This window comes from Sprattus sprattus, assembly GCF_963457725.1.
Source record: "Sprattus sprattus genome assembly, chromosome: 2".
Lineage (NCBI taxonomy): Eukaryota > Metazoa > Chordata > Actinopteri > Clupeiformes > Clupeidae > Sprattus > Sprattus sprattus.
Genome location: NC_137921.1, coordinates 31,453,401 through 31,597,579, shown reverse-complemented (window position 1 = coordinate 31,597,579; position 144,179 = coordinate 31,453,401). Strand labels below are relative to the sequence as shown.

Sequence of the window (144,179 nt, the reverse complement as noted above, 5' to 3'; positions counted from 1 at the left end):
TGCAGCTTTTACAATGAATACCGCTGTGGTGTTTATGTTAACTGGTACAGCAAGAACTTTTGATACAACACGAAATAGTTGTTTTCTGCAAGCTAGTTCACTCCTGTAAAGTAAACCCATATTTAATCCACCGGTGGCCATGGATACTACAAACAAACTTTCCTGAGGAGTCTGTATCATCAACACACGGCGCGACGATAGGAACAACCGTTCCGCCAGTACAGTGGTAAGTTGACCCTTGCATCCTTAATAATACAAATAAAATAATAAGGAATTGTAAGAAAGTGAAGTATTGCATTTGACATGTTAATGGACATTTAAAATGAATGCCTCCATGTCGCTAAACTAACTTCGCTAGCTAGTCAAAGTTAGCAAGCTAGAAGGTCTATTATAGTTAGATAGCCTGGCGCTAAATTAACTTCGCTAGCTAGTCAAGTTAACGAGATAGCATAAGGTCTATGATGACAGCACACATCATTTTTTTCGTTTGAATCGTTTCCTTCATGGTATACGTTAATGTCGACTGTGGTGTGTAATTAGTGCTATGTATTCAACAGAGTAAGCTTAGCAATTCTGTAATAGCTATTTCTAATGAAACTGTGCATAGCCCTAGGCAGGGGTACAATTTAACAGATAGGTAATAGACATCATTTAAATGTACCCACATAATGTATTGACTGAAGCATCTCTGAGCTGTTATTTTAGCTCCACTCAGTAGGACTGTTATTGTGCCATTGAGCCTAAAAATTAGTCTCAAAATGGAGAACTTGTAGACCACGTTGAATGTCTATAGGTTGACAGTTGACAAACTGAACCAAAAATTGTGTATAGGTTGACAGATGACAAACTGAACCAAAAATATAAATAATTTGGCTCCATATCAAATTTAGTGCAGCCCTTTTTGCTTTTATAAGTTTAAATATGCCTTCCCAGGTCATTCAGTACTTTCATACAACATTCATTTTTTTTCTGTACCTTTCAGATTCAATTACAGTCGAAGAAAGCAGTCCTGACAGACTGGGGTTTGGCCAACATCAGGGACATTGTCCAGCTTCGCCAAGGTAACCGTTTACAAGGGTGGGCTGTAGGGCGGGACTTGCCTGTACATGGCACCTGAATGCATCCTGCACTATCAGGATGCCTCCTGTAACACTGACATGTGGTCCCTGGGGGTCACCTACCTGGAACTGTTCACAAGGTCAACCCCATGGGTCATCAAAAGACGACGAGAGCTGGCTGCTCTCATGGCATTGAATACTCCACCATATGCTCTCGCAAGTCTAAATGAGAAGTACCACTTTTTGTGGTCATTGCTAAACTATGAGCCACAATCCCGACCCACCGCTTCAGAAGTAGTGGAGTTTCTGAAGTTGAGGCTAATGCTGGATTTAGATAGCCGATATGGGTACAAGTTGTAGGGAAATGCTGTCAGTGTATGGAAGTGTTTTTGTTTTTGGTATTTGTTCCTGTTTGTTCTGAACACCAGTTAAGTACAGAATCAATGTCTTTTTGTTCTAACAGAGTGCACTTTATTAAAGAACATTTGTCATAAATTTGTTTCATGATTTTTAATACACTGCTTTAGAATAATAAAACATGAAGCTGGGGCCTTCAATATAGCCGCTACCACTAAGGTGACCATAGCACCTTATTAAAATGAGGGAAACCATGTAGAACTGTGACAAGATTCTCGATTCCCCCCACTATCCCCAGACCCACACACCTTCCTTTTTTCACTCTTTTTCCCTCAACATCATTTTGTACAATTCTTTTGCCTTTTCAAATGAAGAGGGTGTTTGAGCATTTCTGTTCATCCACATCATCATGTCATCCACTAATTTCATGTAGGCAGCCAGGGCAGCCGTCGACTGTATGTGGAAACCGGAAATCTCCCAGAATTGTCCCACACAAACGTATGAACTCTTCGTTGGAAACCAGCAACTGCTCATCCATGTCACAGATGAAGCGGGTGGCATAACGAAGGAGTTTTGGCTCCACTGGGCACATCATATTGACAAACCGTGTGTGTGTCTGGGGGGGGGGCAAAACTTAGCACTGCATTACAATTACAATACTAGCAGGTGGTGTGGGGTAGAGCACGTCAGACTTCACGAAAGGACCAGGAGCATGGTGCTGTTTCCTTATGTGATGGGTATTCCAAAGGCTCCGCTCCATATCCAGTTCGTCCTGAAGTAGACAAAGGTGGGTGTACTGCAGGCAGTTGCTATTTCAAAAGAAATGGAAATAAATATCTTTAAAAATTCACTTATCCTGCCTAAATTCCAATATCTCGCCCTAAGCTCACTAAACAATTTTGACTCAACAATGCTGATTCGACTTTGTGACGGACTGATTCAAGCAAGTTAAAGACACACCAGCAACAATGGAATTCATAGATTGTGTGTACATTGCCTGGTATGCCTTTAACTCAGGGTGACCGGGTTTACAGTTAGGACATTGGGATTTAGCTACTGATTCGTTATTTACAAAGCAAAAGACTCTTAACTTACAGGTGCACAGGATTGTCCACTTCGAGCATGTCAGCCTCTATCATCCCCTGTGAATATAAAAACACACAAAATCACTCTATTGTTGGATAACAACAGTTTATGATATATTGTAAACTAAAAGACATGAGTGCCTAGTGGTAAGGTAGTAGATTTAAGATGTTTAAACCATTTGCTGGAATACCTCAAACCTTGTCAGCCATTTGTTTTTTTCCTTCCCTCGGTCGTTAGAATTTTAAAGTTTATTCCTAAGATTTCCATATAAAATACATAAGGACAGATAAGTAAACATTGGTGAATGCCTGAATCTCTGTGGAAAACAGTGTATGTGAGGTTTAAGAACAAATATAATTCTTAGAACGGTTGGCGAATGAGGCCCATTGTTAGTTTACTTACCCATCAATGCACAGATGTACCCACATACCCACAAACTTAAGCTTGTCATTACCTGCAAGCATGCAAAGTTGTTTATTTAATCTCACACATTAGCTTAATGACATGAAGGGCCATGCATACAATCCAGTGGGAAACTGGAAATAGGCCTATAGCGTTTACTTAGTTAATAACAAACAAAAAAGTTCCCTTCAACCAGTCTTGTTTGGTCCTAATTAGATAAGTACTTGGTTCACAAAGGGTACTTCTTTCATTCTCTTTCTGAGCTGACATTTTGGAAATATCCCTGGAAAACAGACAACTAAGCTGTTATTGCAAAGACTTGGACACATACACACATCATATCAACTAAATGACATGTGACTGTATAGCAAAGGTTTGGGCACCACTGGAAGAAAAAAAACATATTTAAATATATAACCTTCTCAGCTTTTGAAGCATCTACCTGATTTTGGCATGTGTTCTTATTCCATTGTAGAAAGATTAATATTTCAACTGAACTAACACTGAATCAATAGCAATATGCATCATGACAATATCAAAAGGCTAGTGCAAAAAAAAAATCGAGAGGCTCAATGGCACAATAACAGTCCTACTGAGTTGAGCTGAAATAACAGCTCAGAAATGTTTCAGTCAATACAACTGCACAACTGCACTTTTTTTAGTGGTTGCACAAACCAATTTCGTTGTCTATCTAATGCACAATGACAAATAAAGACTATTATATTATGTGGGTACATTTAAATGATGTCTATTACCTATCTGTTAAATTGTACTCCTGCCTAGGGCTATGCACAGTTTCATTAGAAATAGCTATTACATAATTGCTAAGCTTACTCTGTTGATGTAAAGTTTCGTGCATACCATTAAATAATGACTAATACATAGCACTAATTACACACCACAGTCGACATTAACGTATACCATGAAGGAAACGATTCAAACGATTTATTTAGCGCCAGGCTATCTAACTATAATAGACCTTCTAGCTTGCTAACTTTGACTAGCTAGCGAAGTTAGTTTAGCGACATGGAGGCATTCATTTTAAATGTCCATTAACATGTCAAATGCAATACTTCACTTTCTTACAATTCCTTATTATTTTATTTGTATTATTAAGGATGCAAGGGTCAACTTACCACTGTACTGGCGGAACAGTTGTTCCTATCGTCGCTCCGTGTGTTGATGATACAGACTCCTCAGGAAAGTTTGTTTGTAGTATCCATGGCCACCGGTGGATTAAATATGGGTTTACTTTACACGAGTGAACTAGCTTGCAGAAAACAACTATTTCGTGTTGTATCAAAAGTTCTTGCTGTACCAGTTAACATAAACACCACAGCGGTATTCATTGTAAAAGCTGCAGAAAACTAGTCAACAACCCCCCCATGTTGCTTTGACTGACAACTTTTTTTCTGACAGAATGCCATGTGAGGATGAGAATTGACAAATTTGCCATGTGAGAACTTTTTTTCTGACAGAATGCCATGTGAGGATGAGAATTGACAAATTTGCCATGTGAGAACTTTTTTTCTGACAGAATGCCATGTGAGGATGAGAATTGACAAATTTGCCATGTGAGAATGAGAACTGACAGAATGCCATGTGAGGATGAGAACTGACAAATTTGCCATGTGAGAACTTTTTTCTGACAGAATGCCATGTGAGGATGAGAATTGACAAATTTGCCATGTGAGAACTTTTTTCTGACAGAATGCCATGTGAGGATGAGAATTGACAAATTTGCCATGTGAGAACTTTTTTTCTGACAGAATGCCATGTGAGGATGAGAATTGACAAATTTGCCATGTGAGAACTTTTTTCTGACAGAATGCCATGTGAGGATGAGAATTGACAAATTTGCCATGTGAGAACTTTTTTTCTGACAGAATGCCATGTGAGGATGAGAATTGACAAATTTGCCATGTGAGAACTTTTTTTCTGACAGAATGCCATGTGAGGATGAGAATTGACAAATTTGCCATGTGAGAACTTTTTTTCTGACAGAATGCCATGTGAGGATGAGAATTGACAAATTTGCCATGTGAGAATGAGAACTGACAGAATGCCATGTGAGGATGAGAATTGACAAATTTGCCATGTGAGAATGAGAACTGACAAAATGCTATGTGAGGATGAGAATTGACAAATTTGCCATGTGAGAATGAGAACTGACCAAGTGAGAATGACAATTGACCAAGTGAGAATGACAACTGACAAAATTTCATGTGAGGATGAGAATTGACCAAGTGAGAATGACAATTGGCCAAGTGAGAATGACAATTGACCAAGTGAGAATGACAATTGACCAAGTGAGAATGACAATTGACCAAGTGAGAATGACAACTGAGACTGAGATCTGACTCAACTATTGAAAACAACTATTTCGTGTTGTATCAAAAGTTCTTGCTGTACCAGTTAACATAAACACCACAGCGGTATTCATTGTAAAAGCTGCAGAAAACTAGTCAACAACCCCCCCATGTTGCTTTGACTGACAACTTTTTTTCTGACAGAATGCCATGTGAGGATGAGAATTGACAAATTTGCCATGTGAGAACTTTTTTTCTGACAGAATGCCATGTGAGGATGAGAATTGACAAATTTGCCATGTGAGAACTTTTTTTCTGACAGAATGCCATGTGAGGATGAGAATTGACAAATTTGCCATGTGAGAATGAGAACTGACAGAATGCCATGTGAGGATGAGAACTGACAAATTTGCCATGTGAGAACTTTTTTCTGACAGAATGCCATGTGAGGATGAGAATTGACAAATTTGCCATGTGAGAACTTTTTTCTGACAGAATGCCATGTGAGGATGAGAATTGACAAATTTGCCATGTGAGAACTTTTTTTCTGACAGAATGCCATGTGAGGATGAGAATTGACAAATTTGCCATGTGAGAACTTTTTTCTGACAGAATGCCATGTGAGGATGAGAATTGACAAATTTGCCATGTGAGAACTTTTTTTCTGACAGAATGCCATGTGAGGATGAGAATTGACAAATTTGCCATGTGAGAACTTTTTTTCTGACAGAATGCCATGTGAGGATGAGAATTGACAAATTTGCCATGTGAGAACTTTTTTTCTGACAGAATGCCATGTGAGGATGAGAATTGACAAATTTGCCATGTGAGAATGAGAACTGACAGAATGCCATGTGAGGATGAGAATTGACAAATTTGCCATGTGAGAATGAGAACTGACAAAATGCTATGTGAGGATGAGAATTGACAAATTTGCCATGTGAGAATGAGAACTGACCAAGTGAGAATGACAATTGACCAAGTGAGAATGACAACTGACAAAATTTCATGTGAGGATGAGAATTGACCAAGTGAGAATGACAATTGGCCAAGTGAGAATGACAATTGACCAAGTGAGAATGACAATTGACCAAGTGAGAATGACAATTGACCAAGTGAGAATGACAACTGAGACTGAGATCTGACAATGTCCTAAAATGAACACCGTACACCAGGCTTAAATTCTCGAGGTTGAGGTGGTTGGTTGTACGTGACACTCTGCTCTCTTTGGGCTTTTTCCATATGTTCCCTCACCATGGGCATCACTGCGACTATCCGGTCACGCATTGCTCCTACATGCTCAATGACTGTCCGGTGTGGGCAGGGTTGTTCTTCCCAAGTTTCTTTCGCAATATCTAGAATGCCCCATGGTCGGTGTGAGTAGAGCAGTTCGAACGGAGAAAACCCTGTGGAGGATCGGGGAACTTCTCTAATATCAAAACAGCAAGTAAGGAATCAGTTGGTCCCAGAGGTGGGACCAAGTCATTGTTTTGCAAGTCACAAGTTAGTCTCAAGTCTTTGCTGTCAAGTCCCGAGTCAAGTCTCGAGTCAAGACAGGCAAGTCCCGAGTCAAGTCACAAGTCAAGGCCGACAAGTCTCAAGTCGAGTCCCAAGTCCTACCGTTTGAGTTTCGAGTCCTTTCGAGTCCCAATTCCGCCCGTCCTGGTTGATGGCCTTCTTCAGCATGGCCTTGAGAGTTTTATTGAATCGCTCTACCAAGCCATCTGTTTGCGGGTGGTACACTGATGTCCTGACCTGCTTCACTTTCAGAAGGGCACATAGGCCCTGCATGACTCGCGACATGAAAGGGCTGCCCTGGTCTGTGAGAATTTCCTTTGGTAACCCCACCCGGCTGCTAACAATAAAGAGCTCCTGTGCAATCTGTTGGGCGTTGGCCTTTCTTAAAGGGATAGCCTCAGGATATCGCGTGGCGTAGTCCAGAATCACCAGAATATACTGATGACCTTGTGCACTCTTCGGGAGAGGTCCCACTATGTCCGAACCAATTCTTTCAAACGGGATCTCAATAATTGGCAAGGGAATTAATGGGTTTCTGTATCTTGGCATTAACCTGACACTCTGGGCAGCTACGGCAGTAGTTTTCAACATCTTTGTGAGCCCCAGGCCAAACAAATCTCTCTAAAATCCTTTCTTTAGTTTTTTCCATGCCAAGATGAGCACCCAACAGATGCGTATGGGCTAACTCTAGGACTGAGGAGCGATAGGGTTGTGGTACTAAAAGTTGCTCTAACAACTTCTCTCTGCGCTTGGACACTTGGTACAGCAGCCCATTCTTTATAGCAACATGGGGGTAGGATGGTGCTACTCTGTCTCCTAATACTTTGCCCTCTAACACCTGTGCATTTCTTAACGCATTTACAAGTGTAGGATCTTGTAATTGTGCAGCTCCATACTGACCTCTGAGTTGCGGTAGGGTGTTGGCTCCATCCTCATCCTCTGTGTCCTCTGGCAGATTGGGGAGTGGATCCTGGTCATCCGGTTCTCCTGGTTCGGAGCTTTCATCACTGGCATCCTCTGCCAAAGCTTCGATGGCCGCCGAGGGTTCTGTTGAGGGCTGGGCCACTTTAACCCAGGGCTGGGCCACTTCACGGGTAGCCGTCTTGCGGTCTCTGGGTTTCCGGCTCACACTTTTCTGAGCATCTCTCCACAACAAGTTAAACGCAGGACAGTCCCTACCAATCAGAACAGGTATCGGCAGGGCCTCGATTACGCCCACTTCTACCCAAAATGTTCCTTTAGTGGTTTGCAGTTGTACTTTTGTGGTGGGGTATGAGTGGGTGTCACCATGGACACAGACTACAGGCACTGGTTCCCCGCCCCCCTGCCTAGAGGACCCCAGCACAGATGCAGAGACCAGAGTCCGGGCACTCCCCGAATCTAACAGTGCTTCAACATTCCGTTGATTTACCTTTTTTTTTTTTTTTTTTTAACCTTTTATTTTTCAAAGTGCAAACATACATTTACAGACCCCACATAACACGACAAAACCCAGATACGTGCGACAGACATTTAACATATACCAAAACATAAAGAATTATACAGGGACAAGGAGAGATTACGAGAGGGTTTGGGGAGGTGTGTGTGTGTGTGTGTGTGTGCGTGCGTGTGTGTGTGTGTGTGTGTGTGTGTGGCCAGCTGCTTTCCTCCGGCATCTCCGACCCCCAACGCGATAGAGGAAAGGGCCGACCCAGGGCGGGGTGAACAGAAAGAGGGAGGCCCTGGACACGTGGCCCACCCCCACCCCCCCCATCCCCCCCAGGCTGAGTTGGAGTCCTAGGACCAATCCATCCACAAACCCCACTAACCCTAGGTGTTCCTTCCAGTGTCTAAGTGCATTAAAAAAGGTGCAGAGCAAAGGGGAGGCCTTATTTAGGACTTCCCTCATGCCTTTCCCTCGCCTTCCTCAATAAGTGCGATAAAAAAAGTGGGGCGCAGCTGCTCAGGGCCTTGTCACAAGCCCCTCCACAGAGCGCCCCACTTTGCCCTTTTCCTAATCGTTTGTTTTGTGTTCTTGAGTGGGATGATGAGACCTCTAGTGTGAGTGGCATTAAAAAGTGAGGTGAGCAGAATGGTATTGGCCCCGGCCAGTCTCTGAGGGGGATGAGAGCCACGGAAAGGCGGTAGTGGGGTGGTCACGCACGAAGCACCTTATCCCCCCTGATGAACCCCCCCTCCCCAGGGCAGCCGGCCCCCGGCCACGGGAGGCCAGAGCAGCACAGAAGTGAGTTTCAGTCTGGTGAAATGAGTTGATATGTGTAGGTTATAGTTACGGAGAAAGGGAGAGAGAGTAATTAAATTAACTAAATAAACAAATATGCAAAAATAAAAGACGGGGGTGGATGGGCCTCATCACAACCCTATTGATTGATAAACAGTGGTAATGGAGGTGAGGCCTATTTGGTGGGAGTACTGGTAAGTGGGATGCGAGGGCCGTGTCTCAGGCAGAGGGGGCCAGCGGAGCTATGACTTTAGGAAGTTGGAAAGTGAGGGCCAGGTTGGGTTATTACCAGTTGAGTTGTTTGAGAGTTCTAGTGAGATGTGATCTAATAGTAGGTTTTTCCAGATTGAAATATGAATATTATTTTTTGATTTCCAGTTCATGAGGATCGTCTTCTTGGCGACAGCCAGCGCAACCAACAAGGTTGTATTGCTGAAGTGATTTAGGTTGATTGTAGTGGTATCTCCAAGCAGACAGAGTGACGGGGAGGTTGGGATGCAGCAGCCAAAGAACGTGGTGAGTAGCCCTGTGATCTTCTCCCAGAAATGTGTAATAGGGGTGCAGTGCCAAAGTGCATGAATATAGGTGTCCGGGAAGTTTTGGGTGCAATGGGGGCAGATGTCTGAGGTGAAACCCATGCAAAATAGTTTATGTCCTGTTAGGTGAGTCCTGTGGATAATTTTATATTGTATTAACTGTAGGTTTGTATTTTTGGTCATGAGAAATGTATTTTTGCAGATTTGAGTCCAGAAATTGGCATCGGTAGAGATAGAGAGATCTGATTCCCATTTGGCAGATGGTAGACTTGTTGTGGTGTCTGTCTGTATCATTATTTTGTAGATTTTGGATAGTAATTTTTTGGGCGATGGTATGTTAATAAGCTGTGAGACAGGTGTAGGTAGATCTAAATTGGCTTTTGCGGTATTCATGGTTGCTTTAATTGCGGATTAAATCTGTAGATATTGTAAAATGTGGTTGTGGGTGATGCCGAATTTCTGGACCAAGTCCGCGAATGTGGAGAATGTTCCGTCGGTGAGCAAGTGTTGAATATGTGTAATGCCTTTATCTTTCCAGGAGTGGAGGTTTAGGGTTATTTTATTACAAGTGAAATCAGGGTTATTCCAAATTGGGGAGAATTTTGGGGGTGAGTGTTTTGAGTTAGTAATGTTGTGGAATTTCCACCAGGCTTACAGACCCGAGCTGATTGTGGGGGCTTTGAAACTGGGATGTTTTTTGATTGTTGGAGTGTGAAATAGTGTGTTGAGCGGCAGAGGCAGTAACCAGGAGATGGTGGTTAAATAGTCCAAAAAACGTTGCAGTTTTATTTAGGCTGCCGGCAGGTGACAGACAAGACGCACATTTAACACTTAACAGAACTAGCTTTTCAAGGACAAACAGTTAAACAAACAAAACAAATAGCAATCCTACTAACTCGCAATAAACAGCTTAGTAGTTGAGTACAGGCATCCTCTCACCTCAGAGGCCAAAGCTAGACTGCCTGCCATTATTTGGATCCAGGTTATATGCACCCTAACTCCTCCTCCCAGGAGTTAACCATTATATTTTAAACAATTATCTAAACAGACACATTATTTCGGTTTTAAACATGTATTATGCATACAATATTTAATAGTCGTCATCTTCCCATGCACAACTATACTAAATAGACTTTTGGCAGCCAGATAAAATGTTAGTATTTCCAGACGGGAGAAATCACCCGTCTTAGTTGGACCAGTCCATTGTTTGGCGCGAGTGCGTGCATATAGATGTCCTTTCAGATGCGCTCTGCTTCGGTTCTCCACCGGATATGCTGCAGGTGAGCTCCGCGATTTAAATGTCCTTTCCTTTCGTAGTCCATGTGTGATCCTCCTCACAGGCTCACCCAGCACGGCGCCATGCCGGTTCACCCGCAAATTGAGTTCATGTTGGTCTTACAGATAATCACGCATTTACCTTCAACCCACTGCACATTCATTTCGCCCCGACAATATCCCCAACGTCTCTCGCTATTTAAAGTGACGGCGCAGAATTAGCTCCGTCACATTACCCCCTCCTCAAGGATTTTCGTCCTCGAAAACCCGGGAAAGGTAATCCGCTGTGACATTCTCCGGTCCAGCCCTGTACCGGACCTCAAAGTTGAAGGGCTGCAGTGCTAGGTACCACCTAGTAACCCTGGAGTTGGCATCCTTCATCTGGTGTAGCCATTTCAGAGCCCGGTGGTCCGTCTCCAGGATGAAGTCTTTTCCCATCAGGTAGTACTTCAGCGAGTCCACGGCCCACTTGAGCGCCAAGCACTCCTTCTCCACCGTGGAATACCGCAGCTCCCTTGGGAAGAGCTTTCTGCTGAGGTACACCACCGGCTTTTGTTCTCCTGCCTCCCCCTGCAGCAGCACAGCACCAAGGCCCACTCCAGACGCGTCCGTCTGCACTGTGAAGGGCTGGCTGAAGTCAGGGTTCTGCAAAATAGGGTCACTGCACAAACAACTTCTCAAATCATTAAAAGCTTTGTCACAGTCTTCCGCCCACAAGACTTGATCCGGACTGGACTTGCGGGTCAATTCAATTAAAGGGGCTGCCCTATTGGCAAAGTTCTGTACAAATCTTCTGTACCAGCCCACCACACCCAGAAAAGAACGCACTTGCTTCTTCGTGTGTGGTCTTGGGGTATCCAGAATGGCACTAACCTTACTGAGCTGAGGCTTTATGGCTCCTCCTCCGATGACATACCCCAGGTACTGGACCTCTGCTTGAGCCAGTGCACATTTCTTGGGGTTCACAGTCAGTCCTGCGGCCTGGATCCTCCTCAGCACCTCCTGGACATGGGTCAGATGGTCCTCCCAGGTGTGACTGAAGACCACCACATCGTCCAGATACGCTGACGAGTACTCCCGAGCCCCCTCCAGCACCTTGTCCATCAGGCGCTGAAATGTGGCTGGCGCCCCCTGCAGGCCAAAAGGCATCATGGTGTACTGATAGAACCCAAAGGGAGTTCTGAACGCCGTCAGCTCTTTAGTATCTGCAGCCAGAGGTACCTGCCAATATCCTTTGCTGAGATCCAAGGTAGTTAAGTACTTGGCACTACCCAACCGATCGATCAGCTCATCGACCCTGGGCATAGGGTAGGGGTCAAAAGCAGAAATTGAATTTAATTTCCTAAAATCCATACAAAATCTCATGCTTCCATCTTTCTTGGGAACAAGCACCACTGGACATGACCATTCACTGTGGGATGGCTCAATGATGCCCATCTCCAACATAGTCTCCACTTCTTGCCTGATTTTGGGGAGTAGCTGAGCAGGGATGCGGTATCCTGGTAACCTCACTGGTCCTGGTGCCTTGAGCCGGACGTGGTGTTCAACCAGCGGGGTCCGCCCTGGAGTCTCCGTGAAAAGCCCCTCTGGGATACACGCCTCCATTTCCTGTTGGCACACTGGGGAAAGATGGGACAGATCTAAGCTCACCTCCTGTCCTTGCTCCACCGGGAAGAACTGCTCGTCCTGCTCCTCCTCCTCGTCCACTCTCCTGGCCAAGAGATGATGAGCCACCTCTGCCTCCCTAGGACGCCACTCCTTCAGCATGTTGATATGGAAAATTTGCTTCCCCTTCTTTCTTCCTGGCATCAGGATTTCATACGTCACCGTGCCTACCTTTCGCTCCACTGTGAAGGGTCCCTGCCACTTCGCCAGGAGACTGCTCTCCGTGGTTGGTAGCAACAGCAACACTTGTTGTCCTGGCTTGAACGTGCGTTCCCTTGACGTCTTGTCATACCAGTGCTTCTGCACTGCCTGGGCCGTCCTCATGTTCTCTTGAACCTGTTCTGCAAGAGATTCCATATTATTGCGCATTTTCACCACATAAGACAGGATGTTCATACCTTGCTGGGGTTGCTGGCCTTCCCACGCCTCCTTGAGGATGTCCAATGGTCCTCTCACCTGCCGGCCATACAACAGCTCAAATGGGGAGAAGCCTGTTGATGCCTGTGGGACTTCACGATAGGCAAACAGAAGGTATGGCAGCCATTCATCCCAGTCAGCACCTGACTCTGCTACAAACTTGCGCAACATATTCTTCAATGTCTGGTTGAATCTTTCCACCAGCCCATCAGTTTGAGGATGATATGGTGTGGTTTTGATTGCTTTGATGCCCAGGTACTGATAGACCTGCTTGAGCAACTTAGATGTAAAGTTGGTGCCCTGGTCCGTCAGTACCTCCTGTGGAATCCCCACCCTGGTGACCAGTTGCAGCAATGCATTGGCTACCTGCCTTGATTTGATGTGTCGGAGGGGGAACGCTTCTGGGTACTTTGTGGCGTAATCCACAATGACCAGGATGTAGTAGTTGCCTCTCCTGCTGCGCTCCAGGGGACCCACGATATCCATAGCAATCCTACTAAAAGGAACTTCAATAACAGGCATAGGGATTAGTGGCACTCTGTTACCTTTGCGTCCTGGCGCTACCAGTTGGCACTCTGGACAGGTCTTGCAAAACTCAATGAGGTCCTTATACATATTGGGCCAATAAAATCTTCTGGCCACCCTCTCCCATGTCTTGTTTTGCCCAAGGTGACCTGACCACGGCACAGAGTGTCCCAGCCCTAACACGGTGGCCCGGAGTGATTTCGGTACAACCAGCTGCTCTCCTCCATCTGCATGGCGATACAAGATCCCTTGCTTCAGTCGGAACTTGGCTGATTCTCCATTTTCCTCCGAGTCTGCCCTTAAGTCTTTATAGCAGGCCTCGAGTGTCTCATCTGACTTCTGTAGCTCTCTGATGTTAGATGGCATGGTAAAGGCGTTCTGCTCACCTGGGTCTGGCGCTGGGAGCGTCTCATCGACTTTCGTCCCTCTGAACCGGTCCTGTCTCCGCTGGCTCCTGGTCTTTGGCACCTTAGATGGAGGTTCAAAAAATGGCAATGCATCCCATACCCCATCTTTCTCCATCTCCTTGGCTTTGGACCTCGTCACAGCCACATTACAGGAATTCACTGGCTCCACCAGCTCCAACAGCCCTGGGAGGTCTCTCCCCAACACCACTGGATATGGTAAGTGCTCGACCACCCCCACCGACACCAGATACTCCTGCTCTCCAATTTTCATATAAATGTCAGCTGTAGGATAAGACACAACATCTCCATGCACACAGCGTATCTTTACAGGGTGCTCTTTATGGATAGCCTCTTTTTGGACCCACTTAGCCCCAACTAAGGTTTGGCTGCTACCCGTGTCAACTAGAGCTTTAAGCTGCTCCCCCTGAATGGTCACCTCCACCACCGAGTCCCACTGTTCCCCAAGACAGTCAGTGACGCCATCGTCTGGCCTGCAACATACCTGGCCATCCTTAGGCTTTCGTAGGGGGCAATTGGGCTTGAAGTGGCCTGCCTGACCACAGTGATAACACACCAGCTCCTCCTGGTTGGTCTTTATGGGCCGCTCCCACTTCTGCTCACGCCCCCTCTGCTCCCGCCCCGTCTGTCTAGCCTCTGGCCTGCCTGGCGTTGGTGCACTGTATGGACGGCTTGGTCCTGGCGTTGGTGCATTGTATGGACGGCTTGGTCCTGGCGTTGGTGCATTATATGGACGGCTCGGGCCCAACGTGTATGGTCTTGAGCCTCTCTGGGCTAACATGAAGGCGTCTGCCAGACTGACCGCTTCTTTGGCAGTTCTGGGGTTGTGCTTTCTAATCCACATACGCACTTCATGGTTCACCATTTGTAAAAACTGCTCAAGAATAAGCAGCTCACCAATCTCCTCTTTGGAATGAGCTCTTGGGCACACCCACTTTTCATAAAGCTCCTTGAGCCTGACATATAGTTCTTTGGGTGTTTCATCTGGCTGTACATCCCATGAACGAAAGCGCTGCCTATATGTTTCTGGATTAATCTCAAATTTATCCAATATTGCTATTTTTACTTTCTCATAGTCCATTGTCTCCTCAAAGTCCATGGCTATATAAGCGGCTTTAGCCTTCCCCGTAAGCAACGGGACTAAGTGCATTGCCCACTCTGCTCTAGGGCAACCACTTGCACTGGCTATACGCTCAAAGCCAATCAAAAAATGTTCAATGTCTTCCCCTTCTACATATCTTTGCATTCTTGGACCCCTCCAGCCGGCAACAAAAGGAAGTTGTGGGTAACCCTCTTCCACAAGGCTCGCCCTGTCCTGCTGAAAAGAACCCGACATATGCATACCTGCCCCCCACTGAGTCACTGGAATAGCTATTCCACCTCCCAGGCTCCTTCCTGGTGTACTGGCAGTTGCAGTCATCCCTTGAGACCCTCCTAGGTCCATTGGTGCCGCGTTGGTCGCTGCTGCTGCTGCGGTCCCCCTTACTGGAGCTAATCCATGGGTGGCTGTGGCCTGTCCTGGAGCTGGATCTGTGTGTGCTGCTGCCGCACCCCCTGCTGCAAGCTGTGCCCTCTGCCCTGTTATCTGGTCCTGGGGAATGCTCAGGCCAGTCACCTGGTCCTGGCCTGCCCGTCCTGCCGACGGACTGGCCAAAGCAGAAACTGGAGCCGATGCAGACAACCCTCTCCCTGCCGGGGCTCTCTCCTGCCGGTCCCGAGTCACCTCCCCCTGCAACAGTGCAAATTGATGTTGCAGGTTTTTCCATTTTTGTTCCTGTCGAGCCCGTTCCTGCTCATGACGCTCATCCTGCCATTTCTGATGTCCCATAAAATCCTTAAACATACTCCTTAGTTCTGTTATTGCTTCGCCGTCATATCCGTCTTCACCAGTAGATGGCGGCCTCTCTGTCACCACTGGAGGCGTTCTCCTTTCCGCCCTCGTCTGTGGTTTGCCCCTCTTTGAAGACATCTTAAATCACAATCCACGGTGTACTGCCACCTAGCCACTGGTAGTTTTCCGCTGCCACCAAATGTGAAATAGTGTGTTGAGCGGCAGAGGCAGTAACCAGGAGATGGTGGTTAAATAGTCCAAAAAACGTTGCAGTTTTATTTAGGCTGCCGGCAGGTGACAGACAAGACGCACATTTAACACTTAACAGAACTAGCTTTTCAAGGACAAACAGTTAAACAAACAAAACAAATAGCAATCCTACTAACTCGCAATAAACAGCTTAGTAGTTGAGTACAGGCATCCTCTCACCTCAGAGGCCAAAGCTAGACTGCCTGCCATTATTTGGATCCAGGTTATATGCACCCTAACTCCTCCTCCCAGGAGTTAACCATTATATTTTAAACAATTATCTAAACAGACACATTATTTCGGTTTTAAACATGTATTATGCATACAATATTTAATAGTCGTCATCTTCCCATGCACAACTATACTAAATAGACTTTTGGCAGCCAGATAAAATGTTAGTATTTCCAGACGGGAGAAATCACCCGTCTTAGTTGGACCAGTCCATTGTTTGGCGCGAGTGCGTGCATATAGATGTCCTTTCAGATGCGCTCTGCTTCGGTTCTCCACCGGATATGCTGCAGGTGAGCTCCGCGATTTAAATGTCCTTTCCTTTCGTAGTCCATGTGTGATCCTCCTCACAGGCTCACCCAGCACGGCGCCATGCCGGTTCACCCGCAAATTGAGTTCATGTTGGTCTTACAGATAATCACGCATTTACCTTCAACCCACTGCACATTCATTTCGCCCCGACAATATCCCCAACGTCTCTCGCTATTTAAAGTGACGGCGCAGAATTAGCTCCGTCACATGGAGTGAGAAAGGGCATGTCAGAAATCTGGATGTCATTGCAAATTGTCTGTTCTAAGTCTAACCAGGTGATGTCTGATTGGTTGTGGTGGATCCATTTGTGCACATATTGAAGATGATTGGCCAGGCAGTACAAGGTGAAATTTGGTGCTTCTAATCCTCCTAGGGTTTTTGGTTTTTGCAGAGTGGATAGTTTGATTCTGGGTGTCTTATTTTTCCAGTAAAATTTTGTAATCGCTGAGTCTAGGGATTTAAACCAGGAAGTGGTTGGTTGTACTGGAGTCATAGAGAGGAGGTAATTTACTTTGGGTAGAATTGTCATTTTTATTGTGGATATTCTGCCCATGATGGATAGTGGGTGATTTGTCCAGCGTTGCAAGTCTTCTTGAATTGATTTTAGAAGGGGGGTGAAGTTCAATGCAAATAAGTCTGTCAGCCTAGGGGAAATTCTTATGCCCAAGTAGGTGATGTGATCAGTACATAGTGAGATAGGTAGAGTGTTTGCTGCTGCATTCCAACTTTGCGGTTGTAACGGGTGAACAGATGATTTATTCCAGTTGATTGAGTATTCTGAGATGCTAGCAAATGAGTTTATGACTTGGATTGTCTCTTGTAATGAAATAAGGGGGTTTTGTAAGAACAGTAATATGTCGTCTGCATAGAGGCTGATTTTATGGTGCATATTTTTGGTCCTGATACCTGTGATGAGCGAGTTTTGGCGTATGGCTGCGGCTAGAGGTTCGATGAAGATAGTGAACAATAGAGGAGAGAGTGGGCAACCCTGTCTAGTTCCCCTGTGTAGAGTGAAGCTTTGTGAGGTTAGTCCATTAGTGGTGATGGTAGCTGATGGTGAGTTGTATAATAGTTTGACCCAGTTGATGAATGAGTCCCCAAAGCCAAACCGCTCTAGTGTGGAAAACAGGAATTTCCAGTTGACTCTGTCAAATGCCTTTTCTGCATCTAATGTGACAATGACTGTGTTGATTTCCGAGTTATTAGAGTGGTGCATGATATTAAATAGTCTGCGTGTGTTGTTTGAAGATAGCCTGCCTTTTACAAAACCTGTTTGATCTGGATGGATTATGGGTGAAATTGCCTTTTCTAATCTGATTGCTAGGGCTTTAGCGATAATTTTGATATCTACGTTGATTAATGAAATTGGCCTGTAGCTTGATGGAAGGGTTGGGTCTTTATTGGGTTTGAGTAGAAGTGAGATTGATGCGGTATTTGAAGTAGCTGGAAACCTAGAGTTGTGAATTGATTCGTGGACCATTCGGGAGAATAGTGGGGCTAGAATTGACCAGAAATGGCAAAAGAATTCAGCCGGAAAACCATCTGGGCCAGGGGATCTATTGTTTGGCATTGATTTTAATGCAGCATGGTATTCATCTTGGGAAAATGGGGTTTCTATTATTTTTTTTTGATCATGGTCAATTATTGGTAAGTCGATGTTGTCGAGAAAATGTTTAATGTCTTTGCTATCTGGGTCTATTTCTGTAGAGTAAAGCCGATTGTAGAAATTATAAAAAATCTGATTTATTTCCGTTGGTGTGTGGGTAATATTCCCTGCTGAGTCTTGTAACGCTGTAATTGTAGTTTTTTCTATGTTTCTTTTTATTTGGTTTGCCAGGTATTTGCCAGATTTGTTGCCATGGTCAAAGTTTTCCTGTCTTAGCCTATGTATTAAGAATTGGATCCGTTTGTTAATAATTTCATTGAGTTCTGATTTGTGTTTATCTAACTTATTTTGAATTTCGACTGATGGATTCGTCATATTGATGTTTTCTAAGTGTTTGATTAGTTGTTCCAAATGAGTTTCCTTTTCTTTTTCAATTTTTTTTTTGTGGACTGAAAATTATATGATAATACCTCGAAGCACTGCTTTTCCTGTTTCCCACAAGAGAGACGGCGATGACTCCGGGGAGTCATTTATTTCTAGAAAGAATGCCCACTCTCTCCTGATAAGGCTGTCAAATTGAGGATCTTGCAAAAGGGAAGTGTTAAAGCGCCATCTGGGTTTTGGTTTGCATGAATGATGCATAGTCCATTTAATTGTTACAGGGGCGTGATCACTGATGATTATTGGGTGGATGGTTGATTGAGTAATATTCGGTATCAGGGAGTTGCTTGTAAGGAAGAAATCAAGGCGAGAGTAGGAGCGGTGGACTGGTGAAAAGAATGAATATTCTCTGATGTTTGGGTGTTGTAAGCGCCAGCTGTCGGCAAGGCCATAATCACTCATAAACTGTTTTATGGTTGAAGTAGATTGCCAGGTTAATTTGCTTTTTGAATTATTAGAACGATCTTTTGAAGGATCAAGAACGGTGTTGAAATCTCCTGCAATTATTACCGGGCAATCAGTCATGTTTGATATGGCAGAAAAAAAGGATTGAAAAAAGGCTGGATCATCGGAGTTTGGACCATATATGTTTGCAATTGTAATTGGGCTATTGTCAATTGAGATGTTAATGATAATATAGCGCCCCTCAGGATCGGAAATGGTAGCGTTATGAACAAATGTCATTTTTTTGTGAATTAATATGCAGACTCCTCGTTGTTTCGAATTGTAATTTGCTGCAAATACGTGATTGTACTGAGCAGATTTGATTCTTTTATGGTCAGGTTCTGAGAAATGAGTTTCTTGAAGGAGGCAAATGTCGGCATGTAATTTATCTAGATGGTCAAGCACCTTGGCCCTCTTTGCCTGAGTTCCAATACCGCGGATGTTCCATGTTAGTAGTGATATAGAAGACATGTTGTTATTGTTAATGTTGTCCTATGTATTATTACTTGTAGGGTCTGTTTCTGTTTAAAATAGCTGAGAGCATTGCAATGGTGAACATGAGTGAATGGGAGTGTGAGTGTGTTATCATAAGTAATTGAGTGTAAGTGTGTGGGCTGGGAAGGAGGACAGTAGGAGCAGGGGTGAGAGATGGGGCAGGGGCTAACAGGGGGCAAGGTAGACATGATGACAAAAACTAACAAAAATAAAGCGATCAATGACATTAATAACAACGACAAGAACAACATACAAAAACACAATAACATAGACAGTAATAATGATAATATGGTAGCTTATAGGAAAATAATTGTAGTTGCAAGACATGTGCTGATATTCAACTTTATTGATAAGCAATTTTGATGGCAGAGAGAGATGGAAAGAAAGAGAGAGCGAGAAAGGGGGGGGGGTTGCGTAATTACCAGTCCAGGATTTAGAAGAGCCAAGGGGTGATGTTCTTATCGCGGAATAACTGATTGTCAATGAAAAGTTTATCAACTACTACAACTGCTTTTTTACCTTCTTTTATCATTTGCTTACGGATGGGAAATAGATGTTTGCGTCGTTGAATTATTTCTTTGGGGAATTGGTCGGTAAGTCCGAAGTTGGTGTCTTTGAGTTGCTTTCCTTGACGGTGAACCAGATCCTTATGCTTGTAATGTTCGAATTTTGCGACAATGGGACGAGGGCGGTCATCTTGATTATTCCTGGATTGTATGCGGTGTACCCGGTGAAAAGTGATGGATTGCACGGTGTGTGTTGGAAGTTTTAGCTGATCAGACATGAACGAACGGATTGTTTCTTCAGGGTTTTCTGACTGTTTTTCCGGGATGCCTGAGAAGATGAGATTGTCTCTCATACTGCGTGATTGAATGTCAAGAATGGTTGATTTCATAGATTTCAGCTCAGCGGTTGTAGTGGAAAGTTCATTAGTGAGTGATTGTACAGATGTCGTGAGTGAATTGTTTTCGTGTTTGAGACTGTCTATTTGTTCCTGGCTGAATTCAAGGCTATGACGGAGTGATCGGATTTCTTCGTGATTTCTTCGTGGACGGCCGTTGATTTACCTTTACCGGGCATGTAGGTTTGGGGTCTCCCTTGCCTCCCCCCAAGGTTGCCAAGTGTGTTGGATGACTACTGGCAGATGCTGCAGTGGGCATTGGTACATCTACATTGGGACACGGACCAATTCATACATTTGGCCACGGGCCGAGACTCCATTTTCAAAAACCCAATCATGATGTCGCTGAGCCTGACTAAACTGGGCACAGCCAAAACGACAAAGGATCTCAGCTATCAATTTCTCATAATCATCATTAATAGTACTCTCTACATCGTGGTAAGCTTGCAGGGCTTTGCCTGACAGAAAGGGAGCTAAAAGTCCTACCCACTGTGCTTTTGGCCATGCTTCTCGGGTGGCTGTCACTTCAAAGGCATGCAGGTAGGCCTCTACGTCATCATCAGGTCCAAGTTTTGGAATCAAGTCGCGCACTCTTGGTTTGCGATTTGCAGCTTGTAGAAGCTCTCGTTCCTTTAACTGGTTTGCCTTGACCTGTTCCTTCCACAAAGCAGCGTCGGTTTCTTGGCTGGCCTTCTGGGTCTCCGCCATCGTTTTCAACAGCTTCTCCATCGTGCTGACCGTCAAACAAAAGTTATTCTCTCCAAAAATGTCAAATTTAAATCAGATTCTTTCCCCCTTGGCTTGCCCGCATTCTCCACCATGTGTAGCGGTTGCAGGGGAGGAATCAGAATGAGCTTCTTTATTTTCCTTGTAACATAAAACTCTATGCAGCAACACTCAAAACATGGGCTTCTCTTGCCCTCTCAAACTGTTTGCCAGCCTTCCCTTTGTCTGGCTCCTCTCTGGCTTGATAGGTGATTGCCAGCACCTGTCTGCTTTCCATGGCATTCTGGGAAATGAAGTTCCTGTTTCTCAAGGGAATGTATTTGCCATCCACGACACGCCCCCACGGGACACCACATAATATGAAATGGATGAGCTGTGCAGTCTAGCAGTTATAGTAGTAATATAGACCCCTACATATGTCTGTGTGAGGAAGCAAATAAGAAAGGGGTTTGAACTGGTCATTGACCAGTCACCTCTGCAGTCAAAATAAATAGGCAGAGGAGCTACGTGCAGGTCAGCACTGTGTGCAAGATAACCATCAGACCAGATGGTGGTAAGTGGCCAGGCTTCACTCTGCAGGCTTTCATGTGAGTGGTTGACAGGAGGGTTCTGACAGGGATGTGAGGGGAACAGCAAACTACCCGTAAAGAGGTCATACATCCAACACAGTGCTTGGTTTGTGTGTGTGTGTGTGTGTGTGTGTGTGTGTGTGTGTGTGTGTGTGTGTGTGTGTGAGAGAGAGAGACTCAGGTTGTGTTTTTACTGAAAGCTGATTGATGCTCATGCAATCTCTATTACAATCAGAGCACAGCTGACCAATCCCTTTTTCTGTAGGTAGTGAGCTGGAAAGTCAAACTACTGAACCTATTAGAGATCTGTGTGGTCATCTGTGAACCCATCAATATGTGCTATTCAGCTTAGAAGAGACAATACAGAAGGACTAGACCAGAGCAGAGTAACAATCTTCTGGTCTGGTGATGGAGTGGTCGGGTAGACTTCATTATGGAAATTGCGTTTCTGAACATTTAAAACATGGAGGTTTGAAAAGTGTATGGCTTTTCTAGCATTCCTTTATGTAACCTAGTGGTAGTTAGGTCTTGGCTCTGGTTTGCGACTACGCCACCTGGTGCCTTTCACACCAAGATATAGTTTAGGTGTAATTGTACCTTCTGTCAGAGACAAGCGGGTTCTCACCCAGGTACGTTCTAGTGATGACAGAGACAAGGCATTTCCATATAAAACAACAGTGTTTATTAAATCAAGGCTAAAATACAGAGGGAGAAGAAATGGCTGCCACCAGCTTGGTAAGGGTCACTGAAGGGGTCTATGGAGAGCAGCTGTTGCAGGGGGGTTACCCGTCCTGAAAAAGGGAGTGAGACCTCCACACCACCCGTGTTCATGGATCCTAGTGCCTACTCACACACACACACACACAACCACACAACACACCTAGGCACAGGCACTGCAAAAGGGATCACTGCAAAAGGAAAATCACTGCAAATGGTGAGGTGCACATTACCACTATAAATGCATGCAGTGCGTGAAGAAGAGGACTCAGATCTGGGGACTCGCCCTGTGGAACAGCTGTCACTCTCTCTGTGGTGTTTCTATGGAGGAGAGGGGATAATAATAAAAGTAAGATAAAAGCAACACGCTAAACCTAGCTCACACCTAGGTTTACGGTAACAACATCAAAACACAAACAAAGCAACAACTACAAAAGACAAAAGCTGAAATTAAACTTAATTTGTAACAATGCAAAACAGCAGTGGACTAGTCTTCCTAAAGGAATAATCCAATAAATTAACATATATTATGTACAGGCAGATACATAATTAACATGTCTGGCATTTATTGTGAAATACATCAGATTGTCCAAAGTTACCTTAACGCATCAGGGACAATACAAACACTGGAAATAGGGCTCCTGGCATCTCCCAACCAAAACCTACATGAGCATGCAAATGTATTTAGACTACATGTTACACAGGCATTCAGATCAGCGTACAACCAAGCATTTCAATCCATTAACAAGAGCTACCCAAGGAAAGTTTACCTTCACTCGTCTTCCTATATATTTCAGTGAGGTGTGCTCGCTCGTTGTGTTCACACCAAGACCTTCAGCAGCAAACCATGCTACCCGGAAGCATCTGGTGAACTACAAACACCTGTTGCCAAACAGTACATTAAGGATCATAAAAATGCTAAAAACGACTGTATGCTAAGTGGAAATACACCAGGAGCACATACCTTCAGCAGCAATATCACGGAGAGCAAGAATGTGGAAACCCGGAGACCTCTGTTGTCCTACCTGGTGAGTATGTTTATGTAGTACTGTCACTTTAGCTAATGAATGAACAGCCACATAGTGTGACTTGGGACGTGGCAGAGCAGGACAGGAGTTACGGGGCTGCTGGGAGACAGGACCGTAGTTCTGCCGGTTACATTCAGCTGGGCTGTTCTACTTAAACATTAAGACATAGTCTTTGAAAAAATGTTGAAGCTTTGAAGCTTCTCCACACTTTTTCCACATGAGGAATGCAGGAGAGATAAGGCCCAGGGACGTGCACAGGAATAATTTTTTCACCGCCACTGCCACGCCCCCGTCATGTAATCGCAAATTTTCACAATATCATTGTAAACTGTCACTTACCTCGGCTGCCACGCCCCCGTCATGTAATCGCAAATTTTCACAATATAATTTTAAACTGTCACTTACCGCGGCTTCCACGCCTACTACTGTCAGATGTACGTTTATGCTCTCAATACAGTTGACATCAGTTTAAAAAGTGACAACTGTGTTTGTATCACATCGTTTTTAAACAACATTATTATCATCAATGATGTTATCTCGTTATTCAATTATGAATTAGAATAAGAGGGAAATTAGCTTTTTGTACCAACAAAAGCTATGCTGATAAAAATGGTTAATTACACCTTCATAAAAGCTTCAATGAGATTCCATAAACATTAAGAACATTCATTTCATCTGAAGAAAAAACAAATTAATGGAGGAACGTGCATACAATCTAAGTGAAAAGATAATTGATGCATTACTAGAAGTCAATTTGCATGCACTTCCAATAAAGGGGTATTTTATCCTGTGAAAAAGCCCCTTTATGTGAAGAGTGTAATTATGTGCTGTCTCTTTGTGTACCCACTTTTACTGCCTAAAAGTATTGAGATTCCAGGTCATTCAGAAACAATTATCCACAACAGAGTGATTTAGATGTTGTTTTGAAAGAAAATCAGCATTGCATTATTCCAAGGTAACTTTTCCTTCCAATCATTTTGCCATGGTCTGTTGTTATTGACAAAATATTTAATGGTGGTAGTATCAACTTAAATAAGTGTCCTTCTTTGGTGAAAAACTAAGGCATTTATTGACATTATTTCTGGTGATCTGAGGATGTGTTGTACACATTCCCAAAAGACCTATAACGCTGAAAATAGTCCTCAAGGGTAAAACAGACAGAAGTTTAACATGCTCTTCATAAGTCCCCATAAGTCTCTTTTAAGCAGCTTCCGTGCAGTTCATCTAGAGGGTATCAAACCGCTACTTGGTTTTGACAGCTGGATTGTAGTTATGTCTTTTTAGTTGATTTGTTTTTGCATATCTTTGTCCTTCCACTATGTAATTACAGCCAAATACCACAAATATACAGTAATTCAGTACAGTATAAATATTTCAAATAATTCCACATAAATATACGTGTGCTTCTAGGCAACTGGATGTGCTTATCACTTTCCTTTCAAACTTCACACCTGCCTTTCACAGGGTGTGACCAAACTTACTGCATGAAGCACATCAAATAAACAATACCCTTTATGTAATATCAAGCTTGTTTACAATACGAGGAACACATCATATCTAGTACAGAAATAGCTTTCAGAGAAAGGGAGAGCTTCAGGTCCCGTGGGGGTCTTAGCCCACCCATAACATGGCCCTTGGGAGACATAGAGAGAACATAAAGAGAGACTTTGGATGAGAAAAGCTGTGTGACACTAGCAAGTAAATCATGGGACATACAGTACATCCAAAACAACCTAAAAAGGTTCACATAAGAGTCACAGATCCACTCCATCAATGGGCATCTTGTCCACCTCTGACCCCTTTGTAGAGGCTTGCTTTCGGACACTCTTTGTAAATCCATAGGACGGTGACTCATCGGTCTGAGAGAGGTCTGGATGTCCCCATGTGCCCACATGATACTATATCTTACTGAGTTTGTAGGGCATGTATGTCAGAGCAGTGGCTAAACAGACAGAGAGTGAATAGAAAGAACTTTAGTGACACCATGTGTTAACAGAACAATATGGAGTTGTAGAGAGTAATAATAAATGTGTGTGTGGGTTTGTGTGTTTGTGTGAGAGAGAGAGTAAGAGCAAGAGAAAAAGAGAAACAATCTGTTTGTTTGTTTGTTTGTTGAGGGTTTATGTGTGTGTGTGTGTGTGTGTGTGTGTGTGTGTGTGTGTGTGTGTGTGTGTGTGTGTGTGCGTGTGCGTGTGTGTGTGTGTGTGCGTGTGTGTGTGTGTGTGTGTGTGTGTGTGTGTGTGTGGAAGAATGTGTTTGCTTGTTGTGAGACTGTTGTTTGTTGGTGGGTTGGTGTTTATTCAGTAAATTATATGTTTTCTTCAATTAAATAAGAATGCCAACGGATGCTTCAGTGTATTTTTTTTCCCCCAAAAGAGAAAGGAAGACTGTGTTGAGGGTGGGCATGGAGTGACAGATTCTGACCTACCTAACTTTTTGTGTGTGTGTTTGTGCATGCATTTGTGTGTGGTGTGTGTGTGTGTGTGTGTGTGTGTGTGTGTGTGTGTGTGTGTGTGTGTGTGTGTGTGTGTGTGTGTGTGTGTGTGTGTGTGTGTGTGTGTGTGTGTGTGTGTGTGTGTGTGTGTGTGTGTGTGTGTGTGTGTGTGCGAGTGTGTGTGTGTGTGTGTGTGTGTGTGTGTGTGTGTGTGTGTGTGTCTGTGTCTGTGTGTGTGTGTGTTTGTGCATGCATGTGTGTGTGTGTGTGAGAGTGTGAGGTTTTTTTATTCAAACATCATAATCATTTATAATATAATAAAGTGTGCGTGCAGATGCGGTGTGTGCAGTCTCAATTAAAGTAAACATGATGCGTTTGCATCCATCTTTCTTTGGGTTCTTAACATTCTCTAAGGATGCAGTCCAGGAATCTTAACAGGGTCTGTCTATCTCCCTCACATTATGGGTCTGCACAGCCCAAAGACTGCCTCAGATAGGGCTGTCTTGGTAGAGTTGTAGACTGATTAACTGATTAACCTGAACCTAAGGAACATAAAGGCAGCCCATTCAATGATCTTGAGTTAGGTGACAAGTCATTCAGCACTGCTTGACAAGACACACAAAAGAAGGCATAACAATTAAGCTCCTCTGAGATTTAGGTAGAGGTGAATTGTGCAGTAACCTAGAAAAAGGGTTCTTTTTGTTATTCACCAAGCCTTCATTTATTTCTCTCTAATACTGCCGTCCCATTCTTTCTTTCTCACTTGTTCCTTCTTCTATCTCTCACACACATACAAATACATGGACTAGGGTGCATCAAATTGCAATGCAAAAATGTAATCTCAATATATCAAACCGTCTGGGGTTGCATTTTGTGACCTGTGACCTAACCCTAACCTAGAAAATGGGTTATTTTTTGTTATTCACCAAGCCTTCATTTATTTCTCTCTAATACTGCCGTCCCATTCTTTCTTTCTCACTTGTTCCTTCTTCTATCTCTCACACACATACAAATACATGGACAAACGCATTCACTTCTGTACCACACAGCAGAACCAGTCAATGGTGTGAGGTAAAGGTAACCAACACCACAGGGCAAATGTCTGACCTCCAACATCAAGGTCAGGGCCCGCAATCCACATTCCTTTTTTTGCTTAGCAAAATCTCCATAACAAATCCCTTCAAGACTTTCAAAAAAATATTTATGCAAATACACTTCTATTTCACGCTAACTACATAAAAGGCATGCAAAAACCCCAACACCACGCAGGTGGCACTGGTAAAATCCTGCTACTTAGCTAAACTAGTGTATTTTGGCGTCATGCTGTCATGCTATATTTTCCCAAACCACATAGTCCTTATCCTGGGTAATGCAGGTGTGTTTATCTGCCCCTCACAAACTATCCTATTTAACTCTCTTCATTCTTTTTCATATTTCATTCTTTTGCATCCTCCGTATTTTCTCAAAAAGTGCACATTGCACAGAAAGAAATAGTAAATTCTGAATTCATAAATGATTTCCCAAAACTGGAGCTTTTTCATACCTTGTGAATTAATTCTAAACCATTCTATTCGATGGTTTTAAGGAGGAAAAAAGCAGGACACAAAGCTATAGACAAAAAAAATAGACAAAGCTATAGCGCCCCTCTGTGGTCTGGAGTAATACAAAGTAAAGGGTGCGTTCATCATTTAGGTCCATGGGCTCACAACACTGGGACAAAATCAAGAGAGCAATGAAGAGAGAGGTGATTTAAAAAAGCTGCGGAATCTATACTATTTACAAAGGTTGAATTACCTTAATGTCAACTAAGTGGCAGCCAGAAACCAAGGCTTGCTGCAACTGAAATCTCTTTGGGGCATTAATAGAAAGAAAAGTAATCCAATCAAAAGCCTGTGAGAACTTCCCACAAACATAATAACCCACAAACAACAATAAACAATCAGTTGTAGAACTATGTTGTCGCAAAATATTCTCAAAACATAATTCTTAAAATTAATTTAAATTTTAGATTGATTTATTGTTGTAGGTAGTATGTCCAGATTATAGTTAGGGACTGAGCAGAAAAGTTACCAATTGTCATTGTCAGTTTTGAAATTATGCAGTTTCAAAAATATAATAACCAATAAACCGATAAATATCGTACATCACATGATAACAATGTGATTCTGCAGCTTAGTCAGAATGGACTGAAGGTCTCATTTCACTGTTTGTCTAATAATCATACGTACAGTTGCCTCTGCCATGTGATGGCTTTGTGTCTACCTTCCTAACTGGTCTTGGGGAATTCCTCACTATTGGGACTGGGATGTTTGGCTTCAGCAAGATAGGACAGACTATGACCATCATGAGGGAGTTCAGCCTGACCAGCACTGGATAGGTTGGCAGTAGAAGATTATCTTAGATTGATCCTGTCATACATCTGTGTTTGCAAGACAGAACCACCTTTGTATCAATCTGATTCTTTTAGTTTTGTCAAAACAAAATGGTAAATAACACCTTTGCCGCCAAGAGTAGTCTTTCAATGGACAACAAAAAAATGAGTGCAATTAAGTGCTCATCCACTTATTTGTTTTGAAAATAAATCTTTCAAAGAGATGCAAAACTTGACAGCTAGTATATTATCATCAAACAAGTTGTAGTCTAGACCCTATAAAAAGGGGTATGACTATGGGCTTAGATTCTACTAAGTTTGACAGAGCCTAGTTCACACAACACTTGAAAAACTGAAAAAAACGATGTAATAGAAACGCATTCACACTCATTTAAAGGCCCTCAACGCTTCTGCCTTACAGCATAGCTGCACGCTGAAGCACCATCCCTATGTGGGGTTTCTCTCTCCCCCGGGATGGAAGCATCCCGCCTCTGCTGCATGCATGCCCCACATTCGTTGAGCAACTTCATGACTTATTGAGATTAGGCCAGCTGTCTGTTGGAAGACAGCCTATTATGAGGCTTTTAAGGACAGCCCTAGAGTGCTGCGTACCAGCGGAGGCCACCAGGGCTGCCAGACTCCTCTGATGACCCACTGCCCTCCATTTAAACTCTCTGGCTGTTTGGTGTTGGGTGTTTATTTCCTTTTGACACAATTTGGAGTGACAGACGAACATGTGAATAAACTGGAAGTGTTTTTTGTAGTTAATTAGCATTCATGTTGAAAATACGTAAAATTAAATGATGCATTCACATTGGGAATTTGAAGAATGTTTTTAACGCTGTTAAAATTACATCAATCTAATGTCAATAGTTGGAACGAAACCATGTAGAAATATATGAAAGCGAACAGTACTGAGGCGTAAAGGGCCCAAGTTGGATGATTACAAATGTCCTTAAATCAGTTGGATAATTGTACAGTTACTGTGGCCAGTGTAAAAACTACGACATTTGGTGTCTCCCAGTCTCTCAGAACACTTAATGGCAGTGTCAGCTTTAACCATTGTCACAATTTTACTAGATAATTAAAAATATGAGCACTTAAATCATTGGATATTACACTTATGCAGTGAAAGACAGATAGCACAGACACATTTCTGAAGAAAATTGAAAGGACAATAAGTCACAGTGTTAGAAGTTAACATCCATAGGAACTGCCACACAATCATATTCACCTGACATGAACCATTTGAGACACATGTGTTGAATAGCAAAGAGCGCAACCTGTTTAAAACACAGCTATAATTCAAAGTCTAAACACCAACAGCACAGTTAGAGCAGACTAATAAAATGAACAAAGTTAGAGACAAAATTGTGCCTCAAAACAGTCTTACCAGCAAATACAGTCTTTCTCAAGATTGTTTCAATGACAATACAACTATTCAGCAACGCTATCTGTTATAACAGCTCCTTTGTCTCTCAGTAATTATATTCAATCAACCAATATGAAACCAGGTTTCAATGGCTTACATAAATGGGTGTTGAAAGTACTTAAAGTTGTGCTTAAAGTAACACTAAAGACTATGGTCAAAGACTCATTTGTTTACTACCTAAAAGGTATGCAAAATCTTTGCAAATCTAAGTAACAACACAGCTGGCACTGATAAAGCCTGCTAACATGCTTACTGGGGTCTGAGCGATATAGTTCACAGTCTGTAAAATCTTTCCTTGCATTTTGGTGGAATGATCCTACACAAACCATGGACTTCATAGTGCAGAGCCTGGCAATAGCTGCTCAATTAATTTGAACATGATACCAAAACATATTGTCAACAAAAACATACCTCAGAAAGTCCTAAATTACTCTAACAGAATTAAATGTCTCAACCTCTAAATCGACTTGGTAGTACATACAAACATGCTTGTCAGTCAGGCAGTAAAGGTTGTTTTGTGGCAGAAATACTTTCCTTTGTCTCAGTGTATGAAAACAATAACTTGATAACTTGAGTAATGAGTACAATAACTTAAAAAACTAAATAATCCAGTAGAGTACCAATGGTCAACATGAATATTAGCACAGAGACTAAATATGGCTTCGATTAACATCATTAACAAGATCATACAGAATAGAATAGCACAGCAAAGCTGACACATACAGTAGAGCGGCATAGTTAGAGAAAGCACTTATTTTGCATTGAACAAGAACGGAATAAAGACAGTCATACAATAAGCTACCAGCAATCCCCAAGAATAGTGGAAATTCAAAAAAAAAGTCCACGGATTCCAGACCACGTACCATAAGCTGTTTGATGTGAATTTTATTCTCTCTAGTTAGCAGATGGTTTTGGACTCTCTCACACCCTGCACCTCCATCACTTTGGTACCTGTCTCACTGCTGTGCTCGCCTTCTGTTGCCAGGAGGATGAGATAGTGCTCCTGTGATTCATATACTTGACTATACATGGGATGCATGCCAAAGATATTTTTCTGTGGGTCTTATTTAATTAAGAACATGTTTAATTTAGTTATATCTTTATGGTTGACTTCCAAGTATAGGTGACTGTATTTGAGGATATAAAAAGCAGCTTTTAAAGCATACAAATAGCTAACTGCTAAATGTTAATAGTTAAAAAAAAAATGTGGTTCCAAGCTGCAGAGTTACAAACATTCTGTTTGTGCAGAGGTGATTATACATCCCTGAGATTTACTCTGTAGACAGCTAATAACAGTGCAATCACACTGGCTCCCATCTTGGAGCAATATGTATCTTAACTAGTGCTGTCAAACGATTAAAATATTTAATCGCGATTAATCGCATTTTTGTCATAGTTAACTCAAAATGAATCGCGATTAATCGCAAATTTTATTTTAATGCTCTTATCATGGAAAAGTGGATTGGCTTGCCTTATGCAATGTTTTATTTGATTGAAAAACAACATTGCCAAACAGTGCGCTACAAAATAAAATTATAAAGTGCACATTTCAGATTCAGCCTATAGTGCAAAAAAAAAAAACCATGGCTTAATATTTTCTTTTTTTCAAGTTTGCTGTGAACATAGAAGTCAGGCCTCTTATTTCAAAAACAATGAACCGTAACAGTTAGGTAACCAATAAAAGGTAAGCCTACTACTTCTGTGCTTTCAGCCAGCTTCCTGTTGTCATTTTCAGACAGTGAAGCTCGCTTCTTTTGCCCAACACAACTTTTAAAGGTAAACTTTCTATTCAGAAGCTTTTTATCAACCATTTCGCCGTATCGCGCTCACCATCACACAAACCGTAACGTTAGCCTACTACACAGTTTGCGAGGCCAAAAAGAACGTTAATCTTAAAAAAAAATGTTTTATCGTGTGATAAAAACTTTTTCACAGAAGGCTAACCACCATTTGGCTATGTTTCATGCTCCCACAAAGTTAGCAGGGAAGACCAAGGCCAGCACCTGCAATGGCAGAGATTAGAAGAACTAAAACCATGACAAGCATCATCTTGGACAAGTGCTTTCTCCGTAGACACAAAACACAAAAGCCATAAGTGATAAAAGACCAATGCCTGCGACATCTAACACTTCTATAGGAGTGCAATCCACGGCTCTATAGGCTACATCACACGCAAACTCACTTGCAAGCAGAAGTTTAAGGTGGGATGTAGGGCTTATTAAAGAGTATGTCTTTTTTAAACGTGTCACTTGAGGGTCCATGGAGCTGTTCTTAGAAGACCATCATACAAGACGGAAGCAGGCATTCTCCCAGTACAAGCATGGAGATTGGTATAGCTAACATTGTCCAAGTCGGAATAGAGCTTAAGTTTGCAGGTGTACTTGTGATAACAACAGTCATCTGAAACGTTGTGGTGTGCTGGTTACTGGGTAACAGGGGCAGCCCAGTATGTGTTGGAGGTGTTTACCTTGTAGGCATGCAAAGGATAGATGACACATTGAGGGGGCACTTGGAAAGATTGCCATTGGTAACAATGTAGGCTACTTGTGATATGTGATATGATATGTCTGATAAGATTCAGCCAACCCAGAGACAGGATTCTGAAGAACTGTGTATGTTTTTGCACTATGTGTGTATAGTACAGTATAGTATTTGATAATGCTTTGAATTAATCTCATTGATGTGTTAGAGTGTAGCTGCCATGCCAAGACAGAGTTTGCATTTCCTGGAGAAGGTTTTTTTTTTTGACGTCGGCAGAGACATTCATAGATGTTTGAGTTTTGTACAGATTGTTGTTCAATTCTGTTTGCATTCACTTATGAAAATAGGCGTCTTTTGAGGTAACGTTCGCATAGTTGGCCACTAGCTGGTGGTATTAAGCCTTCATTTTCAACGTCTCATATCTGACAGTAAGGAATGACTTCGAAGACACCATTCTCAAAGGAAAGAATGAATGTATGAATTGATTGCGTATGTGGTATGATAAAGGCAGTATCGCCTTCCGACATCAAAAATATTGATGTTTATGTATCACATACACCTTAATAAAACGTAAAAAGGTAGGCTTGTTTGCTTTTCAGAGTCCGTCCAAACTGCCGTCAATTAAACCTTGGGCCAGTAGGCCTACTGTAATAGTAGCCTACAAGTCGACAAGGACACTGTTAAATTCGTGGAGAAACCCACAAAAACACCATGTCGAAAATGTATTATTTCACACCTACCACTACTAGGTGACATTGTGCTGTCTTCAGAATCAGAGGTTCAAAAGCAGAATGAATTGTTTTTTCCCTCCTACAAACCAGTGATGTCGCTGTGTTCCAATGAAAACAGGTGGAATTCCCAGATTCAACCAATGACGCTCTCTTCCTTCCAGTCTGTGCCCAGGAGTAGACTATGCTCGCCCAGTCATGGCGCTGCTGTGAAGTTCGACACGGATGAGAGTGGAAACCGACAATTTCTTTCTTTAACTGATTTCATAAGAAACCTCTTAAAGCCACACGGGTACAGATTACTGCTGTCTCAACAAATAGTTAGTTCAGCGATTAAGGACTATTTTTGTTCTGGCTCTTTGAGCAGGATTTAACACAACGATCGTGAATACTTGGGAGAGGAAACGGTACAAAGTTGCTTTTCCTAGCTCCATGCAGGATGTTACAATTGTGACCTTACGAGCAAGCAGCGGGATGGACAACGGGAGCTAGAACGAAGACTTTAGGAATTGTTTTTGTTTTTTGTTGGTCTTGTGTAACTGTTTTAGTATTGCGTTTAGCCTGTTTTGGCGCTTTCCATACGACCATCATGCCAGCGAAAACAAAGTATAATTTGGTTGATGATGGCCATGATTTACGGATTCCTTTACACAACGAAGAAGCCTTTCAACATGGGATCAATTTTGAGGCAAAGGTAAGTAGCGGAAAGTAGGTAGGGTCGCATAGGCTATGTCATAGTGGATTACAAGCTGGTTAAGTTATCGTAAGGTGCAGTGTGATATAGCATAGGCTACTTCCATTTGTGTTAAATGTAGTCCTCCGTTGTTTACAAACACAGTTTTAGGTTGGATTTAGGACGAAATGGAAAGTTAAGGCTTCACCAGGGCTAATTTTCTTGCTATTGGCTGTAACTAATTGTGCGTTTGACAAGATAGCTTATTGTTTTAAATGATGCCGATCAGAATAGCTTATATAACGATCTCTCTGAATTCTTTCATTATTAGTATATCGGTAGTCTGGATGTGTCGCGACCGAACAGCAGAGTGGAGATAGTTGCTGCAATGAGGAGAATACGGGTGAGTATTCATTCTCTCCTTCTGCTGAAGCACGTTGTGGTTGTTTTGTGTCAACACAGACCTATATCTTAATACAGAAAGTAAGAAGTGGTGTGAACGTCTCTGTATGGGTGGTCCTGTCCCGAGGCGAGAATTGATCTGTGAAACACGTCGGGGGATTCATTTGTAAAACACTTCCAGATATAGAAACTGTTAAATCTGAATGGGATATTTCTTTCAAAAGGAATTTGTAACCGTATCAACCACAATAACCAAAATGATTGAATGAGTATGGTGACACTTTGAAACTGAGCAGTAACGTTTTAAGAATGTAGCCTCTCTTGGCTCCGATGTGATGACTAATTTGTGCTCTTGTTAACTGACCCCAAATAATTGCCATAGGTACGTTTTGACAGAAATATAGAGCTCAATTTGACAGTTGTTTTATTAGAAGGTTGGCTTCAATTTGACATCATCTTCTTTCAGTATTATTACGCAAGCATTTATTCAAGTTGATGAGAAACAAAACTCTGCACATTTGCCAGGATATCGATCAACTGAAATCGTGATCTTAATCCTATTTAGTGTTGGACTGTTAGGTGGTTAGTGTTGGATTGGTAGTTTACATCACGGTATTTTCTGATTGGTTTTATTATTGTTTAAGGGCAATATCAGTATGCGGCTTTTAAAATGTGTTTAAACCATATGCCCTGACAGCCTCAGTTCCGCAGACCTTTGCATTTCTGTTACACGATCACACGCTAGGTGCAAATTATCCTATTAACCTTTTGAATGTGCTGGACCCCCTGCCGACATATGCTAGCTGTTTGTGGCAAAGGGACAACCATTGTCCATGTTGCATACATTTTAGTACTAGGTGGTAGGTGATTGTAAGTTATTGAGCTCCAGAATTGTACAGTTTCACATGAAAACAGAAAACATATCTGATGTAATGATTGACCTCGGAAATTAATTTGTTGCTGGTCATTTTTGATTCATCATTGTCCCTTTTCCCTTTCAACCATTGAGTAGCATTCATGACCTTCCCAATTATAGGTTAAATACTGTGACATATTTAGGCCTATTTTCTATGTTATTAGAAGTGCATTGCCTGACAGAGGTATTTAAATAAATAATATATATTTTAAATATTAAAACATTATTTATATCTTTGTTTTTGGCACAATCATCTGGATTTTGTATGGTAGTATCAAGACCCTTGGCTGTTTCAGGTCTTTCATGATTAGTCACCCTCCACCGTCCCACACGTGAACCAGCAGAGCTTACTTAGGCCTCAGCTTGGGTCTTTGTTGCGTGAGGCCCAGCTTCCTTGGATCATCTTTGTTCCCAGACAACTATCGAGACTCTCTCTCCCTCCCTCTTTCCTTCTTCTGTTTCAGTGATGTTGGGTTGGGCTTTCCTTTTCTTTTCCTCTACAATGCCCTGTGGCCCATGAAAAGATTGTCCAGCATACAGTCCAGATTCTAAGAGCTGCTGACCAACTCCTCATCTGAGATAAGTTTTATTTGAGCAGCCTCTTTGAAGGAAGAATCTTTCACAGAGAGAATTTGGGAGCAGCTGCTGTCGACACTGATGTTTTCCTCATCTGAGGCACTCCACTGGGAGCTGCCATTACTAAGCTGAAGCAAGTCTGACACATCATTGAAGATAAACCTCATTATTGGTTATGCATGAGGAAGAAATTGCCCTGCTCATTATTGTGGGTAGACATACACCTGTCATGTTTCTATCATGTTTCAGTGCTGGTAAATTAATCTACAAGGGTCTAGTTTAATCCATACTGCTATAAAAAAGCAAATGCTGTTTTCATTTGGAAACTAGCATTTTAACAACTCTGATGAAAAGAGAGCCTATTAAAAACTCCTCTTTTGCCTGGGTTGGTGAAATATGTGTGCTGACATCCTTGGGAGTCAGTCTCTGTATTTGCTGTGATGATCTGGAGTTATAAGATTACTATTTACTTATAAATCTTTTGATGGGGAATATATTGCTTTCATGGTGTAGCTAACCGTACTAGACTACTTGGCACCTACCCTGGGCACCTACCCTACCCACAGCCCCCCCCCCCCCCCCCTCCCCTCTCCCAGTGGCATCTTAAATGTGCTGGCTTCAGCTCCTACTTTACTTCCAGGATTTTCCAGTTCACCTTTGGTAATCCTTTTGTGGCAAAATAACGGCGCACTAATTCAGGCAGTACTTGGTTTGTGCTAAGAGCCTGTGTTTGTTGGCCTGCTGGGGTGGCTGTGATGCATGGCTCCAATTTATTTGATCACAAAGTCTAATTAAAGCTGGCTAGTTTATACTGACAGGCCTGATTGACACGTACAAGGTTCAGCTTTGGACAAGGGCCAGAAGAGGTAGTCCATGCATCATGCAAGTCTCCAAGAAGGATGGTGTGCCCGAACCTCATTGGTTCTTCTTGAGACAGCACTACACAGCAGCGAGCTGAGAATACTCCGCACAGACTGTGCAGACACATGCAGTTGCCCCATTTAAGGCTTGCAGACAGGTTTATGCAGCCCGGCATGCCTTCGTCTATGATGCTTCTGTATTATTTGTAACCGTGTGTAGTTTGACATGCTGAGCAGATGCCAGATCTGGCTGCATAAAAATGACAAGGGCCTAGACAAAAGTACTTTCCAGCCAATTGCTCTTAAATGCCAAAGTAGCTTGGTAGCCTGGCTGTAAGTGCTCATATCACTTTACTCCCTGCGGTGAAGGATAACTTTTCACCTGAAGTTCCCAGCAAAATAAAAACTGAAAGTGTGTTTCATGGTGAAATTGTGTGTCAACAGGTTATTATACTTAGTATTTATATAACATGTTTAATATACACTAGAAGACAAGGCTGACTTCATATGTATGCAGCACATACGCTAGAATACACTATTTACTTTCAGTGGGAGAGGAGCTTGAAAATAAACTTTACACAATTGTTCTGACTCAATATAGGAGTTTAAGTGAAGTTGTGACATTAATCCTGAAGGTTGATGTAATAACAGCCACTGCCTGGTGTTTAGAGGCTAAAGCTTTTGCTAATAACCCCTTTTGGGGTTCTGCACATAATCAGGCCCTGAATTCATTAGCAGTATATTGGAGGATGTGAAACCAGTGGCCAGAGGTTAATATTTAACATGCTCTGTTTATCCAAACACTGCCTGTGGTTACCACTTGAATTGCACAGCCTGTATAAAGAATTTTTCTGAATCCACCTCCCTCTTAACAAAAGACAACCAAGCCTTAAGCTTAATTTGTTCCATTTGACATTTTATTGAGTTTGTGTATTTGTCACTCAATATTTTCTCACCAAGGATAGAAAACAGTGGCTTGCTTTTTATGCTCTCCATACTCCATGATGTAAGTACGTGAAGTGTTTTTTTTTTTTTTTAGACTGGCCCTAGCCTGTTAGTGCTGTCAGTTTCCCTGCATGCTTGTACTTCTCTATTCTCTTTCTTCAGTGCTCCTAGGAGACTCAAATGAGGGACTCTTGCATGTGACTCTGCCCTCTCTCCTGCACTGCCAGGGTGCAGGGCAAATAGAGCCACAACACAGTTCAGTCTCTTCCCCTGTTTGCAATATGAACTGGAATCTGCCCATAACCCCAGGACAATATCCCCCTTTGCCCCTGGGGTCTCTTTGCTCTTCTGTCTGGTGAAGCCATTTTCACTCAATGGGTTTGATCCAGCTGCGGTTGATTTATGGATTTTACTTCTCAGAAAACAACCCTTTTGACGGGCCAAGCTGTAACTAATGGAGATGCTGCACTAATTTGATCCAGCTTTTTAATTAACGTCTGCTTCAGCGTGGCGATATAACTCATTCTCTGCTCTCTTCCCCACTGGGGTGTGTGAGAAATAACCCAGAGATAAATATCCACGAGTCAGGCCCCAGGCGTATCCAGTTTAATGTAAGGAGAGAGAGGGTAATAATGCCCTTCTAGCCAAGATATCACTTAATAAATGAAAAGGGTACAAATGCTCTCTTAAACCCTGGTAAGATGTGGTCGCTTAATTGGAACACATTCAGCTACTCTGAATCCTCAAAAGTGCAGAAATGTTGGCATGCCTCTGTTCTCACATGAAAGGCAGTATTACATATGCTTTGTACGAGAAGTTATTCATGCCATGTTATCTTACCAGTAGCAAAAGCACCAAGATGATACACTTCAAAGTAAAAAGGAAACATGGCAAAGAGTAAAAAGATCAAGGAAACGACTTTTTTATTAACATTATAAACGTGAAGAGTTTCTTTAAACAAACCGTTACAATAAAACAAAATATAGTGATGAGGCCCCTGATTACTGGCAGTTTACTTACTGACACTTTACTCAGTATGACTGAAAAAAGACGAAGCTAAAACGTAATGAAAAAGCATGATGTATCATTGCTGTGACCCCGTTAACAACCTAAGTTTTTGTCAATTAGTTTGAAGTTGCAGTCTATACATTTTTTGGAGCTTTTAAACAAAAGTTGCTTTCCAGCCAGCTGTCATGCCAGTTGATGAAGAAATCCGCTTTTTTATCATGACGTGACAGGAGAATAGCTGTCAATAAAAGTCCTATCTTGAGGAGAATCAAATCAAACTTCCCTGAGAGCCCACCCTTGGTGAAAACTGAAATCTTACCAAACCGACAGCTTGGACAAGCCGCCCGATGGCATCGCCCAAACCGGTGCCCGGAACGCACTTAATGGGGTGACTTGGCTCCAGAGGAGGGAAAAATCCCATGGGCATACATAACTGGCAGGTCTCAACAGGGTGGAGAGGGACGTATTAAAATAGCAGGAAGAAAATTAGCCAGGCTCTATGATATAAAAAAATCCTGTTGGTGCGTTATGGAAGTGTGGAGTTTTCAGCTTTCAGCCACATTTGTCTTTTATTTCATGGTGTGATTGTGATTAGCTCTGTCATCATATACCCACCAAGCCTGTGACAGCTTATTACCCTGTGCAAACATCAAGGCAGTTTTAGCAGTCATGTGTAAAACATTGGAGAGCTCAGAGGTAGACATCACTTTGAAGTAATGGAAGCAATTAAAAGGTCTCCCAGAATGCATCATAGTCTACTTGCATGGATGCCTGCCACCTTAAAACAAGCTGTGCCCTCGGTTCAGTGGCTTGAAAACAGTCTAGCAGTGTCTCCTTCCCACTGTTAGAAATGTGAACTGAATTTACCTTCCTTACATTTAGCTTTGAGGTTGTGTGAAATCGCAAGGTATGGATTGCAACTGGCTGTGCCTCACTTGCATTGAATGATGGATAAGATGTTCCTTTTCTTCAGTGGAGTTCACTATCTTCTCTCTGTTATGGTATTGGGTTATTGATCCCCATAAGCCACAGCAGATGGGTTATTTATAAATGTCCGCTGGGCACGGCAGTCATTCAGGAAGGACTCTTCTATGCTTCTTAGCACCCAACTTACAGTTCAGTGTATGAAAAAGTCTGCTATGTGCCTATAACATTATTACTAACATGATTATGTTGTAATTGATACTATTGGTTAAAAAAAAAAAAATGGCAATCCAAACTGCTGACATGAAGTTGAGTGATAGTCAATTCACTCAATGAATGTGAAGGTGGAGGACTTGGATTAGCATGGTCTGCAGGCTGTTGTGTTTCAGTATTTGTATGATGTGTAATCTACTGAAGCTCTCCTATCTGTCCCTCCATCTGTCCCTCTCACACATTTGCTCACATACTCCATTTTCCATACTCTATTTCTTTGTCATGCACACTTATGTTACACTTACATTCTCCCTTATCATTTCTTTTCTTGTTTGAAATTCTTCATCAGTCGTTGTCTTCATATCCTCTGTTTCTCACTTGGAAATCCCTCTACCACGACTGAAGTGTATGCCATGCCAAGTACAGCTGAGCATGGATATCTTTCACTCTTGTCTCCTGGTCATAAGATTATATGTTGGGTTGTGAGGCTGAGATTTATATTGCTCTCAAATTGGCCAGACGAGTCTGACCGTCCTTTCTGAAGGTATTCCAATGATAGGTTGTTCAAGTCACTCTGGGAATCAGAACTGACTGAAATTATTGCCCGCCTCTGCAGTGGCAGAAGATGTAATGTGGTATAATGAGGGGCTGAGAATTGGAGAGTACCTCTGATTTGTTGTGAAAAGCTTGCCGACCCTTTGCTCAAGAATGACTGAATGAATGTCATTTCCTATCCAAATCCACCACTAATTTTCAGAGTTAAACAGTGATTGCTATTGACAAGCAGCACCAGAGGCTACTTCACGGGCAGTTTCCTCATATGATTTTGAGATAAATGTGGCATTTAGAGTGTGTTACTGGATGTAATTGGAGCTTTCATCCACACTGCAGGTGGAGAGATGTTGAAATGAATGGACATGTACGGTCTGTATGGAATAAATGGTCTACCATCACAATTGAACCCAGAGGGGTGTGTATTTTGAAGCTCGTCTTCCCTGTAGGCTACTGCCTATGACTCATCCACCCCTCTGCCAGCCATGCATTGAAAACTGGACTTCTGTAACATAAAGGATGACTCATCACAGAGTGACCCAGGCGCTGACCGCTGAAAGCCGTCCAGGTGCTGTTAACCAGTTACCTCTGTCTCTCCTACCCCCCACTTGTCCTCAGCTAATGATGTCTCCCTGGCTGACACACTCTAACCTCATCTCTGGCCCTGGATTTAAAAATGCATCTTGGGCGATCGGATCACATGTGAACAGCGCAAAATACAAGTGTGAACACAATTGACCACATATCTTTTGTAGTGCAAATGCTAATCATCCCTGACAAGGCAGTAGACAGTAGCAAAACATGGGCAGCTTGGACGCGCGTGATAGACACAGGTGAAAACTCAGGTGAAAACACAGGTGTAAACGGCGATGTTTCTCAGCTGAATACTTGTGATTTAAAAAACATTACCTCTGTCGGCTGCTTCCATAGTCGGAAAACTATGCCTGTGACCTCTGGAATTAAAAAAGCGAAAGAAAAAGATGTGTTGGGGAAAATGCTTTACATAACCTCGGCTACTCGCACCTTCTGTCAGCGCTACCATGTTTTCCTGAAGATCTTTGCACCTCCAGGGTTTGAGTACTCCCAGTCACAATCCACCTTATACCATCTAATCAAGCTCTCCAGGAGCAAGACAAAGTATGCTTTTCAGAAACAGTGAATGTCCCTTTTTAGTGACTCCAAGCTGGAGCTGCTGTCTCAGGGTTGGCCGGCCCTGTGCTGTGTTAGCAGGTTCAGAGGTTTTCACACGATCCAGTCTCTCCTAGTCTGGCAGGACCTCACAGTGTCAGAGAAAGCCCAGGCCCAGGGATTGATTGCTTCCCCGGCTGTCTCGGTTTCATGATGGGAGACAGGGGCCTTTTATATGTAATAGGTCTGGCCAGGCATATTAGCATGATTAGCATCCATTATCACAGTAATGCAACCTTTCCCTCTCCCTGAATGGGAGTTCCTGTACGCTTGTAGGTGTTTTTCCACTGATTGGAACGTTAAGTGGAAGCAAGCTAGCTATAAATCTTGAGTACTTTTTTTTTTTATCAAATGTTCAATATGCCCTGGCATGTTTAAACTTGCGTTCACTCTCCTTTGATTTATTTGAAACCCAACTGCAAAAAGAAAAGTTAGCTCTCTGTTGGCGCGGGTTGTACTTCCTGTATAACTATGTTGCATTGCTTCAAACTTCACTTAACTTGGACACTCATATCATTGCTTATTTTCATTAAGTGTACCTGCCCATGTCCAGTCCCCTAGAGAAATTATCCCTCAGTCATGGCTAGGGATGCACCGATCCGCTTTTTTCACCACCGATACCGATATCTGAGGTTTAGAATCTGCCGATACCGATCCGATACCGATATAAAAAACAGCGCGAAACTATGGTAACTGTGTGTATGTGTGTGACCACACGTGCGAGAGGGAGAAATGAGGAGTGCATGACATGAGATCTTGGTGCAGTTTTTGCTCATTTGCTACTTAACATCATGTCTAGTCATCACTATCAATTCATAACATAGGCTAAAAATAATCACAAATAATGTACGTTCTAACTAGCGCTAGTGTTCATATTAGTTAGCAATTATATATCCGCTAGCGTCAACTTTTACGTTACATTGTAGAGGCTCAGCATGGTGACCAGTTAATGTATTTGCTGGTTCTAGTCTGTTAAAAGACCCACGATTACCAAAGCAGTATTCTTTATCTCCCTTTAATGTGCATTCATCAATTTCCATTACATGACGATGCATGTGATCCTACATATTTGTGTGTCTGCAATGAGAATGGGGACTTATTAGCACTGCACTGAATTACTTTAACATGAGTTATTGCTACACGATAAAAATTACACAACTAATATTACTCGATACATATAATTGTGGACATTACACAAGGCAACATGAATCTCATTCATAGCTCATCCAGTCGAAATCTTAACAGGATGAACCCATCTTTATTACAGCGAATCAATATCAGGACATAACTAAATCTCTGCTTAGCATGCTAATCGCTACTACTGGCAATGTGCACTCATAATACACTACCTTTATACATAAACATTAAGTTAAAAAAAAAAATATATATATATTTTAAAAATTTTCACCGATACTCGATCTAGAAATGTCTTCAATATCGGTACCGATACAAATATCGGATCGGTGCATCCCTAGTCATGGCTCTGACTGGGCGCACAAATTGCTGAGAATATTTTCATTGCACAGAATGTTTTGACACATCCAATTACACTGCATTATTGTGTTCTACAAACAGATTTGCTTCAGAAGTGTTGTTTGCTATACATTCATGTTTTTTTTTAATCTTGTGGCCTTCTTGTGAACAGTAGCCTAAGTAAGGGATAACGGCCGACGAGCTGTGCAGTTCTACAAAGTTAATGGACGCTGCGGGGCAAAGAACTCCACGACGCGCAGCTCGGAGGCCGTTATCCCGCTTACCGTTTACAACATCCAAAAATGTTTTTATTATTATTGTTATTATTATTTAGAATTTCGTTTATCTTTAGGAAACTTAATATGCATAATAACCTGATGAATTCTTGATTTGAAGCCTAGTGCTCCCGTTAGAGAAAGTAGTGACTGGAACAGGCTGTTTTTCAAAAAAAAAAAAACGTTACGTTGGTTGTCAATGGTAACCATTCAAGAGCATTGATATGGAACGGCGATTTAACTTTTCTACTGGGACTACGTCCAAGGTGTGCATCTATACGAACTTATTGTACACCCCATTAGCCAATCAGAAAACAGTATTTTGTTCCAGAGGGAGATAAGGTATTTCACCCCATGAAAAAGAGTAATTGGATTCACCAGCAGTGGTATACCGAGGGTCTTCACTGAACGTCATTTCAAATAGCCATAAATTCTCAAGCAGAATCAAATCTAGGTCTATGCAAAGGGGTTAATGCAGGGGTCTTCAACGTTTTTCATGCCAGGGACCCCCAAACTGATGGCAAGATGAGCAGGGACCCCCTACTATATAAATTGCCTAAAATTTTGTTTATAATATACTGGGCCTAGTGCCAAATAAACATAGCTACCCTGTTATTGTGTATTCAATAATAAGCTATTCAAATAATACAAAGGTTAATATATTCATTAACATTTTAATTTTTTACCATTGAATTTAACCTAGCATTTTTGAACAACAAATTTAACTTAACATTTTTTTAATATTGAATTTAATTTAACATTTAACAACATGAAAGGTACAGGGTGGCCGTGCCACTGCCATTTATAAACATACATCTTGCAAACAACTCTGAGCTAACAACTTATTAAAATAATTCACAGATATATGTTTTTATTTCATCATACATAAAATAGGGACAGTGAATCCTCAAGCATCTGTCGATGGCACAAATCCTCCCACATTAGTGAGATGTATCTTCTTTTCAATAACTCCTGACTGACACGATCCAACGGATGACGGAGGAGGAGTCTGGCGCATGGAGTTGTGTTGACAACATAGATGTTATAGTGAGATTGACAGGTCAACAAACCAATCACACTGCTAGCAAGTTGTTAAGATTGTAGGTAGTAGCATGCTAACATTAGCTAGGGGGCTCATACACCTCGCAAATCCTCTCAGACTTATTTTTCAGTTACAATTAGCGTTTTTTGACCTTGTACAGTGTCTATTTCTCTTTATTAATTGTTTTAAATCTAAGCAAAAAAATGTCAAACTAACAATTTATAGGTACAAACAAGACCAGCTATGGAGTTTGGTCCGACATCATTTATTTTTGATCTTCGCGCTCTTTAGACTTGAGCAGAAACGCGATCTGATTGGCTAGTGCCTGTGCTGTCGTATTTGCATGAAAGGTGCTGTGAGTGAACCGGTGCCCAGCTTGAGAGAGCTCCTGTGGGGAGCTGAATGTGTCGATTGGACTGAAAGATAACGTCTTCTCGATCAATTTATACGTTCGCTACAATATGTTGGATTTATGTTAATGTAAATTTAAAGGGAATAAATACAATTCTGATTCGGAAGACATTTAAATTTGTGGGAAAAAAAATTGGTTGGATTCTTATCAACCAAAGATTTCGCGACCCCCCTGCAGTACCTCCGCGGACCCCCTGTTGAAGACCCCTGGGTTAATAGATACAGGCAGACCAAGGGTACTTTGTATTTGCTGCCTTGGCACTTTTGAAGTTCTGCAGATCATTAGGAGTCAGACACAGCATTGAACTTGTATAAATCAGACTTTTCTTATACTGGCATGAGGAATGAGTAATGTATCGAGACACCCTAACTCTTTTAATCTTGTGTGTTTTTTTGTTTTCTGTGTCACTGTGACTTTAGTTGGCACCACACATTGGTAGATGTATGAGCAGAGTATTCCTCCGAAAGGTTTGCTGCACTGAATATGTTTAGAAATTACAGTTCCAAAATGCCAAACTGTGACTTTTTAGAAAGATTTCAAAGCTTTTTCCCCTCAGTGGATTGCTTGCGTGCTTAAGCCTGTTAGATTGGAGGTTCCACACAAGGCCTTAATGGAATGCCTACTTCACAAGCTCAAGGGACTGATCATTTGTAGCTGCGTAAAAGATGTATCCACATAAAGGATATTAAAGCATAGGGGTCGAGGACTTGGAACACACGCAGGCGTTCTCACCAACATCCCCATCACAGACCCTCTTGCACACCAACCCCTCCACCCCCAGCCCATCTGCTAGTGCCGCATTTTGTGAGGTGTGGTTTTTTTTTTCTCCCTCTCTGAGAAGAGGGGGTAGTTTGCAGGAAGGGTTTACTGACAGAGGAAGTAGGAGAACAATGATGGAAACCAGTTACCAGGGTGAAGGCACACACACACACACACACACACACACACACACACACACTCACAGAGTGAGCTGCAGTGTTGCATGTGTGCCGTCAGAGCAACATAAAATTGTCTGGCCGGCACAGGAAGGAAAAGGGATGAAGGACCACTGCTCCAAGATTAGCCCAATGCTTTGAAATTAGTTCTCTGATCGATAACACATGCTGTTACCACAGCTACATTTATGGGTGAAATTTGTACTTTTTCATGAATGTTTCATGAATGGAATAACACACAGTTTGCCAAGTTCTGTACTATATCTTAAGAACATTGTGTTGCTACAACAATGTTCCTTGCTTTGCCTCAGGATTGCTTCTCTGCATAGTTCTGTCTTACGCGTCAGTATTCAGTGGGATATTTGGTTAGCCCTCTGTGAGGTCAAGGTGATTATTCCCTTCAAATGGAAGTCATTATTAGTGATTAGTCAGATTGAGGGATTATTTTAATGCCACTAGATATTATGTCTGATCTGGACAAGCTGGCCACCTGCTGTTACCTGCTATGATACCAGAGACGTTACAAGGGAGGAGACAAATCACTGATGGGAAAATGAATGGGCGGAAACACTAAACATGTTGGATTTGTAACTGGAAGTCCAGCCCTGTATTCGCCTCCCCTGCACGTTCTGTTTATTTCCACTGTTGCCATAGTAATAGCCATGCCGGGGAAATGTGGTGCATGCATGCACAATGATCAAGTCAACTCAAAGAATAAAGTATCTTTTAATCAACTCGAAGAAAAAGGTATTTTTTTTAATCAACTCGAAGAATTTGTTTAACCTTGTTTGAACCAAAGAATAAAGTATTTTTGAGTGTTTGGGGAAACAGTGTTCACACTGTGTATGTCAGATTTAAACTCGTGATGTACAGTCGTGGCCATAAGTTTTGAGAATGACACAAATATGCATTTTCACAAAGTTTGCTGCTTCAGTGTCTTAAGATATTTTTGTCAGATGTAACTATGGAAGACTGAAGTATAATTACAAACATTTAATAAGTGTCACTGGCTTTTATTGGCAATAACATGAGGTTAATGCAAAAAGTCAATATTCCCTTCTTTTTCAAGACCTCTGCAATCCGCCCTGGTATGCTGTCAATTCACTTCTGGGCCACATCCTGACTGATGGCAGCCCATTCTTGCATAATCAATGCTTGGAGTTTGTCAGAAATAGTTTTTTTTTGTTTGTCCACCCGCCTCTTGAGGATTGACCACAAGTTGTCAATGGGATTAAGGTCTGGGGAGTTTCCTGGCCAATGGACAGAATGGCTGGAGAGAATGGCTTCTTTGCTGCCCTTCTTGACACCAGGCCATCCTCCAAAAGTCTTCGCCTCACTGGGCGCGCAGATGCACTCACACCTGCCTGCTGCCATTCCTGAGCAAGCTCTGTGCTGGTGGTGACCCGATCCCACAGCTGAATCATGTTTAGGAGACGGTCCTGGCGCTTGCTGGACCAAAACATCCTCCGAGAGCCACTTCTCCCAACCATCCAGGAACAGTTTGGTGATGAAGAATGCCTTTTCCAGCACGATGGAGCACCTTGCCATAAGGCAAAAGTGATAACTAAGTGGCTCAGGGAACAAAACATCGATATTTTCGGTCCATTGGCCAGGAAACTCCACAGACCTTAATCCCAACAATTGACAGCATGCCAGGGCGGATTGCAGAGGTCTTGAAAAAGAAGGGTCAACACTGCAAATATTGACTCTTTGCATTAACTTCAACTAATTGTCAAAAAAAGCCTTTGACACTTATTAAATGCTTGTAATTATACTTCAGTCTTCCATAGTAACATCTGACAAAAATATCTAAAGACACTGAAGCAGCAAACTTTGAGAAAATGTAAATTTGTGTCATCATGGCTGCTGAGTGGCGAGACTTGGACTTTGATGAAAGGACTCTTTACAAGTTGTCATGGGCTGATCCTAGTTCTGGTTGTGCTGAAGCTGACAACATTAGTCAAGGTAGAGTGTCCAGTGACCAGACCAGTGAACTAACTAAAACAGGTCTGCAATTAGTTCAATTTTGTAAGATCATTTAATTCCATTAAACATTCAGATATGACTGAATGTTTCAAAAATCAGGTTGAATTTTACCATGTATCATAAGGCTTGGCATCTCCTTCTTGTCAGCTGTGATAGACTTGCCTTAGACTGGGAGTTGATACCGTTACCTTGGTGATGAGAGCAGGGTCCACTACTCCTCACTTGACCAGTTCGACCCTCATGGGGGATTTCAAATAACAGGTTCCAACTAATAGCAGAAGCATACCTGCTCAATTAAATTATTTATGAATTCAGTGGATTCCCCATGAACTTTTAGTCCTTCCCTCAGATTGCAGGAAGTGGCACAGCTGGTATATTGCTGGAGGCATGAAAATGTTATTATAAGCTAATATTGGAAAAGGAAGTGGCTGGTGTCAGTGGCTCCCCTACACATTATGCTCAGATAAAGCTCATGCTTATTGTGGGGTTTGTTTTGATTTTAGGATTTCCCCACACTTGGGGCACAATGCAATCCCTTATTCTTCATCCTTGGGTTGTGCTTTAGATGCTTCCCATACCCCAGCAGCTTTTTTTTTTTTTTTAAGACTCTAGCAGGGTCATAAAGTGTTTTCCATCAACTTTGAGCCATCAGGGACACCATACTGGTGCAAGGCTGTGAGAGGGCCTGACCAATGAGAGGTCCTGTGGTGAATTGCTGAGAGGTTTATGTAACTTCATTGGCCTGGCACTGATTTCTGCTGCCCATGCCTTGAACTTCCTTTTTGGTAAATTAAGATGGTTAATTGCTTCGCTCCCAGTCGGTTTATTGATTTTTCTAAATTTCCCTCAGTCCAGGAATTTGAAAGACATAGTATATTGTTTGGGAAGAATCACTGACATGCGGGTCTGGTTTTATCTTGTCATATGATCTTCATCATCTGTGCAGCCTTTTATTCCCTTTTTTCCTTTTTCAGCCAGGCAGTACAAAAACTTTACACAGTGGCTTTGATTTGGAGACAAAAATGTTTCACATGTATCCTGCATGGGTGATCATTTGTTTAATTGATCTTATGTTGCAGATGCTGCACTCGTTCATACATGAAGTTCACACTATTGGGAAAATGTTCCTTTTTAAGGTGTCTCAAGGCCAAACCTTGGTTTCTCATGTCTTGAGCGTGGAGTAGTTGCGCTTCCCTCCAGCTAAGCCCTTCTCAGATTGGTGACTCATTGTTTGCCTTGATAATAGTTTTACCCGGATAATCACCTTAGCATATGGTCTGCTGTCTAGTCAGAGAGGGAACAACAAAAACATTTCACGCAAACTCTGTTAATCTGAGGTTTACATCATGACCTGCGTATTCCAAGCATGTAATATGATTATAAAATAGTATAAGGCAATAGTGTCAGTGTGTTATGACTTCTGCATAACTATTCATGTCTTGATAGCTATGTATATGAGAATATCCCAAATGTATTGGCTACTTTAATTTCCACTTTATTACCTTTTGCTTGTCACGCCTATTAAATCTGGTGTGAAACTGTGCTGAAATTGTCTTTAATCCTCCTACCCCAGTCAGGCAGACATGAGGGGTAGGGGTGGAAGTTACGTTACCGATTTAGTGGGCTCTCCTCTATAGCACTTAATGCCCACAAGAGACACATGTAGTCACTCAGATGAGGGGGGGGGGGTGATTATCAGAAGTAAGAGGGTGAAGTTTCTTAGGTAGCAGAGCAGCTGCAGTCCCCCGTTTAACTGTACCCTGAACAGAGACAATGGCTTAGAATAGAGGGGAGGTGGGCAGTGGGGTCTCATTAATAATTGAAGTATGGTGGATATCTGGATAGTGATGAATTCTAAATGATAAGCTATAATTATTGTCAACGGATTTGCAAACACTTCGGTACTAGTGTATTAGTAATGTCTGGGAGCGTGTCCATGTTCTCTCATCACTGGATTATTGTAAAGGCGATGCTGTTTAATGCTTGAGGTTCTTGGCTTTGGATAAACATTTTCATGCACGGTCTCCTTTTTACTCTGGATGGTGAACAGGAAGTACTGTGTCAGGATTTGGCCCAGACTGTGATTAGCCAATGAGAGCCATAAGTCCACTGATCATTCAATACCAGCATATTGTTTGTTTAATTACCTGAACTGATGTTGCTTCTGCGCATTGAGATACAACAATGTATGCAGAGTTAATGGTGCCAAAGTCAATATGGCGTGGTAAAGTCTTTCAGAACCCTCAAATAGGTGTAGGATTTTTGCCAGTTGTCATGGCAAATCAGTTTTATGGGTAGTATGCTTTTGAACAATTTACTGCAGTTTATTGAGGTTCCACTTTGTTATTCCATGGTAATTTTTGTCTGATGCAGATCCACAATTTACCATAGTCTTTGAAATAGTAAAGTCCTTTTCATAATTATATTTCTTTATAAAGTGATGGCCTATGTCTTTCTATTCAAAATGTGAAATAATACTGTATTGTAATGAAACCCATAATTTGTGCTGGGTTGCATCTTGCGTTGTTGGAAAAAAGAGACATCAAAACGGCTTCCTACCCTAAACCTGTTAGCACAGAAATGCATCCTAACTGTCAGCTGAAGGACAATTATGAAGATTTTATGGTTTAATGCAAATTATGGGCACGGGCAGAAACAAACCTGAGGGAACGGGAGAACATTATGTGAATGTGAAAATGCTCCGTGAATCACAGATTTCTGTGGAATCCGGAGGAGCTTGCAGTGCTTTATATGGGATTCAGAGGAACTATGATTTATGGGACTTTGAACCTTTTCAGTAAAATATTGCTGTCAGATCATTTTGTACCTTCAGAGCTGTTAATAGGCTATATGACTAATGGATGTGCTAATTGAAGAATGTCTTCAACCTCTGGACTCATAAAAATAGGCCACGCAGACTCAGCATGCTCAAAGTAAAGATAAAGTTAGATGCACTGCATCTATTGAACTGTTTCCCCCAAAGTAAAGGCTGTGTTTTTATTGACGTACGTACGTACTCTGCGTACGTACATACGGCCAGTGAAGTTTGAAATGCACTTAAAGTGAAAGGAAAATTGAAACTTAATCTGCCTAAAATGCTGTTTAAAATTCCTAATGCATACTTGACATAGATGTCTTAGATGTTGGTGCACCAAAGGGCTAATTAAAAAGTCATGCAAATCTGATCTGAACGGATTCATCTGAGCAAACTAATTTTAGTATGATCTTGCTAGTAAACGCAAAATAGATATAAACATGCACACATACATACAGCCGCGGAAAAAATTAAGAGACCACTTCAAAATTATCAGTTTCTCTGGTTTTACTATTTATTGGTATGTGTTAAAGTAAAATGTACATTTTAGTTTTATTCTATAACCTACTGGCAACATTCCTACCAAATTTCAAATAAAAATATTGTCATTTAGATCATTTATTTGCAGAAAAATGACAATTGGTCAAAATAGCAAAATTGATGCAGTGTCTTCAGATCTCGAATAATGCAAAGAAAACAAGCTCATATTCATTTTTAAACTACACAATACTAATGCTTACACTTAGGAAGAGTTCAGAAATCAATATTTGGTGGAATAACCTTGATTTAAAATCACAACTTTCATGTGTCTTGGCATGCTCTCCACCAGTCTTTCACATTGCCGTTGGGTGACTTTATGCTACTCCTGGCGCAAGAATTCAAGCAGCTCGGCTTCTTTTCATGGCTTGTGACCATCCATCTTCCTCTTGATCACATTTCAGAGGTTTTTTATGGGATTCAGGTCTCGAAATTGGGCTGGCCATGACAGGGTCCTGATCTGGTGGTACTCCATCCACACCTTTACTGGCCTGGCTGTGTGGCATGGAGCATTGCTCTGCTGGAAAAAACACTTCTCAGAGTTGGGGAACATTGTCAGAGCAAAAGGAAGCAAGTTTTTCTTCCGGGACAACGTTGTACTTTGCCTGGCTGAGGTTTGTAAAAGACCATAAGGATTGAAAAAGCGGACTGGAGGTTCTTCTAAGTTCGTCTTCTCTGATGAGTCCGATTTCACAGTAGGTGCAAGACTCTCTGGCTTGTAGGCCTCTCCAGGTCTCCGTCTAACCATCAGACAACCATGTGTTGGGCAAAGCTGAAAATTGGACTCATCAGAGAAGACGAACTAGAAGACCCTCCAGTCCGCTTTTTTCAATCCTTATGGTCTTTTACAAACCTCAGCCAGGCAAAGTACAACGTTGTCCCGGAAGAAAAACTTGCTTCCTTTAGCTCTGACAATGTTCCCCAACTCTGAGAAATGTTTTTTCCAGCAGGGCAATGCTCCATGCCACACAGCCAGGCCAGTAAAGGTGTGGATGGAGTACCACCAGATCAGGACCCTGTCATGGCCAGCTCAATTTCGAGACCTGAATCCCATCAAAAACCTCTGAAATGTGATCAAGAGGAAGATGGATGGTCACAAGCCATGAAAAGAAGCCGAGCTGCTTGAATTCTTGCGCCAGGAGTAGCATAAAGTCACCCAACGGCAATGTGAAAGACTGGTGGAGAGCATGCCAAGACACATGAAAGTTGTGATTTCAAATCAAGGTTTTTCCACCAAATATTGATTTCTGAACTCTTCCTAAGTGTAAGCATTAGTATTGTGTAGTTTAAAAATGAATATGAGCTTGTTTTCTTTGCATTATTCGAGATCTGAAGACACTGCATCTTTTTTGCTATTTTGACCAATTGTCATTTTTCTGCAAATAAATGATCTAAATGACAATATTTTTATTTGAAATTTGGTAGGAATGTTGCCAGTAGGTTATAGAATAAAACTAAAATGTACATTTTACTTTAACACATACCAATAAATAGTAAAACCAGAGAAACTGATAATTTTGAAGTGGTCTCTTAATTTTTTCCGCGGCTGTATATCTGAGACACATTTCACACACACCTGCGCACACACACACACACCATCTCATGCACCTTTCCCTTGTCTGATAAGAGGCTTTTCTTTTCCTGGTAGTGTATGCAAATACAGGAATTCAGGCAGAATGACATGAAATTCTGATAAGAAAGAGAGTGTAGGAAGCAGCCGGCACACATCTGTGTAGATGTGCTACAGTTATGGATGGAGACTTTTCTTTTCATTAAGGCTCCCTGAGGTGCTAGTATGGGTACTGTAAATCCAGGTCTTTTGATATGGGAATCTGGCAGAATGTCAGAAATGCCATAGGTGTTTCCACACGTTTCTGGAGACAGTGGAAATTCAGAATGTGCTCAGCTTTAATGCAATACACATACACAGCAAGCTCGCTTTGAAAGGTTCTCCAATTACAAAGATCCCTTTCAAAGAGAAGTGCATAACTGTATGCCTGTCTTATGTCAGAGATCCACTGGGGTTCCAGTGCGGGTGAAAAAACAGACCTGTGTGTGTGTGTGTGTGTGTGTGTGTGAGTGTATTTTTTTCCCCAAAAGAGAAAGAAAGACTGTGTTGAGGGTGGGCATGGAGGGACAGATTTTGACCTACCTAACTTTTTGTGTGTGTGTGTGTGTGTGTGTGTGTGTGTGTGTGTGTGTGTGTGTGTGTGTGTGTGTGTGTGTGTGTGTGTGTGTGTGTGTGTGTGTGTGTGTGTGTGTGTGTGTGTGTGTGTGTGTGTGTGTGTGTGTGTGTGTGTGTGTGTGTTTGTGTTTGTGTGTGTGTGTGTGTGTGTGTGTGTGCGCAAACATTGGGGGTACAGCATTATATATGGCTGATGCCTCTTGTCAGCTCTAGACTGTCAAAGGGACTCTTGGTTTCCGGACCTTTCTTGCCAAAAGTCAGCCGCCTTTAAATCACCAGCATCCTGACTCAGGACTCAGCCCTGTGAAGGTACCAGGCCACGAAACCTGCTCCACATAAGGACTCCTACTTGAAATAAATGGCCGTGCTTGTCAGCGCTTCAGCTCCAACAAAGCTGTTAAGAGTTTTTTTCAAAGAAAGTCAGATAATTTACAAGTCTGGGAGTTAAAGGCTAGACAGGCTAGACGGGGTCTGAATTTGCTCAGTCTGTATACTTAATGGCACAGCTCTCCTCCACAGCAGAATACAATAATAACACTACATTGAAAATATGCATGTAGTTTCTCTTAGTACATACTTCTGTTTATCCTAATCTGCAGTAAGATCATCTCTGTGTACCCTAAATGTAATCCAGTGCAGTGATGCCATTTTTAGGTCGACATGTAAAAGAAGTACAACACACTCAACCATTACATATTAGTTAGCAGTGCAAATTGGAGCGCTTCTCTTTAATCTGTCAAACACACATGAGAGAGAGTGGGAAAACTCCCGAGTATCAGAACAATCTCCAAAAGAAAAAAAGGGAGCTGGAGAACCCTTTTAGCGCAGCAACTAGCGGAGCTATCTTTTTTTATGAGGCCCACTGATCAGACCACATGCAGACAACTGTCCTTGTTCACTTTTGTGCCACCCCCCCCCCCCCCCCACCACCACCACCACCACCACCACCATCTTCTCCGTTTTCAGTTTTCAGTTAATTTGTTTTTGTTCTGTTTTCAGTCCTTCAGTGCTGTTGATTTATTTGAAGGCAGAAGTGTTTGAACCGGGCAGATAAGATCAAAGCAGTCTTCCACTGTGAGTTCTGGAAGCCCTCTCCTGATATTTGGAAGTTTAAATACGTATTGTGTAAGACTTGACTTTCTTCACTTTGTGTTTTCTTGAGCTCACCCGAAGCCTGTACTTTACAGAAGCAATGTAACATAACTGTGGAGAGTAGGAGGAGCAGGAGCAGGAGCAGGAGCAGGAGCAGGAGCAGGAGCAGGAGCAGGAGCAGGAGCAGGAGGGAGAAGGGAGGGAGGGCAAATTACCTCAAAGGCTTTAGACAAGGAGAATAGGGAAGTGCATTACATATTCAGAAACGCCAGATGACTACGGAAAGTTAAAACCTTTGGTACATTTCCATAAAGCTTTATTAGGCCAGCTTATCTGGCTATCCTTCTTTGACAAGTCATAATGCCCCAATATTGAATTGAGTCCAGTTCAAGCAGTTTCTTTAGACGGGCCGAATATTAACAATATAGTTAAGGGAATAATCTTATTTGCAGTAAGGGTGTTAGCAGTTGGACAATTGTTAGTATTAATTATATTAACTTAACTTTTCATTCTTTAAGATTAATCTGCTATAGAACTGCTGTAATGTTCCTTTGTTGCTATAATTGATCAGAAATTACTCTGGCTGATAAAACTCCACATATACTGCTGCTATGGTCCTTCTGCCTTGAAACGGAGGCTCAGTCTTTGCACTGCCTTCCTGCCACATCTGTCTCAAACTTGAGATGTGAGTTTGTTTGAAAAACATTGAGGCGTGAAGGATATAATCCTAAAGCATGTCTATTCCCCCCGCCTGTCAATTACAGCACACAGCCATAGCTCTCCAGTGTCGAACTGGATATTGTCCCACTGGCATACTAATGGAAGGCTCTTAGACAAATAGCTCTCAAGAGAGGCACACCCCAGTCACTTTGCCAAATATCTCATTAACCTCAGTTTATGATTACACTCAGTTACTTATTTTCTTGAAGAGGTTAGTGGAATATATAGCCTGGAGTCATTGTTTTGAATCCCACTGGTTTGTGAAAGTACATAAAAAGTTGATGTGGAAGAAATTGGGAAGTCCAAGTATTGAAAGGTACAATACATCAATAGCACGTCCCTGGGATCCCATTATGGAACATAAATAATAAAGTATAGTAGTGAGTCTTTCTCTAAGGCAGTATTTTTACCTACGCTTTCTTGAAGTTAGCTTTTCTCAAAAGTTTAAAAGTTTGCTTTTCTAAGAGGGTGATCACACCTGAAAAATGGCTTAAGGTTAATGGTGAACCAGAGCCAGAAAAGAATGTTTGCCACCCACATCAACTCTGCAGAGCACAATCCATTTGTAAGTCAGACATCATTTGCATTGTAAAAAGGACTTTATTGCGCTATTAAAATTAAGTGTTATAGTGTTGCCGAGGCCTTTGAAAGTGAACTTTCATGTATGAGGAAAACTGAGTTTGAAAATTTCATCTGGAAACCAGAACACCACGTTCTTTATGCTGCGTCAGTATTTTATCCATTAAACACAAACAACGAGGCTCTGTTCATGCCAAACATGTATGAAGAAATAAGGCATGGCGATTTATTAGTCATTAGACATTAGCATCAACCACATTTTAGGATGGATGAAAGTGATTCATTTTAAATTGGATTTACTTGGGAATGCGGGAATACTAATGGCAAGAAGGTAAATAGCTGACAAATTTGTCAAGTTTTCCTATCCAAAGCTGTTTGAATGCACAATGCACATCATTGTGGAGAAATAGTCCCTTGATCCTTGAATATTCTTATGTCTTTTTGGCAAGCTTTAATTACATACCAACTGCCCCACTGTGCGCTTGCCTCACAAATAGATGAGCTACACAGTTATCTAGTGGGTGTTTGTTTTGGGCTGTGGCCTGTGTATACAATCTGAGGAAAAAATTCACCAACCATCTATGTCACCAACAAGTAAAAACATCAGTAAGACAGAGCAGCCTTTTTGCCTTGTGACCCTTTTAAATAAGTAAAAGGTTTTATCACAACTTAAATGTTATTTCTATACCACAATCATTTGTGTGCGTAATTTGCCTCTCCCTGACACAACAGGCAGAAATCACTGAGCATGGGTTTCTTTGGCAGCAAGTGTCACCAGTATGTGGCCTACATGATGTAGAGCAGCGAATGCCGCTCGCCAACTGTGCGGCTTTGGCTGCAGAGCAGAGAGTGCACCCTGGAGCCATTTTGGTTTTGTGCTCAGAGGCTTTCCCCGCCTAAAGCCAGAGATGAAGAGAGCTCTCTGTAATCACTTGCGTGGGGAGCTATGGCTCCCGCACCCTGCCGACTTGCTCCAAGATTTACAATTAATTCTGCTTTAACTTAGCTCCTGTTGTCAGTGCAACCAGCCAGACACCAGGTCTGTGGAATGTTGTCTTTTTCCATGCACATCAACCACCACCATCCACGCTCCTGCTGAAGACTTTCCAAACAGATAGGGCAGGAAGGTGTGTGTGTGTGTGTGTGTGTGTGTGTGTGTGTGTGTGTGTGTGTGTGTGTGTGTGTGTGTGTGTGTGTGTGTGTGTGTGTGTGTGTGTGTGTGTGTGTGTGTGTGTGTGTGTGTGTGTGTGTGTGTCTGTCTGTGTCTGTCTGTCTCAGGCTGCAGTAGCCAGGCATTCTCAAAGCTCTGTGACACTACTATGATGATAAAAGGACCATGGGCTTGCCACGGGGCTGGGAATCCCTTGGGGGAAAAGGGCTGGGTGTCATGCTGTGCTTATCCAGTGGCTTACATCCTCTGAGCCCTCCTTCTTCCTGGACCGGTCTTGTCAGGATGATAACGTCACACAGCAGACCAGTTTGGCCAGCCAAGATAATAAAAAAGCCATTTCCATGATTCCACTTGGGCACAGGAATGCTGCGGTCATCATTTCGGTTTCCACATTAGTCTGACACCCCCCCAACCCCTATCCAGTACTCTTAGTGGAGTTTTTTTCATTAGAGCAGAGAAATGTGCATATCACTGGTTTCCAGCTGGCTTGGCGAGAGGGCTCTACAGGCTCCATGCTGCTAATGACTACTCTGAAAAATGCTCTTTGTGGTGAAGGAGGAACGATCAACCCCCCCTCCCCCTCCAACCTTTTAACCCCACCTCTTCTTTGGAGCTTACTCCTCACTCACAAAGGCCACATTAACCGAGGAAGACTTGGGTTATTGTGCAGTCTGTTCAAACTATCAGGGAATTTTAAATGCCTCCCTTTCCACGGCACAATGAAGAGAAGAGTAGACATTGTTTGTGTAAGCCCAGCCAGTGGTATCTACCCTGGCCAGCGGAGGTTATAACTTGTAGTGAGGGAGCCTTTGATCACTGCTGCAGCTTCATCTCCGAGACAGCCTGTACCATCCAACATTTTAATCCTGCAGATCTGATTGGTGGTTTTCTCTGTCCGCTATCACCTGAAGGGGAAATGGGTGGACAATTAAGTACCTGAGATTGAGCTGGTAGTATTCTACAGAGAGAAGGCAATCTTTGAGAGGCATTTTTTTTTATGACAAACCAGCATCACTCCATTTAATCAACAAATATAACAGATGGAACCTTGCAAACCCCATCTCCTAAAGATCATTTTGTCTGCCAAAGAGAGTTTGAAAAAGATATGAAAGCAGGTTACTATTTATGGTGGTTAAGAATGAGGGCTCTTTTTATATGATGGGGCCATCAATAAGCAGGAAAGGTATTGAATTGTATTTATCTTGGACTTATGCAGGGTGCATGATACTGTGTGTGTCTGGGAGAGACATTTCAAATGAGTTTATTTGTGCCTCAAATGCTTTTTGTGTCATCTGTTAAAGTATCCAGATGGTTGCCGTGCTGTTGCTGCATCAGTTTAATTTCACTGATAAAGGGCTGTCTACTCATCTGACAAAGACCCTTAAAGACCTGTGGATTGCACACTGAGAAACAGGTCATTTTTAACCGTGAGGTAATGAACACTAAAATAATGACACACGGATCTGGTTGTTAGAGTACAAAGGTTTTGACAGTTAAGGAAGTGAAACCACTTTTATCTGTGCTTTCTGAAATGCAGTTGAAATGTGCCCATGCTCAGCTTCACATACTGTGTGTGAAACCCATTCCTTGATGCTGACATCCTAAGAAGGCTGAAATGAAACGCTGTGGTGATAGTCACGTAATGATTAAATCCAACAGTGTGAATACAACTCTGGTTGATAAGGGGATGTGTTATGAAAAAGTATAGACAGAATGTGATCTCTGATCATGTGTCTATTAATCATGTCATAAAACTAACAATCAGATGGAAAGAATGAAAGCGGTGATCTTACCTGAATCGAAATAATTACCTTAACACAAGCTTTATGAATGTTTCCCTTTTTCTCTCCGAAAATATAATTGTGGGAACCATCATAAATATTTGCTCTTCTAAGAGGGTGATCACACCTGAAGAGGGACAAAATAGCTTAAGGTTAATGGTGAACCAGAGCCAGAAAAGAATGTGTGCCACCCACATAAACTCTGCAGAGCACAATCCATGTTTATGTCAGCCATCATTTGCATTGTAAAAAGGACTTTATTTCGCTATTAAAATGAAGTGTTATAGTGTTGCCGAAGCCTTTGAAAGTGAACTTTTATGTATGAGGAAAACTGAGTCTGAAAATTTCATCTGGGAACCAGAACACCACATTCTTTATGCTGCGTCAGTATTTTATCCATTAAACACAAACAACGAGGCTCTGTTCATGCCAAACATGTATGAAGAAATAAGGCATGGCGATTTATTAGTCATTAGACATTAGCATCGACCACATTTTAGGATGGATGAAGGTGATTGATTTGACTTTGGATTTACTTGGGAATGCAGTGAGCAGAGCATTGATTTGAACTTCTAGCAAACGTCCAACTTTCAGCTGAAACAAAAGGGTTATGAATGTGTCTTTAGCCTAATACCTGGAAATATTTCAGACATTCTAACCAATCAAAGCTGTGAAATTCTTAATAGGTAAGGTTGTCCGAAATCACTATAATGCTGTTAACAATAACCCTGTCGAAATAAATCTTCACTCAAGCAGACAAAAACAGAAAGTGGCGATACCTTAGCCCCTTCTGCTTCAAAGTTTTCCAGATGATTGATTGCCTTAAAGCTTTAGAAAATGTCAGAAACATGAACAGCACCAAGAGGCCTCATAGAGAAGTGAATAAACAGCAATGGCTGCTCCACCTATTCCATTTGAATTGCAGGGTTTTGTGAAGTCAGTGAATGTGCAAGAGTTAGAAAATCAGAGGATTCGTAACCCTCCCCTGGCTACAACCCACTCTTTTCTGACTCACAATCTTTCATGTGAGATGTTCAGTCGGGGTGTCGCGTAATAGGCTGATCCCTTTTTTTTTAAAGATTGTATTGCCAAAGGGCTTTATGTCTCTAATTGGATTTGAGATGAGAGTCTCATGGATGGGGATAGTGGACGAGTGCTGTTTAAGATTCCATTGCAAGTTTGTGGTTATGCCTTTTAAGACTTAAATGGTTTGGGTCTTTTAAGATGTAAAGATGTTTGCACTTTTTAAGTTTTGACTGTTCTGACAAGGTTAGACTTCTCAGATAGCTTCCAGCCATTGCCTTATTGGCAACATAACATTTTTTGTTTTATCATTAAAAGTATGATTGAGGCAATGCTTTTTGTGTCATGGGTGTTGTTTTAAGACTTCTCATTAGTGGATGATTTTCACTGGAAATAACATTTCAGAGAAACACAATATGGCAAAAAATCTTGGGAACATATCTTTGAGTCGCTATGGAAACACCTTTCATCTAAGTGTTTTTAGTATCCATGGATACAGCACTGCGTTGAATGGCAAGTAGCAGCTCTTAGAGACATAAAGGATCGCCATCAGATTAATCAGAAGTAATTCGTAGCCATGCGTTAAAACATTCAAAGACTAGCAGCCAGTCTACAGGATATGCTCAGCCAGTTGGTTTTTGTTCTGTTTCCTGGCTCCCTTCCTACACAGATAGGGGAACAGTCGATCATATTCTGTGACAACTTATGGTAGCTAGACTAATGGAATTGCCCATAAAGCCATTTACCTGACAGACAGACGAGATTCCCTGAGAGATGCTTGAACAAATGTGTTCCCTTTGCAGTAAAGTCTTTCCAGGTGTCAGCAGTATAGAGTAAAACATTACATTGCCAGAGCACATGGATCCATCAGAATGCAGGCACATGCTCATAGTTTTCAGCTTAGTAGATGAATCATAGCCAATTTACTTTGCTCTTGCCCTTTTTGTTGTTTTCTCAGCTATATTTAATTGGTGGATGTCGCTAAGTGTAATTTCTACACAAGTGTCCCATCTTACCCTTCCCCGTAAGCTGTGTGTTTCTCAGGCTTGGCCATTTATTTTGTGAAACTATGCCTACGTTTCCATTTTCCAGGTGCCCTTAGGGTTCAGATTTTTCTATATGTTTGTGTTCATACATGCAACCTGCTACAAGGTGTTGTTCACCCCACTCTGGTAGTAATGTTTATATTATATGGCAGAGACTCCTTGAGGTCTTGAGGTTGTGTAGAGGTCCAGTCTATATTTGATAACTGGAGCCTGGTAGCAGAAGTAAACAGGCTCTATTTGCTGTCAGTCTGTCAAGTGTGTGTAGGTGTGTTTTTATTAGATGCTGCACCCACTGACCACCCCACTCCTTCCTCTCAGCTTTCAGTCTCCCACTCTTTCCCTCTCTAAATCACCTCCGTGTTGAAGTGATTGATCTCTTTGGTTCAAGAATCTAGATGAATTGTAAACTGTAAACTGCAAACTGGAGTTGAATTCAATGAAACGACCACGGTGATAATTTGACTAGTGTGTGGTGGTGCTTGGTGCAGTCTAATGTTGCAGTGCATTGTCTTTTGCAGCATCCTTAGTCAGATGTTTCAATAAGAAGTTCAGATATTTAAAACCATTTAGCAAAGCATCCCTTCATGCAAAATGAACTTTAAGCACAAATAGTGAATTTGATATTGGTGAATTAAAGTGATTAATGGCATTCCCATTGAGAGGAGAGGACTTTTTGATCTGCTATAAAAAAAATGAATAGTGTGCAGGTTTCTTTTTTACCATCATAAGAGGTAATTACATTGGGTTTATCCAGCAATTTCATGTGTTGTTGAACATCCAATTAGAAAAGGCATAATTTGAAATGATAAGTGAGCATTCTATGAGGGTCACCAATTGAGACTGAATATAGTTTAAGCTTTATCGTACTGAGATCTAATAATTCACTCGATTAAGTAACTCATTAAGTTACACATGTCATGTGGAATAAGATTAACTCTTTGAGCCATGGCAGTAACAGCAGAGTGTTCTCTGTAAAAGGCCGAAAGAAGCTGTAGACATTTTACTTCAGCAGTCTGTTTTACACCATAGACACTGATCAAAGCTGTTGTTTTTTGTAAAGACCATCTAAGTCATGTCACCGGGTGGACTGAAATCAAAGTCCATTGGGTGTGTGATGCTTCTCTTGTATGTAATAACTAAGCAGTAATGGTTGTCAGCGTTTCCATCCTGACGGCTAATGTGAAGATTTTCAGTTTTTTGGATTAGATTTAGTTTTTGTGTATCTGATTTTAGCTTGATTGGACGACTGCGTTGTGAACTGTACAGAAGTATAATGACCAATGTGTGAATACCTCATTTGCAGTGATCCCCTTCGTTTGACTCTGATAAGCATTGTTTAGGATTGTTCCTTGACAAACTATGCTTATATTGGCGATTCTCACTGTGGTGAAACAATGATTAAGTCTTTCCTGAGCTGAGACACATTCCCTGCAAAAGGCCATCTTTTATTTATGGGTCTAGGCATGCTGTAAACCATAAGCAAGACATTTGACATTTCAAACCATGACACTTCACACAGTTAATCAGACTTGCTGAATGTTATGTTGTCGAGACTTGCTCAAGACATGGGTTTTGAAATGCCCCTATCATGGGACGACCATTTCCTGTCCTGTCTGTAGTAAGCCGTAGTACCTGCAGGATATAAGCACTTAAGTCTCTGAGGCTATAAGAAAACCAACACCTCATATGACACTCCTGTTTAAATGTTTTTGCCCTCTGTGGAAGGATTTAAAACTATTTACTGCACATCCTGTAAATGCATGTTGTTCATTGCTCCTGACTTAATGCACATGGTCAGGGAAATGGATACAATCTTCATACAAGAGACTGACTTTATCTAGTGCAGTGTGGTTAAGGATTTGAGTGGCTGTTTTGTGAAATGTTAGTCGATATTGTTGGGCCTTCAAGCTAGTGCAGACACAGAAAGGAGCAAGAACAACAGAATGAAAATAGCTTGGTACTCCTACATGGAGGTAAACCATGTAGACCTAAAAACATATAATCTCAACAAGGACAGTTAATAAGATAGGACATGATTTAATTGTGGATATGCACAGTTTCTAAATATGAATATATGATAAAGCAGTGAATAATTTCATTCATCAATCCTCGATTTCCTTAAATCACAGGTACTGCTTTGCATTAAAATGTGTTGAAAGTTTGTACATGAACAATGAACCAATGAACGTAGCAGACCCGTTGCCACTAATAGTAGTTATAGTAATAGTAGTAATAATAATAATAATAATGATAATAATAATAACAATTACAATAATACATCACATTAATAGTGTATTTTAACAATTCTCAAAGATGCTTAATATAAATAATAATAGTGCAGCACAATGGATATTCTGACCTGCAGAACAATCGCTCTCTTCCCTTTATATATATATAATCACAGAACAAAGGGCCCTCTGGACGGAAGGATCTTGGCACCCTATTTTTGACCAAGTAACAAGTAACTCATGGAACCATTGTCACATGTGAAAAGCAGCTGCCTCTACAGAACATCAAGCATGTGTAGATTGATTCTTGGCTTCAACATGCACCCTCAGCCTACCCATCTCCTGCTGGGATTGCCATTACTAGTGGCCCAAGCAATCTAATTATGTCTGAGACAAACAGGAAGTCAGCGGTCAATGTGTGCTTTTTAAAGGAATGTGGGTGAAAAGTGGTAAACAAAAGATATCATCAGCTGTTTGGTTCCAGAGCACAGCAAGGTGTCCCTAAAGTGGCCACACTGTGTCTTCTTCTTCTTCTTCTTCTTCTTCTTCTTCTTCTTCTTCTTCTTCTTCTTCTTCTTCTTCTTCTTCTTCTTCTTCTTCTTCTTCTTCTTCTTCTTCTTCTTCTTCTTCTTCTTCTTCTTCTTCTTCTTCTTCTTCTTCTTCTTCTTCTTCTTCTTCTTCTTCTTCTTCTTCTTCTTCTTCTTCTTCTTCTTCTTCTTCTTCTTCTTCTTCTTCTTCTTCTTCTTCTTCTTCTTCTTCTTCTTCTTCTTCTTCTTCTTCTTCTTCTTCTAGCTTTCATTCAATGCCCCTCAACGCCATTTGCTTGTATCACTTGACTCCATTTAATTTAATGTGAATAGCGGAGGACTTTGTGTACACTTTCAAACAAGGCCCTTGTCTTTTAATATCATTAGTTTGATCTCTGTGACCTGAATAAGATGACATGTGCACCTCACCATGAGTCATTCATGGGAAAACGTTTGTTTTTGTGTGTCGGCTGAAGTGGAAGTGGTCTTATTAAAACACTTGCACCACTCTCTTTCATGACATCGAATTAACACTGTCACTCTTAAGTCAGGAGAGTTCACTGGATTTGAGTGAGTTAATGGCTGCTGACTGACTGTTTATCCTTCTCATGTCTTCTTTACACAGTATGAATTCAAAGTAAAGAATATCAAGAAAAAGAAAGTCAACATCGTGGTGTCTGTGGATGGGGTGAAGGTGATACTACGGAAAAAGAAAAAGGTAAGCAAGGTAATGTTGCCTCCATTTACTTTTCACTACAATCAGATAGACAGCCTTTGGCAAAATGTGACTGACCGTTCTTTATTTTTTCTGGGAAATAGGCTGGCTTAATTGGAGGAGATTGTTGTCTGTTTGTCAGGAGTGCAGGGCAATCAATATGGCTTGATGAAATGGAGGAGGGCTAATATATTCAATCAATGCAGAATCTTGACAGGAAATCCTGGTTTTGATGGAGGAACCGGCTTGTCATCATTTACGTTGGTTCCTTGGAGGCTAATCCAGTTTGAACATGTCTTTCAAGCTTGATTCAATTAGGGTTAGTCCACTTGAGGGCGCCTAATTGAGTCCTCCATCGTCCCACCTCTTGTCAGGTCATATGGCTCCAGGGTACCTGTGTTCATGTGGGTAGACATCGAGGCCTAATGGAATCACTTATCTCTCACAAGTGCACAGGTGACTGCCATAAGGCCATATGCCATAGGTTCATCAGTTGGTGGAATTTCTGTGCCCTCCTATCCCCACATGGCCATAATAAATCCCCTTTTTACCCTTAGGACCATGGCCTTATGTTTTTGGATTGTGTGACTTGATACAGTTAGCTGGGCCTGTAGGTGCAATAAGTGCAAAATGGCTAATGGTGTTGGTGCTGTCTTTGTGAAAACTTTGTGAAAATGTGAGCAGTTTTGCTCCGCTCTAGAGTTTGGATTTTTAATTTACTTTATACATATTTGGATCTTTCCACTCTTGCATTCTTACAGAAAAAAGAATGGACTTGGGATGAAAGCAAGATGATGGTGATGCAAGACCCCATATACAGGTAAGAATCCAAATGGCGAAGTGTGTATAATAAGGCTGTGTGTGTGAAGAGTGTGTGTGAGTGTGTGTGAGTGTGTGTGTGTGTGTGTGTGTGTGTGTGTGTGTGTGTGTGTGTGTGTGTGTGTGTGTGTGAGTGTGTGTGTGTGTGTGAGTGTGTGTGTGAGTGTGTGTGAGAGAGTGTCAAGGACAAGTCTAGCACAAAGTTCCCCCAGGTGTGGCCCTAGAACCTAGTTTGTCTCGTTGTTGGCCTTCTGACTAAGGCTTTGGTTTGGCTTTGAAGTCTGCGCTTACAAGATAATTGGTAAAAGACTAATACCAAAACCCAATGCATTATATAAAGGGTTCTAGAGGATGTTAAACCAGTCTCACAGCATCAGCGTGTGGTTGGAGGTGATGCTGATGGAATGCAGTGAAGAGTAAGAACGTAATTGTGGCTCATGGCTAAATCCAAGCATGGTCATTTCCAACTGAACTCTTAATTCTGTTCAGCACACCTCCCATATGTTTTGTCTAGGCTGTGCCACCATTCTAAGCGCACAAACGGTTGAGTCCACTTAATGTCTTCTGTTGTTGTAATGGAGTAAATGAATGTCAATTTATAAGCAATAAACGGAAGCCACTGTCCAGAAGGATTTTATGAATGGACTACTATTAAATGGGGGCTTATTTTTTTTTAAATGTAACACTTCTAAATTTTGGTGGTCTTCTCAAACTCGACCCATAAAACATGTCATATCAAGACAATAGCATAGGAGCAAACGTCCCATTTTTCCCTGTAGGTATTGCAGCCAGGTGAATGCAGATGAATGCTGTGCCTTGTTGCACATCTGTGTGCAGTCAAGCAAGCACACACACACACACACACACACACACACACACACACACCCAGTGTCACGCCTCCCTTTTAGCAGTCTGAGGTGAAAATGGAAAAGTTTGGAGATGGCCGGGGCCTCCAGGAGCACTCCGCTGAAGAGCGCAGTGTATTATTTGCACTCCGTGTCTTTCAGAGAGCAGATAATGAGAGGCTGTGGTTGGAGTCCAAATCACAGGATTAGTCTGGTGGATGGGCTGCCCCCCTATCTTTCAGCTGGCTGTGCATGAGCACTGAGAAGGTAGCCTTTGCCAGGTAGCAATCTTTCATTCAGCCCCCCAATGCATACACACACTCACACACACTCAGAGAGAGAGAGAGAGAGAGAGAGAGAGAGAGAGACATTCACAAATACACACACAAGGTTTGGGAGATTTCAAGGCTCAGACATATTTGATGAAAAATGGGAAAAGTACAGAGCTGTGTCTGCAGCATTAATCACTGTGTACACACACACACTTCTTCTCATACATACGCACTCACACAGGCACACAAACACACACACACATACTTACAAGAAAGAGAAAATTGCCAAGCCAGTTCCCAGCAAAAGCAAGCATGGAACATTTATATCACTCCAAATCTGTCGGCATTTGCTATATGAGGCTGGCCCTCTGAGAACTAGATGAGAAGTGAACAGATGACGGACCACACAAAAGACCAGCCAGTGTGGTGATAGCCCTGCCTCCAGTTGCCTCTGAAAGCCCAAGACAGAATGAATGAGAAACAGAGCTCTCTGTCTCTCTCTCTCTTTCTCTCTCTCTCTCTTTCTTTCTCTCTATTTCTCTCTCCCTCTATTTCTCTGTCTCTCTCTTTCTTTCTCTCTCTCTCTATCTCTCTCTCTCTTTCTCTCCTTTTCTCTAAGAAGTAGAGCCAACTGGGAATTGGGCTGTTGATATTTATTCTGCTTGGTTGCTCAGTGTGGCTGTGGAATATAGAACAAACAGCAGCATGTTTCTCTGAGAAATTATGTTATCTAAAAAACGACATGTTCGCAGTTGGTTTTAGCTCCAAGGGCTCAAGATGATGAGTCAGCACTGTTTACAAGTTCTATTCAAACAGTAGAATTGGGTTATTGGTCTATTGCCAGTACATGTTTGTGAAGTTGGCTGTATGGTAGATAGTTTTTCAAAGTTGATGCACCATTTTTATACATTAATACATGTTTGTGTTTATCAGCACCTTGTATCCTTCAGTCAATGTCATTGCTGGACTTAAGTGCTGGATTAAGTCCAAGAAATCAGGCTAAATATCTGTCTCAGCACTGTAAGAAACACCCTCCCAAATGCTTTCACCTCAAAGCTGCCAAATCATTTAAATGAGGGCACTGTCCTTGCTCAAGAGAGAGTGTGAGTGTGAGTGTGAGTGTGAGTGTGTGAGTGTGAGTGTGAGTGTGTGAGTGTGAGTGTGAGTGTGAGTGTGAGTGTGAGTGTGAGTGTGAGTGTGAGTATGAGTGTGAGAGTGTGTGCGTGTGTTTGTGTGTGTGTGTGTGTGTGTGCGTGTGTGTGTGTGAATGAGTGTATGTGTGGTAACCAGTGTTGTGTACGTTCACACCTCTCATGAACTAGTTCAAAGTTCAGTTCATACAAGTAAATATGAATCGTTCACGCTCATAGTTCACCATTTAAATTCTGAAACTCGTTCATTGTTCAGTTCAGTTCATTTTCATTTTTTTTAAATAATTGCTAATTTTCCAGGAGGACATAGTTTGCACAGAAAGGTACGATTTTTACTGTCGGAAACTTTATCAGATGCACAGCCCTGTTGTACCATTTAAATAATGAATTATACATGGAACTAACGGTAAGAATGCAACCTAATTAATTAATCTTAGATATACAAGAGCATGTACAAGAGCATGTAAGACCGCTCATTAGTTAGTAAAGGTAAACCCTGTAACATGTAATTTGTACATTAGCAGTTTATGCTAAGCGAGTTATGCTAAGCCAGTTCACGAACACTACCATCATGATGGATTAATTAACTGACAGTGCTCGTAACAATTATGAGCAAGCTAAACTATAACACAACACATAATGACAAGGTAGGCTACAAAGTCAAACTTACATACAGTATAGGCTACATGGACGTTAACTGCCACTCCATCTAAATAAGCCGTGAAGAGAAATCGAAACACTATCACATGACCAACGCAATTACCAAATATGGTCATTTACCGAAACATGCTCTGTCTTGGCAATAATTACTATGGCCTTTTTAACAGGTACTGAGCAATGACAGGTTGCAAGCATTCGATTTAGAAAGCGTCATTCCTCAGTAGAAGGAAAACATTCCGTAACGTTTTAGCTAGACCTCAGTTGCACCGGACCCAGATAATATGAACGTGTTCACCGTTCAAATTCATTATTTCTAATTAAGTTGCGTTCAGTTCTCGTAAAAATGAACGTGTTCATGCACAACACTGGTGGTAGCCTATGTGTCAGTCTTTGCGACACTGAGCCATCAGCGGCGTTTTATGAATATGGCCCATTAGTGCCTGCATGTTCATGACATGCTAGCCATCATCTCTGAGTCATTACGTTAACACAGACTCCCCCGGGAGGTGTGGAGTCAGGGGAATAACCTCTAGGTGCAGTAGTCCATCATTATGGATCAGCATAGCTGACCTGCCAGTTATAATAATGCTGCATCTCCACGGACTCCTCACACCCAGCGGATCAGAATAGAGACCTTTCTTCTGTGTGTGAAGTGGTCACCCCCCACCATCTTGCTGTGGTGCACTGATAAACACAAACGAGATGCCACAAAAAAGCTGCAGTTGGTGGGAGTAGAAGTGCATGAGCGGGTGTACTTGTCAGCTCAGTGTCTCTGTAGATCCCCTGCTGATAAATTACAGGTGTCGACTTTTTTGCCCAGAAGCCTTGATCAATGATGTCGGTAAGATGATTGTGTGCCTGTGTTAACACCCCCGTCATGTCTCTGTAATGTTCTCACCAAGGAAGGCTTTGAAAATTAACCGCTCAGCTTGGTATTGCCAGAACAACTCTGGTGAGGGATTTACAAATTAACTCTGGGACCATCTGAACGCATTTCATCGCACCGCATATTGAGATAGTTTCAAAGTCAAACTATAATACTTATCAAGAGCGACCAGCGTCTGGGAAACTTGGCTCCTAGTTTCAAAAAGGCAATCGAAGTCCTGAAAGCAACCCTAGAGCACAGTGTGCCTTGTGTTTCATGATGAAAAATGCTGTATTGGACTGTGGAAGGTGTGTTCCTCATCTAATCATTCTGTTATTTTTGTTCATTTGAGAAATACACATACATGAAATGCATTAGTGCTAATAACTAACAGTTTAAATGCCATGAAAAGTTTCATTACGCATAAAATACTGCTTCCCTAAGTAAATAAAACACAGGCGAGTGATTGGCATTTTAAATCATAAAGCCTCTAGCTTTCAGTTCGCAGTCAGTCAGGAGAGAACTGTCAAATTAATATGCAGTTGCTGTCAAAAAGCAAAAACAAAAAAAAAACTTTCAATACAAAGGGCCTATTTAATACTTAGAACTATTTAGAACAACAGATGTTATTCTATCTGAAGTGAAGTTGTGTTCTGGCAGTGGAATACCCTGGCAGGAGAATACCCTGTTAATAACACTTGGCACTGAGGATGTTTGAAAGATTTGAAAGACAGCACTCAATAAGATGCATAGATGAATCACTCAAATGAATTGTGGCTGCACCAAGTTAAGGGCCTGAAAATACTCATCAACTTGTCAGTCTGATTAATGTCAGATCTCATAATGTTGGTCTGCAGTTCTATGAAACATTGTAGCATATTTTATCATCTCGCTTATTCAACTCCTCACAAAAAAACTCTCCTCTTGACTACTAACAAACAACAAACCTTTTTTACCAGCCACCTTCACTAATCCTCTCCCTCCTCACCGTCCTCTAATAAGCCCATCCATACCACTATTCTACAGACAAAAGACAAACTCCTATTCAGACTACCTCTGTTAACATTCACACTTGAAACGTGGTATTTTCTCTCTGCCTCATCACAGTTTAATCTACTTACAAGGAGCTAAAGCTAAATGAAGTCCACAAATGGAGACCACCGGAGATGCTTGGTAAGCATCCCCTTGTGCTTGGCTCTGCATCGACCATGTTTACATCTGCTAAGGAAATTGTGAATGCCTCGCTCAGAATGCCAGCGTACGCCCACTACTAATTCCAATTTAATTAATTGCAGAGATGTTTGACACTATAGGTTGCTAATGGCAAATCAATTCCAATCTGGAGCTCCCCTCAGATGATTAATTCAACAACTTGCAAGTTCTTCGCTTATTAAAACTTGCTGGCCCCGCTTCCTGGGGTTTGGCCTTTGCTTTGGTCTGGGGGTCGGTCGTCCTCAGTTTAGCTGTTATTTTCCATGTCCTCATAATGGTGGATTGCTGGGAACGCCAGAGCAGGGTGCTGGTGCCTTTGATCTGGGTACGAACGCTGTAATTATTAAGAGATTAGTAGGGAAGGGTCAGTGCAGAATATTTCTCAGCGTTTCAGAGAGTGACCTGTTGTCAGCATAATTGTCCCAGCTTCTCCTCCACCCACTCACTCACCAACCCCCAGTGTGAAGCATTCTTTATCGTTAAGTACTGTAATCCTCGCTGTTCACTCTCATGCTCCCATATTCACACTGTCTCCAAAACTTAACCTGCCGTGTTCCTCTGTAACACATATTCAAATTTTTCCTGAGGTTAAGTTCTTTTGGCGCCTTCTCTCCAGAGTTTGACTCGACCAATGCTTCACAGCCTTTCTATTGTTGTCTTTTTTGTCAGGGTATTTTCAGGTGACATGAAAAGAACGAGTCAGACTCAAGCAGGTTCATAGTGCCATGCAACGCTGCTGGAACTTTGGCTACGGAAGACTGAATTTACCGATAACTGCATGACGACTCCCACCCTCTTTCTTGGTCTAATGAGCACACAGGCTGATTTAGGTCCTGTGCCCTTAAGACATGTTAATGTCCGAGTCTGATTGGCTAATAATGTGAAATGAGGCCTTATAGAAGCCATGCATATTGTCACAGTAACATTTTCAAATGAAGGCACATCTTTTTAACCAACTTAACCACTTCATGCTGATTGTTACTGCGGTTAACACTTATTCACCGTTTCGCTTTTGACAAAAATGACCTGTTCATGGCTCACATTACAACACCGTTTGTAGTTTGCATTCCTGGAATATCTGAACTAGGGACAAAGGAAGAAACAGGGTGAACAGCATTGTATGTTAACATACAACACAGCAAGGAAAGTGGCATTTTCAATGATGTCTCTGCTGTAAACTGGACTCCACTATTTATATTTGTTGTTTTTGGATCCGTATGTTCTCAGCTTAGCAGATCCAGTATACTTAACCCTTGCCAAGCCTCTCAATTAGTGGAGGACCGGTGTCGACTGAAGCCTCAAATTAAGAGATTAAATAAGACAAAGGTCTCACGTCAATTAAATCACTTCATCCTGATTAGCTGTTGGGATAATCTTGCTAAAGTGGTTAATTACGGGTATCTTTATTTATATACCTCCATGTTTAGTTGAGGTGAGAGCCATTTTAAAATAAGGTGTACAAACACAGAGTGCAAATGCCTATTGGGCCCTCACTGAACATTTTTGTAAGGGATTTGTCCAGTAATGCATGGCTTGGCAAAAAAGATATGAAAAATGTTTTGTCAGTTTTTTGAAGAACGATTTTTTTCCCCCCTCCCTTTTAATTAAAAAAAAAAAAATCATTTTTGAAAGAAGTGAAAGAAGACTTGTACGGTCTGGTGGGAAGTCTTCACAGTTCACCAGCAGTCGAGTTCTATAGCAGCCCTAGACTTTTAAGAGCCCTGGATGAAATCCAACACTCCACAGTGTGATAAGAGGACCATTTAATCATCTCCTTATTGATTCCCATTTTAGCACAGCAAACTTTCAGAGCATAACAGTTCCTACCTATCAAGCAAAGGGCATTTGTTTCATCCGATCCAAAAGAGTGAATATCCGATGACATTTTATAGTTAATGAACCACATAACTGGGAGTCACAATCAAATGTCCTATGGGTTAATTAATCACAAGCATTCTATTGTTTATCTTTCAAAGTGTGAGTAACACCCAGTGGCTTGAGGAGAATGAGTATTGAGATGACCATGTCTGTTTTCCGTGGGTTTGTGTTTATCTGCACTGCAGGATGACCTTGGAGCCTCCTCTGAAAACACTGATCACATTCTGCAGGCATTTTCATCAACAGAGTGGGCGCTGGAAGGGCAACAAGGAAACTGCTGACACTGTGGCTGATGCTGAAATAGATCGGCGATACTATACACAAGCCCAAGTTCATACACAAACAATAGCAAGCAGCCGTGTTTTCTTGTAATACTCACGGACTTGAGGGCAAGTTTATGGTCTTGCAACAACAGTGGATTGTAATAAGATTTTCAGATCTCAAGCCTGACATAAGTGCAATTAATTTCTCCATATAAAATAGTTATTTTATTTTTCATTCAATGTGGCATGCAGAATATGTTTTTAAAACTTCCCTGAAGCCTAAAGCCATATGGTAGATGCCTACAAACGTAGTACATAGGGAGTCTGCTCTGCGGTCTGCTGTTTTAAACATATGTGCATGTGTGCTACCCTGTAGGAAAGTTTCTGCTCATATTATCATAATTAATTAGTCTTGTGTTTTCTCTAGTCTTGTGTAACAAATTCTCCAGTGCTACAAACCATATGCCCCAGTGTGCTTTGGCCTCCCATAGCGATTTGTAACAAGCTCATGAATAGCAGGCAAACCCATCACACTCCACCAGTACATTAACCATGTGAGACTTCTACGGACACAGGGCCTCGACTAATGAATTATGGGTGAGCCGGTCCTCTGCTGGGTGGTGTTTACGGAGTGCTGCAGCTAGGGCATCAGCTGTGTTGCTTGACGGATGTGTCCCTAGGGGAGCAGCTTTCACTTAGAAATATGCTTGACTGGGCTTCAGGAACCATGAAACCTCTACTCATCTCCCCTCTAGACCTCACCCCCCCCTCCCAGATATGTCTGCATATCATGATTAGGGAACTATGGAAGGAGTTCCTCAGCTCCTCCAGCATAGCATTGACACAGGGCAACAGAGACGGCTTTGTTATCCAGCATGCAATCATCACATGTTATTGAGAGAGAGAGAGAGACAGAGAGACAGAGAGACGGAGAGAGATCCCCTAGAGAAGGTAGCCAAGGTAAATAGACTCCTGTATCCAAGACGGGCAGCCCGGTTGGCCAGGAGACGGGCAGAATGTGTAGACAAACTGTGCTCCTCTTTGTACATCTGCTTTCCATGGAATGAATGCTCCTATCTCGTTCCTGCTGGGCGCATTGCAGACTGTTAGAGTTGCTGCATCTCAGTATTACCAGCGCAAAGAATGGGACAACAAGATAATAACTGTAGGTGTGTAGGTTGCAAAAAATGACCAGGCAATTAGACCTTGTCCATCATTTCAGAGGAATCAAGTCGTCAGGGAAGGCAAAGTGAAGGAGGGGAAAACAACCATAAACAAAATCATCATCTTGCCCCAAGGCCACCACCACAGACCTATGTCAGCATCACTGAAAACACATTACACATGGTCATGCTGCATGTGAGAGAGCTTTGCCCTAATTACCTCTCCATTACCTGGGCCATCACAGGAGTTTTTTCCTTATCCGCACCTAGACAAACCCTTTTCACCAGACACACAGCTTCGACCACCATAGGCAAACTGAACTTGTAGAATCCGTGTAAATTAGGCCAAAGTCACAGATTTGAATACCAAAGAGTTCTCAAAGAGTTAAAAATTCCCTGGCTTTCACAGAGGGTCGAAATGAATTTAAGAACAGACATGTTCTCTGCATAAACAGGTATTAGTTGCTTTTGCACAGACTATGAATCATAGGGACATGATTTATTTTCAAATGGGGCCTAGCAGTTTTGTCATGATTCTCCACTTTGCACATCCCTCTGCTGCAGATCTTAGCCACTGGACTGTGTGTGTTGGTGTTAAACAACGTGAGGCTGGTTAAAGCTGTGGATGGCGATGGCTGACGGCGTTAGTTGTGGGAGGAGAGGGGGTGAAATGAGGTCTCATTAGACCTGTCAGCGAAGCACGGAGGAGCAAGCGCCCGGCGCTTAATTAGAGCCCTCGCTGCCAGTTCTGTGCACCGAGATGGAGATCCCGCTTGGCACCCACACTTGTCTGTTGCATCCCCATGCACAACGGACTCGTTTAATAACCCTCAATTAAGTGCAGCCCTGGACTGGAAGGAAATTGTGTGGTTAGACGAAGCCAATGGTCATTGGTCAGGGTTTATCAAAGTGCAGGCTTGGTTTTACCTTCAGTGTATTCAGGGCTTGTCCTTTTAGGGTTAAGGCAGTGGTATTTAGTACCATGTGTGGTCGGAGATGTAATGAGCCAGAAATACTAATGGATGTGACACTGGGTAATGATCAGAGTAACCGTATCTGCACAGTTTCTTCAAATAGTAATGTTCCTGTATGCACATATTTTGTATCATTGTTGCATTCTGATTCAGCAAATTCAGAGAGAATTATTTGTATTTGATGTTTGTGCAGTTTTAATAGACCTGTAGGGCTATTGCTCTGTTGTTAGCTTAGCTGCGTTTTAGAATTGAACACGGGTTCAAACTCGGGGTCACCTAGCTTCGTAAGCCCCATTGCTGTGTCATGAGCGCCTGTGCATAAAGGTGTAGTTTCAGTTTAGGCTGATTTACATTTCAGTCAAGAATTCTCACAACTACCTCTAGAGCTAGCTTTTTGTGTGTTTTCATTTCAACCTGGTGCGATGATGGTTTAAGCACCGATTGATAGTGTAGACTGATATTAAAGCACCGATTGATAGTGTAGACTGATATTAAAGCACCGATTGATAGTGTAGACTGATATTACACAGATGGCAGGCTTGTCGGCTATGTATATCTTTGCACGCTTACCCTGGTTGAACTTTATGTAGCCGAATATTTCCTAAAATGGATTCCTAATGCACAGTCAATAAACAAAAGACAAATAAGAAAAAATGGACAGCCCAGGTTACCCACTGTGAGTTACGTACCATTTTGTAGCTTTACATGTATTTATTTAGGCGAATTTTTTTTACAAATTTTCTCATTGTTCAGATGTTACCAGTGTATAACATAATCATGTCATTTGTCACCTTGAGAGCCCTCTGGTGCCATGAACTTCTTCTGTTTAGTGGCTGATTGTTTTAAAATTGTATGTATCTAAAATTTTATGTTATTTTTCTACCACGCCCAGTTAAACTTAAGATGATGCTTGTCCGAGAGCGGACCAAAGGTGGCAGTGGGATGCCGACCAACATCCTCAAATGGAGCGATATATGCTTGCTACAGTGGCGACAGCATGACATTTATATACTTTGTTTGTTTAAGAAAAAAATATTTGATACAAGGTGGATGCGATGTATGCATTGTATTAATAACCTAGCCTTTTTTAATATTAGAATAATAATATTAACTACTTACTGGCCGAGAGTGAGGTCATGCAGGTAAATATCAGACAGAGGCCTTAACATATCGACCGAGCGTAGCGAGGTTGATGCGGGGGGCCGAAGTCTGATGACCGAACGGTCGAGGTTAGTAAGTTGTTTATTATATGGCATTTAAGCTCTTTTCATTTTGAAAATAAATGGTAATTGTAAATAGAAATCATGTCGTTTTGTTCAGCTCTCAAGTCTTCTCACGACACAGTGTTTCAGGTGTTGCCTAGCAAACAATGACTTGCTAACTTCAAGTTACAATGATCAATAGAAAACGGACAACAGGGCTCAGCTTAAATGGCTTTAATTTACAGTTAAACACAAGGTTTTCAAACTATAGTAGTCAAGTCTTCATCATCACTTTCAATAACACATTTTCGCTGCTTCTGAAGTCCTATAAAGCAGTGGTCCCCAACCACCGGGCCGCGGCCCGGTACCGGTCTGTGAGGCATTTGTTACCGGGCCGCACAGAAAGAATAAATAATTTATATAATTTCCGCTGTATTCATTATAAGCGTCTGAGAGGTGTTTTATTTTGAAAAATGACCGGATTTTCTAGGACGTATCATTCGCCTGTGCCTCTTGTCACGTCAAGACGCTTGTCTCGTTCAAGTGATATGTCACTCAAAAGGAATCCCGAATCCCTACGGCCTCCAAAACATAAAGCTTCTTTTAACAGGAGTCATACTTAAAATACGGGTTCATCGCAACAGGTGATTCTCACGCACAACTGCTAGCACAACTATGGATGACATGATTTACAAGTGGTGAAAAATTACACCATGAAGCCGGTCCGTGAAAAAAATTGCCTTGTTAAACCGGTCCGTGGTGCAAAAAAGGTTGGGGAGCCCTGCTATAAAGTATTACCCGATATCAAAATGTTCGCGAACTCATGAGTCTTTATTCTTCAACTGTCATCAACAGTCTGTCATGTTACCACGAAATTCAACTGGTTTCCTGTTCTCAGATAATTTCATAATAGGAGTCCTGATTCTATCAATACATGCTCATGGCTGTTGATAGATCGCTAATTTTTAAGGTTGTAATGTTTAGTGCTTGGTACATGGTATCACTCATTTTTAAGATTGATGGGGTGTGCAATAAGAATACTTATCAGACCGCAGACCGGCTAGAACGTCAATGCGCGGCTGGCATGACTACCCATTAGCAAATCAGAATGCTCGTACTATCGTTGCCATATAATAATTGCATGTACCGATTTCCAGACAGTTTATTGGCATATCAGGTGGACCCAAACTTTCGTTTTACACAGGTCCCGGTTAAGTTCTAAAGCGCAGCTAATGTACAGTTCTAAGTACAGTTCTAAAGCGCAGCTAATGCTAAGCTTGCAAAGCGCTAACTGACAGAGCAGTTGGTCCAGCTGGCCCGAGGGGATTGACATGTTGTTATGGCTTGTGGGCTGCGTTGAGCTTTGCTGATGAAGAATGTGAAAGCCCGTGTCAGCTCTCTGAGCTTGGAGTATGATGTGCTGCCTACCCATTGGAATGCCAGACACAACATTAGGCATTGCTGCTTGTGTTTTCTCTGCTGAATAAGTGATTTTCTCTTGTTTTCCTTATTTATTTCTCTCATGTCCACAGCCCAGGCGAATGCAAGTAGATGCAGCTGCATTATTACCACTGATTAAAAAGTCAAGCAGAGATTTATTCCTAACTAGTGGGTATGTGTGCTACCCTGAAGGTAAATAGGTCATAATGTCATTTTTGTACATTCCTTCTATGAAATTTAAATTCTGACTTTCTCACTTATTTGTATGGAGTGCTGTAGAGTTACATTATTCTGTGCTGTCAGTGTAGCAACCTGTAGGCAAATTCAGATCAGACCTGCTCCTTTTAATTAGTGTTGCTAGATAGGTCTTCAGCCTTCGCTCATGGTTCTCCCTAACTTTAGTCACCCTGTCGCCTTGCTGTCACCAACATTTTCATCTGGTTCATGTGCAGTGCAACTGTCTATTTCCTACTCCCTGACTTCTGCCTGGGAGTTATAGCTTGTGTTTAGCCTGTTAAATCTGGTAGTGACTGATGTCTTATTGAGCTGAAAACACACGGTTTTGACCAAAGAGCTTTGTATTTAGTAGATGCATGCACCACTGTGTCATGTTAACTCATGTTGATACAAACATGGAGAAATAACCATTTTATTCAAACAGCAAGAATTAATTTCATGTTGAAGTTCAGGTTTCAAAGTGGTTGCAAATTGGCTCCATGTCTTCTCCGCTGCATTCATCTTCATCCATACAAAGTTTTTGTGGAAGACTAACCCAATCCAGTCAGGAATACAAAGCAAAGCACAATACAAAATTGTAGGTTGTCTGGTTTGATCTTTACATAGCCATGCTCATTAAACTTGGGGTTTTATAGCACAAATAAATGTTCTTATACACACAGACTTTGTATCTGCGTATGCTTAAGAACCAATACGTGTATGACTCGTTAGTGATCACTGTGGAAGTGCTGTGAGAAACAAGTACGCCCACAGTTTTTGTCATCTCAGAACCTGCTTTTTTATTTATTCATATGTTTTTTATCAGTACTGTGTAGGGTTGCCTGGGAACTCATGTTGTGTGTGAGAGAGAGGTGCCGTATAGGTGGATCTTATGTCTATCATATGAATCCTCTATGAACCTCCTGACTCCTGCAAATAGCTGTGCGTGTGTGTGTGTGCGTGTGTGTGTGTGTGTGTGTGTGTGTGTGTGTGTGTGTGTGTGTGAGAGAGAGAGCGAGAGAGAGAGAGATTTATATACATTTTGATAACTGACTCGAAAACTATTTTTGTATCTAAGGGGGAGAAAGCATTGCTTTGCACATAGGGGACTCCATAAAAGGCATCTGTATCAAAGTGTCACTTATAATCCCTCCATTGACATTCTGGGGAAGAATACTACTGAAGCGGACATAGATTTATCTGGGCATTTGAAGAAAAGTGCCTGCCTTAATCATGAACACTGGAAGGGTAGGGTGGCATTTGGAAATGTCCCCTTTTGTTTCTATGGTAGTGTTTGTAGCCCCATGACACACTTTCTCCTTCACTCTCTTTCTCTTAAAACTCCTGATGACATTTCAGGGCTTTTGTTTGCAAACAGGACTTGTGAAAGATAGCACAGGCTAAAGCCACAGGGCCAGCGTGAACTGAGAAACATTTAAAAGGCATCGATAATTCAGTTTGCCTGGTGCATTGTGATGGGTGAAGAAGTCTCCCCTGCATCCGTAACAAGTGTGGGTTGCACGGGTAAACTAAACAACGGTGTAACAAAAGTCTTAGAACAGACATTTACAGTGGGAGGTTCTTCATCAGTAGAATGAGCAACTTCCTTATGCCGTGTGTCTTTGAAGTGAACTAAACTAATGCCTAGAGGAACTCATGCACTCTACCATAAGGGACTTGGCTCTTGTAGCTGTTACTCTGCTGCTTAATCACTTCAACTGAAATGTTTATTGTTTATTCAATGTTTATTAGAAAATATATATTTATAAATTCAGTGAGTGTCTGTGTGTTTCAGTAAGAGTATCTCACTGATTACATGACTAAAACAAATGACAGTCGATGGTAAATAGCACACTATTATAATAATAATAATAATAATAATAATAATAATACATCACATTTATGGTGCATTGCCATTTTGAGTACAGGTCAACATTTTGTGCTCATAGAACACTCATCGGAATATTAATACGTCATAGAGAAATAACATTGGGAGGCATCATTCACTCTACCCGGTCAAAACATGACCATCTTTTCTATACAGAATAAGAAGGGAGTTTCCACGCTAGATTTGTTTTCTGCTTGACATTTGCGAATGGGTTGATAATGCTCTGCACCTTTTGAAACAACCCTGGCCTAATTCCAGTCCACCGGCCTATATTATGTTATTAAAAGTGGTGTAGCTGGAGAGATGTTTTGGCTGCTGCTACTCTCCCTGCGTTGATGAATGGGGAGGCTCAGGAAAGGCTCCCTAAACAGCATGTGTCTTCCTTCGAAAGCGCTGAGTCGACATGCAGCCAGGGCTGTCAATGGCAGCAGAAGAATCAAATTAATGAGGAAGCCCTATTTTCGCCCGCCGTTGTTTCGTGCCGCAGCCGGGAGGTCTTAACACGTTCATTTGAAAATTGCCCACCTGAGCGCTTGCCGACAGGATACCAGTGCCGACCCTGCCAGTTGTCACGTCTACCGCTGGCTTGTTTTTTTTTCTTCTTGTTTCATTTAAACGAATCAGAGATGCCCTCTTGTATGCCTCACACTCTCTTGACACATACACTCCTCACCTCACACCTCCCCTTTACCCTCCCCTGGGTCTGAAGAAGGGCATGTTTATAAAGCCATTTGCACATGCAGCAGTGGGCTTGCCTCCATTTTAGTGCACTAGAGAAGAATCTTGACACATGATATGGTATGGGCCATGCTGCATGGATTTAATAGGGTGTTGCCTTTATAAAGGGCTTGGTTTTCTCTCCAAAAGGTGTAATCCACTTTCTGGTCTTGTATTTTCATCTCTTCTTGCCCAGGTTAGGCAATTTCATTGTAACTGATGATTGATTGGACACTGTAGCATTCAGTTACGCAACATGGGAACGTCTGAGGCTCATTCTAAATTGTTGCAATGGAGAGAAATTAGACAATTAACCAATTCATTCTGAAAATATCACAATCCTGATTAAGTAATTCCCCACCAAGAGCATATTGGCCATTGCATCCTGTTAAGTGTTTGTGCCGTCCAGCTTTCCTGCTGTTCTTCCAATAGTGACATTAAACATTGATGTTGGTCTTTTTAACTGTCAGGCTCCAGTAAATAGAAAGAATGTGGAGATGTTTATCATTATGCTCTGAAGGTCATATCAATGAGGTCTGTGTGCAATTAAGCTTTGTTGTGCAACTTCACTACCATTAAGATTTTAAATAAAAAAAAGGCATGACTGCAATCTGACTGACTTTTTCTCTAGTAAAAGAAATCAATGAAATAAATAGAAATGTACTGAAAAGCGTGAGATTTTCCAGGATTCTTCCTCAGAACAGAAGGTGGTTGTGTCATTTAAATAGATGCATTTTAGTTCTTGTGCCTTGTGAAATACCGCCACTGCAGGGTCCCTCAGAGCATGTCTGGTCGTTGATTCAGATGTAATGAAGTTATTTCAGTTGTCACTGCTCTGGAGCCTTAGGGATTTTCTCCCTTTATTTTCAGCCCAGCGACCCCTTTGATATCCTCTGGCAGCCAGGCCATTTGTCAATTGATAAGGCTGTGGGGGGGGGGGGGGGGGCCTGTGTTTCACCCAGCTAGCTCCTAGGCCACTCTCCAGAGCCCAGAATTGATCTGTATCAGGCTGATTGGAGAAGAGGGGAAATCAGATTTATCAGATTCCCTGACCAAAACGATTGCTTTTCCACTCTTTTACCGGCTAGATGGTCCTCTCTGATAGGCTTTCCTATTGGCTGTTTGGCCAGTTTGTCTGTGGACCTGAAGGTTGGTTCAAAGCTAAGCATCCCCTCTTTTCTGTTCATCCATTTAGCATTACAGGCTTTGTCTTTGTGCAAATGGATAGAAATGACATGCAGCGAACGGCTTTCTTTCGCCTTACAATAAATCATTCCAGTTGGTTAGCCGCAACATCACAAAAGGTCATCTGTAATGGTCATTGAAAGCAGCGGTAATAGAATCCACAGAAAGGTTATTGAGATACCATCTTCCCCTTGCCTGTCATTATCCCTGTGTCTTCAGCCTTTTGCACATGGGAAATGCAAGTTTTAAAGGCTTCATTTTATATATTCTAGTCTCCGAGTTTAGGAGCTTTACCAGTAATTCATTTATACACTTCTCAAGGCTTGTTGACATTCTATGTTGAGCTGTATAATTATTGCTTCTGCTCAAATAACCTCTCCTTGTAGAGGAAGGCAACTTTGTCATTTAACATTCACTTGGGAAAGTTTGCAAGGTGAGTAAATAGTCAAAGAAATTATAACTGTCATCTGTAAACTGTAATTGTACTCAACTCATTGTGTCTAGCAGCAGGCTAATTATGGAAATCTTTTTATGTTTCAGGATATTTTATGTCTCCCACGACTCACAGGATTTGAAGATCTTCAGCTACATTGCTAGAGATGGGCAGAGCAACGTCTTTCGGTGCAATGTCTTCAAGTCGAAGAAAAAGGTAAGGCCGATTGTCAAGTATAAAATAGTGTAGCAATCACCGTTTTCCCAGGCCAACAGGAGTCTTTCATGCTGACTCCCATGTTGTCAGTGAGTGAAGGTTATCCATGGAGGAGATGCAATCACAGTCTAGCATCCCCTGCTTTCACAGGCACATGACACGCAGACACTCTGCGTGCACATCAAGATTCTACTTCATTACAATGCAAATGATGCCTATTCAGTCTTTTGGTTAGAGTCATTCACATAACCTAATATACCGAGGAAAGAAAGCGAGAAAGAGAAAAAAGACAGAGAGAGAGATTAAGAGAAAAAGAAAGAGAGAGTTTTTGGACAGTGGGTTCAACAGAGTTCTACAGCAGGCTGGTCCCGGCTCCCTGTGCAGAGTAGTTGAACAGTGTGTGCCGCTCATAAGCAACTGTGTTATTCTCCCCAGTCATTCAAGCAGAGAGAGATTCACAAAGCAAGAGCAGTGAAGCATATGCATAACACGTGGCATAACCTCTACTGAGGTTGCCTACTGAACAGAGGTCCACAGTGCACCCACCCTGCTTACTCAATCAACAACACAAATGTGTAGAGGGTCCATATTTATTTCTCATTTTTAGTCTCACATTCAACTGTGACCCGAGTGAGACATCACTGATCTCCCATACAGTAGATAACCTAGGTGGACACGTATAGATACAAATACAGAGGTATGTTGTCATATAACTGACACATTATGCTTTCTGAAGTATGAGTGATCTCTTGTCTCAGGGGGTAAAATGCTCCTATCTATGTGTTGCGGTATGGGAAGGACAAGGAGGCGACTTGAACTGGCTAGGATAGATATGAGAAGAATTTGCTTCTCATACCTGTCTCATTCTGTTGGTATTTGGTCCAAAGCTGTGTTTGAAGAGGCCACCAACATTAGCGGGTAATCTCCAAGGGCTGTCCAGGAAAATCCTCATTCTGTGACGAGGCGGGTATAAAAAGCGCTTTAATTGCCCTGTCATTATCGGAGACTACTAAATGACAGCGACACCCTCGGAGTATTCATTTGAAGCATTCAGGCAGCTTGCAGAGAACAAGTGCTGCCCAGCATCTTAATAGCACCTGAGTGGCTCCCCGTAGGGGCTCAGCGGGCGTGATCCACTGAGAGATGGAGCCGAGGCCTCAGATCCGACAGCCAGGATTTCCCCTGCCAGCCTGGTGCCAGAGTGCTGTTCATCTTGCCACCCACGTGGCAAAGGAAAATGGTCGTCCTAACACGGCACTTAGGCTGGCACTACATTCATCTGCGGTTTCCCTACTGATAAAGATTGATAAAGATCAAAGTGGGTCAAGATAAAAGATCTAGATTGAAATAGGAGAGTGCTTTTAAAATGCTCTTAATTAGACTTTCAATGTAATGTACACTTGAAGAGGAGCTATTAGACAAGGTGCCAATACACAAGCTTTTAAGGCTCGTCGTTTGCAGGTTCCAAACCCCTCGTGTAAACCACCCACAAGGACACCGTGTTTGTTTTTTTCTCTCCTTTTTTCATTTCAGCTAAACAGCCCCTCGTCAAAAGATAGCTTTCATAAATTTCAGAACCACGTAACTCAGAGGGTGCAGTGAAGGGTGAAGTCTTGTTTTCTTCCGGCTCACAAAACATGTCTTCCTCTTCCAGTCTCACTGCATCTACAAGTGCTCAATATTCATGAGGATGGCTTCCTCCCGGTGACCAGACAGAGAGGGGGAAAGCTGGCGTTTTCTGCCAGTGTAAGTTAAGCAGTCAGCGATTAAGCCAGCCTACAAATGAGCGTGTCTCAGGAACAGGTGTGGTAATTCCAGATTCAATTACAGACTGCTACCTGCTCCCCTCTCGCGCACAGGAGGGGGAAATGAGAGCGTCGCTCTAAGGCACAGTCTGTCAAATCAGTCATGTCGATAGGCTTAAATATAACTACGAGGGGCCAAACGGAATAGAAAGTGCCATCCGTGTGACCTGGCAAGCCTTCAAAGTTACTGTGTTTCAATGCAGAAGTATATCATTTATGGCTGACACACCTGTAAGGTGAACAGCTGCTTAGACAAATCTTAGAAGTTGGCCTCACACCTTTATGTCCACACTCGTCTGAAAATGTAACGGTCCATGGAGAAAGATTAATAGATTAAGTGATACTGGTATTATTTCATACCATCAATTCATGGAAAGCCCATCGTGGAAAGTATTTCTCTCTCCTGAGGCCTGATGCAAAGACCCCATAACATACTGGAGGTCTGGTATTTATTTTTTCCATTTACTTGGTGTCCATGGAATAATGGCACAGAATTGCCAAACTGACTAGACATATGTATCTGGCCGTGCTAGTCTAGTGTGGATTGCCCTTGTAGGTCCAAGCAGGACCTGCTGAAGGTAATTGCTCTTTAGACTCTGGGTCTTTGCCTGCCTCATTGAACTCTCCTGCATAAGTGTTCATTACAAGCCAGCCATCAAGAGCCATTCAAGTAATTACCCATCAGCTCCTCTCATTTTCCTCTGATGGTCTACACCGAACTGTGGATTGATAATATAGCATTTTGTTTTACTCCCAGACATCATCAGTATTTGTTAGATAAACTGTTTTTTTTTTTAAACTGTCACTTTTAATACATGGGTTTGTACGAAGTAAAGTCATTATCTCACATCATTAAAAGAATGGAAATAAGTCAATGCCTGTATGTCCACTGTGGTGACACAGTTTCACAAACAATATGGATTATCTAGAGCAGGGTGTTTAATACGGCAGTAGTTGGGGGAATCCCAGGGGCTCTGAGGCTAAGATGATGAAGAACACATGGAATTCTTCCTGACACCTTGTGCCGTAGGACCGGTGCTGGAGCGCTCTGCTATCTGTGCTTTAATAGTTCTCTACTGCTACCAAGCCCCTCGTGACAAACTCGGCTGCATATGACAAAGAGCCAAATCATTCCGTCATCTGCAGTGAGTGGGCAGTAGTTGCCGATTTGTGATTTTGCTTCGAAAAAAATATGTCCATCATCCAGTTTGTACTTCAATAATTTCTAATGGAGCTGTTCAGTCAAACTCTTCCAAGAGGGCATAATAATTTTAAGAAGCACAGAAGTGTGAAGCTTGTAATGGACTTACAACAACAATCTTGACCAATAAACAGGTTCTCAAAACAATGGCTTTAAACATGAAATAAAGACATCAGTGAAGCCTTGTGTTTTATTCTTCATCGCGGTAATAATTCCTGTCATCCTTGCACATGTTAACTTGCATGTCAATAAAAGTGTGTTTAAGGTGACATGATGTGATTAATACATGGGTGCAATCAATACATGGATTGGTTTGTTATATAAAATTACATAAAATGCTGTCATCCGATGTATATACGGTGCAGTTAATAGTCGGGAAAATACAGTACCATGGGATATTAATGTGTTTTGCATGGATTACATTTATTCCAGTTTATGGAGAGCATGTTCTTTGATGGACACATCTGATTATCGCCCATACACATAGGAAGACTGAATGTTAACAGTGACAAAGTTATGCCTCTAGATGCAGCCAGATGCTCCATCTGTAAGGGCATATGGCATCCCATAGATTTTGGCGTCATCTTCCATAAACGGAAAAAAAAGTAACTCGCCGTTGAGTTACCATCTGCAGTGTAGAGCAGACCTCCAAATTGCATGGTGTTTGCACCTGGCCTCCACTGTACTACCCTCTGCCAGAAAGGGATAATGAGCCCTCCTTTCTCCTGAGAGGTAGAAACTGCAGATGCTTGCTTGCGGCAGTCAGACTGTTCTAGAGAGCCAGGTCAGGTAAGGGAGATGTGGGGCCAGCTCTCTTGGAAACAAGCTATTAGGAAACCGACACCTCATCCTAGAGGTGAACTCCGCTAATGATAGGGGCCTCCTGTGAAGAACTGGACAATTAAGCTTTAACTTAATCTCCTTTCCTTTTCCTGAGGCACCATATTGATAAAATCAAGTGTCACAGAACCAGACTCTGTAAATACTAAATTGTGGCTTAAGACACAAAGAATACAAACCTTTTTTCGGGGCAGTACCTATGTCACTTTTGGATTAGACTTTTTCCATTAGTAGTGCTCCACCAGTCAAGCTTCAGGACTGCTGAATGCAAGCTAAGCGCTCTCCCTCTCCTCTCCTTCCTGTCTCTAGAGCCAGGCCATGCGGATAGTGCGGACGGTGGGGCAGGCGTTCGAGGTGTGCCACAAGCTGAGCCTGCAGCACACCCAACAGAATGCCGACGGGCAGGAGGACGGTGACAGCGACCAAGCCTGCGAGGTCTCCGCGGTCACAGGTAGAGAGCATCTTCACTCTTCCCACTTCACGTCAGTCCTCTCCTCTGTTCTCTCTTCCTCTTTTTTTCCTCTGCTCTTCCTCCCTCTCCTACTCCTCCTTGTGTGTGTGTGTGTGTATGTGTGTGTTTGTGTGTGTGTGTGTTGTGTGTGTGTGTGTGTGTGTGTGTGTGTGTGTGTGTGTGTGTGTGTGTGTGTGTGTGTGTACAAAGGTTCTTTTTAATCTGTGGTAAATGGGATGAATGAATGTTAAAGGAGCTCCTGTGGTGCACTTAATGCAAGCCGCCAGCGATTCCTGGTGAGCCCAGACCACAGCATGCCTGTTGAGGGCAGCAAAATTAGATTCCACCGGGAGGGAGGGAGAGAGTCTGTATGTGATGGAGAATATATGAGAGAGGATGATACATGAGTGTATGTGAGAGCATGTTAGTGCAGGTGTGTGTGTGTGTTCATTTTAGAGAGAGGAGTAGAAATAATCTGTATGTTGGTGTGAGTGGGAGGGAGAGGGAAACGGAGAGGGAGAGGGAGAGGAGCGTGCGGGTAGGCGTCCCCCTTGGTTCACGGATCCGGGGGGTCGGCGGGCCAATTATCTTCGCCAGCATTCACTCTCGGGTCCTTTCATATGCAGATGAGAATGAGTGCCGTCACCCACCCACACACATATACACACACACAGGCATGCTTGCTCCGCTACTCAGCAGCACAAGGATCCCCCGCCCCTGCGTCACTCTCCTCGCTGACGCACCACTGTCACGCCGCCTCAGGTGCTCATCCAATCCCAGCTAGCCTAGCTGTGAAGCATGCACACCATCCTCCTCTCCTCTGGGGGGACTGAATGGGGTTTCAGGAGCTAATTGTTCCTGGCCATGGACAGAGGGATGATTAGTAGCGGGCTGCCACATTCTAATGTCATGGTGCAGCTTTGTCATTTAGAGTGAGTCTGTGTGTGTGTGTGTGTGTGTGTGTGTGTGCGTGTGTGTGTGTGTGTGTGTGTGTGTGTGTGTGAATGGATGGATGGATGGATGTATGAATGCATCTGAACCAATTTAACGAAGGCTTCATCCTCCTCCTCCTCTTCTCTTTTATCTTCATCCTTTCTGCCTGCATTTGTTTGTCCCATCCTTGTCTGAGCTCCCCTTATCTTCTCGCCTCAGATTTCTAATTTTTAATAAACTTGTTGAGGGCTTTTGAGGTGCTTGAGGATTCCTTTGCTGCATTCCAGAGCGGGAGTTGACTGGTGCGGAGAAGACATTGGCAGAGGAGACCGACATTGACGCCGAAGAGCTGCCCGTCCCAGACAGCACGATGGACGAGTTCAACCGAGGGGTCACCGACCTCGACGAGGCAAAGAAGGACGATGAGATGACAGAGGATAAAAAGGTAACCCCACACTCCCTAGCAGCCTTTACAGCAGTATGTCATGACGTTCAGCCCTTATCATAGTGCTGTGTAACTTATTATGGATGACATTGAATCTCACAATGTGAATTTTCACAGATTTCACTTCACACAGGAATACTCATGAATTCCAGTGCACATAAGGCCTTAAATATTCATGGTGTTTATGTGTAGCTGATGTGACGGATTGGCATGTCTCTGGGCTCAATGAGAAGGAGCATCATGCCTGCAAATGATAAGCAAGGACATTGTTATTCCACTGATGGGAGGCTGTGTATTCCGCATTGTACGAAGCACGCTCCACAGAGAGCCCTAATTAGAAGGCTGGATAGACCTGCGCTCCGTTTGGAATGCAGCACGCTCCTGCCTCCCTTATCCTTTGGTATTGGTTTGCTCCCATTTCATTACAACGTGTTTGTGCCTTGGGCAGGTTCAAGGCCACCTCTTGCCTCCGGCATGGTGATTTGTATGGGTTTTGTTTATTTAAGCTCATTTTGAATTTAAGCGGAGGGCTGTTTGAATTGAAATGGAGAATGCTGCTCCCCTTTGTTGCCCTATATCAGGGTTGTTCAATATCACTTTGAATAACAGCAGCGACGAGCAGTGCATAGTTATTTTCTTTTGTTTGATAATTGTTTCCTTAGTGGTGGCCTGTTTGGTCTTTTTTGTAAGTGGCAGGAGAATCCAATTACCTTATCTCGTGAAGAGCGTGTTCTCCGGCAACCAGCTTTAAACTCACAGCTAACATTACGCAATACAGCCCGGCACCAAGATCCTGTCCAGCTCATAAATTGAGGCCCCACAGCAGACTTTGTGAGTGGGATTAAGAGGACAGTATTTATGTGGATGTTTGATTGAACGCAACAAGCTGTGAAACACTTAAAAACATGAGTGCTGGTGTGAAGTGGCTCGGTTTTGCTGTTCTCCTGGGGCAATGTGAGAGTGATTGATTACCAGTCTGCGAATCAAGATTCAATTCAAAACAATAAAATTGTCTCAAGGCGTTTTACAGAGCCCAGGGCCTGAACCCCCTTAGATCAATGGCAACAGAGGCAAGACAAAACTCTGTGTTAATCAGGAAAAAACCTTAAGCAGAACCGCAGCACATAAGGGGGGCCCATCTGCTTGAAGCCAGCCAGGGCTTGTGGCAGGAGGGGAGTGTAAACGATCAGAAACATAGAAGATAAAATCATACACGTATCAGGAGGAGTATGCTAGCATACATGTGGTAAATGTACACAATACATACAAACATAACATGATCTATACATGATGCATATAAAATTGATAGAGTATAAGGTGGTAAGAGAGCATTTAAGTATTGTAGAACAGCGTAGTGGGTATACAGTGTGCTCTTAAGGTTACTATAACAAGATAAGTAGAGTTATGAAACAGAACACTATGTCGATGGTTGCAATTAGTTACATTGCAGGTAAATGCTAGCGCAAAGTATGGGGTAGCAGTACAATTTTTTCAGGTTTCATGGATAGGTGAAGTTGGGTGTCAATAGCATAGCAAGGGAAGTTAATGACGTGCTTCTCTGTATCAAAGGCTAGCATGTACAAGGAGAAGAGCAAGGGTCCAAGCACAGAGCCTTGGGAAACACCATAACTGACTCTGGTGTGACTGGATGACTTATGACTTGGACATGAACTAATTGATCAGAAAGGTAAGGCCTTAACCAGGATAGGGCACAGCCTTTGATGCCAACATGATGTTGAAGTCTCTGTAGCAAAAGATCTTCCCTTGTTGTCAGAAACCTCATTAAAGAAAAAAGGCAAGGGTTTTCATTTTAAGTCAGCATTTGTGTTGTAAATGAAGATGTGTGTGTGTGTGTTCTGTTCTTTGTTCTTTTTTTCTGAGTTTAGTTATTGTTTTCCCAGCCATCCCCAGCTGCTATGTTTTGTTGTCAGAGAAGCAGCGGAACAAACAGCTTAAAGATAGTTGCCATTTTAGTTCTCTCTGAAGGCTTTAGTTGCTGCTTACAAAAGCAAATCAGTTTTACTCCACCATATTGTTTACACTCCTCTCACAGAGGGCCTGGCCTCCACAAAACCCATGCAGAATAAAATACTTCGAGATATCTGGAAGGACTTTTTCCCCCCCTCCAGCTCTTTAAATAATTAAAAGGAGGGACTTTCTAAAATCAAAGATTCGTTTCCACTTCATGAGTGGTTTGAGTGTTCTGAAAGCTTCTGAATTAGTAATGACCATCATTCAATCTTGCCCGGTGCAGAGCACCACGACGGCCCTGCCTGGCAGCGTTCAGTTCAATACACCATCAAGCTCAATTTACATTACCATTTAAAAACAGTGCCCTATCTCCATTTGGAGAAAAACAAAATCCAAATTGTGTTTTTACTCAGCAATTTCACGTGAAATTTATACTGTTCTGTTTAATGTCACTGCGTTGAATATTGAAAAGCTGGGATTTAGGTTTCAGTCTCAGATCGTGATGTTGGCCGCTATAGCTTAGGGGCGACCGATAATCTAGTCGTTAGATAATCAGGGTCGATATTTGCAAATATATTATTATCTGTCAGCTGTGTATTTTGATCTAAAGTCCTGATGAAAAAAATACTGTTTACAAGCAATGCATGTACTACTATGCCAACACATCTCCTCTGTCAGGAAAAAAATGCTTTTGGTATGGTATTCCCAGAAAGTTGCCTCATTGGCCGAGACAGACAATGTTTAAGGCATTCAAATATCAGCTTGAAATTTTGGCTATCGTCCTCTTTCTGTCACAGACAACCATTATCGGCTCTGAAAAAAACTCACTGGTCGAGCCCTGTTATAGATTATCGGTAAGTGCCACTCTGCTGGACATGGCGTGCCACTGTTTAGCTCTCTGTATTGAACAATGCCAACAATGTGCCAGAATTCTGCCCTACTTAGTCATGGGGCACTATCTTCTCCAAGGGCACAAACAGCCTTTGCCCACTGAAGAGATTTCCCCCCCTGCAGGTCTTTGCTGAATCATTGGGCAGACCAGACCATTAGGACGGCCTGGTTCAGCACCATCCACTTCAATTTGGAAACAGGGTTTTTTACGATGCCCAGTGGCGTGTCTGAAATAGATGCATTAGTTTGGTGGGCGGCGCTGGCGCACCAGAGTGAAAAACTGTGGTTTGGGGATATTGCCCCCTTTTGTTTCTTACCTCAAGGTCTGAAAGAGTAATTGACCTATCTGTGCAATATTTGGGCTGTCGTTCAATAGTAATAGCCTAAAGTGTAGTTGATTCATGAGAAGACAAATATATAAATAGTTCCCATCTTATTTGTGTGTCTGTGGATGATCTGCCTTCCTTCAACCTTAGCAGTAAAACCTGATGAAAGAGGTCAGCATTCAGTTACACACCATAGCCATGCCTGCTAACAGCTAGTCCAAAACCCTTGTCAGGAAACACACCATGGACAAATGAAAGTTTTTTTTGTCAAGATGTATAGAGCAGAAGCCTCATAAGTGCAGCTGTTCGGACTTCAGAATACGTATGATCAGTCGAACTGAGCAGACATTTAAGAAGTCTGCAGTGCAACTCTGTCAGGCCAGAAATATTGCAACTCCTTGGCATTGCACTGGAAGGTGTCATCCCTCTAATCCAACTATGACTTACTGTGAAGTTAAATCTAATTATTTAGCACAGCCACAACCTTTAGACAGATCCAGGCTTTAAGAACAGTTTTCACCTACATTCAGGCAACATCACGTAAAACTAAGGTATTTACACAACCTTAAAACACAAAGTCGTTAGACTCTTAGTTTTAGTGGTGATTTATTTGAAAGAAAAAGCATTGTAATTAATCATAGGATGTTCTGTGGTGTGGCACCATCATAAAAGATTGGGAGGTACTTCATTGGAATTTCTATTTATAACTGAAATCAAAGAAAATGTAACTATTTGTACTGACACTTTTATTTATCTGCAGTTTACTAATACAGAGCATCAGTTTATGATGTCAGATGACACCTCGACTCAACAGATTTTTTAAATTCTAGTTATACATACAGCGGGTGAAATAAGTATTGAACACGTCACCATTTTTCTCAGTAAATATATTTCCAAAGGTGGTATTGACATGAAATTTTCACCAGATGTTTGTAACAACCCAGGTAATCCAAACATACAAAGAAACCAAAACAAATTAGTTCAGAAATTAAGTTATGTCTAATAATATGAAATTACACAGGAAAAAAGTATTGAACACGCTTACTGATATTTATTGAATACTTTGTACAAAAGCCTTTGACAGCTTCAAGACGCTTCCTGTATGGAGAAACTACTTGTATGCATTGCTCAGATGTGAGTTTGACCCATTCTTCAACACAAAAAGGCTTCAATTCTTGAAAGTTCCCTGGGCCTCTTCTATGAACTCTGATCTTCAGTTCTTTCCATAGATTTTCAATTGGATTCAAGTCAGGTGATTGGTTTGGCCATTCTAGCAGCTTTATTTTCTTTCTCTGAAACCAATTGAGAGTTTCCTTGGCTGTTCATTGTCTTGCTGAAATGTCCACCCTCGTTACCTCTTCATCATCCTGGTAGATGGCAGCAGATTTTAATTAAGAATGTCTTGATACATTTTTTCCATTCATCCTTGCTTCAATTGTGTGACATTTGCCAGTACCATATGCTGAAAAGCAGTCCCACACCATGATGTTCCCACCTTCAAACTTCACTGTTGGGATGATGTGCAGTGCCATGTCTCCTACAAACATGGTGTGCATTATGTCATCCAAAGAGTTCCATTTTGCTCTCATCTGACCAGACCATATTCTCCCAGTATTTCACAGGCTTGTCCAAATTTCGTGCTGCGAACTTTAAACGAGCTTCAACATGCTTTTTCTTCAGCAATGGAGTCTTATGTGGAGAGCGTGCATACAGGCCATGGGGGTTGAGTGCATTACTTATTGTTTTCTTTTAAACAACTGTACCTGCAAATTCCAGGTCTTACTGAAGCTCTCCACGAGTGGTCCTTGGCTCTTTGACAACTCTTCTGATAATTCTTTTCACTCCTCTGTCAGAAATCTTGCGAGGAACACCTGGTCGTGGCCAGTTTATGGTGAAATGATGATCTTTCCACTTCCAGATTATGGCCCGAAACAGTGCTCACTGGAATATTCAGAAGTTTAGAAATGCATCTGTAACCAATGCCATGAGTATGTCTTGCAACAATAAGGTTGCAAAAGGTCTTGAGAGAGCTCTTTGCTTTTACCAATCATGAGTTACTTCTTATGTGACACCTTGGTAATGAGACACCTTTTTATAGGCCATCAGTTGGGATATTAATTTGCACTGACTAGGGGCCAGATTGCCTTCTAATTACTGAAAGATTCCTGCAGTTTTTTTGGCTTTCCATGCCTTTTTGCACCTCCCTTTCTTCATGTGTTCAATACTTTTTTCCTGTGTTATTTCACATTAATACACATTACTTAATTTCTGAATGTATTTGTTTTTTTTCTTTGTATGTATGAATTACTTGGGTTGTTACCAACATGTGGTGACAATTTCATGACAATAGCACCTTTGGAAATATATTAACTGAGAAAAATGGCGACGTGTTCAATACTTATTTCACCCGCTGTATGTCATAGCCAGGCAGCAACCCAACCTAACCCAGCCTAACCAATATAACAACTGCCCAACCATAGATCAAAAACAAAAACAACGGATTACTGGCTGGAGACAGCAACAACACCGGCTGCATGTTGTACCCGGGGTCCATAAAGGTTGTCTGTTATACACAACAACATGACTGCCCAACCATAGAGCCTGAGCGTCAGGGTACAACAACAACAACAACAACAAAGCTGCCTTCATGAGCATTTCACTGGGATTTTCATCAGGACCCTTTCTTCATTACGTTTTCATTGAATTAGGCCCACAACACCTCCAGAAGGCTCAGGAGTGGTGCCTGCTGTCCCAAAATCCAAAAGAAGTGTGGTTGATTTTGATCTGATCTTTGGGTGCTTGCTAACATCGTTGCCTCGCTTCCGCTACCAGTTCCGCATATTTTGGCTTCTTCCTTTCAAATGCTTCCTCAATCGCATCTTCAAAGGGAACTATTAACTCAATAAAGCAAACATTCAGAATACAACACCATGTGTGATCTCATAGCAGTCACAGCAATACACTGTGGATCTACCGACATCAGCCAGCAATCTCCAACCCTGCACTTTGTTCCATTTGCAAGTACTGTCTGCACGTGCCTGGTGTCCACTTATCTGCCCCTCTGGCGCAAAATAAAGCCTACTGTCCCTGTCATTAACCAGCAGAGAGTTATTATTATTTATTTTTAAACCTGATTATGTCTCCACGTGTAGCTACATCATAATAGGCTGCAATGATTCATTTAATGTGGTTAGCATCAATAGCCCAAAGTTTTCCCCAGCTGATCTTCCTTGTCCCAACACCATGCTAGTTCATCTATTGCCCTCGTCTAGTTTCCTCTCCTTGCTTGCAAACAAAACTAGGTACCGTCTGCCTCCTTTCCAGCAATGTAGCCTTACCCCATGCTATCCAACTGTCACCTTGACCAAAGCCTGCTCTTCCACTCTGTACCTGCCCAATGATATGTTGTAATGCGATGATATGCTGTAACCATTGTGTTGTGTTGACTTGACTACAGGGTCCTCCAGGCTGGTTTTAGCACATTTGAACTCCTCCACAAACATGCTATTGGTAACTCCAAAACTACTTTTCCATACTAAGCTACCGTGCATGGCACCCCAAGCCAAACTGCCTTATTCATGACTCAAATTTCGCCACCTCTTAAATAGCAACCTCATACATGGTCAAAGGCCACCTTACCTGTGGCAGAAGCCAAGACTGCAAGCGCCTCAGTTCCGTTTCAGTTTACCAGGTAAGAAGGTTTTATCAGCAGCACTGATTGCCTTAACATTGAATATTCTAAGCTCTAAAATCTGTCCTCTGTCACTCAATTTGGACCGCCTGCCTGAGCTCATCATAGTTTTTTCTACCATAGAAGGAATCACCTCACCACGTCGAGGCATGTTACCCTGACTAACGCTGACATTTTTTAAGGGACCTAAAAGTAGCTGAATGCCTTCCACAACAGACTCTGTGGCACTAATCTAAAGGCATTCACAGGATCAACAAATACCACACAGACGTCTCCATCTTCTGACCTTGCTGTCTGAATCATGCTACTATGTTCCAAACATCCAGAAAAACCTAGGATTCCTGCTTTCTGCACGGAAATATCTCTCAAACTATTTGCCTTAAGATAGGAGACCAACCTCCATGTTACCGCACTAAAGTAGATGTGTTCTTCACATTAAGAAGACTGATAGGCTGCAATTGGAGCTGTGCATACGTAGTTTTTCTCCTTTGGAATGAAAATACCACCTTCCTGAAGCCACATCCTCCCCGAAGCCACATAGGATTTTTCTAATAGAATTACCACAGGCTTCCATGGGATTTCAAAACATCAGGTGCTCTTTACAGAAACAATATGGTACGCTGTTAGGGCCGGGCGTAGCCTCCTGCTCCTCTCTTCACCTGGATGGGCCATCGTCCTTTGGTAAACCTATCTTTCTAATTGTCTTTATGTAGCTGTTGAAGACACTTTTCTAGGTCCTTTCTTTTCACTCTCAAACTTTCCATTTTCTCTGAGATTTTAGAACCTTAAATTTCCAGAACATTATGTGAAATGCAGACACTCTTTTGACTGGGGTCTCTGTGACCATCATAATAGTAGCACTCTATTTCAGTCATTTGTAAAAGGACTTGATGGAACCTGACTCATGCTGAGCCACATAATGTTTTTATACCTGGTAACAGGGCATGGGTGAATCAGCCCTTACATAAATTGGACTCTCAGAGCACATTTATCTAGATGACATAAACATAATATTGATGGAAGGACAGTGCTGTGGGCTTTATTGTTCCAGGGACAGTTGAGAGGCACAGAATGGATGTTGTCTTGGTTCACAAAATCAGGTTTTTATGTAGAGAATATTGGTTCTGTTGGTGGTCATTTCTGAGTACATATTCTGGTGATAAGAGATCATGGAAAGTATGGAACATTCTGGAATATGAAAGGCCTCCTTGTGATAAGCTAGTCAATAACCACACTTACTGTACATTTAGATAAAGATTAGTTTTCATGGAAAGGTAGGTATAATCTGATATTTTTATTCCAATATTTTGTTTGTTTTTTGAAAACTTGGAAGAGCAGTTTGGCATTTCACTCTACGAGTATATTTATAGCTTTTTCTTTCGTGTGTGTTTAATTGTGCAGCATTTGTTGGTTGACATTTGAATGAATCATCCCAGTCTGTTTCAGGTCAGCACATTAGCTTATTGACCATGTTAATAGGCCTGACTCAGTGCGGACACATGTGTCCAGTTTCCGAGCGTAGTCCGATTTCAATCGAAGATCCAATTCATGTAACTCCCCAAATCTAGATTTCCTGTGTCCGACTGAATTCCGATGTACACCCCCAGATAAGTGATCGGATTACACTGGAAATCGGACAACGCACGCATGTGACTCTCGAATCTAGATTTCAACTGGACAACAACAACTTTTGCACGTGCTTGAGATCCTGCCCATAGACATATACATGCTATCATGATATGATAATCGCTGCTAGACGCTCACGGTTCTTGTGCACCCTCTCATTCACTTTGAAATACTGAAACCGAAACTGAAACTTTGAAACTGAAACGTGCTAATTCACTGAACAAATATTTTCATATTACTTTTCCACCACTTGTAAGTCATGTAATCCATTCATATTGATGTGAATCAATCAATACTAATACAACTTTAACTGTGGTGTGTTTTTGTTTCATTTCACAACTTATTTACTGTATAATCAACGGTAGCAGATGCCCCCTTGTAAACATTCCACATTTGATTTGAACTGAGCCAAGATCTGGATTTGTCCCTGCCATGTGCCGTGAGATAATGCAGTTAACCCCCCATGGAAGTCGGGGTTTGGCCGAAATCGGAGTACTTCCATCATGTGAACGCACTGAGTGACAGGGGGCATTAGTTTCAACATAAAAAGTCTATGAACGTGTTTTCTGGTTGACGGTCTCTCTTCATCATACTTACTTTTAGGACTGTGTGTGTTGTCAGGGGCTTATCACACTTCTGAGACATCCTTTCTTTTAATATAGTAGAAAGGAGAATTTAGAATTTAATTTATCTGACCATACGTCAATTAATTTATCTTCTCTAATTAGGCTGTGAATCCTTACCATAGATTCTTGCTCAGTTTTACTAATCAGAAAGTTCCACTAAGCCTTACCTCTGCTAGCTTAAGTCTAACAAGCTGTAAGACAAGGATGAACAATTTGATTCCCTCACTGTCAGTATAATCTTCTGTGCCCATTAGCCAAGTTCTCAAGGCGAATTTACAGACCACAAAGAACAGTGAAAATTGCTTGGCCAGTGCTACTCTGGCTTTTTGCCAAGACTGATGGCCCCCTCGTATTTGTGTGTTTGTGAGTTTTTTGTGAGTTTATGCCTGAGAAAACCATAGGCAAAATACCATGGAAACAGAGTGGCATGTCTGCCAGGCAGCTCCTGATGGATCACGACAACAAGACTAGTCACCAGTTGTCTCCGAGTTCTCTATCAGGATAGTTCACAGGATAGTGTCTTTGCTGTGGAGATGTATTGACTAGATTAGAACTGGCAAGGACGTTTAAAAGGCTCCAGAATAAATAAGCACACTCTCTTAAGAAGGCCTGCCAGCTGGCCCCCCAGGACCCCGTCTAAATCTCATGGCTGCATGCAGAACGGAGAGTCCACCTTCTGCCCAGCTCTAAAGGGCACAAGTGGCACTGGCAGTCGATAGTGTGAGATCTCCCATGTACAGACTGCAGAAGCATGGCACTTTCTCATGGAATCATGAAACGGTTTATTGTTGCTAAAAACTGTGAAAGCTGTCCCCAGTCTGTTTTCATCACAGCATCTTTAATGCAAAATGACTTTTGGCATCCCTCACATGCCAAAGTCTGAGTTTGTTTTTCCTATTTGGATAAGTATCAGGTAGTCATGGCTTGTTATCCCAATGCCTGAAGCTCCATAACGCTTCAGAAAGTTGGGAGCAAGTTCCGCATGCTTTGTATTTTAATTCTCAAAATGGAGAAATTGTTAAACCACTCAAGCAGCACCCCCAGGCTCACTGAGGGTCTGCCATCATGTGAACTTGGAATAATAAAGTGGGCTAATATTTGGGCTCAAAGTGAAGGTTAAGTATTGTGCTCTATTCATGGCACCATGGTGAGTTATTTTAAAGACCTGTGCTTTTATAGATGATTGCATTTATGCTGTGTGGCAGAACAGCCTGAAAGGAATCGTTGGCCAAAGGCTGTGTTGCTGTGATTTTAATCCAAAACAGGACTCATAGGAGATGGAGTGATTTGAACGAGCCTAGCCAAAGCCAGGCCTCTCACAAGCCAGATTGATTCCTTTGTTGGATTTTAGAGCAGACTTGTCGACTCACTGTGCACCTGCTATTTCAGATACCAGCTAACAGTTTAATCAACAACTCAGTTTTATTTTAATGGAGCCCCTCAGCAATGTGATGTTGAGAAGTAGTAGATACTGTAATCTCTTTTGTAAAGGACTACAATCTTCAAGTCGAAGAGAGCAGTTGGACATAATGTCTGTTTTACGATTCACATATTGTTCCCTGTGGGTGACTGAGCCCTCTACATTTTTCATCCTTTTTTTTAAATTTGTACCGTCTTTTAATACCTTGTGCAGAGCACCTCAATGTTGTTTGTCTTTTAGGGTTCTGTATTGAGAGGAAACATGCTGTTGGTTTAAGCGCACCGCTGAGAGCCTCTTTCTCATTTTGCTTTATTATGAGAGAAAACACAAAAGCAAAGTGAGTTGGCACAAGAAAAATATTGGCACATTTTGAAGTTGTCACAAATGCATGGCTAATACATGGTCCTTTTATCAGCTGTGAGAGAGGGAGTGAAAGAGTGAGGGAGGGAGAAAGGGAGGAAAGGGGAAGGAAGGAAGGAGAAGGAAGGAGAGAGAGAGAGTGAGTGAGTCAGATAGGGAGTGATTGAAGGAAGGGGATGGAGGGAGTGTGTGCATGTGAGGGAAAGAGTGAGTAAATGAATGAGTGAGTGAGGGAGGGAGAGAGCAAGAGAGGGAGTGAGGTAGGGACGGAGAGCACAGCAAATAACCCTTTAACCAGCACTGACAAGACTCTTTCATTCCTGCTCTTTCTCCTCCCTCTCTACCTCGCTGCCTGCAACTCCCCTGAGACAAGCTTGTATGACCCTAAACCTGAGCTGCCAACTCTCCCATTTTCCCGGGTTTCTCCCGTTTTCTGATCCATCTCTCGCCGCCCTCCCGTTTTGTCCTATCTCCCGGTAATCTCCCGTATTTCACGAGTAACAAATGTATTTTATTAATAATCAAATCAAAATGTGTGTCAACGTTCTAAAGTTGCCAGATCATGTATGAAACGCAAGCATGAGAGGCAAAGCAAGCGTCAGCCAATCAAATTGCCTTTAATGCAAAGACAACACAGGCTCTAGCCAATCAGATCACGTTTATGGTCACGTCTCAAAAAGCTAAAAAAAAAAAAAGCTGGCGGACCAAACTCTGTAGATGGTCGAATTTGTACCTAAAAGTAGTTTGTTTTACTTATATTTTTTATAAAGTTACCGAGAAATAGACACTGTACAATGTAAAAAAAAAACATTTTTGTAAAAGAAAAAATACGTCTGAGAGGATTTGCGTGGTGTCTGAGCTTGCTATCATTCACTTTGAATGGGGATCAGTCAACCTTTACACAATAAATACACTATAGCCTACCATTTTCAACCAATTCGTCAATCTGGCAAACATAGATTCTATTGCGCAGTTGATCTTTCTGCGAAGGCCATTGCTTTTAAGTCAACTAACTGAGCGACGATGTTTATAAGAATTAAGTACATTGTAGTAATCCTACTAATAAGATGTTTGCATAATTATAAATACAAAAATAGTTTTTTGTTAATGAATACAGTTATTGTGCATTTATTTATATACTGAAGACTACATCATATATAATAAATAAGTTGTCTATATGCACAACATCCCATGAAACCAATATTTGCCCCCCCGGCCCTGCCCCTCCCGCCGCCGTCGCCGAAATCTCCCGGATTTTGCAACTCAAATGTTGGCAGGTATGCCCTAAACCTTACCAAGACCAGTGAAGAACTGTTCCAATTGACTTATAGTGTAGAGTGTGTACTACTTAGAATGTTATTAGGGCGATGATGAGTTGGTGATGGATGGCTGGACATGCATGACTCGTGAAACATGGCTCATGAAATATTGCCTAAATCGCTCAATGTAGAATTGCAGAGAATAAAACATGTACTTTATTCAAAGCCAGACTTCTGGGTGAATAGCATCCAAGTTCACTGTGCTCCCTGGGAATGGACCACGGGCAGTGTGCAATAACGGTAGTGCCATCTCAGCTACAGGCCAAATAGACGTGCTGACAGAATGTCACCCAGCCCACTGACCAGACAGTCCATCCTCTGTGTATGCGTTGGGCATGCAGCTCTGGGTGGAAAAAGTGCTGCCAATGGATCAGCCGTGCGCTCCTCAAACAGTCTCCTGTCTGGCCCTCCAAGCCGGCTGTGTGACTGATAGGAGGCTGCGCTGGCCCCGGTGGTGAGATGATAACTGGGGCCTTTATTACTCTCCACGTCAGCACTCTCACCCTCCTGCCCCCTCTCTCTCTCCACCCCGACCCCCCGCCCGTGCGAGTGGTAGCAGACTGTGGCCTCTCCGCTCCTCTGGCTTGTTGCCCGCATCCCTCTGTTTCTCGCCCGCTCATCTATCTTTCTGGAGCCCCGGTGGTGTGGAAGGCTGGCATATAATGGGCAGATCTCACTGTCAGGGGTACCCTTGGCACATCAGTCTCAAATCGAGAAGCGGAACGACAAAAGCATCAGCAGTGAAGAAGCTGGGGGAATGGCGACAGTACGCAGGGTTTGACAGCCATTCAGAAGGCATCAGTCAGGGATGGCTCGACACATTAATCTGTTACATTTGTGTGGAACGGCCTCTGTGCTGATTAGATCCAGTTAAAAGTCTGAGCTGTGCAGAGGTTCAGAAGGTGCCGTAGTTATTGGGGTTTGGAGCAGTTGGCACAGCGCACAGCGCACAGTGGGAAGGCTGCGTGGAGGAAGGGCTTCATAATTCCACCGTGTGTGTGTGTGTGTGTGTGTGTGTGTGTGTGTGTGTGTATGTGAGAGTGTGTGTGTGTGTGTGTGTGTGTGTGTGTGTGTGTGCGTGGAGGAAGGGCTCCATAATGCCACCACGGCATGTCATTTGTTATGACAGCTTGTCAGGGTTTGACAGCAGATATATACACTAGCAGCGGTCATATCTGATACTTTAACACATGATTTATAGAGCACCGGGCATAAAGGGCAGTTCTCTCTTGACTGATGGATGAACTTTGTGCTGTGGTGATTAGTGGATAAGCATGAAATGGCGGCTGATGGGTTTACTGCTTTTGTGCAGAATGCGTGGGCCTGGTCTGTTGTGGTCATATATGGAAGGTGTGTACGTATATGTTTGGGTCTGTGTGTGCAGGCATGTGTGTGGGATGATTTATTATTTATGCAGGTGAGAGGGACATTCTGCACTATAATTTGCGTATTGGTCCATCTGGTTGTCTGCAGCAATGCATTCAGAATATCCGTGTGTGTGTGTGTGTGTGTGTGTGTGTGTGTGTGTGTCTGCGTACCTGCGTACCTGCGTACCTGCATATGAGAAGCGTGTAGGCCATGTATGCACACGTGTGCATGCGTGTTATTATCTGTGTGTGTAATTTTGCATCTTGGTGTGCCCCCCTTGGTGTGTGTGTTTGTGTTTTTGCTCGAGTGGTGAGGAGGAAGTGGTGTGCTACATGAGAGCAGCTGGTGTTTACAGGGCGCTGTTCTGCAGTGCTGGCCCCAACGCACAGCTGCCGCTCACGAGCACACAAACACCATACAGCCACTTCATTAGCATGCAGTGTGCACACACACACACACACACACACACACACACACACACACATGCACTCCCTCCTCCCCACCGCACCCCAGGCCTGCTCCTTCCCCTGTATGCTAATTGCATTCCAAATGCGACCTGTGTGCACTGAGCCCTGTGGAAACTCCTCCTTCATCTTACCGGCACCGGGGCGAACAATTTATCCTACTCACTTGCCCGTCCATGTGACATCTCCTGCTGTCCACGAGTAAATAATAAGAACGATTTAAAAAAAAAAAAATTAAGTTTGGCTAGGACGTGGTGGAGTCGCCGTACTTCATTGTTTGCATATTCATCTGTTCACCCCGTTGTCCAGTGTGTACTTTTAAGCTTAATCTTCACGCACAAGTACTCACACACACACACACACACACACACACACACACACACACACACACACGCACACACACACACAGCTGGGGGTTTGACATTGGGCTTGAGGGGGGAGATGACTCCTCTGTTCTTTACAGTGGGTCTCTGTAATCGCCACCAGCTAATTTTTCAGTCTGCGTCCTACTGTGGAAGTGCCAGGACATTCAGTAAAAGGGCATCCTCTATATGTCACACTTAGGCCGGGATAAGCAGACCTGACACCATGAAATTATTCCCTCTACTGGCTGCTCTGTCATGCTCCCACAGCAAGCTGGAGGTCAATTCCCAGCCCGGGCCGGCATTACCATATTTTCATCTCGGGCCCCGGGAAAATAAATAACCCAGGCATGCCGGGAAATATGACAAATTTGTCACTGCCACTGCGGCTACTGCTTCCCATCTCACATCGTCGGCAGGCTTTGCAACAATACAGCCCCCCCTTACTGTCATTCACGGGGGGTTGCTGTTAGCGCTTACTAAGTGTAAAATGCTAATCATCGCAGCTCATACTTTTTCCAGAGTGATCCCTGTTATTAGTGAGAGTGCACCTATGCATGCCTAAGCTGCGGTTCCAGTTACATGCTGCATGCTGCAGGCTTTCAGGGGGACTCGGTCTTGCTAGCGCAATTATATCTGTGTCTGATGCAAAGCGAGGCTGGCTTTTTTATCTCCGAGAGGGATCCGGTGAATCCCTGATGGCTTCTGCCAGACAGCTACAGATTTGCAGCCACTGTAGTCATGCTGTTCTTACGAGACGTTGACATGCTGCATTATTTAACAAGGGAGATGCTGCAGGAGAAAGAGAGAGGGGAAAAATATTTACTCTGGTTCCAACCCTGCCCTGCTAAATAAACAATAAATGCTTTGAGACTGTCTCCCTTATATCTGGTCTGACTCGGTTTCTTTTCAAGTGCTTCGTCTCATTGGAAAGCAGTCCCTCTACCTACATTGTCAGTTTTAATTATTTTCCTGAACTATCTAAAGTCTCTGCCATGGTATGATATCTGTGTCAGCTCTGCAGGCTGACGTAAAAAAAAGCCCTACACTGATACTGATGTAATTCGCCTGTAGCCTCTCTTCTCATACATGCAAATAGTTGCCAAACTCAGAACAATGGGCACGCTATTTGCAGTTGCGTAGCTGGCTGCTTCAATGGCAGAACTGGCAGGGTACGATGGAATGTGATACAGAGCCGAGACTTGATGTTCACGGTCGGCCTGCCGTGTACCTGAACTGACCCTGTACAGGGTGAAACATCCCCTTTGTTAATGGCTGAAATGTTATAGACTTAACTACAGTATATAGCACATTTCATAAAAGAGTTGCAATTCAAAGTGCTTTACATAAAATCAATAAAAGCAAGCAGCAGGAGCAATACATGGAGTGAAAGATAAATAAAAATGATCAACATCGTATCAGAACCTAGTGTTACCTTAACTCATTGGAACCAAATGCTTATTTCTCTCTGTCTCTGCCTTCTGTCCAGGTGTCTGAAGAGGCCGCCATCCTGCTGGCCACCCCCAAGATGCTGCTGCCCTCGTCCAGCCAGCTGCCAGCCGGAGCCCTGCCCCTTTCGGCGCACCACCAGATCCAGCTCCTCCAGCAGCAGCTCCAGCAGCAGCAGCAGCAGACCCAGGTGTCCGTGGCTCAGGTGAGGGCACTGCTCTGGCTCTGGAACTCTTAGCACACCAGCAAAGCAAAGGATTATTTATTCGTTTAATTTAGCTGTATGGCTCAGTGCGCTGGGAATGTCTTTTCTCTGCCCCGGCGCTTTGTTGTTGCTCTTCCAGATTGAGGTGCTCATGGAGGCCAGGCTGATGTAGAGGTTTCATAACAGGACCCTCTGGATAATTAAACAGCAAATAGCATTTGACCTGCTTCAGAGCTGTGTGTGTGTGTGTGTGTGTGTGTGTGTCTGTGTCTGTGTGTGTGTGTGTCTGTGTGTGTGTGTGTGTGTGTGTGTGTGTGTGTGTGTGTGTGTCTGTGTGTGTTTGTCTGTGTGTTTGTGTGTGTGTGTTACACTTTGCATAAATACATCTTCAGTGCTAGTCAGGTGAATCTGTTTGCCTCATATGTCTTGTTTAGATGAGCATTAAACTAAATTCTAATCAAGACATACCCATAAACCCTACTGCCCTCCCCTCCTGTCTTCATCCTCTACTGCTCAGGATGAAAGCTACTTCTGTCTGGTGGTGTGAAATAGTATATCCTGTGTCCACTTTATGGACTTGTGTCTAATTACTACTCCTCTTATCCCCATCCATTCTCCTCTCCAAGCCTTAAAGCCTTTCTGGCCAAGGCTTGGTGACTACCCAGAAGTCCCCTCTCTGTTCTTTGAGCTCCTCATTGGTAGGGTCGGGGGTCACAATGTTCACAAGCGCCCCTCTCTTCTCATGTGTGTCATCAGTCTCAAACCCACCCCTCATCCCATCCTCTGATGTGAGTTGACCCAGAAGTGTCCTTGGCTGTTTAGCGCTAATATGTTTCCATTATGGTGTGGCGGGGAGTCTTATTTATCTTCCCTGGTGTGCACCCTGCGGTGACTGCTTATTTGGCCATGGTCATGGTCCCAAAAACGCCCTGGCAGGAAGGGCGCAGTCGACGTAATCTTCCAGCCAGCGGCAAGGTTCTGCTTTAAAGGCGGCGAGCACCCGGACTGAGACCCTCCCACAGGGGGGAGCGAGGCCAGCGTGCATGGATGAGAAAAACAGCAGGGATGTGATGGCATTCTCTGCTGGCCATGAGCGAGAGCGAGAGAGAGAGAGAGAGAGAGAGAGAGAAAGAAAGAAAGAAAGAATTAGAGAGATATTGTAAGTCAGAGAGAGAGAGATAGAGAGATTGTAAGTCACAGAGAGGACTGAGATAAATAGTCTAGGCAGAATTTCTGAAAATGTGCTTATTTAAAGTCCTGAAGGCATTTTGTGAATATTTACAGTATGTTATACAACATTTCTAAGGGTATTAAGGGGTGCTGAATCCAAATCTGCTGTATATGAATCTCAAAAATGTCCCCAAATGCCTCAAAATTGAGATCCAATATGGCCGCCACCGCCAGGCTGAAATCTATTTTCCAGTGCATCTTTTTGACTAAGCAAGGTACAAACATGAATTAAATGTGCTTTTGTAAGTTTTCCTACATGGACAATTCGATGCCATATTCAGATTTGAGATGTAATGTGAAGAAACTGCTTAGATATTGCAAAGAAATGCAAAAGATATTATGAATAATTGCTATATTATTAATATTCATTTCAAAGTCAGGCTACTTTCACTTCCTTTGTGTTTAGTTTTGAGGTCAAATGTGTCAAATATGCTCTAATGGAACCTTTCCCATCAATATCGCCCCACCACACCCCCAAAGCTTAGCTTTCTCACACTTCTCAGAACGGCTGATCAGAAACATGAGACAGCTAACAGGTAAAGTCATGTCCAGTGTATATCTTGATAATGTGACTTGTTTTATGTCTTTTAAATAATTGCACTATTATTTATTAATTAATATAATAATTATTACATAATAATTGCATATTTTAGCGTTTTTGATCACTCAAAGAAGCCTAACCAGCTAATGTTAGCCAGCTAGTTATGAATACTAAATTAATACGTATCGATGTCTTGGACTTCGCATCCGTATTCTAAGAAAACTCGCTCCTTCTTATAGGTCTGAATAAGTCAATTGGAGACAGAAACCATGGCTGAAGCAATAGACTATACCCGAGAAAGCTTAATGTCATTAGAGCCACAGTTATGTATCATATGCCAGGAAGAATATAAGCAAAATCTCATGAAGGTTAGTAAGGATGGCCTCCAGTCAGCTTACACTACAAGACAACTCCGGATTAAATTATATCATGACAATTTCTGAGATGCAACCAATCGACTTACTGAGATACTTCAAGCAGACTTGCCTCAGCAATTCTTATGGCATAAGGGCTGCCGAGCAAAATAAATTAAAGGCAGAATTGAAAAAAGATACCAAACAAAGTTCGTCTGCATCTACCCCAAAAACTCTGCAAAATGTTAGTCTACGGAGCAAAATACCTGCAATAGATTGGAAGCAGTGTATCTTTTGCCAACAAGATTAGAAAGAAAAACTACATCTCATACAAGAAATAAAAGTCAGCAGCAGATCTCTAAAAGCAGCAAAGTGTGATTCATTCTTAAGAATGCGACTAGCTTGTGTAAATTATCTTATAGCTGCAGAAGGAAGTTATCACATGACTTGCAAGAACAAGTTTGAACGTAGGACCAAACGCATGGAGTCACTTCCGAGCACGGACATGCCATTAGAGTGGATCTGCCAAGAACTTGAACAATCAGCAAAGCAAGCGGATATTCTGGATCTTGTACATGTCTGGGACCGGTACTCAACACTAGCTAATGAGGCTCAATTAGATATACCATCTAGATTTCTAAGCCGAAGGACCTCCTTCAAGGGACAAATAGCGGATCGTCTTGAGGGCATATACGACTTTGTTGTACTGCATGATTAGCCTCGAAATGAACCTCGTACTGTCTTGGTTCCATCCAAATTCCGGCATATTCCAGTATCAGCAATGGTGAAAGACGACACGGCCAATATTCATAGAGTCATTCCTTCATTCAAACATGAAGATCAAGATGGTCCATGTGGCATTGCAGATCCGAAGAGATATGATCTCACATTCAAAACAAGAGGGGATAGACATCAGTGAAAACAGAGCAATAGACAGCATACCCAACAGCCTGTACATGTTCCTCAACTTGTTACTAAGTGGTCAGTGCCTGCTGGAGGATGATGTTGAAGATTATGATAAGAACACAGCCAAACCACAGCTTAAGATTCCTCAGTATTGCACAGGATCTTATGTACACCGCCATTGGTGATAAGTTCCTCACTACGAAGCACATAGGACTGGCCAGTACCCTTCATCAAGCTACACGTTCAAAGGAGTTGGTGAACATGTTTCACCAGGCAGGTCATGTTATGAGTTACCGTGAGGTAATCAAACTTGACACTGCACTGGCTAAGAAGACCTTGGAGACCATGGGGGATATTGGTGCTGTTGTTCCACAAAATCTGGTGAGGGGTCGCTTTGTTCATTTCTCTGCAGACAATGTTGACATCAATGAATACACTCTGGATGGAAAAGGGACATTCCATGCCACTCAAGTGGCTGCCTGGCAACGTGGTCCACCTGAAGGTGATCTCCTTGAAGGAATTGATCTTAACTCCAAGTCAGAAACCCTCAACATCTCCAAGGCAATGAATAATATCATACCTGCACCGAAGAGAGGAATCACAGAGCGGCCAAACAGTGGTGTATTAGCAGCAGACTGTTTCACACAGTCATCTGAACAATGTCCTGCAGCACAGGAAGCACACGCTACAGACATGGCCTTCTTCATGTCCAGGACATCTCAAAAGCCAATGCCTTCCTGGACATTGTATAATCAAAAGGCAAGCACAGTCAACCCGGAGAAAACTACAGTAGGGTATCTACCTATCATCCAGGCTCCTGCATCTGAACTTGATACACTGGACACAGTAGTCAAGCGAGTGCTCCATGTCTCCAAATCAATGCAACAACAGCATGATTTTCTGACAGTGGATGAGGCACTTTATCCAAAGTTGCTTGAACACTGAAGTGGTCAGTTGAAGAATACAAGGACGAGCTTATACCTTGCCTTGGAGGCCTTCACATTGCCATGAACTTCCTGGGTGTGATAGGACAACACATGGTTGATTCTGGCCTGAGCGAGCTATGGGTCAAGTGTGATCTTCTGGGAGCAAATGCTGCTCAGCAGGTCAAGGCAGGAAAGGGGTATGTATGTGCCATACGGACCCACAAGCTTACCCTACAGGCTCTTTGGCAACTACTACTCCCACAGCTTTACACATATCTGGATGAGGTTGATGTTACACTGAGAGCTGAACTTGCAGATCTCTGCCAGTCCATAGATGCTGATCACATCGCACAAATGGTCACTAAACTCACTAAAGACCGATTTCAGCAGCCCATGAAAGAGTTTGCTGCATCACTTGCAGTTGATGACCCGAATGCTGCATTCTGGTGGGACTATATGACTTTGGTCAGCATCCTACTCTGTTTCACAAGAGGGCAACGTGATGGATTGTGGTATCTCCACCTGTATGCTTTCAAACGTATGCTGCCCTTCCTCTTCAGGTACGATCATACAAACTACGCCAGATGGGGTACTGTGTACCTGGCTGAGATGTCTGCTCTCCCATCAGAAATACTCCTCGAGTTTCAGAGAGGCAACTTCGTCGTAAAACGCAGTGAGTTCACACCATCAAACGACAATCTGGAACCAAGCTCACCTGCCACATCCTGATCTTCCTTCAGTGGATGGATGCACAAGGAAGGTCAGTTAGTGCCAGGGCTAATGTCTCTGCAACCTATGCCTAAAGCCTGCAGGGAGTTCACTTCATGTGGGTGTACTAAGGGATGCCTCAGCCAACGCTGCAGGTATGTGTATAGGGGATTAGCAGATGTTGATCATTGTGTACAAGATTGGAAACTGGTAGAGAACATCAGCCTGCCTACTGCTGACTGTTTGTTATTAGAAGATATTGAACACATAACCTGATAGTTGTGAGCCTATAACTAAGGGAAAAAAGTAACAAAGGATTAAAATAATTGGAAGGATAACTGTAACATGTATTCCAATGTTCTTCTAGTTGTACTGGTTGTAATCTTTCAATTGCATTCTATTGTATTCTATTTAGAAAGAGTCACAGTGAATGTATAGACGCATGCAACTGCAGGAAACATGACAACACTTGCCAGAACACTGAAGAGGACTGCGAATAAGCTGTCACTGTAACTTCTACTGGGATATAGTTCAATGAATAAAACCATGACCTATGGATCTTCCTGCTTTTGGATCTTATTGATTGTTTGTACATTTGACCTTAAAATCAAATACAAAATATGTAAATGTAGCCTTATAATTAGTAGTAATATTAATAATAACAGAGTAATTATTAATAGCAGTTATTCATAACAAATTTTGCATTTCTTCGCAATATTTAAGCAGTTTCTTCACATTACATCTCATATCTGAATATGGCATCGAATTGCCCATGTAGGAAAACTTACAAAAACACATTTGATTCATGTTTGTATCTTGTTTAGGCAAAAAGATACACTGAAAAATAGATTTTAGCCTGGCGGTGGCGGCCATATTGGATCTCAATTTTGAGGCATTTTGGGACATTTTTGAGCTTCATATACAGCAGATTTGGATTCAGCACCCCTTAATTAGGGATGGGTATCGTTTGGGTTTTTTCCGATACCGGTACATAACCGATACTTTTAAAACGATACCGGTGCCTAAACGGTGCCAGAACCGATACTTTTTTTTTTTTTTTAATTAAAGACATTAGGCTTATTTATTGCCAAGGCGAATAGTTTTCTTTAAATTTAACAATATATTAACTGTTTGAGGTATGCTATAAATAAAAATAAATACAAAACACTTGGCTTCAAGCCTTTTAACTTCAAACTATGAACAATATATTAACTTATAACAACTGTTAACAGTATACTTAAATAAATATAAATAAATACATAACAAACTCTGTACACACACTTCACACTTCAGTAATACTTTTGCAGAAATATGAGCATGTTTGCCTTCAGAGTAAAACAAATATTAATTAGTTTGCATTTATTTAAACCCACTGGTTTCGTGAATGTGTACTGCCCCTTTAAAAGTTTAGCTTCAGGGCCTCTTGAGTTCTCTCCCCCATTTACACGCAATTTTGTTGTTGCATATGCTGCACGTCGCGTTGTTTGAATCTTTTTGTGCGAAATACAGCCACACTTTTGATCGTTTACCTTTCGACATTTTCTCCGTTATATTGATGGCTAGCTCTGTTTGTGCTTGCTCTGTGCAAGGCTGCCTGCTCTTCGCTGTCAGACTGTTGCAATGTTATTGTAGCGTCCAAGTTAGTGCTCTCTTAAGAACTCACATTGAGAAGGAATATCTTTGGATGAGACGGTAGCTCTCCGTTTAATAAAGCGTATCCAACTTCTGCTTAGAACAACCACACTTATCTTGAAACCGAAACCACACGCAAGTCAACCCATTACCATGGCAACTCCTCAACACAAATCCCGTTTCCACTAGTCCCATACGGAATGCAGCGTGAGCGACACAGGCGAGAGTCTATATTGGGAGATGGAGCAGTTTTATATGTGCCCCACGAAATCTGTTATCAACACAAAAAAGTATACAGATCGTACTCAGAAAGATCTACGCCACTAACGTTACTTCTCGTTAGCTATCGCTAGTTTTGTTAAATTATAAAAAAATTAATAAAAAAAAAAAAAAAAAAAAAAATGTATCTGATCAGGCACCGAAAGGAAGCACCGAAATCTGCGTTGCATTTCGGTCCGGGTAGGTATCGGTTGTATGGAACCGGTGCCGTATTGGTACCGGTTCTCGGTACCCAACCCTACCCTTAATACCCTTAGAAATGGTGTATAATATATTTATTCACAAAATGCCTTCGGGGTTCTGATTTTGTGAAAATTGACCCTGTCTAAAAGGGAAAGTGAGAGAAAAAGAGGAAGAAAGAGGGAGGGAGAGAGATTGCATTCAGGGAGAGATTTAAAAGAAAAGAGATACTCGAATGGAAGAAAGTAGGGGGGAGAGAGAGAAGGAAAAAGCAAGAGTGAGAGATTTGGATCTCTGAGGCATCGCTGTATGTAAATGGCAGGCAGTGTCCTCTCTTCACCCCCGCTACCAAAACAGCACCCTCTTGCAGTCCTCTCACACCCACGCAAGCCACTCTATGACCTGGACCCCATCCAGACCTGGCTAGTCTAAGTCAAAGCAAACACGGTGTCACTGTGTCATCATGGTCATTGTCTGGCCTCTGATGTCCCTCTTCAGTGAAGACGAGGAGGGGTGGCCTTTGAAGTGTCGTATCAAAGAGGTGTCGAGCACCGCCGATCACAGCCTCGTTCATTTATTTATCCATTTGTTTGGCTCCATCGCTTATCCCGTGGGAGAGGAGCAGTGGCAGATGAAACGACGCGCACGCTCCTTTGGAAGTTGAAAGCCTCGCGCTCTCTGGCACATGCTAGAGCTCTGAGCAGGGGGGCGGGAGGAATAGCCGGTTTAATCTCTCATACCCCCCCACCACCTCCCCCAATCCCCTACCCCCTTCTGTTAGCAGTAGCAGCGGAACGCTAAGATTAGGCAACGCCTCTGATGTTGTGTCTGATGTCTGATGTTCGTTCATGTTTCTGCCTCTCCGGTGGGGAGTGCCGCATCATAATGAGGCCTGAGGGGTTTGACTTGCGGACGCCACTTATCGCGCTCCAACATGCTGGATGTAAACAGACGCCTTTTTTTTTGGTTTGTTTTTCCAGAAGTATTATAACCTGCTAACCTGCAGATAAGACTGCTTTTTTAGGAATTCACCCATTTTCCTGAGGGTAAACTAAAGATTTTTGAAGGCTCGTTCAGGGTTGTCAGAAATGATGGCTTGTAACCGCCAACAGTTCAAAGCCTAAAATCACTATTTCAGACTCAAATCCCTATTTTTTAGTTTTTTTTGTATTGTAAAGCCACAGTGACTACCATCTCAAGGACATCTAGGCATGAAACTAGCTCTGTGTCTCTGTGTGCATCTGTGACAAAGAAACAATATTTATGTTAATTGATATGCAACACCACCTCTGGGTCAACAGCATGGCTTGGGTTGCCAGATAAAACACTGCATCTTTTTATTTTATCCTTTAATTAAATCATCCAGTAAATATTTAATATATTGAAGAGTATATGATAATTGCCTAAGCTGCAGTAAAACATAGGTCTCAGGATTTGTCCATCAGGGAACGAAACAGATCTTCTACGCATTTAAAGATCAAAGAAAAGGTTTTCATCCACTGACTTCATTCAACCAAAAGAAATGGTTCTTCCAGTCGGCCAACCAAGTCAAGGTGGGTCAAGCACATCTGTTTGGCCATCTCTGTGAAACAGGCCAGGAAGCTTTCAAAGCGGCAGGGCTCAGACACAGAAGTGCTGACAAGCGCTGAGAAATACAAAAACAGCACAAAATATGCACTAATGCACTATAGCCTTCACACAAACACTCTACATAATTTGGTGTGTGTTTATGTGCGTGTGTGTTTGTGTGTGTATACTTTCTTGTAATTGCATGCTTACAAAAAGACACACACACAAATGCCCTGAATAAAACCTGCACACATACACACTCACTTACACACTCTTGAACAGGCATAAATACAGACTGCATCTTAGTAAAGGATACACTCAGATCCACACACGCTTTCCAAAGACCAGCTGGACTTGGGGGCACTGAGGGATTCAATTTATGCTGAGGGATGCATTTATGTGGATAATTTCTTTTGCCAATCCTTGTTGAATCTGTTATGGGATTTTAAAGAGCTCATTTTCAATGTCCATTATTTTATTTTTGGGGACACACAATATTTTTCCCATACTGAACATCTCTTTTCAGAATCTCTGTGAAACTTTAAGCCCCCCCCCCCCCCCCCCTCTGATTGGTCATCTCCACGAGACATTGGGGAATAAATATTGTGTGACAAGATGCATCATCATGTAACAGAGGAAAAGGCTGGGATTCAAACAAGGCGTTTCAGGCATCAGAGAAAAGATGTTTCTGTGTGAGAGAGTTACTCCCTCTGGCATGTACGTTGGCCTTTGGTAACTTTGCATGCGCAAGTAACAAACTAAGGAAAAGGGAAAAAAACTGAAAAGCATAATAGGTTCGCTGGTAGTCGCTAGAAGTGCTTCCAAATGAGCCCCTCAAAATACATAACAGATTTTGTCAATGTCTAATGCGAAGAGACATGAACCACAAACACGACTTACATTGCTACTTCAAAGCGACAATCCTCAGAGCAACGAGGTGTTCATTCTCGATAACGGCTACTGAGTTCTTTTCAAGGACAGAACTGAAACAGAGGCCATTTCCACAGCCTTTATGTTATTGCTAGTGTCAGAACTGCCTTTGGTGTGTTCTGTGACTCCTGGAAGAACAGAGGACAGACCTGCAAGCTGAAGGCAGTCACTGAATCCGCCAGGGTTTAACTCAAAGCCGTGATGAGTGGATGAAGGCAATCTCTGGCATGATGCCCTGCGCACTAAAAAACACACAGCAGCAGAAGAAGAGAAGACTTTAATCTCACACCCTCAGACTTGCCTCCGCTCAGAGCGAGTAGTCAGTAGTCAGGAGTCCGACCAGAGAGTTTTCTCTCCGCAGATAGGAACCAAAATTATCAGTCCTTGCGCTCTGTTTCTCCGTGTTATCTGCAGTGCTAATGCTTTATCGGACCCGAACGCCCTAAATGTCCTTCAGAAGGATGGAAGGCCGAGAAGAGGCGGGAATGCTACGCACCAGGGGGGGGGGGGGGGGGTCTGTCAGGACGAGAAGGGTCTGAAGCATCTGCATAAGAACATTTTTACAGAGCCACAGTCTGACGAGTTCCCATGGACACTGACCTGGACCAGGAGTAAACTCAGAAGTAGCTCCCACCAGATCTCACCTTCTGAGGTCAAGGTGAAAGGAATCCTTTTCTTATTCTCATCATCCATGTTTCCCGCTGTAATTGACTGACACACACACACAAACACACACACACACACACACACAAACCCATTTGGAACACACATTTGGGAAAAGATCTCATCACATCCTCAAGTATGGATCTGTGAGCTCTTTTCCTTCAGATGTGGTCTTTCTGATTAAAGAAAGGGGAAGTGAGCACAAAGGATGAGCTCCTCCAGACAGCAGTCAGCAGTCTCATTACCTTTACCTTTGTGCTGGAGAATGAATTGCTCTATGGGCTCCTTGTGGGAGATGGTGGTGCCTCTAAGCTGTGCCATACATCACCTGTGCTTCCTATGGTGCTGGAGGCAGGGGGTGGGAATGTGGGAAAGGTATTGGTGGCCCCACTAAGTGAGCTGGGAAGCTGGGAGATGAACTGCAGCAGAATGGGTTGGGGATTGGGGGATGGGTTGGGGGGTTGGTGGGTGAAAGATGCCAGTGCTTAAGGGGATGTAGTATATGAGGGCGTCTGGAGGACACTCCAATGCATTCTAATCAGCTGGATCTCTCTTTCACTCTCTCTCACACACACACACACACACACACACACACAATCACACACAATCACACACACACACACACACACATACACACACATACACACACACACACACACACACACACACAAACACAGAGAGAGAGAGAAGCACAAACGTGAAGTGTGTGTAGGCAGAGTCAAATGCATTGACATGAATATACAAACATTTGTTATTTCTCACACATACTCACATTCACCTGGTACGGTAGGACAGATTGGTTACTCCATCATTTGAATGGTTTTAAGCAGGTGAGGTAGTATTTACTGCTCGAACACATTACTGTGCTGTATTGTACTGTTGGTTTGAGTTAAAGTTAAAAGTTAAAAAATAACTTGTGTGTGTTCGTTTGGATCCGTAGCATAAGACGCCACAGATTTCCCTGCAAATAGAGGTTTCCTGTGATGTTTGCTTTCTGTTGGAGAGAAGAAAATTGCCCACATTTGACATCATCTCCAGCCCTGCTCTCTGAAGTGCTGGTGTTCGTGTTCCAAAGCTGGGCTGGTGTTCTACTGTCTCGTTGTCTTTGTGACAATGACAATAAAGTACTTTGAACTTTGTGTTCATGTTCTTAAGCTGGGCTGGTGTTCGTGTTCTAAAGCTGGGCTGGTGTTCATGTTCTAAAGCTGGCTGGATGATTTGCAATCCTCCTGGCTGGTTCTGTCTCTGGCTCACTGTAGTTGCATCATCTATGAAAAAGTAATTTTTCCGTACTCCAACCTCTTTGAAGTGGTGCACAAGGTTTTTACTTTTAACTTTGAGTTAACACAAAGAACAACACTATCTTTCTATGGTTGCAATATAGTGCATTTTCTTCAATTACTGGTGCATTTGTTTCAGGCCCTTCCATAAAATAAATATAATGATATCTGAAGTCACACATTTAAGTTAGCCCTGGATATCTTCTTTCTTCCTCTCTCTCTGTCTTTCTCTCTGTCTCTCTCTCTCTTTCTCTTTCTCTCTCTCTGTAACGCTCTCTCTTTCTGTTCAAAATCCAATTAACTGTGGTATGTTTACATGAAACCTTCTTTCTCATGTCATATTTTGAGAAGTGTTGCATAACCCCACTCTATATCTCCTCCTTTCCCGCTTCCACTTTTTCCTTCTCTGCCCCTCTCCCCCTCCCCCTCTCTCTCTCTCTCTTTGCAAGCTATCTTTCAAACTCAGTCACTCAGTTGGCTCTGCACGTGAGTTATGTAAAAAGACAATTAAATATGCCCTGGAGTGCTGCTCCTAACATTGCCCCGCTTTCTTGACATTTTTATTGAGGATAAGGTGAATTTTGAGGCCCCTTCCTCCCCTCTCAATCTGTGTGGTAAATGATTGATTGTCTAACTGATGGGTCTAAAAATTGGGTTGGAAAATGGAAACTTCTTGCCTTCTTTTGTGGGAGAAAACTTTAGCATGTCATTTGAGGACCCATCTCTAAGTTAGTCTCTGGTCATGTATGGGAACATGGATTAGAGTGTGCTGCGCTTTAAAGCACAGGGGATTTACAGCAGAAGCATGAGTGATGCATTCAATGGGGGAAAAAAAGGTTTTATGATGTCTTCCTTACAGTGCCCCCACTCCATGAAGCAAGCTACGGCTTAATCACATTTCATAGTTTGTTTGCCAGATTAATTATTCATGTAGAGGAGGACTCACTTGTATGCAAGATTAACTTGCGGAGTGCACAGTGCCCAGTTATTTGATGATTATTTGATCATTTGATCATTTGGCAGCACTTGAGCCACCTGAGTGCTCTAGGTTGGGTAGTCTTGTGTGAGGGGGCAGTGTGGGTGAAGGGACGTGTGAAGGCAGCTCCCCTGGGAGGTTCTTTCTGTCTCTCTCTCTCAGCAACCATAGCGATCAGTTGCATCACGTTTGACTTTCCAGCCAGCACACTATGGGCCTTATTTACTAACAGGATTGCGCCCATTTCAGGCGTAAAATAGCGGTCGTAAACATAAAACGGTATTTACTAAGGGGGCGCATTTGAGTAGAGCCGCATATTAACGCTTTGTGGGTGTGAACTTGCAAACAGGTAGGATGGCACGGAAACGTGGGTGGTAACGTGGTCGTGAAGCGCAATTTAATGGGAGGAGAGAAGGTAAGTGCGCCTAATGACGTATTGCGTGGTATTTACTAAAATTGCCTGGCGAGCGCACGTCTCTGATTTGCGGGCTAATTCTCTGCCTCATAAAAGCACGTCTTAACCAGGAAGCGCATTTCCATTGAGTCTGAAAACGTTGATATGGCAGCAGTTATAAGAGCAAGGCGAAGAAAGAAGACAGAGACAGCGCACAGAAATAATTTTTTAAACTCCTATAACACTTTTTCAGTTAAGCGAATCACAAATCATTAGACGGTACAGGTTAACCAGCCACGCAATACTTCAATTGCTGGACCAGATCAGAGACAACATCGAACCCTCCACCCTGCGATCACATTCCATTCCATCAGTTGTTAAACTCCTGGCAACATTTGCAAATATTGGCCTCCGGATAATTTCAAACAGTTATAGCATCTGCAGTTGTTGTATCAGCCTTCACTCAGCCAAATATTCACCCAGGTACTCGACGCATTGCTATGGCGCACTGGTCAATATACATTTCCCCACTACGATAGCTGAAATTAAACTTTCCGAACGTAATTGGAGCCATTGATTGCACCCACATGCAAAAAGTCCCACCTTCAATCCACAAACACATTTACGGAAACAGAAAGCACACATTCATTGAATGTCCAGGTCATATGTGATGCCCACATGACCATTACTAAAGTGGTAGACAAATACCCTGGATCTGTCCATGACAGTTTAATCATCCGGATATATTGTAGTGAACCCATGTCACTTGTAGAATTTATTAATCTCGCCATGTACACATCTATATTGTTATAATAGACAGTTTATGGATGAATGCCACCAATAGCATATTCTTTATAATCGTGTTCTTTTAAACATCTCGCTGTAGGTGATGGCGGGCAGAACAACAACATAACGCGTGCACATTGAATCAGGTTCAGTGATTGAGCGAACGTGAACCATCTCCTCTTAGCTGAACCTTAGTTTTTCTTCCTCGAATCTCCATCGCGGCAGGCAGGCGACCGTCTTTTAACGGTGCGCTAAATAATGATTGCCCAGCGCGGGTCTGGTTTGATAAATACCACGGAAAATGCGGGGAAACACTGTGCGTTAATGTGCGCCTGGCAAAGGCGCAGATTAAGCTGCGGTCACAATTATGTTAGTAAATCAGGCCCTTTAAAGGGCGGAGTAAGCACAGAGTGCCCAGCGCGGATCTGGAAGCTGCGGTCGCAATCTTAGTAAATCAGGCCCTGAGTGTTTATGTGTCTCTGTGTGTGCCCGCACTGTGTTTGTAAATATGTGTGCGTCTGTTTATACGGAATATGTGGAATTAAAAGGAATCTATGGCCTATTGTCAGTTTAGTTATGCCATGTATGAAAAAGGCTCCTTTCTCTGTCTGTTTTTAAACTGCTGTGGATATGGTCAGAGATATCAAATGTGTGTGTGTGTGTGTGTGTGTGTGTGTGTGTGTGTGTGTGTGTGTGTGTGTGTGTGTGTTTAGGTTCACCTGATGAAAGACCAGCTCTCTGCAGAGGCCACGGCTAGGATCGAGGCCCAGGCGAGGGTGCACCAACTGCTCCTGCAGAACAAAGACCTGCTGCAGCACATTTCACTGCTGGTCAAGCAGGTACAGGAGCTGGAGCTGAAAATGGCCAAACATGGATCAAGTATGTGGATCACACGCACACACACACACACACACACACACACACACACACAGGCAGACAGTCAGCATCTGTCACTCAGTCTTCTTTTTCATCAGTTTTGTTTCGTTTTGGTGCTTTTCTTTTATCTTCACTGTTTCCTCTAGTCTATTACCTTCTCTCTTGTTCCGGTTTGCCTTTCTCTACATCACATACACACACACAAACACACACACAATTTAGTCTCCTTTATTTTCTTTCACCATGTTTCAGTCTAGTCAGTATTAATTCATCCCCTAAGGCGGCGTCATCCGCTCAAAAGCTATATCTTATTTCTGCTTCTGTGCACACACATTCCCACCCTATTATTAACAAACTGTGTGAGAACTTCAATTACACAAGCACAGATTGTTTTGGTCTCAACCGTGTGATAACTTAAATTACACAAGTACAAATAGTTTTGGCCTCAATCTTTCTTGATTGCATTGTTTTCTACTCCCTCCATCTAATCACTACCCCATGTTCTACTCACACGCCTCAGTGTTTCAGTTCTGGTCTGAAGTATCATATATTGCTTACCTTTACATGTTTCTTTATGCAGCAGTCTATGTCACCTGCCTTTTGTTGGTCCCTGTTCCCTGGTTAGCAGACCAGCCAGTTCTCCCCCATGTAGTGTTTTACCTAACAAAGCCACGAATTGTAGCAGGCTCCTCTTCTGCTGTACCTCAGGATCCACAGATCTCCTGTGTTAGTGAGTCTGCACTGGCCTAAAAGGGCTCCACACACAATTCCTGCGCATGTGATTACCTGCAAGAAGACTCAAAGGAACTAGTCTCTCTCTGAGTGAAGCAATTCAAAGCCTGTTCATGAGGTGTCTGCCAAGCAGTGTAGGCGTAGAGTGAGAGGGATGGGCATACTGATGTAGGTCGCCCCCTGCGTTCATTGCCTGTTATGATCCCCAAGGGTCTTCACAGGCCATAGAGTCCATTCTGTACAGTGCCTTAGGCCAAAGGCACATACGCTCAGGTAGGACTTCTCCATCTTTCCTCCTTCTCTCCCTCTCTTCTTTTGTCTCATGTACTTTCACAGGACAACCCTCTTGAGATCGCCCGCACCCTCGAATTCAGTCACAGAATACTTCTTTTTCTTTCTCTTTTGTTTTCTGTCGCTTTCTCCCTCTTGCACACTCTTTCGGTCTTGGTCTGTGACTCTCAAATTCATTTGGACAGTGTTACATATTCCTTGTAAACGAAATACATATAGACATACCCTGTCTTAGTCATGGCATTTTTGGAAGTAGCCTCACTCACTCTCCTTCTCTCTCCCTCACTCTCTCTCCTTCTCTCTCCTTCTCCCTCACTCTCTCTCCTTCTCCCTCCCTCTCTCTCCTTCTCCCTCATTCTCTCTTCTTCTCCCTCCCTCTCTCTCTTTCTCCCTCACTTTCTCTCCTTCTCCCTCCCTCTCTCTCCTTCTCTCTCCCTCTCCTATTTCTCTCTTCAGTGGGCTCCCTGGACAGTCTTCTGGAGATCACCTACCGTGCCAATGTCCCACCAGTGCTGTGTGACCCTACGACGCCGCGGCCCGATGACCTGACCCTCCCTCCGCTCGGTGACGGCACACAGCTCTTGCAGCCGCTGGCCAGCCCCTTAGGTAGGGACGAGTGCTTGGTCAAGCTTGAGTGTTTCCGCTTTCTCTCTGGGCCCCCCCAGCAAGAGCAGGGCCCCGGGTTGGTGCTGATGTCGGGCGGGGGAGGCCTCCACCTCCCGCAGCAGACCCCCTCCACCCCAGCTAGCCTCTCCCCGGAGACTCAGGACGAGCTGCTTGGCAGCCTGGAGTTTCTGAGGTTCCGTGAGTCAGGTATTGGTTCGGAGTATGAGTCAACCAACACAGACGATAGCGACGACCGGGACAGTTGGGGGGGCCAGGACGAGAGTACGCTGCGCCTTCTCAACGTGCTCAACAAGCATGCCCTCCCCGACTGCCTGCTGGATGACGAGATCGCTGTGTAGCCTAGCATAGCCCAGTCTAGCCTAGCGGCCAAAACCAATAATATCAGCCCTCCTGATTCCTTTCCTCAAATCCCCACACAATCGATCACATGCTTTGGTCTCGAATAAGATACGAGGCCAAGAGTCATTTTAATCAGGTCCTTCCTGTGCACGCCTGAGTCAGGGCACCCATCGTCTGTGCCGTCCTGTCTACCAGCAGTGGAAAGCAAAAGAGGGGGTAAATGAGTGGGAGAGAAGGGGGTTTTGGTTTGATAACACAAATTCCTCCAAGGTTTAGCCCAGCAAAGGAAGTTAGTCTGACTGTCCTGTCCAAAAGCCCCCAGAACTCTCAGGAGCCGTGGGTGTTTTGAGGAAGATCATATTTTTAGCTGAACATGGCATCTATACCGATACAAATGTGTGTATAAAGGTTAAGAAAAAACAGCAAAGAAAAACGCAAACATTTTATACTTGGTCTTGTGAATGTGTATATGTAAACAGTATGTCCATTGATGATTCAAATGTTTTTGTTTTCAGGTAATAAGTTATTTGTGCAAGCATGTACCATACGCAGTTCTGCGACCAGTCTTTGTTCTTGCAGTTTAGTTTTGGCGCACATCCGGTGATGTTTAGAGCCCAGTGGTGCTTTTTTTGCTTAGATCGTTACCATTTACTGAGACTTCTGAGGTTGTGCTGTGCTCTGTAACCACTACACTGTGCATGTCTGAAACGCAGCTCAAAACCCTTTTTCCCAATGACTGGAGATGTACATTAAGGAGCCACCGGCAATGGAACAAATCCGCAGCGAAATATAATTTGCGACTATCGATATCCTCTTCATCCAGTGTGGTAGACAGCACTGATCACAGACACTCCACTCCAGTGTCCTCTTCATGCATATTCAGTGGAAGGGGGGTGTTGCAACTAGTCCTAGTTATGCAATACGGATTTCCCACTACGGGGAAAGGCATTAGAATTGGGATTAATCAGGAATTGTATAATTAATCTGGACTGTAATTAAGTGCTTATCACACAGCATTTACACAAGAATGAATGCAGTGTCCTTTGACAACACTGGCCGGACTGGGTACTTTGAAGGCTTTTTTCTGGCTTCTTTTGCCCAACACAATTCCTTGTGGTTTAGGTTTTGCGTATCTTACCCACACATCCTAGAGAGCGAGCAATCATTGCTGCTTCACACTTCAAGCGAATTGAGCCGAATTTGTGCCACCTTGACATGCAAACACGGCACGCATATTGTTTAATAGTGCACAGCACACAGGACCCGTGCCATGAGGAAATGCAGTGCACAAAAGGCATTGCTTCACACTGTGTGACGAAAAAGAGAACGCGTCACAATGAAAAATCATTTCATTGTTTTTGCATATTGTTCTACTACCATCCAGAAGAAAAACACTAAAAAGGGATGACAACATCACACACTCCAAAATGGATTTGGCTTCTTTTATTTCAGAATCAGAATCAGACTCCAAGTAGGTTTTCACCTACCAGGATTTTTTTGTGGGACGTTGGTGCAAACAATAAACATACACAATAAACAATACACATATTAAGTTATTAGACACATATTAAGTTATTAATCATAGGAAAAACTAAATATAAAATATATTAAAACATTTACAGAATATGTATTTTACTCCTTACTGGAAAATTGTCCTACCAGGAAGTTCAATCTCTGTCCAATCACAGTCCTCTAGCAAAAAGGGGGCATAGCTGAGGTCAGTAAGCATGTACCAGTAGGGGACACTAAACTGGAAATTCAGTATCCCACGCACTAACATTGACTTAACCCTTTTTTTGACCCAAACATTTTTGTTAATAATTGGCCATGCCAATGGTTCATAGGGCCACAAACAACTTCAACAACAAGCTCAATATTTTTCAACTCCGTAAGAGGTGGAAGCATTGTCTATTAGTCTGCCGAGGAGGAAACTGTCTAATCTGTTTTCTGCAGACAGCTCCGTGGCGCAATGTTCAAAAGCAGATTACAAAATGGTGCTTAATGAGATGATGCTGACAAGACTGTTTGAGATAACCAGGTAATATGCCAGAAACATACTCCAGTCAACAAGGTTAACTTTACCCTGCCAACCTCAACCACGCTCCCTGTTTGTTAGGAGAGTTTGATTGGACAATGTTTAGATCTCCTGGTGGCAGGATTTCAGCATGTACTTTTTGAAAAAGAAAATGAGAACATTTAGAGAAAAGCCTAATCTATTTTGGAGAGATATAGCACGATTTCATCATAACATTTGTGTGTAATTTAATCCCTTGCTATTGTTTTTCTGGATGGAAGTTGAACAAAATGCAAATCAATGAAATCATCTCGCTCTTCATTGTGGCACGTTCTCTACACATTTCTCCCCCCAGCCCAAAGTCGTTTTGGCATTCCAGGGTGGCATGAATTCCACTCCATACAAATGGACACAATTTGGCAAATATGCCCTTGTGGAGGGCTGTGCTGCCCTGAAGATCACCTCCACCCACACAACCCTCTCTCTCTCCACCCTCTCCCACTGGGAGGCACCGCCATCTTTTCTGAGGAGGAGGAGGTTGCCTTCATTCCGGCTGGTGTGGTGTGCCAGATTGTCAGAGACAAGGCACAGACGGGCCTCTTAATGGCCCAGGAGTAGTAGACCGTGTCCAGGGCCAAGAGCAGCGTGATGAGGCGAGATGGCCGACAGCATCGCAATCACTACTCTACTCCGATTTGCCCCTTTTTTTCCCCTCTCTCCTTTGTTTGCCATCCCCGTATCTTTCTCTTCTTTTCTCTCATTCCCCTCCTGTTACTGCCAGTTTTCCAGCTCTCTGGACCCAGGCGCCATACCTGGCAGAATGTTGATGTTTTTTACAGTTTTTTTTGTATGTGTTTTTTCCCTCTATCCTTTTCTTCCCCTCCCTGTCTCTCGCTTTGAAGATCACTATGGCGATGTGGTGACAGAGCCCCTCTCTCGTCCTCTATTCTGCAGTAAGCCTCAGTAAGCTTACCTGAGCTTCTCTTTTTACAACCTTTGAGGGACGAAGTAAATTTCCCTTTTTCTTCTATGAAGGACTTGCTAAGAGGTGAAATTCAATTATTCAAATGGCCTCCACAACCTAGAGCAGTGCCCTGCCTGCCCAATTAGTTGACCGCTAATGTAGGACTTTTGAGAGCTACCTACAGTTACCTCCTCACGTCATGCATGGGCATATAAATCAAACTGAAATCCATCAGCGGTGGAAGATAAATTGCGTGGCCCGGCATGGAACACCCCTCCCCTGCAGTGAGTTGTTTTTTTCTCTCTCTGGCCGTCAGTGACTGCACAGTTGATTGGGTTCCTGGGAGACACCTGCATGGAGATCAAGGTTTCGAAATTCTGGTAAGACCCGTGTGGTTTTCAATAGTGTCCCATTACCCAGTGTCACTTTGATTGCCGTTTTGATTTCGGTTTTAAGTGGAAGCTGTCTCCACACTTTCAAAAATGATAAATGAGGATATATTCATTTTTTAAACCTAATTAGGCTCACATAATCAAAGCAGAAACATTGATGCGCTGTATTATTAGTGTATTTTTTGGAAATCATTTACATTCATTATCTCAATAAACCCATCTTGTTATGTTTTTATGGCCAACTAATTAGCCCAGCATAATTGTATAGGATCTTTGGCTACATCCCCCAGAGCTAGATCCAAAAAGATGATCACTGATTTGATGAGGCAGATAAGTCAGTGAGTGGACCCTTCTCCTTCACTGCAGAGAGTGGCCTGGGAAATTCAGGAGGGAATGCTAGTGTAACATGCTAAAGCAGGCATTGCCGTGTTCAAAGGCAGACAGTATGTGAGTGTGTATTGGTGGGCAGAGGGATGGGGAGGAGGGTGCTGATGCCATCTGTTTGTCACCGCTGCCTCTGCGCAGGGAGCCACTGCTCAGGCTCGTTCAGACTTCCCCTCTCTCTATCTCTTTCTCTCTAGTTCTCTCTCCCTCCTTCATTCATTCACTCTCTCTCTCTCTCTCTCCCTTTCTCACACGGTCTCTTCCCATCTCACTGTCTATTTATCTTCCTCTCTCCCTGGCATCCTTTTCAGTAGCTCTCTTTAGCTCTCCTTCATACAGGTCATAGATGTGTTTTAATTAGTCTGCCGTTTGTTTACAGTGACATTTACCACTGGCCTCTGCCAGCCATTAGAAGTGAACCTTTGTTATTTTTGTGTTTGACCTCAACAGAGAGACAGCCCTTAGCAGGTACTCTCCTTTCACATCCGTTCCATCCCCAGTAATATCACTGGAAAGGGTTCTTCTAACCCGCCATTGGTTTTCTATGTCGTATGTGTCTGGAACCGTCCCAAATAGGGGGGGGGGGGGGGGGGCCTTGAACAGAACTTTTGTCAGCATATGTGATGTTTAACGCTCAGGTTCATGTAGACTACGTGGAGGTTAATCAGGCTAAAAACACATACACATACACACATACACACATACACACATATACACATATACCCACACACATATACACATACACACAAATATACACATACACATACACATACACATACACATACACATACACATACACATACACATACACATACACATACACATACACATACACACACACACACACACACACACATACACATACAAATATACACATACACACATATACACATACAAATATACACACACACATACACATACACATAGAAATATACACACATATACACGTACACACACACATACACATACAAATATACACATACACACATATACACATACACATATAGATATACAGATACACATACACATACAAATATACACATACACACATATACACACACATACAGATACTCATACACATACACACGCACATACACACATTAATCTGGCTAAAAACACAGGGGCCTCTGGAGCTGGAGGCGGCTAGCGGCTCTTTTCATTCTTCTTACTTCTTAATCTTAATCTTAATCTTAATTGGAGTTTTGTCAGGCTCATACCCTGTGTTTGTGCAGCTGCCTCTTCCGGCTGATAAGTGTAAGCAGGCAGCCCCAGTCTGACCCCACCCAGAAGCCCACCCTACCACGCATACGCATGCACATACAAATATACACATACACATATACACACACACATATACCCTTACACACACACATATACACATACACACACACATATACACATATACACACACATACACAAATGCCACAGAAAACCACCTTCTAACCTCAAGTTCAGCCCCACCCACCCTGTGCCCCTCGGTTGTCCCAGAGAGATTTCAGAGAACCTGTAGGTCCTGCTTTTCCGCTCTTCCTCACTTTCTCACAGGTCACGGGAGTAATGAGCGGCGCTAGGCATTGCTATTCACCTCGTGAAGAGGCATCGTCGTCTCATTGAGCTCAGAGCAGACGACGTGAGGTCTATGGGCAGGTCTCTTGACTCCTTCCCTGTTTAGAGGACGCGTCCGTGCTCGGCATGGACACTCATCCTGCTCATAATCCCAGACACCGAGTAACTGTGCCAAAAGAGGAGGGTTGCATGCAGACTGACCTTGCAAAAACCTAAAAAAGGTTTATTGATTCAAACCTCCCAGAACTTAAGTGGGGAATGCTACCATGAAATTGTAAGGAGTCTGACATTCCCAATCAATGAGTTGTACAAGGAGCTGATGGCTGTGCCTAAGATCCACTTCCAGTCCAATCAGAACGGATCAATAATTTAATGATGCATGTCCATTGGTTAATCCTGCATAGAAGGTGTGATTAGAATTGAAGATTAAAGCAGCGGATCAGTATTGATCTTGTGTCACTTTGTAGGCTCACTATATGACTTACAGGATGTCAGACTCACGTACTCTATAAGTGCTCCAGAATCAAAAGGACAACGGTAACTTTATCATCTCCATGACTTGTGTCCACCTGTGTAATTCAGAGCAGTGTTCAGAGTGTTAAGACTACAACAATTAAATTGAATTCATGCTGAGTGAGTTGCTGAGAAATGGCAGTACAATGTTCCTTAAATAACTTCAATCTGGCTGGCACACTTAGACAAAAGGTTTAATCAACTGCCTCTGTCACCATTGGTGGCCAAGACCTGCACTTGAAATGGGACAAATTGCTATATCAAATATTGATTGGATAGATGTGAAGTGCATCAAAATAACATGTCTGTTAGCCTCCCTAAGTGGCGTTTTTATGGTAGTTTTGCGTGAGCTGCTCCCCTGGCTGTCACCCACTTTTAAAACACCCTCAGTCTTTTCTGAGAAGACACGGCATTACCACGGCGAGCATACATAATTCACATGATATGCCGAGACGTCTGTGTCTCTACCGAAAACCCTGGGTCACATTCACTCACACCAAATGTGATTCACTCTCTCTGTCTCTCTAATCTTCTCGTTCATTCTCTCCATCCCCCTGTTTCCTCCCTGTCTCTCTTCCTCTCTTTCATTCTCTCCATCCCCCTGTTTCCTCCCTGTCTCTCTTCCTCTCTCTTTCATTCTCTCCATCCCCCTGTTTCCTCCCTGTCTCTCTTCCTCTCTCTTTCATTCTCTCCATCCCCATGTTTCCTCCCTGTCTCTCTTCCTCTCTCTTTCATTCTCTCCATCCCCCTGTTTCCTCCCTGTCTCTCTTCCTCTCTTTTTCATTCTCTCCATCCCCCTGTTTCCTCTCTGTCTCTGATTGGCTCTCTTTCTTCCTCTCTCTTTCTGTCTCCTTAAATATATCCCTCTCTTCCTCCTCCTTGTCTCTTTTCTTTCCTCTCTTCTTTTCTGGGGCTTTGGCCTTTTTCCACTGCGATAAATCAGCGCCAAGATAGAGATCCTCTCCAGCCCGCCAAGCCACCCACAGAGGTGGCACATCTTACACTCAGCAGAGAGAGAGAGAGAGAGAGAGAGAGAGAGAGAGAGAGAGTGAGAGTGAGTGTCACCCCTTCCTACCCCCATCCCTTCACCCCCTCCCTAGGCCTCACAGTCACTGTCATTGAGAAGCACTTTATCAGGTGGTGGCCCAAGGACGGAGGCACGCGGCTAATGTGCTCATGCGAGGGGAGGGCAGACCTCGGCATGCATTTTTGTCAGGACAGGATTGATAACGGGAAGAGTGCTTCTAATCCCATTATGGCCTGTCTGCATTCCCAGCACCGCTGACCCGACCCCGTGACCCCTCAGCGTGAAGTAAGCAGCAGGAGACTCCTGCACATGTTAGAAAAAGTGTTCTGAGACCCCCACACCCCTACCTCAGCTCATCCCACCCCACTCCTTGCACACCAATGTATGTTAATGATTCATGTGGAAGAAGGAGGTGTGATGAAAAATTGATGTTTGACCCAGCTTTCATCGACCTGTGTGTTTACTGGCCCGCTTTATTCGCCTGCCCACAGAGGTAAAATGGGTTACAGCCCTTTATCCTCCAGTTCTTTCACTTTTTTTTTTTACTTTGAATTAGTGAATGACTTGAACTAAAATCTCCCTGTCACATACCGGAGTGTGTGTAATCTTTGGCCAACGTACCTTGAAGCTATAAATAAGACCTTTGAAGTACTCCAGTCCACCGGTGATTTGAGTTAACCACAGTAAATGACCTGGCAATATTGCTGTACACCAGGAGTAATCACTCATGTTTGGATGAGGGTGATCATTCAGGCAGCCTAGCTCTAATTATTTCACTTTTCTCATAGAAAGCACTATAATTAAGCAATCAGCAGGGCAATCATTTTTTCTAGGCCTCCATGCACTTAATATGTCAGAGGCAATGGTACATGATTTGCCCTCCACTCACGCAGAAGACGTTGTCGAGCAAGCCTAATGCACTGAGATGAAAAGATCATTTCATGACTTTTTTTTTTTCATGTTGCAGTACATCAAACACGCAGTCTACTGGCTAGCAGCCTTTTCCATCAAGAGAGGATTTTAATTGTCTCCAAGTAATTGAAACATCAGTGGTGATGCCATCATTGCCGACTAGGCTGTAGGCAGTAGAGAGCCCCCCCCCCCCCCCACTCCGTGTTTAAGAGCCTACCTGCATGGAGGAGGAAGGGGTTTTGATTGTACTCTTTCTGGTGTTGATGTGCGCCTGTTGCGAGAGTTGGAGTGAAATCATGTAAATGAGGACATGGAGGTTTTGGAAAGCATTGTAACTTAGGTGGGGGGGGGGGGGGGGGGGGGGGGGGGCGCTGAAAAGCATTCCAGTAGGACGAGTGAGGACTCCACACAGCACTGAGGCGTAGAAGACCTGGTTTCTCCGGCTTGTGACCTATGAGCAGAGTTCAGTTGGCGTTCAGTAGACCGTGATTGAATATGCTTGTGAGCACGGCAGGGTTTTTTTTATTAAGCTGTCAAGGTGTCCCGCCGCGTTTGTTTGTTTTCTAACCCCTCTGGTGAAAAAAAAAGAAAAAAACGACCCTGTTCACATTCATATCCTCTTCAGACTTTCAGGTGCAGCGGGTCCCACCACACATTGTGCTCCCCCTCTGTTCGCCACGCAGCTATGTGTACAGGGTAAATACTCATAAGTATCTAACCTGGAGTGGAAGTGCACTTATTCTGTACCTTGTCACTGATCTTTCTTTGGCTCAATAAACATTTCCTTTCTTACTCCTTCTCTTCTTCTCTGTATTTTCTTCTCCTCCATCCTCACACTTGTAGTTCCTAACCCCTTTCTTCCTTACACTCACTGTGCGTTAGATCTGTAATACACCTACAACAACCTATAATTTCCTCCTCCTATAATAACTTAACTGCATTTGAAGTTAAATTACCCTGAACGTCACTCCACGGTTTGCCTTCCTGGTGTTTGCCCTCGGTAGTTTACCCCTTCCTGTGCCCCCTGGCCCTGCTGGTGTCAGGCCACACATCTCTTAACGTAAACACTGGATGTCTGAGAGCCCACCTGCTCCAGACTAAACTCCCTGTGATCCCGATGTTCCTTTTTGTGCTGTCAGACACGGGGAGTGGCAGCTCATAAATTAACCCAGAATAGCTCCCGGGTTGCTGTACACACACCAAACCCCAGCTGCCTGCCCCAGATTATTGAGGTGCGGGTATTTAAGAGCCGCACACACACACTCTCCGGGAATCAAAGCCGAGTATTTTGTTGTGAAGGCCTTCCAGCCAGTAGGACAGGAAGGCTCGAAATGGCCAAGACACTGGTATACATGCTGGACTGCCAACAGAAAGAGGGAGAAGAAAACAAATCAATCATCAGAAGCTGGACCATTAAAGTGACGGCCTGACCGCTGTTTCCTCCAGTGACCAGCGAAGGAAACATCTGTGAAGTGGGAGAGGAAAACTGGCCTTTGTTTAATGTTTGTGAATGTTGCATGATGCATTATTCACTTCAAGGATAAACAGGCGTGTTGGCTCTGCGAAGTAGAAGACAGCTTCCTCAGAGTGTAAGTGAGGACAAGGAGGACGTTTCTGTCACAGGAACGCACCTTTGGGAAGTCTAGAGAAGAAATTTGCATTATTGTAGCTAAGCACTACGTAATTTGACTGAAGGGGAACTTTGGACTGACATGACTAAGACGTGTCAGACAGTTAACTAAGAGCTGCTGAACCCTCCATGACAGCAGCTGTCTGCGTTTGGTAAATGTGTTGTGTCTGTTGAAACTATGTTTGTGTATGAAACTGAGTTCATGTTTAATGTTTAATGTTTTTGTCGCTGCAGTTGGGGTCAGTAAAACCCCACCCCACACACAATCTCAATCGATCATTATATCTCTCAGTGAAATATACACTGTGAGAAAAAATAGTTAAATCTACTAACAAATGTTGATGCTCTAACTGTTTTGTTATTTCACTTAGTCTCCTGGTGAACAGTAACCTCAGGAGAGCCAACCATTATTAGTTCCCGCCTCCTCATTACACGGAAAGGCCCACAGTTATTGCCATAGCGATCACTCCCATGGAACATTAGTCCTTGAAATAGCCCTCTGGCCTCTGTGGGACTGGCTGGAGGAGAGGGATGCTATGTTTGTTCACCTTGTGTACTAATTAAAGATATGGTGGGTTCCCACTGTAGAATATAAAACCTTTCACTCTTTCATTCTCTCTGCCAGCAACAGCACGCAGATCTGACGGGAGTTTGAAATGTTACACACCATGCCCTGTCAAATATTTTGGGGGAGTTGTTTTTTTTCTTCTTCTTTTTCTTTTTCTTCTTCCCTGCATTTCAGATAAGCAAACAACAGTGGTTTAAATTGTCACCAACTCCTTCCCGGATCGTGACAGGCTAATGAAAGTACCTGTTCTAATGCCGGCTCTGTTTCTCATCACACCAACGCACAGACTAGACGCATCCTAATCCGACAGTCTGTTTTCAAAGCCATCTGTAGTCAGGTTACATTCATTAGATGAGGCTCGCCCACAGATATTCAACCTTCCCCTGTGTGTGGATGTATGTGAACATATCAGGATGGTTCCATACAGAATAGGGTCAATCAGCACTGTTTGATTTCTGATATGGTTTCCAGGAACACACTGTGTGATGGTGAAGGTAAAGATGTCTTTTCTGTATGTAAACAATTAACCAAAAGTGAAAAAAGCTTTGGTGAAACACACTAAGGCAATAATGTTCACCATAAACAGCCCCAGAGCTTTGGTGGAACATGTTTATGCTCAGCATTCATTCTGGCCCAGTGGTGATGGTATGCAACCCATCTTGAGTGTTTTGAGCCTCTATTTTGTATGCAAATGTGCACCTGCATAAGATTTGCTCTTTATGTCTCACTTCAATGCCTGCCCGAGAAATAATTTTCTCCACGAGGTAAGATGTCCTGAAATGGAAGCACACCAGAAACCCGTTTGCCTGAAAGTGTGATGTATCCCAGCAGCCTCATTTTCATTGTGGTTGTGCATTTTTGCATGTGTCATGTTCATCGCTTGCAGTTTGATGTGTAGTGCCGTATCATCTCTATCTGCTGTATGTGTTGCTGTCCCTTAAAACTGAAACGCTTTAGAGCCAGATTTACCCCAAGGTTTTGACCTCTACAGATGTATCGTCACGGTACCTTCAGTAAATCTGGCTGCTGAGTTTCCCCTTATTTGATGCCCAAGATAATGTGTTTTGATGTATTGTAGAGCTCCCAGCTTTGCTTGTTAAGATGTGTTCTGAAGAGGAGTACTCATGACATCTAACGTATTCTGTCCGCCCTCCACAGTTGACCAAAGCATGTTTGAGAACTCCACGGTTGCCCAGCAGCAGCAGCAGCAGAAGACCCCCAGCTCCAGAGCCTCCGCCCGCCGCCTGGCTGGCAGCACATCCAGCCCCCCCAGCAGCCTAGCCGATAGCTCCAGCCTCAGCGGGCAGAAGACGGGCAGCAGCCAGCACCTGAAAAACGCCCTCAACCTGGGTAAAGCCGTGGGGGCAAAGGTCAACGACCTGCTGCGACGGAAGGACCCCAACAGCCTGGGAGACATCGGCGTGACGGAAGTGAACAAGAACGTAGGAGCAGTGTGGTCGTGTATGGACAGCGGGCCTCACAGCGGAGTCAACAGCAGGTAACCACCTCCAGCCCACGAACATGGACAGGCCAGTCACTGGCCAGTGAAAACAAGTTCTTATTTTTGTAGTGGTGGTTCAGATCAAACACATTTGACATATGTCACTGAAATATTTCAATTGTCGACAGTGAAATCCATTTCTTACTATATTGGAGAAATACAATTCATTTAAAAATTGTATTGAATTAACTGAAATCTAAGGTCCGAAAGAGAACAATCTAATATGTGGATGTGTGTTTAGTAAAACACAAGACTTGAAAAGATCATGGATGTACAGAAAATGTCATCATCACCAACATTGTAACTAAGAGTTCATGTTGCTCCTACATTTAACAAGTCATTGTGATATCTGCCAAGAACAATCTTCCCATTTTCTCTATCGTAACCATAGTAGCAGCCACATTCTCCAGTGAAATGTTGATGAATAGCAGCAACCCTGCTCAGTATAAACACTGCCTGGTCTGGCCTGTCTGAGCGTTGGTTTTGTCAGCCCAAACTGCCTTATCTCCATTAGAAAATCGCATCACACTCCTCTGCTTGGCTTGGCAGAAGGCCATGAGCCAGACACAGGCGGCGCTTATGCAGTACTGATTGTGACTGACAATCCAGTTTGTGGCTAAGACACTGGTCCTGCTACTGAAATGCGCTGTTGTGGAACACATTCTGGCAGCGAATCCTCTGCCGGTCATCTTCATCTAATCATTGTATATTCCTGCACATAGATTTAATTGTAATAGGATTGATGCATATACAAAATGCATGAAAACTATTTTTCTATGCACATAAAGATTTTGCTAAATTGTGTCAGTATGTAGAAGTCAATAGATCTCCCTCAATCAAGCGTCCCAATCATTCTAAGATATAAGGTAATCTTTATTGGTCCTGAATGACTAGATATGAACCTAACTACAGTTTTGAAGGTGTTTCACTGCTTCAGTGGTGCTCAGTAGTCTAACTTTTATAATGCCGTGGGTAAACACACTCTCTCTCTCGAATCCTTATCCATAATAAACAATAAGCAATTAGCTTTTGTCATTTGCAGAAGACATTTCAGTAGATGAAGAATGTGCAGGTCGACACTTGGTTAATTACAAAGCCAATTCCTCCCTGCACATGTGAAATATGAGCAGTGGACTTTGCCAGCCTAAGTGTAGTTTATGACCATCAGGGAAATCAATCTGGGCAGTTGGGATATTTTGAAAAACCCGTCGTAAACAGCACACATTATAGTCACAGGTCTCTATCCATCACCGAGAGATGGAGTCTGTGACATCGCCATGGAGACAAGAAGACGTGCGTCGTGTGGGAAAGCTGTGAGCTTCAGAAACAGACTGCCGCCCAGACATTCCAACATCCACTGGCACAAGGGCGAGCTGACCTTTAGGGAAATAAACCACAGCTTTGCTGCTTTATTACAGGTTCCAGTGCTCCTAAGCCGATCAGAGACGCTCTGCTCCCCGTCACCTCAGCCCAGTCAGTAGCCGATGTGACAATGGTGTTTCTTTCTAGTTGTCTGGACATCCATCTTGTCATTATGTCCTCTTTTCGTCGCTTGTCAACTGTCAGTTCAAATGTGGGGGGGGCGGGGGGATTTGGGGTCAGTTGAAAAGTAGTCACAAATTGCTCATATTCTACTGGTACTGTATATTGTCCTCACATATTAATCAAAAGAACTGAAAGGCTTTCTCAATAAAGAAATGTAATTCTTATCAGCCTGACATATCACCATGTTCAATCTAGATCTTTCTTTCAAGTCTTCACAGGTTTTAATACATACTGACAAAGGTACATATGCACTCTAAAATAATCACCTTCATTTAGTGGAGTGCCACTGCAGTTAATTAACCCCATTATGGCAACCCTGGTGTTCGAGTTACAGAGACCTTCAGTGTCCGAGACCTCCTGTTTACCATCTCCCATAGGCATGCCTGTGTGCTCTGAGCAGCATCTGAAGTGCACTCACATCTGGGGACCGTGACCGTCAGCTCGTCCTCTTTCTCCTTCAGCTCTGAAGGTGATGGAACGTGCTAGCAGCCCCAGCTGTCTTTGACGCCACTTATCATACAGCACAGGTCCCCATTGACCTCACTGAACAACCCAATCCCTTCAACCGCACTCCCCACCTCCTTCTCATCCTCTCATGTCATCGTGCTCACTCGTTCCGTCTTCCCCACACACTTTCAGATTCATCCGCTAAATAAATAGATCCCATTAAATCTCCGCCCCAGATATTTGAGAAGAGATTGCCTGATGCATTTTCTATATTAAAGTGGAGGAAGGATGATGTATTGGAGCATGTTTTTCTTCTGGTTTGTTGCTGTGACGGCACCTTTTAGGTTTGTATTTCTTATCACACGTCATAGACGGCTCTCTTGTGCGTGCATGATTGATGACGATGCACAGGCTCTTTGACATGAGCCAAGTTAATATGGCAGTGTGGCTCGCCATTGTCAGTTACAGATGTGCTACAATATTGCACAGTATAGTGTGGATGCCCTTGAGTCAGATTCATATTTGATTTCTCCAGTTCCTCAGCTACTATCTGTACATCTGATTCAAAACAACTTCCCCAATCATTAACAACATGCTTGCCTTAAAACTTTGCTGAAGTTGCTGATGGTCAAGTTTATATATTAAAGACCCCCCTCCCCCATGTGTCTGTCTTTCTCTCTCCTTTCTCTCTCCTTTCTCTCTCTCTCTCTCTTTCTTTCTCCCTCTCTCTCTCTCTTTCTCTCTCTCTCTCTCCCTCTCCCTCCCTCTCTCTCTCTCTCTCCCTCTCTCTCTCTCTCTCTCTCTTTAGTCGTGCTTCCTTTGATGGCTTTCCTCGGTTGGACCCTCCACCCCCTACGGGGAAGAAGCGCGTGCCGCGGGCCCTGAAGACCACTCAGGATATGATGATCTCCTCCGACCCCGTGGTGGCCTCCCCCGAGTCCCCCGACTCCTCATTCCTGTCCTCCCCGGACAAGACTCCCCTCATCAGCAGCAGAGGGAAGGAGGAGGGATCCCTGCGGACAGCAGGAGAACCCGGGGAAGACTCGGAGAGCGATCTGGACACGTCCCTGGATGTGGAGATGAAATGTGGAGAGCAGCAGCGCCAGGCGGAGGAGAGAGAGGAGAGACAAGGTGGCGGGGTCACTAACCTGGATGCCCTGGTGGTAGAAGAAGAGGGGACCATGGAGGGCAAGAGAGCGGGGGACGGAGAGGAGGATCAGTCCCAGATCCTGCGCTCCATCCCCGACCTCATCCACAAGGACACCCTGGAGCCCAAGCAGAAGCTGGCGGGCCCTGAGGTGCGCCTGGCCTCCACACCCTGCCCCGGGAAGGACAACTACAGGATCAGCGTCGGAGACGAGTTGATGGAGAACGGCTCGCTCGACTACGGCACGCCGCAGAAGAGGTCGCCCAACGCGGAGAACGAGGAGCCGCACCCCGACCTGCTCTCTTTCGAGTAGCTACACACACACATACACACACACACTCCTCTTACCTCTGGCTCACCTAGGGCAGGGGCACTACGGTGTCGGTCATCTAACCCGAATATTCTGAGACACATAATGCTAAATCTGTTTTAGCGCTCATCTAGTGGGCCCGCGACATTTTAAAATACCATATCTAAGCTGTTTGAACCTGATGTATTGGGGATTTGTGGTTGACCTAGGTGTGGAGGAGGGTTGCGCTTGGCATTTATACTCTTCACTGTAAATGTCACTGAAGCAGCAGGTCTCTCTTCAGGGAGATGAGGACTTCCTGAGGGAGCCGTACCAAAGTGGCCTACAGTGGCACCCTAACGTTAGGATGCCAACGTCTTAAAAATGTTCTTACCAATGAGGTTTAGAGCAAAGTTGTAGTCGTGATGGACTGTATTAATGTAAAATGATGTACAACAACACAAATAAGTGTAAATGTCCTTAAAACTTCTTCTATCAGAAAATAGGCTTTTTAAAAAAAAATTGAAAAATTGTTTAACTTAACTTACAGCCAAACCAAAGTTAAAACTGTTTCACTGTTGTAAGATATTTTAATACCTAAGTGTTGATTCTTTTTTATGTGTAGTTATTTTGATACCGTCAATCATCCCTGATGGTCTTCCTCTGACCATAGACACATATTAACATCTGATTTCAGAACTCTTATTAACAACAGAACAGCCCTGCTTTTATAGTAGATATGCTGTCACTGAACACTAAATTGGGATCAAAACTGCCATGGCTGTTGCTTTAATATAAACACATATCTCTGAGCATTCCTAATGGAATCCAAGGACACGGACCACTGATGCGACTCTTCACACAGCAGCTCCAAGAATGAGAAAAATGACAGTGCTGCATGCACAGAAAGGGGTCTCTGTCTTTGAGGTTCAGGGACACAGACACCATTCCATCAGACTGCTAATGACTGCAATGCATATGCCTCCATACGTCTCTAATGACTGAGCAATGACCAGAGCTTCAGGTGATGAAGTGGGGTATTAACACACCACTTTGGCTGTTGTGGAGATTTACGGAGACAATTGATATCGGCCCCTCTGACTCAATTAGGTGCACTGGCTTTTTATTTTCCGCTGCGCTGCGCTGTGCTGTGCTGTGCTGCGCTGCCCTCTGAACATGAATATAAGTGTTCAGCACGGCCACTCCCTTTAAAGTCACTCAGTGCGTAAGACGCAGGGTTGCACAGACACAGCCTGTTTGTCACGGCAAGGTCGACCCGGCTCCTTGGAGCGACCTAAACAAGGTGTCTGTCAGCGCAAAGGTATGAGCACGGTCCTGTTGTTTGTGCAAAGTCTCCTCTACTCATACGACTTTGCTGTGCTGTTCTGATGCCTCAGTCTTCAGTTCTAATTCTTCACCTTACAAAACAACATCAGTGCTTAGAGCTGTTGCTGTGCTCCAGTATGTTTAAAGAGCAGCTAACTTACACTAAACACCATGAGCTCAAAGTCTAAACACTACTTGAAGCGGATAACCACTTATGAAATGACTGATCAAGAAAAGGCAGCCCTTTGACTTGCTGTATGTATTTTAGTCCAGGCTAGGCTTTTTACTGTGGTTGCACACTGCACCAATAATGACGTTTAATTCTGCACCGTTTTGTTGGTTCAGCTGAGATGAAGGAATAATCGAATGACCCAATGGTGCATAAAATAATCAGATACCAAGACTGAGAATGTGGAACATGGAATGTGGGAATGTGAGTGAGCATTTTCATATATTCAGATTTATATTTTAATTACCACTTGGGTGACATAGACTTTATTAATACTAATTCCTAACTATGAAAAAAGCAATAATCAAGTAATTAATTAGTTTTTATGATGTTGTGTAATTGATTTAATCTGTGTGTTGGAGTATGATGGATCCCTTCATCATTACTTTGAGGGGTTCACTAATGGGAGGCTGGAAGATCTGATGAAGTATATTTTTAAAAGAGATGTATTAGTGCATTAATAATGACCACTCTGTTGGCATTGTATGTGAAGTAAAATACTTTTTACTGAATGCCTTTATGATGCCTTTGAAAAGAAATACTACTATGTATATTTTGGGGGAAGGGTTTAATATTCATCCTATCGAAACACAGATATATTTTAGTACTTTTAAAAGACACATCACAAGAACTTTAGATTAAACTGTAGTTTCTTATTATAATTGATTTCATATGTTATTGTTTTGGTGTAATGACTTGTAAATTGTTAATTATGTATGGTCTAATGAATTTCAATGCCATGGTTCAATGAAGGAAGGAAATTAGTTGAGGAGCTGTGACGTACTCGTGAAGGCTTTGAAACACAGTCAGTGTCTGTCTCGTTTTCCCCTTGAGCTGAGCTATACACTGCCATTGTGTTTTGGAGGGAGGTTGAACTACCATAATACCACACTTGTCTGTGTGGCCTTTCAATCATAAAACTATATTCATTATAGAAAGGTAATGGATAACTTGTTTCTATTCCTTCCTAGTCAAGTGTTAATAGGTCGCCCTCCCACACTTGTCATAACAACCTGTTATGTGCCTTTCAACTGTCAAGAGAAATTGTGAGAAAAAAAGTATTTACTTTAGAAAAAATGTCCAAACAAGAATTGTGTTGATATATAGAAAAAAGGTATGCCGATGTTAAGATGCCATTGTTATCTATTGTACATCTTCATGCTGGCGAAGCTCTAGTGTGGAATGCCTCAGTAATGGAGTCACTGTAAATACTTCATGCATGGTGTCTATTTCACCTGAATACGAAGATGTTTTTATCACATTTGGCATCTATATTTTAAAGTGCCAACTCGCTTCTTTGGCTGATGTGAGGTATGAGGAGAAAGATGTGGGCGAACCTCACAGATGCGCTCCTCATCAGATGAGATTATTTGGCCAGTTTGTGCAGTCAGTCAGTCAAGGCAGGATCTCGAGCATTGGAACATTGTAGAAATGGAAGAAATGGAATATGCTCCTTACTGTAAGTTGGTATGGAAACCCCAAGGGTTTATTGCTGGCCGGATGTTTCTCAGTGGTTCATTCGGCTGAGTTGTGCGGGTTTTGAATAATTGCTGCTTCCACGGAAAGACTGGAATGTGTGTCAAGCCATGTAATGAAGTCTGATAAAGTTGGTGTGAGGAAGATGTTTGAGATTGCAAGCATGAACAGAGCCAGTTTGAGGAAAGTGAGACAGATATTATCTGGTCTTATGAAGACACACAGTCTTTGTTGTCAAGCTATGACGAGTAGACCTTACTGAAAATTGATTAGAGGAAAAAATGTATTGGATTATGGTGTTTTGGGGAAATGTATACTACTCTAACTGGATCTTCAGTTCTGGTCTCTTCCATGACTTGTTTCTTTTCCTATTCTATTTCTGGCATATCCAGGGTTTTCATTTTCATTACCCCCCCCCCCCCCCCCCCCCTCACAAATAACCATGGAAACTAGTCTCACTAATGCTTCCTGTTTAGCCAGCGCTTATTTGGATGGGCGCTCAGGTCTCTCCGTAGAATCTGCGAGATCTGCAGAGCACTGACAGCTTGTGGCGTTGGGTGTCAGCCTTCTCTGTCACAACAAACAAGACTTGGGTATTTGTACCCGTTGCAGGCATTTTCCCCCGGCAGAAAATGTCTGCTTTTTTGTGTGTGTATGCACTGAACACAGTTTCGCAGAGTGGGGTCATCCATTTCAAGAGCATAAGAATAGAATGCAAGGCACAGGCACTGTTGCCAGACTGCTGAAGATGTAAGCTTCCGTTGTATTATGATGTCCTCCTACACAAACATGCCTCAATGTCAACTTGCATTAGCATTTTCTGACTTAGAAAAAGCCCTCATCTCCCTCGGCATACAGCTGAATTCATCTTCTTCAGACAGAAATTTGCATCGTTGAATTTGAACTTGTAACTTTTTTTCTGTAGATTTCAATAATTTTGTCTGTCCCTTAATATTTGTCTGTGAAGATGAAGTGTTGTTTTCTTTTGTTCTTTCTCCTCCTGTATCATGGCGTATTCACTTTCCCTGTTACCAAGGGAGGACACACCTTAAACAGCTCTGTGCTGTTCCTGGAGCGATTGAGAGGTTTTATCATCCAACAGTAACTTGTAAAAAAAATCCGTCTATGTATTTAATGCACAAGCCATTTTTTTTTTCAGTGCAATGTTTTCATCATTTGTTTCAAATCAGTCAGGATATGAATGGATGGGGGATGCCATTGTGAATACGTGCACACAAATGGGCTCGAGATGGATGTGGATGTGGAGGGTTCAACTCGTACTGTAAACGCATCTGTACAAGGGAATCTGTGGTTTAATAAAGGCAACATGACAATTTTAAAAAGCCTGTTCATGTTTCATTTAATGGAAAAAGCAATGTCAGCAGCTTGGCCTTGTCATTAGGATCTGTCAGGATGGAGCTTTTTATAAGGAATGCCAGTGTCATGTGAAACCAGTTGGGGAGAGGAATTGTTGGCGTGAGATTTTTGACAGTTCTCATTTCAAAGAGTATGGGTGTGAATTGATGTGGCCCCAATAACTCAATTGTGTGTGAGTGTGGGCTTGAAGCCAATAGTTTTTTTTATTTACTTCAATCAGAACTGTCATATATTTTTTTTAAATGTACAAAGACAAAACTGGTAAAATTGTCCCAATTAAGCAGAAACCCATGCCTCCATGTTTGCACTGCCTCTCATTTTTTAATTAGTGATCAATTAGGGCTCTGATTTGCTTGCTGTGAGGCAGTTGTTCACGTTAATTGTGATTATTTCATTTCAAGCAGATCAGTGCAGCGTTAAAAGTGCACTCGGTTGTGAACAGTCTAAATCAAAAACACGTTCAGATGTAGGATCACATATCCGTCTGATAAATCAACTATTTTAACTGATCTTCAGATAGAAATCAGTATGATCTCTTTCTCCAGTATGATTTCATGTGAATCTATGTTTTATTCTGGAAATCATCTGTCAGCCTCAGTAACCATACTTTAAACAAAGAGGTAAGATCAAGTAGGAAAGGTTTCAGCATAGCCGAGAGGAAGCCAGTTTCAGGACACCTTGTCCTCCCATAGTCTCTCTCCCTATACTCTCCCTCTCTTTGAATTATAGATGTGCTGGGAAGCTTGGCATTAAGGCTTTAACACACTTTGCATACGGTCTGCTTTCACCAGATGAGGACATTCTCATCTGAAACTTGGATGTCAGAGGGACATGCGAGTTATATTTGTCACTGTCATATTAGTAATAAAGTAGACTGGAGCTGGCAAAGACTCATATTAGACACTGGGGTTTAAGACAGGAATGATTCAGACGTCAGTGTAACCTTTAATGACCTGTGAGATGGTAATGGAGTTGAATTCATCTAGGCTCTGGAGGCTGATGTGTGATGTATTTTTTATTTCTATATTGATAATCTGTCATCATCGGTATGATCTCTGTCCTTAAAAAGGTCGCATCAGCTTCTCCCCATCGTTTTCCACTCACAAATGCAGCTGTAGTGCTGGACCTGGCACAGTTCCCATTACCCCACCTTCCACTCCACTTCCTGGGCAAAAAATATACATTTAGGCTATTAATCGCATTCACATTTACTATGGAAACACATGTTTGTGTTTCATAAGGGGATCAATTTCCTACATTGTCAAGGCCAGGTTGGCAAACTGCAAGTTTTATCATCTTTTACCTCCTCAGATGTGAAACAAGAATTCCTCGTTGTTTGAAGTCATCTCTGCGCACGTTGTTAGACTGTCCAGGCATGTGATTTTGTAGGGTTTAAATCTCACCTGGCACGTCAGCTCCATCTTGCATTTTGTCGTAGTGTCTGTGATAACCTTTCCATGTAGATGCCTAGCAGATAATCACAACCCATGCATTTGAGCAGCACACTTTTCCTGCGGTTTGTGTGCAAATGATCTCCTGCTATCTCTGAATCTTCATCCAAGAGCCTTCCAACAATCCTGGAGTTATGTGGATTTATTGCAGCCTCCACAGCGGTGTGTGTGTGTGCGTGTGTGTGAGATTGGGTCCACAATGTTTCATTCATAATTCACAGCCTGGTTCTGCGGATCGGCCCTGCATAATTGGGTTCCTTGCCATCAGGCACCACCCAGAGAGCCATGAATATGCACTGAACGGGACAGGCTTTCCATTCCAGCACTCCAGCCTCCGTCTGCGGTTAACCACCGCGCACCAGTGTTTGTGTTCCAGAAAAGCCCTGTGGGCTGCTCTCCGAATAACTGGAGCAGCGGTGGCGGCGGCATTCATTTCACTTACACACACACACACACACACAGCTGAGACAGTGGAGCCTACACGCGTAGACAGAACTCAGCTACAGGCACCCCATTCAGTGCCCCTTCGTCGATTACCGAAGGGAGGTACTCTCTTTTGAGTGCCCACTTCAGCACCACGCGGTAGTCAAATTGACTACAGGCACTGAATGGGGTGCTACGTCAGAGATTGGAAGAAGAGCGTTACACTGTGCAAACAGTCACTCACTCATTTTCTACAGTTACTTTACAGTTATTGAGGTAAACAGACACAGGTGTATCTGGGTAGGGATCCTTTCCATGTGGTCACATACGATTCCATTGTCTGATAAGCCTGATGTTGCAGTGCTGTGTATGTTGGGGGGGAAAGGGGGCCAGTCCAGACAAAGCTTGCAAGGGCTGACAGGCTGGGTAGATGGTAGGCCTCTAAGTAAAGCAAGTAGTAAATCATGAGGAGGAGAGGAACCAAGAGAGATATACATCTCTGACTCATCCGGTGGCGCGATGCAATGATAGAGCTCAGAGAAGCCGTACAGTTCATTAACCCCTGGATGATTTGTACACATCCTACCCAGTGGTGTAGTGGTCCCTGGAGAAGTGGGTATACTCTTAATGTTTTTAAGCAGCCCATACAGCACAGGATAAGCGCCCTGTTTTGAGAAGTGGTTATACGCAATGCTGACTGTAAAATAAGTGGGTATACTCCGTATACCTGCGTAAACCCTGGACTACACCACTGATCCTACCTTTTGCACAACGCAGTGACACAGAGACTGAACAAAAATTAATGTTTCTGTCTCAACTCGATTTCTTTAAAACATTAAGAGTTACCTGACTTGCCCGTCATGGCTGGTCTTTTCTCACTGTTCACCTCTCTAATCAACTCCTAGCGTTTCACACAGATTCCCATCAGTGGGACCCCTGTCACCATGGGAACAGATGAGTTGGCCGCAGCCGAGAGAATAAGCCATATTCTATCGGCCTGATCGATCAGGGCGAGTGTGTGGGAGTTCAGGTGCACACATCCATTAAGGCCACCATGAGCTCATAGAACTTCTCCAGAAGGTGCAAAACGACTGGAGCAGTAATAACCCTAACTCTACCATATTTCAGTAGGATGTCGTCCTCTAAATTAATAACCTTAACGTGAATTAGTTCATGTTAATTACTAATTTTGATGCTGCTCGAGTTTTTGTTCTGACCACGAGGTCTTGGCTCTTAAATTAGCTCTCAGGGCCTTTGTGACCGTGGCTGAGAGAGGTTGTGTGCTGCCAGGGTAGAGGCAGGGAGAAAACTGGTGGTGCCATGTGTCTCCTGTGTGTTGCCCCCGGTAACCCCAGGGAGTGAGCGAGCCCCGGCTCCATTTTCACCTGGCTTTTGATGTGGGGTACGGTGAAATGCCACGCTTTAAGACATGTCCCCTGTTCCCAAAACGCAGACTTACAACCCCTCCCCCCCCCCCCCCCCCCCCCCCCCCCCAAAACAATGTGTATGTGTGTGGTGGACCGTAGAAGTGTAACAGTATAGCTTGATAAAAAGTATACAAGTATACAGAGGACTCATACTGCAAACCCATGACTCAGCCTCAGGTACACTAAGGCAATCTAGGGAATAACCTGAATCCAGCTTCCGGTGAACCAGGTTTTAATTATCAACTAAAAATGTGCATGAATATGATTAAAATTCATGACCTGAATGTAATTTGTAATTATGATTCTAATGAAAAATATACATTTTGAAAAGTTTTCTGAGCGGGACCTCATTGGCTAAACTGAAGGGCAATGAACCAATTACTGATCCAGACACGGGGCACTTCTCTCTGGGCCCAATCTGGATGATGCTCACCGATTACTGCTCGCACTAGGCTCCACTGGTACTGCACTCAACATCTGCTCTTGCGTCCCTCTGGCACTCAGTTCTGATATAGGCTGTTCACACCATCTACACACACACACACACACACGGCAGGGTCAGTTGCATGCGTCTCTCTGAGTGAGTGAGAGAGTGAGAGAGAGAGGCCTGCCCTCGGACAGGCTGTTTTTGGAATGTGTGGTGAGTGCAAGATCCCCTCCCCCACTCCCCTCCAAATCTATCAGTCTGTGTCTGTCCACTCCAGGGCAGAGATGGCACTGCACTAGAGCTTGACCGTGCCAGAATTTCACAAACTTGCTCTGTGTGGAGTCTGGAAGAAGGAGATCTGGCATTCTGCCATCACGGTCTTTCGACATTCCAGAATCCCGACGCTCCTGGGTTCAGAGCAATCCTCTCCAGTCTCACCTCGTGTAGGAGGAATCCCAGACAGGCCGGTGCAGTCTCACTCAGACAGTGGAGGAAATGGGAAACAGAGGGGGGATGTTAAAGAATGAGCACACAAATAGAGGAAGGTTGCCAGGTGTAGGACTTACAAAATCCCCATTCTTTGACATCAATAATTAGCACCTTTTTCTGGTCCAGATGAGCAAGCACTTTTAAGAGTGCCCCCAACTCAATGAGCACTGCTCCAGGATACGGCCTTCTCTTTTGTCTGGATCTCAGCGCCAGCGACACGTATTGTGGCCGTCTGTCTGTGCACACACACACACACACAAGGCCTTTTGATTGCACAAGGACCCTTTTATATGGCAGGCAGTAAACTGCAGTGCCCATAAACTGGCACGGATGTGGAGGCACAGGGAAACACAGGAAGTCAGAGCTACAGACAGGAGCTCCAGTGGAGGCATGGAGGGTCGTGAATGACGTGAGTTTCGCTGCAGGAAATAATATGGCAGACATGCCCTCCACAGAAAACCACCACAGGGAATATGAGAGTTGGGCTTAAACTAAGGTAAACGGGTCATATCAATAACAACATTTCAAATACAAGGTATATACAAATTCAAGGTTAATACAAGGTTTAAACAAATACATTTTTGGAGTATATAAGACTAAGACCCTATAAGTGTCGGGTTCATTGTTTTGTAGAGCCAGAGGAAGTGTGACTCACAGTTGATCACAGTTAAGACACTACCTGACAGAACCTTATTCGTTCTTCATTGCCACAGGCTATGATTCTATTTAGTGGTCAGTCAGTTTGCTTTATTTTTGTTTTATTTTGTTTTGGTATTTGCAGGCCCTGTTGCACCCCATTACTAGACTGGATTTGGAATATGCCTGAAAATAACTGTTCTTAGAACATTAACTTGGCTTGGCATGTCTACAGAAACGGTGCCAGCGTTGTCAAGGAAGCTTAAAGTACACTTGTTAAAAAAGTACACGTGTTACTGCTGCCCCCTATGGGTGGACCAAGCCACATGCACATTGATATTTAATACAGACTAAAGTGGCGGTTAAACTTGATTTTTGCAGGGTCACAGTCATGAAGATTACGGTATGTCTGAACTAAGATAAGAGGTATATATCAAGTAATAGATAACCTAAACATCCCTTTGAGGAAAATACAAACTAGTACACAACTACATTCATAAGGTCTGGATAAAGAAAGACAAGGTAACATGAAAGTGGATGTTGATGGTTTATTGTTCGACATGCAACCAACACCACACTCATTCAAACATCAACAGAAAGATCATCTCAACTTGCTTATGTGCCAGAAGTATCTCATCCAATCCAACCTTGAAATCATCTTTACATTCAAGTTTGCACATTTCACATTCCATTGTGTACCATTGAACTTCTTAACCCAATTTTACATTTGCATTGTTTTTTATCTCAGTTAATTCCCATCCAGACGAAGTCACATTATCGATTATCCAAGGAAGAGGCCTTCTAGGGGCACTGAGTGTGAAGCAGAGTGACGTGAGTCTTGGACTCAACTGAGCACGAACAAACAGATTCTGCGTCAAGCACACATCTTTCACTTTACTTTCATCTTTTGCTTTTCTCAAGCACAGGAACCATAAATAAGCCATGCCTCTAAACACCTTTCATCACTTTAAAGTGCACTGTCTAAAACGGGGATCCGTCATTGTCCAAAAAAAAATACGATGGGAAGAATCGTGATTGTCTTTGATATATATGTAACAGTGGA

The 144,179-nt window shown here is 42.9% G+C and overlaps 1 protein-coding gene across 1 annotated transcript; it reads left to right on the top strand.

Annotated features, from left to right (window-relative positions):
- Positions 1-33,376: 33,376 nt before the first annotated feature.
- Positions 33,377-133,879, top strand: nos1apa (nitric oxide synthase 1 (neuronal) adaptor protein a; the record flags this gene model as incomplete). The annotated part of the gene is made up of 12 exons (XM_080859602.1): positions 33,377-33,481; positions 33,792-33,863; positions 63,497-63,589; positions 64,348-64,406; positions 80,877-80,985; positions 85,141-85,282; positions 86,503-86,660; positions 102,574-102,738; positions 116,805-116,970; positions 118,447-118,596; positions 130,085-130,424; positions 133,228-133,879. 12 exons carry the CDS (start codon positions 33,377-33,379, stop codon positions 133,877-133,879), a joined length of 2,211 nt encoding a protein of 736 aa, XP_080715728.1.
- Between the last annotated feature and the right edge of the window lie 10,300 nt (positions 133,880-144,179).